Source organism: Leguminivora glycinivorella, chromosome 11, assembly GCF_023078275.1.
Source record: "Leguminivora glycinivorella isolate SPB_JAAS2020 chromosome 11, LegGlyc_1.1, whole genome shotgun sequence".
In the NCBI taxonomy this organism is placed as follows: Eukaryota; Metazoa; Arthropoda; class Insecta; order Lepidoptera; family Tortricidae; genus Leguminivora; species Leguminivora glycinivorella.
In genome coordinates this window covers 12,966,619-13,110,797 of record NC_062981.1, presented here as the reverse complement: position 1 = coordinate 13,110,797, position 144,179 = coordinate 12,966,619, and the positions used below count along the sequence as shown (strand labels likewise).

At 38.2% G+C, this 144,179-nt stretch overlaps 6 protein-coding genes and 1 non-coding gene across 11 annotated transcripts in view; 3 read left to right on the top strand and 4 right to left on the bottom strand.

Annotated features, from left to right (window-relative positions):
• Positions 1-21,070: 21,070 nt before the first annotated feature.
• On the top strand, positions 21,071-39,045 carry LOC125230854 (protein quick-to-court-like). 3 transcript variants are annotated; one of them, XM_048136100.1, is made up of 6 exons: positions 21,071-21,439; positions 32,991-33,257; positions 33,713-34,750; positions 35,056-35,157; positions 36,062-36,154; positions 37,545-39,045. In XM_048136100.1, exons 2-6 carry the CDS (start codon positions 33,021-33,023, stop codon positions 37,746-37,748), a joined length of 1,674 nt encoding a protein of 557 aa, XP_047992057.1. In that variant the 5' UTR covers positions 21,071-21,439; positions 32,991-33,020; the 3' UTR covers positions 37,749-39,045. The 3 variants fall into 3 exon arrangements, with proteins under 3 accessions (XP_047992057.1, XP_047992060.1, XP_047992058.1); XM_048136103.1 differs by lacking the exon at positions 36,062-36,154 and having other exon boundaries at positions 21,074-21,439; XM_048136101.1 differs by lacking the exon at positions 21,071-21,439 and having other exon boundaries at positions 32,823-33,257.
• A 2,261-nt stretch (positions 39,046-41,306) lies between these two features.
• Positions 41,307-59,305, bottom strand: LOC125230971 (protein smoothened). Of its 2 annotated transcripts, none has more exons than XM_048136289.1 (11): positions 59,172-59,305; positions 53,998-54,661; positions 51,269-51,482; positions 50,599-50,719; positions 50,221-50,299; positions 48,719-48,943; positions 48,123-48,324; positions 47,492-47,659; positions 43,337-43,537; positions 42,695-42,959; positions 41,307-42,358 (listed from the first exon to the last, which is right to left on the bottom strand). In XM_048136289.1, exons 2-11 carry the CDS (start codon positions 54,659-54,661, stop codon positions 42,236-42,238), a joined length of 2,262 nt encoding a protein of 753 aa, XP_047992246.1. In that variant the 5' UTR covers positions 59,172-59,305; the 3' UTR covers positions 41,307-42,235. The 2 variants fall into 2 exon arrangements, with proteins under 2 accessions (XP_047992246.1, XP_047992248.1); XM_048136291.1 differs by lacking the exon at positions 59,172-59,305 and adding an exon at positions 55,876-56,005.
• On the bottom strand, positions 53,356-53,437 carry Trnas-gcu. The gene has a single exon. It is a non-coding gene; the product is annotated as a tRNA-Ser (tRNA).
• On the bottom strand, positions 56,133-59,309 carry LOC125230970 (pre-mRNA 3' end processing protein WDR33). The gene is made up of 2 exons (XM_048136288.1): positions 59,172-59,309; positions 56,133-59,068 (listed from the first exon to the last, which is right to left on the bottom strand). Exon 2 carries the CDS (start codon positions 59,048-59,050, stop codon positions 56,309-56,311), a length of 2,742 nt encoding a protein of 913 aa, XP_047992245.1. The 5' UTR covers positions 59,051-59,068; positions 59,172-59,309; the 3' UTR covers positions 56,133-56,308.
• Positions 59,310-82,192: 22,883 nt separating this feature from the next.
• Positions 82,193-97,762, bottom strand: LOC125231010 (cytochrome P450 4g15-like). Of its 2 annotated transcripts, XM_048136341.1 has the most exons (10): positions 97,568-97,762; positions 96,323-96,412; positions 89,760-89,870; positions 89,188-89,373; positions 88,457-88,653; positions 87,348-87,411; positions 86,815-86,995; positions 85,940-86,091; positions 84,898-85,080; positions 82,193-82,360 (listed from the first exon to the last, which is right to left on the bottom strand). In XM_048136341.1, exons 1-10 carry the CDS (start codon positions 97,722-97,724, stop codon positions 82,212-82,214), a joined length of 1,470 nt encoding a protein of 489 aa, XP_047992298.1. In that variant the 5' UTR covers positions 97,725-97,762; the 3' UTR covers positions 82,193-82,211. The 2 variants fall into 2 exon arrangements, with proteins under 2 accessions (XP_047992298.1, XP_047992299.1); XM_048136342.1 differs by lacking the exon at positions 96,323-96,412.
• A 3,904-nt stretch (positions 97,763-101,666) lies between these two features.
• Positions 101,667-107,588, top strand: LOC125231348. Its single transcript, XM_048136794.1, has 2 exons — positions 101,667-102,374; positions 104,703-107,588. Exons 1-2 carry the CDS (start codon positions 101,667-101,669, stop codon positions 107,586-107,588), a joined length of 3,594 nt encoding a protein of 1,197 aa, XP_047992751.1.
• Positions 107,589-133,461: 25,873 nt separating this feature from the next.
• Positions 133,462-144,179, top strand: part of LOC125231235 (cytochrome P450 4c3-like) — a 21,947-nt gene continuing 11,229 nt past the window's right edge. Inside the window, exons 1-4 of the mRNA XM_048136624.1 lie at positions 133,462-133,681; positions 135,754-135,916; positions 142,982-143,074; positions 143,236-143,346. Of these exons, the coding sequence (XP_047992581.1) occupies positions 135,760-135,916; positions 142,982-143,074; positions 143,236-143,346 (361 nt within the window). The 5' untranslated portion in view covers positions 133,462-133,681; positions 135,754-135,759. The remainder of the gene's footprint in view (positions 133,682-135,753; positions 135,917-142,981; positions 143,075-143,235; positions 143,347-144,179) is intronic.

Genomic DNA, 144,179 nt, shown 5'->3' with positions numbered 1-144,179 from the left:
AAAGACATCAACGCCTCGTTACAGTGTTTGAAAATAGCTCTCCTACGTAATACGTAAACGTAACTTTTCTCTTAATGTTATAGCACAATAAAAATACCTGCCTATAAATTGTGACCTGAATGACTGACGGCATTGTTTTTTCCTCCATCCATTGGTCTGAACTGCGGGCCGATTTTTGAGTTCGGATTCAGAAAATTGACACTGAAAATAATAGGCAAGTCACCGTTTTCAACCGGTATTTTAGTGACAGTGAGACTCAAAAATCGGCCCCCTGAACTTGAATTTTATTTATAAGACGTTGTCAGAACATGAATCGTGAAAGTACCAGTAAAAATAAAATTATTAATTGTAAGAGATACTAATTGCTGTTTAATTCACTCGTACCTGATTTTGTGGCATCATTTTGTTAATAAATAGTTTAAGTTTCAATTAAGTAATGTAGGTACTTAAACTTATACCTACCTAATAATATTTTTGGAACAAATATTTAAATTCTTAACAAAATTGGCCTCAGTTTATACGTAACAATTAAAATTTAATCGTGATGTTGGATGGACGTGGACGGGTATAATTTTTGACAAGTTCAACGACATCAAAACCGTGTTGTTGCATTGCATGGTCATTGCCCCGCTGGTCTATGCGCTTAGTGCGGTAAAAATAGACTGTCTCCCGAGATGAGGTACTCGATAGCCGCCTAGTACTCATGCCAGCCTGGTACTTGATGCCTAGTACTCTTAAACATTACCTATCAGAAGATTTTACGATTTTAAATCAAAACGAAGTCCCGACTAATGCATAAAATAACGACCTTTGCGATCGTGTTCTTGAAACTTGAAACCTCTGATTTGGTTCGATCGAAGCGTGGGATGAAATGATCGGACAAAGAGATTTTGACCATGCGGTTAGCACACTGTCATGTATACTTATTAGGTACCAATGTAGGTACACATTTACATACATATGTACTAACCTATTACCTAAGGCAAAGGTTGGTGTAGCGTTTTTTTTTTTTCAAGGATTCCAAGATACAAGGACACCTGGTTTTAACGGCTGCTGGGTAGCCTGGGTATCTTTAGAAACGACTTGTTGTAACCTGTTTCCGTGTAGGTATACCTTTGCAGTATTTATGTCAAAGAAATTTAGAGCTAATATCGTATCCTTTTCTGCCTGGGCTAGTGGATTTACTTTAGCAGTTACAACATGACTTCGATAATAGGTTATTATAATAATAGGTACCTAGTCAGATATTTAGTTATAAACAAAGTTTTCAAACAAAGGGTTAGGACATACATTAAAGCAAAAACGGCGATACTATTCCTAGGTTGGACACTACAATTTATAAACTTACGGACCTATAAGTTTGTTAGAACAAAATCAATTTACAAGTTTCGTGACTTCCAAAAGACTTGATGAAATGGGAGCAGGAGGATGGATGTCGCTCGTGGGAACCAAGTTTCGTACGTCGTGTCGTGAGAAGCGCGACTACGATTTTATGGATTGGTTCCGGTTATGCTGATAAAAGTTAACGCGATATAATAATCTTAATTTTATACCTACATGTTTACGAGTAACGCATTACATCGATTATAATATGTAGGTAATGCCAATTGAAAATAGATTTATTTTCACTTTGGGTACCTTTACTTGACTTTACTTTGACTTGGAATCTAAGTTTACTTAATAGAACGTAATTAATGAATGTGTTAAAGTTTAAAAACCGCAGGTACCTAGTACTCATTTAACTATTCATTGATGCTTTGTACGGCAAATTAATATATATATATATTTTTAAAATCACTCGTGTATTAAATTGCATGCCTTGGTCGCCAACGGCCAACCGTCAACCGTTTAGGGTCTATATTCATAAAAACCAGCTCTGGCAAGGCTCTTATAAACGCGAACGCCGTGTGAGTTGTTTACTAGACAGTGCAGCAGACAGGTTTATTTATTCAAGGGATTATTATTTTTACTCTTTTGATTAAATATTGGAACCAAGACGAAACATACCTACAACTAAACAAATATATTAAACCTAACAAGGATACGGACTTTCCTCGTTGTACTGCTAAGTTGTGCGAGGAAGTCACCGGTCTCTTTGGTACCAAGTTACTGATACGTGATTCGCGATTAAATTAATCTTTTTAGTATGATTTTATTGAACATAATATATTTGACACCAACCAGCAATTTAAAACTAGTCAAAATAGAAAACTGTAGGAAACAAATAAATAAATAATTAGGTCCTTCAGATTAAACGGATGTTACCTCGGTTATTCATACAAATCGAGGCTGTTCATTACTCTATCGTTTCTATTGCATGTCGATATTTAACCTAATAAGCTAAATACTCATGAAACACTCGGCAAGCAATAAGCAATACATGCAAGGTACTAAGGTATACAATACAATATATTAAATAAATAAAAGGTAGATAGATAGATATAGTGTTTCATATTATTTAGTGCTACCAGCAGATCTTATATGAATGTTAACATATAGAATTTTCATTTCTTATACTCGGACAATTCGCAACAGCTAAAACTTTATTCGATGAGATTAGGCAATAGGGACTAGTTATTGCATATATACATATTACAAATATTACCCCATTTTTTTCCTGGCAGTTAGTATCTCATCGAAAATAACAAGATAAAAGATTCGATCGATCGCATAGATAACGCGGATAAGCTGACACTATCAGGTGTTCTGATACGCTGCAATGTGCCATATCAATAGTGATATCATTCCCATCGTCATCCTAAAATAACGAAAATGTCTCGTCGCATTATATTCACATGCATGACTGATTATGACGCATTATATTCACATGCATGCAAATATTATGAATAATAAAAACACGGTAAAAATGTAATTTCGATTCTTTTGTGTAACTTTAACCTACCTATACAGAACATACCAACTTTGATTTCACCAATTATAATTTTTTCTTTAGCTAGATTTATAATATATAGGTTCGTTAATCAGAAATATTGTAACTATGTACCTATATTAATTTAATTTAATTATTTATACGTGTCAAGCCATATTAGATTAGATTAGAAAAGCTAATATTACATTTATAATTCATGGTCAGTTAAATATGTAGGTCTGTGGCTGCACGTAACGAATATTTACCAACATTTTCTTATTTTACTAGGCAATGAATGCAATGATTCACAAAAACGACCGAAACTGATTGCAACACGAAATACTCACAGATAAGAAATATTGTGGACCTAGTGATGCATACTTCTGTAAGTCTCACGAAGCTCAAGTTTAAAAACTCTGCGTTTCACATTAAACATATCATATAATACTTGTACTTATGCCCTTTTAAATCTGGCCTCCGCGATAGTTGTACTCTTTTTAACTAAGACTATTGCTAGTTGCTATAGGAAATTTTCTCGGCTTTTTTCCCTCTTCATGTAAACCGATCGTGAGTTGTAACTTGCTAATAATAACCATGTCCAAAGGCATTCACAGACGCATAGTAAACATTACGTGAAACAATGCCAAGTAGAAACGTTAATAATGAGTCGCCAAGGTCATTGCCAGATAACGTAGTCAGATGAAGATGTTACCTACACTCCCAACCCAACGACATCGCCCTTTGAGTAATTACGAAGTAATAATTACTCAATGACATCGCCAGTCTGGCGAACGAACATCAAACCAGTATAAATACATAACATAAAGACTGTACACGATAAAATCCGGCCATGCATGATATGGAATATTTTTTTCCCCTCACTAGCTCGGAAACACGTGTTTTGTCCTTTAATACCAGCGGGTAAAAACGCATTTTATCCACTAGTGGGTAAAGTAATTTGACCTTGAATAAAGTCAAATTAACTGCTTTAAAATTGATAAAAGTAGGTGAATCTAGTAATAAAGATGATTTACCACCTGTGGAACTACTGGAAGCAGTGATAAATGCATTTTTTGCGTTGTAGTTTCCTCGCTATAGTGAGGGGAAAAGTTTTGTGTTTTGTGTTACACTCGGGTGCAAATGTATTTTACTACTCGTGTGTTAAAAAACTCGCAAGTTCGGGATTCTATTCTCGAACCACTCACTTCGCTCGTGGTTCAACTATAGAATCCTTTCACTTGCTCGTTTTTCAATTCCACACTCGGCGTTAAAATACAACTTTGCCCCCTTGTATAACAAATAACTATTTCCCGAATCCACATTTTGAAGTAATGTTTGTACTTTTATTAACCAATATATCTTAAACTGTGTAAAAAATAGTAGCTATTCGTTGTAATGCATGAGTATGTGTCAGTTTTCGCCGAATACAGTCCACAGTACATTTCATTTTTTGTCCAGCGTTTTTTGACACTCTTCACAGGCTTCCTATCCCACTTTTCACAATAGTAGTTATATTTTTAAAAGCCGTTTTACACGCATTAGAATGTCATCATACCAAAAAAAATAGTTATTGTAACTCATTTCGACATTTGGGAGTCGGGAAGGCTTTCTACTCCAAGCACTGAAAGTTGTTTTTGTATGGGAAAGCCAAAAAGTGTCAAAAAGTCGAACTCAGCAAAGTTAGAAAACCTCAGAACTTTCTTAATCTTATTACAATCAGAAAAATGTTTACTATTGTGGAATCAGTATATCATCAGGTATATTTTGGCTAATATAATTAAACATTAAAAAATCTTTTTAACAGGAAAGTTTTGTAAAGACTGCCAGAAGACAGTGGACAAAAAAATATTGGTACCATGAGATATACACTGTTAAAATTCATAGACCATGACCCATGACCATGATATCCACAAATTATATGGAAACGGTCCTGCTTGAAAATTAACTTTCTATTAAAAGATTTGCCATATTATGTATGGCCGGATTTTATCGTGTAGGTACAGTCTTTATAATATTTTTTATTGCGATATCAATCTGTTAGAAACCAAATAGGAATATAACATTAAATCAATAAGAAGATAAGATAGATAGATATCTGAAACATGGTGTAGTCGAACTTTTCTAGGCGGTGAGCGTCAGAATGGCGGGTGTACATCAAGCAATCCTGGTGTGGTATACGTCAGGAGTTAGTGCTAGCAATGTGCCAAATGTGCGCCAAAATTCGAGCAATGTGCTCTTTGAACTACAGAGTTATTTAAGAAATTAATGACACCCGCCATTCTGACGTCAGGTTGGCGGGTGCACCTCCAGTTCTAGCTAATGGCTGCCTACTCAAGGGTGAAAGTACTGCCTAAGGTTAGTGCTCGCAATGTGCTTCCACATGTATGAAACACAAACTAATTCAGAGAGCCGTTGAAGAGTAATATGGGATTGAATAAATATATCTATAAGTATCACTTTTTTGTGAAAAGCGCCTGCATGTTAATGCTGCATTGCAGGCAATGAACATTGCTATTTTATTTCAGCAGGCGTTATAGATATATTTATTCAATTTTATATTACTCTTCAACGGCTCTCTGAATTAGTGTGTGTTTCATACATGTGGAAGCACATTGCGAGCACTAACCTTAGGCAGTACTTTCACCCTTGAGTAGGCAGCCATTAGCTAGAACTGGAAGTGCACCCGCCAACCTGACGTCAGAATGGCGGGTGTCATTAATTTCTTAAATATCTCTGGAGTTCAAAGAGCACATTGCTCGAATTTTGGCGCACATTTGGCACATTGCTAGCACTAACTCCTGACGTATACCAAACCAGGATTGCTTGATGTACACCCGCCATTCTGACGCTCACTCTAGGCGTGCTTAAAAATCGGAAATTATGATTATTTAATATTTAATTTAAATTTATTGCTTTAGGTCTATTTCAATTATTACACTAGAAACATAAATTATTTTCCTTTATCTCTGACTTTATACAACAATATATAATATATGTTTTAGTTTTATCGTGCAATAAAGTTTTAATAAATTAATAGGTAATAGTTATTTGTTATACAAGGGTACAAAGTTGTATTTTAACGCCGAATTGAAAAACGAGTAACGGAAAGGATCCTATAGTTGAACCACGAGCGAAGCGAGTGGTTCGAGAATAGAAGTTTTTTAACACACGAGAAGTAATTATAAATAATTTGCACCCGAGTGTGGCGTCATCCATATATTACGTCACAGTGTAAGGGGAAGGGGGGGGGTCATACTAAATGTGACAAGCCCTGTTAAAGGGATACAAAAAAGCGTGACATAGGGGGGGGGAGGGGTCCAAAAACCTGAAATTTGGTGTGACGTAATATGTGGATGATCCCTGTAACACAAAACTGATTGATTCATTGATAAATAAATTCGCCATGGAATTTAGCAGCTCACTGTACCTTCTATTATTTGGACACAGAAAGCAACATTCCTATTAACATCAATATTTCATGGTAAATGTTAAATTGGTTCTTCTGAGTCTCTGCACTCGGTAGGCCGCAGTAATAAGACTATGACTCACGCGTGCATATATTAGCCTCTCAGATACTGCTCTAACTTACTAAGCAAGAACAAGACAGATATATTTGTACTAGTCAGTGGGATAGTAACTCATTTGTGGAATTCGTGATAACGTGACACGAATGTCTCTAGATGACCAATGAGGTCAAGAAAATTGGTAACTGATCACGTGACTTACCTACTCTATATTTTAATTCTAGTATTAAACATACCTAAAGAGTTAAAACTAATTTTTAATACTTAGTATTTTTTTGTTCAAAGTCTACATGAATAAAGTAACATCAACGCCATGATTGTCCTCATCAAGGGCAAGCGTGATATTTTTTAACTGGACTCTAAACGAATTTTACATTGAGAAAAGGTCGAAAAGGCTCACATTCAAAAACAAATGGGTAACGTGTTGTAAGGTTTTTTGTAGCTTGCCATTCGCTGCCAAATTTTATTTTTAGCAAATCAAAGTTGCATATCTCTTGTCCCACAAGTTGAAGGGTATGGGTGGGTGGCTAGAAATTATCATCATAATTTGAAGTTCCTATTAGCGACCTATTAACGATAAATCATTATCTCGATTAAGTAGAGATAAGGGTTGGGCGTAGAGCGAGAATATAAGCTGCAATTTACTTTCTAAATAGTATCCTAGATAGCTGACGGGACGGGTCATCTCTAAGGGCGCTATTCGACCTGGCCCAATCATGATCGCGTGATATAGATTATCTTATCACACTGGACTACACGGACCGGACGACCGGTTTTGCGTAGTCGGTAGTAAGTTAGTAACCCTTCCTGCTAAGCCGCGGTCCTGGGTTCGAATCCCGGTAAGGGCATTTATTTGTGTGATGAAAACCAATATTGTTAGTTCCCGAGTTATAGATGTTTTCTATATATATAAGTATGTATTTATCTATATAAGTATGTGTCGTCGCCTATCACACATATAGTCCAAGTTTTGCTTAGTTTGGGGCTAGGTTAATTGATCTGTGTAAGGTATCCCCCAATATTTATTTTATTTATTTACCCCCTTCTTCATAAACGTACTCTAAAGTTATCAAGCCGATAATGTTTGTTTGTCCCTTTCCGACGTATTGGTGTGATAGAAAAGGACAAACGAACTTTATCGGCTTGATAACTTTAGAGTACGTTTATGAATAAGGGGGTTAGTGTACTAGGCCCGCTACTTTAATGAAGGCGAGTGACATGACGATAATTAGAAAATGCACATAAACTCATACAGACTGCATGCGGCTGTTGCGTTGTAGCCATGTCATAATATTTTTAGTAGCATGGCTATGAATCACACAAACCTAAGTACTAGCATATAAATAAATATATGTATCTAAGATAATTTTAATTTATTCATTAAGGTTACACTCCTATTGTAACGACAATTTATAATAACATGATTTTTGACATAAAAAACATTCATATAACATAATTCATATTTATGTATAAATATACTTAGTAGTTTTCGTTGCTAGAAATTTGAATTTATATTTGTATTTCACGTATATCAAGTTCAATATTACACGTAGGTAGTAGAACCTAAAAATAAGCATATAGTATAAATAATGAGATCGTCATTTAAGTATATTCTATGTGCTTGCGTCCTAAAAAAATGTGGAATGAAGTCCCTTTAAACTCGTCGTTTGACAACTTCCATAAGCGAATGACTCTTACGAACCTAACAACATAATGATCTAGAATTCTAGAAAAGCACTAAAAAACGTACCTTACATATATGTCTCGATCTCGTACAATATTGCGAAGTAACCGCAATTTATGTAATTGGAGTAATTTCAAACTCGTCTCACATATTCACTGATCTGAATGATGACGCTCTACGATTTATATTTACTTCAAGTTTAGATGTACTGTAGAAGTTTTGCCGAATATGAAGATTTACTATTGCCTACTTTAATACAGGCATGAACATTTTACAATTTGTCACCAGTTAAATAAAATAGGAAAAATCGTAGTTTGTTTGAGTATGACTATTGTTCTTTATAATAAAAGTGATTTCATAATAGTTAGAGTTTAATTAGATAATTAGGTATGATCATTATAAACAATTGATTTTCCTTTAGCAATGAAGATAGAAGCAGGAAAAAGTTTTGATTATTTTATTAGTTATAATACGAGTATTACGAGTATACCTATACATACATCTGCGTTTAAGATGTAAGTTTTGATGATTACCGTCTCTATCAATGATTAGGTCCTCTCGATATGAGCTCAATGTATAGGTAGGTATCGTATTTCATTCATGTCCTTAATAACCCCTTCCTCGATTAATAATTAAATAAAGTAGCTAGGTACATTGACCGCCCAGTTTAATTCCCGGGCATAACGTATAATAACCCGCTAATAACTTTATCCTTGACATGCATCATTATCGCTATCTGATCATCATACATGGTGCTCATTTAATTATAATTGGCCTGTGCTGCATGCAAATATCCATGCCTACCGTGAAATCGAGAGAGAGCGCTCAGTCGAGCGGTAAAAGCGATGCTCTCCGACAAAGGTAAGTAGGTACTATAGTATGAAAATGAGATGCACGATGTATTTGTCGTTTAATGCTGCGCGCGATGCAATGCAACGGGCTTGGCAAAACCATATTGCAATTTAATCTATGTATTTTTATTTTTGTTTTAGTTATGGAAAGTATGAACGGAACGCGCTTTAAATCAATTATTAGAATACCTATTTTTTTAATCCGCTGCGTTTTTATGTTCAGTTGTAGGTACGTTACTGTACCTACCATAATAACAATTCAAAAGAAAAGGAAGCTGTACAATCGCAAGACCTGTGTAAAATTTATCTTTAAAACTACATTTGGCTTTGCCACCAATAAAACAGTATTTTTTTGGAATTTGTATTTATGTTTAAGGCTCTTTGACACGGTGCGAGATCTCACATGCAATACAATTTAGACCGTCTGGATGGATGTAACCCCATCATTAGTCCGCAATATAACTAAAATCGCATTGCGAGTTTGCGCGCCGTGTAAATGGGCTCTGAGTCACCAATCTTATCGCTATTTATTCAGTCTAAAATAATAACAGCCAGAAGATCTGCACGTCCTAGACATTATGTTGTGAAAGTTTCGTAAATGGCTAAATAATAGGACTTGCGTTACGACCTGCGTGCCTATGAAACGTCTCTCGCAGGTTTCGAAACGACTAAATAATATAGTTTCCCCGAGAGTAGGTACATATAACTAATCATCGTTATTTTTCTAAAATTTTCTATAGATAAGTATATGATGCCTGCGCATATTTTAAAGTAATTTACCTGCTATAAAAGTCTTCGACTGTATTTTTTTCTCAAAATAACTAATAAAAAATAATGAATAAAATCCCGCCCAATAATGCAATTTTTCGGCCTCTATGATAATATATATATATATACATATTATATGGAGCTCATCCAGTCGGATTCAGCTTCAAGAATGCGTTATGGGTTTGAAGTGATTTTGATACGACTTTCCAGATCACTCGCGCAAAACGTGCAAGCTTATCGTCAAAGTCATATCAAAACCATAACTTCCATAACAAATATGTTAGTAGGTAGGTAAATATGAATCGCGCTCACGCACAGATACTATATTTACATACCTAAGTAGATGCCTCATCCCCGTTGAAGGTATGGATATCTGGATTTCCAGAACGGCTTAAATAGAGTAAATGTTAAGTTTCATAGAAATCACTTTACTTTTAAAGTAAGTAGGTACTCGTGCATTTTGCAAAAAATAAATTTCTTTAATAAAGGATCTTAACAACTTATTCAGACGATAATCAAATAAAACGTGACGAGAATAACTTAATAAGTATATAATTTTAATTCATATAGCAATTTTTTTTAAATAGCATGTCAATGTTAGTGGCTAATTAGAAATTGAATGCACCGTCTAATTTTCTAAAGGAATTTCGTTATCTGATTAATCTACGTAAAGATAGCTGGCAAGATGAATCACGCCAGTTGGACAGTGTTATGGAATAAGCGATCAAGCGACAGTTAGTTGAAATCGAGAAAATGAGCTAGAAAGATTTGAAATTTGAATCAGTTGTTGTAAGTTCATTTATAAAGCAAAAAAGTTAATTTTGACATTGAACCTATAAAAGTGTTCATAATTTAAATTGATAAAAAAAATAACACCATACCTATTCAAGTTTCGAAGTTATTAACGTTTTTCCGCTTGATTCTTTATTGAACTAATACTGCGATGAGGTTAATTTATTTCGCCGTAGCGTACTATGAGACATATTTTGTCGCTTGATTCTTTAATGCAAATTGTTAGAGGTAAAGTGAATACTGGAATAAAATAAAATTCCATATATTTGAGTAAATAGTGCTATTGTAAATAAATTAACAACAATGTTTTCCTCCACAATGATTAGGACTAATCCGTCTAACAATTTAGTTTTGTTCTGCAATCAACTTTTTTTAATAAATGTCATAAAAATCAGCATATATGGCAAAATTGGCATTGTAACTAATAATAATTCATTAGTACTAGCCAGGATTACACACATAAGATATTATGATATAACAAAACCTCTTGATACTTAGTTCTCATTAAGCGAAATATCCTGCAATTGCAAATATGTAACAACGAATTAAACGACACCAATAGGGCGGTTAAATCGATATTGCGTTTATAAATCATCAAAACTTTAAACCAAAACGAATTAATAACATATTTATGGCGTTTAACTCGATTTTGCGATTTAGAATATACGCTTATTATAATTTGTAAAAGTAAATTTGGCGTTCAATTCGTTTTTACGCAACGACTTAGTACACAGGGCCATACAAATTTTAACGTGTCGCTTGATTCTACCCCTTAAAATAAGGCTGTAAGCATGATTTTTCAACAAAGAAATAATCAATACTATAGATTATCACATTTATATCCGAACTGCATTCATAACTTTTTTTTCGGATTTTGGCGCTTAGTTCGCTATTCCATAACACCGTCCAGTTGTTCGTTTGATCGTCTACAGATATTTGCTTAGCAAATCTCTGTCTTAGGAAACCAAAATAGGTAATAAAGATAAACCATTTTAAAATGTTATTTAAATCAAAGGAAGAATTTGTTAAAAGATTAGTCTCTATACCAGTGGCGGGGCGTGAAAATTTTCGTTGGTAAAGCCGGAGGGGTTTTTGGAATCTGTTTTGTATGGACTTCTACAGATACTAGAAAATTTTAGGGAACCCGTTGGGAATCGAGTTGTATTGACGCTCCGCCACTGCTCTATACTCTATACCTGTGGAAACTTGTTATTGGCTCAAAATCTTCATGTTATTATGCACCAATGTACCTTTCTTGTAACTTTAGCTGTAAGTTTTCATAATAATCAAAAAAAGATCCGAGCCGTAATTTCTAAAAAAAAGCCGTTGTCTCATCATAACCTACGTCCGAGAAGTACATACGTCCCACAATCTCTGAGGAGGTAGGTACCTATGTAATGATATACAATTAACTTGCCGCCGGTATAAATGCCAACCCATTTGTTACTTTGTAACTTGGTCCGGATTTTTTGTCTTTTTTTGATCGATGAGGTTGTTTAGCTAGAGAAAAACGACGGTCGACGATTTGATCTCAAATTGTGCTTAGAAACCATTTAGAAGATTGTTTTGTTGGGGCTACAACCTTTTATAGGTACCTACCTATTCGTTACATACTTAGCAACAAGCTTTTTGCACGCGTTGTATAAGTACGAGAATTTCTTCAGCCATTTTATTAGTAAGGTTAACTGGTTTATCCTATTTTTCTGACGCCCATATCTATTCAGAATTATTCATGATTAGACAATTATTCAGTTAATAAAATAAATTTCTTACGTACCTATTTACTGTAGGTTTCTGCCAACAACTCTATTCGTGTATCAAGTAGCTAAATGATAAACAGCCGATCCTTACTATTACTGGTTTGTAATGTGGTAACATATACGTATCTAATGTGTAATACAAAGTGAAGTTACAAAACGTACAGTCCATTAATTTGTAGTTATGAAATTATTACTTTCCCAATAAAATGAAGAAATACTTTTCTAGCCAACTACCAGGACCGTAAAGCACGCTTCCAGGCATAGTTCATACAACATTAATTAGCAAAAAAAATTGGTTCACAAAAAGAGGAAACCGCACTAATTGGCTCGGTGTTCCGTACATCGATCCGGTAATTTTATGTCGCACTGCTCTTTTTTAGCTTGCTTGCCCGTGGATGCCGATAGTCAATTGCTGCATTAATTATAAAGGTGGAAACCCATTACACCATATCATGCTATGACCGTGCTATGAACGTGTCAGACAAAAAAATATTCTTTGTATTACAAAGTATGAGGCTATGCATACTAGCCCGTTCCGTCACCGATCATACCCGTAGCGTGCCATGCACGGACCGTCAAATATTGTCGGCGAGGATATTTTGCCGGTGTCGAAACGCTCCGTGAATGGCACGCAACGGCGATAGAACGGTGCGTGCAGGCGGTCAAACGGGGTATAACCGCGTGTGGTGACCGTTTGAAGCACGTTATACACGCGTTGTCATATTTCTACCCACTTTTACCAGTCCGATACCGGCAGTCAGAAGACGCTCATTTGCAATACTTATATAACATTATAATGGATGACGAGAAATTGATTGAGGCTGTTCGAAAATATGAATTTATTTATAATTTAAAACATCCTAAATATATGGATAGTGTGAAGAAAGATCTAGCCTGGCATGAAATTGGGGAGGAATTAAAACAGTCTGGTAAGCATATATTATTTAATTGTTCATTCATACGTTTTGAAATATAATACAATTAGCTATCGAACAATCCTGAATGGAATGTTGATACTGAAGACTACTAGTCTCAGGAAAAAAATTATATTATTTTTTATTCGCTTTGTTTAGAATTTTTTTTTGTTTATAAAGTAAAATATTATTTTTGGCTAATAAGCTGTAAACCGCTAAAATCAGTAGCTAAGTTACCAAAATAAAAGAAGTTGATTCTTTTTCAGCATTTCAATGTAATTTTGTGTTTCATCCCAAGTAGAACCTTTAAAAAAGAAGCCAAATTATGGTATAGTAGATTGTCACAAGGAAGCAAAATGAGATATTTCACTACACCTGTAACACCATTATTATTAACTAGTATTTTACTTACCGCAAACACACTGCTAGCTTTTCTCTTGATGTAAGACTTTCTCTAAATGTGGTGTTTCTTCTTGTGATAATATGTTCAATTTTGTTTAACAATTCATTAAACTGATATTGCGACATGCGAAAGTACATATAAAATTTTTCTTCGTCATCCACTAGGTGTTTAAATAATGTCCAATATTCTCCTTCGACTTTTCTTTTTTTTCAAAGAGGTGTTGACCCAGTATCTTCGTTGTTGTCCTCTGTTGTTTTCTTGATCTTCTAAGTCTAATATAAAGGCTATCATTACTAACTCCCTCACGGTAAGTTTTCTAATGGGCATTGTAATTGATTGATCGGTAATTGATTTGTCAAAAGTATTCAATTGCTCTTCCAGATAGTCCCGATCGCACGAAAACACACATGAAACTACATAGATCTGTAACGCTGGGTATGAACGCTTATGCTACGGTGATGATACGCGGACACTACAGTCACTATACTCGTCTATGCTACGGGGATGATACGCGGACACTACGGTCACTTAACTCGTTATGCCCGGATATGAAATGATGTGGACACATTGTAGTGGGCATAGCCATCCGTGTCGCGTTACATTCCGTGCCTGACACGTTCATAGCACGGTCATAGCATGATATGGTGTAATGGGTTTCCACCTTAAAGAAAAGTGTAGAACCGTGATTAAAACAAGCTGTTTTTCAGAAAAAAACCTAACTGGCTAGGAACAACTGGTCTAGGTAGGTTTAATTTCCTGGAAATTTAGTTTTATTTATTGAGTTTTTAACGCACTTGCGTAAGCTGCCTGATTTTTCCGTTAAACGTATTTTGCTTTAAGGTTGATTACATTAAAAAAAAATTATTACATAGGTACATACAATCACCCCTGTATCCCATAAAGGGGTAGGCAGAGCACATGAAACTATTCAGGTTTCAGTGCCACTCGTGGCAAACAAGGGGTTGAAAAAAAACCGGCCAAGTGCGAGTCGGACTCGCCCACCAAGGGTTCCGTACCTACAAAACTTTTACGTTACTCACATAATTCTAAGGACTGGGCTAGGCTAGAAGTATATAATATAATATATAATATAATATAATAATATAATATATTTATTTGCTATAAATGTAGTACAATAAGATGTTACAATGGTTATATGAGCGTACATTTAGACTTCAAAAAGTCATGCAAATTAATTCCTTACTAGCTAATTTATCTTAAGTTACTTATAACAATAATTTTATTATTCAATTCTTAACGATAATTATATGTCAAACAAGGGGAGAAAAAGAAGACAGTAAGCTAGGCCCACCATAATTAAATTACATAACAATTTACATTATTTGGTATCTCAAATATTGTTTAGCAACTTAGGTTCAACATGAGAAAAAAAATTAAAATTCATAAAGATACGTCTATTATAAAAGGAGATTAAACATTAAAATAAGAAAAGAGCAACATTTGAGTAAATTAGAAGGTATAAAGAATGTCACAGTTTTTAGATGTCAGTAGGTACAACAATTCAGACCAATTAATTTAAAACAATAAGTACCTAAATAGTTAATAGTTAAGTTTCAGTAATCAGTCTGTACGTTATTGCAATTTAAGAAGTCATCTAAACTGCAGTAACTCTGCTGACTTAGGTATATGTATAATTTATTTTTAAATCTATTAAGGGGTAATTCTTTCATATCTTCAGGCAGTTTATTAAATATTTTAATGGGCATAATTGTGTTTAGCGCCACCTCTCGACGAATTCGCGAACTAATTAGCACAGCTTGCGTGAGGTCTTTTATAATGTTAACCAAATTCAACATTTTTTATTTTATTTTAAAGTAGGTAGGTGTTTCATGTAAAATTTCGTAGCTATAAATTTTAACACCCTTATTCATAAACGTACACTAAAGTATCCAGCCGATAAAGTTCGTTTGTCCCTTTCTATCACACCAATACGTCGGAAAGGGACAAACGAAATTTATCGGCTTGATAACTTTAGTGTACGTTTATGAATAACGGGGTAAGTAAGTATGGTAAACATCAGAAAGGGTGAGTAAAACAATCTGAAAGGTTCTAAGTTTTACTTAAAGGTTTTTTAATCTAATCTAAATTTGGTTATGGTAGCTGAAAAAGTATACAGAATAGTATAACGCAAGTTTCTAGCGGGAAATTACTCATCATTCGCCTGCCCATATCCCATTCATTTGGGGTCGGCGCAGCATGTCTTCCGCTTCCATACCTCCCTATCATCCGTCATTTCATCATTCACTTGCTTTCGCTTCATATCATCTCTAAATAAATATTATTTAGTAAAGTCGCCGTCAATAGAATTTGTGAACAATGTAAACAAACCTTGTAGTCAAAATGTCTTTAATTTTCATTCTAACTCATCAGATACTGGCTAAATCCATGTGTTATATTAATATCAAATTGTGATCCTCAACCTTTGAAATAATAAAATTGTGCTAAAATATTGATATTTTGTATAATGGTTTGTTTACATTGTTGGCAATTTCTACTGACAGCGATTTTAAATACATTATCTATTGTTGTATTTTGCCTTGGACCTTGTAGTACCTATACCTATACTCTTGTATCACTGTATATGCGAACTAAAGCCAAGCGATAAAAGGTAGCTGAATAATGTCAGATTGTACGACAACAAGAGACGTGAGCCGACTGCGCGAATGAGTCGCGCTTTCTTACGACAGAAATTGCTTGACAAATATACCGGGTGCACCTGCCCGGTATTTAATGGACAACCTTTTAACCACCAAGAGGGCACCTTACAGAAAATCGACATTAAGGTTTAGTAAAAGTCGCCTGGTTTTCGAGATTTTCACACTTTTTAAAATTTTAGGTAGTAGGTATTAAAATTTTAAAAATTGTGAAAATCTCGAAAACCAGGCGACTTTTACTAAACCTTAAAGTCGATTTTCTGGACCAGTATAAGATGCCACTCTTGGCAAATAAGGGGTTAAAAGAAAACGAAACTATGGCATTGCAGTGACAGGTTGCCAGCCTCTCGCCTACACCACAATTTAACCCATATCCCATAGATTTTCTGGACCAGTATAAGGTGCCCTCTTGGTGGTTAAAAGGTTGTCCATTAATTACCGGGCACCCTGTATAATATCAAATCGTACGAGAGCAGCGAACGTGTGCAGGCAGCGAAGGAAGCCGACCGCGCGAATGATGAGTTCGCGCGGCGAATCCCACGTGACATCGTCCATCGACACCCCTCCTCCCTCCCGCCCCGCCCGCAGCGGCGCGCGGTGTCTCCGCCCGCCTGTGTATCGTCCTTCAATTTCTTTACATATCGAAACTTATTACTGAAGAAGAAGGTTCAAAATTGAATGAATACAGGTGTATAGATATTTATGTAGCTGACCGTACGATAAAAAGTATAATTCATACACTTAATTGTAAAAATGTAATGTATACGGATTAATGAATTTAATATAGATAGGTAATTATTGATATATGGCAAAACGAACGAAATTGTTTACACCTCCGCAAATAAGTATCTAATGATAATTTTTAATTTACCATGTTACTTCACGTAGGTACTTATTTTACATACATACAACATACATACAATCACGCTTGTGTCCCATGAAGGGGTAGGCAGAGCACATGAAACTACTCAGGTTTCAGTGCCACTCTTGGCAAATAAGGGGTTGAAAGAAAACGAAACTTATTTTAAAAACCCTAAAAATATCTATTGCGTTTCTGCCACAGACCACCATGTGGTTTCTGCATATTCTGCGCTGTGATAGAATTTGCAGAGACATTGCAGAGAGCGCACGCGGATGACGCGGACACCGGCGCGGCGCCAGTGGACGCGTCTGTGTGCGTGAGCTAGGTATGCATACAACTACAACTGCTGTAGGCACCGCCCCCTCAGTAGATCGATGCGATAACATCGATTTAAACTTCCCTAGCCTCGTGGCACCCACCGTACAACATTTTTGCTAGGGAATTTTGATTCTTATTGTACTTGAGATTGAATTCAATTTCAGTTATTCGAAAAATTTTAGAAACAAAAGAAATTATATTTTATTTGTTTACATGAGAGTTAAAATTCCATTGAAACCATTTATATGTACTTTAGAAAGTATCAAAGTACATTCGGCGCCACGAGGCTAGATAGGTACACTGTCACCTACAAATTCGACACTCAAAAGTGTCCGATCGCTTACCGACCGTCGCCCACGCAAGCCATCGGCTTATCAGTCGCGGTCGTCAGCCGCGTCCGTCAGACGCGTCCCATAATTTGTTTCAAGCTTTATTATACACAAGTTTTCCTTTCAATAGCAATAGCTAACCTAACGCTTGGCTTGAGTAATAAAAACTGTATAGTTAAATTAATGAAATAATATGTATAAGTAGGATATTGAAATCTTCTTTCTTCGTTGAGCCATCACAGCTAACTTTAACTTACAAACGGTCTTAAGCACCTGCACTTCTGAAGGCGCTTAAGTCATTTTTGCTAATAAAAAAAAAACCACAACGTTCTATGAACATTGGTCAAGTGCGAGTCGGTTTTTGACTTTTCCATACAAAGAACTCATGAGCGCCTGAACGACTATGATGGCAAAGTTAACGTTTCGCACTTTCAAGACTTTACGTATATATCTCGGAAACGATAAGAGATAGAGCAAAATGGACTTCAGATTTGGGCTTTCGGTGGCACAAATTCTTTGTTTTCGTCAACAGACACCTTCTTTTGGACCGATTTGAATAAAATTTTGCTCAGTCAATTTATAAACGGTCTTAAGCGCCTCCTTTTTAGTAGGAACTTAAGTCATTTTGTACAAATGAAAAAAAAATTGAACAAGTTCTAAAAAGAAAAAGACAGAAATGAATTTCTTTATACCTGTCCAACTCGATTACACAATTTTAAGACGTTTAGTAACTACTTGCAGCGGCAGTGAGTGAAATTCGTAATCTGAGTTTTTTTCTCTTAAGTCCGACTTACGCTTGACTGTAGATTTCTAATAGGTTTTCCTGTAATCTACAGGGAGAGGGCTATCTCGTGTATTTTTTTGAAAATTTTACGCTAAGTAGTTTCGGAGATAAGGGGGGGAATGGTCATTTTTTGCTTATTTTCTTAAATTACTTCTAAATTACCAAAACAAAAAATATAAAAAATATATTTCAGATGCTGATAAAATTCTCTTTCATTTGATATGTAACACAATATAGTTTTAATAACTTTGATTTTTAATTTTCAATTTTACCCCCAAAGGTGACCCCTGTGATTAAATTTCATTTAATTAAATTACATGTCCGTCTTTGGGCCACAGGTTTACATACGTGTGCCAAATTTCAAGTAAATCGGTCCAGTAGTTTCGGAGAAATCGGCTGTGACAGAGGGACAGACAGACACGCGAGTGATCCTATAAGGGTTCCGTTTTTCCTCTTTGAGGTACGGAACCCTAAAAACGAAATTAATAAATAGGTATTTTATTTTGAAATTTGAAATTAAGCTACACAATTAAGCCGAGTACAGATTATTTTGTTGGTACGGCTTATCATTGTATGAGCTATAGGTACATATTATGTCAATATCATAGTTGAAGCCAATTTATACGTAACGTCTCTCTTCTTAACTTACGAAGTCATCATCATTATCCTTGCGTTATCCCGGCATTTGCCACGGCTCATGGGAGCCTGGGGTCCGCTTTGACAACTAATCCCAAGATTTGGCGTAGGCACTAGTTTTACGAAAGCGACTGCCATCTGACCTTCCAACCCGAAGGGTAACTAGACCTTATTGGGATTAGTCCGGTTTCCTCACGATGTTTTCCTTCACCGAAAAGCGACTGGCAAATATCAAATTACATTTCGCACATAAGTTCCGAAAAACTCATTGGTGCGAGCCGGGGTTCGAACCCGCGATCTCCGGAACGAAAATCGCACGCACTTACCGCTAGGCTACCAGCGCTCCGCTAACTTACGAAGTCATAAGAAATATTTTAAATAAAAACATTTTATTTCTGATCCGAATCGCCTTGTCATCGATTTGCATAGGTCTATCCTATCAGATAACTTACGGTTTAACATGTACCATCCATCTTCCATAAAAAAACGCCCCCTTCGCCGCCATTAATAGTCGAATTACGAACACACGAAGCTATTCCTTTTATGTGAGTTGCCAATAGATTGCGGAACGCCAAAAAAATAAATTGCATTAATTATTCCAGTGAATGCTCCAAGGCAATGTGTTTATCAGTACATCGAAATCATAGTTAACTGCTTGTTATGAACCTTTTTGCAATGATTTAAGACCTACTTGTGGCTAGTTAATGTGTAAGATTAGATTGTTTAGTACATAAGCCACCGGATGTACACGGGTAGTTAACTTAGAACTGGGAGAACAAAACAAGTCTAGAAACATCAGCAACAAGTAAGTGTTTTGCGGTTTAGGTTTCTTTTATTTAATTCTTATATTAGTTGTTTTTATCATTAATTGGTTTTCGCATTTTTTTTTGTATATAATTTTTTTATGAAATAATTTCATAACAATTGTGGACATACACATACTTACAGCGGACCCCAGGCTCCCATGAGCTGCGGCAAAATGCCGGGATAACGCAAGGATGATGATGATGATGATGTGGACATAGATATGTACTCACAGATTTCCCTTAATTAGTTATAGGTAGATAAATTTCTAATTTACTATCGTCATTTTTTAGTAACAAAGTTATCTACCCGTACTATTTACAGTATCATAATATATTTACATAAGTATCATATTTTTACAAATTTCCTTTTTTTACCTAATGGGAATCAAACTGTTAAAATTCGTATTTGTCTATCGATATGATGTGGAATTTTGCGTGACGTATCAATCACTCAAAAGTCATTAAATCACATTGGCATTAAGCATATATGCAGTCATTGCATCACCTGAGTCCATTTACCGACTGGCCACTAACTGCAGCCAGGTTTCCATCAATTAAAAGAAAACAAATTAGAAAACTGAACGCGTTTACACGTGTAACTTGTTTCCACAGTTATTAGACTATGTCGCAGGTAATTGTGGCGAAATAACAAAAACTTCTATCCGCATAGCAATCGGCAGATTATAAACAGCACCGAATGAATGCGATTATACATTCCCCTTTTTTATTATTTCCGTAAACATCCAAATCATTGCAATTTGCCAGCGTAAGACATATTCTGAGAAAAATCAGGTGAAGTCAGCATGCAATATTGTAGACTAGGTCCCTCACTAATCTATTCTCAACCAGAAGCTCACCAATCTATACCATATCCTATTTTTAACTTAAGACAACGGGTCGCAGACAAATTCGGTTTATTACATAAAGCCTCTGCACTACAGGAACATTGAACTACAGGAAAATTGCGCCAGATGGCGCGACTCTACTGAGCGCTACCTCAAACGCAATGCAGTCGTTCTGGCCCAGGTACCGCAATCCATATATAACCAATATGACGCGTCCGCCATTCTTATACAATCTCGCAAACTTCCGATTTAAAAGTGCAGTTAGTTGTATCAAAGTTGTTAACAATGGAGGTACAGTTTCCACGGAATTGGTTGCGGGAGGCGGCCGCGGGGGGCGCTGCAGCGGCGGCGGCGGCGGCGGCAAGCACCGTGAACAAACATTGACCAAGCACGACGACTTGCCGCAACATTCTTAGTGTAAAAGTTAACGTGGATGGTTTACTCTATGCAATTTGCGATGTTTAAGTTGATACCAATAAAGTTTACAAGCGAAAAGTGTGCGAACGAAAACGATTTTACTTTTTTTACCGAACTACGACTGTAACCTGTAAGCAAAATGTGTTAGTGATTATGAATGTTACCACAGCGATGGATGGAAATTTCGTGCAATATATTACTAGTAAGTATTTTTTATTGTTTCGCTTTCGAAATTAGATACTAGACGCGTGTGTTTTCCCATTTCCATTTCAGTTAACGCACGACTGAAGAATTCTTATGTATTTAACTCTACAAGATAACTAACATTCCCAGATACCTACTCTTGATACAAAACATAACGACTTTACAACCAGCTCATTTATTTTAAGCTACTGAAGCACATACGTATCTATATGTAATACATAAAACCCGACAATACTGAATTGAAAAAAATAAGTATTTTATTATGATTTTAATGATCCGATTTCCCTACGTGTGAAATTTACCATTGATTGTTACAGAACAAGCAATGCGATATGATTATAATTAGGTACAATCTTAGTGGATGAACATACCTTGTCTTCGTACATAATATAACAATTGACCTTATAAAAACTACTTAAGTAGTAATTATTAAATTCCTTCAGTGTCAATAGGTGTTCTTTGTACCTAAGTTAGTAATTGTCTAATTGTACAGGTTTTCCTCATTAAAGACGATGGTAAAAAGTCAATTTTCTCAATCTAATTTGAAGGCTTGACTTCGTTGGACTGACTGGAATTCTTTTACGTTTTCTAACTGAAACACTGAATCTAGATTTAGTGCCTCAGAAAACAATGTCGCTACTATTTTAACCGCCTGAAATACTTAAGTAGGTACCTAACGCATAGCATACTCAGATAAACTGCTTAAAAAGATACAAAAGTACATTTGGCCAGCACTCATTTTTTGTGCTGTTTTGATTTGGCCTTCAACCGGCCACGTCGGACAACGGGTAGGCAAGTAATTACCTATTTAAATTTATTTTGAGTTGCTTAGTCGGACTCGCACACTAAAGGTTCCGTGCCATTTTATTTAGTGCAATATTTTGAACGGTTTCTTGTGATGACTGTGATGGGAATTATTGACAACGTTCATGACACAGTGGCGGCGACCGGGCGGTTAAAACTTAAAACTATTTTGGCACCGTACAGTTTAATATCGAAACGCCAACAATATGAGGGCAGCACCAGTCATACACGTAGTTGTTAAAATTATAAGTGCTGATTTTCAGTTCGTACCTAGACTACCTAGTCGCTTTCCTCTACAGCGCGGGAAAACGTAGCGCTGCAAAAACGTTGGCAGCGATGCTGCATAAAATAATAAATATTTAATCTAAATATTTTTATAAGATTTGTGATATTTTTCAGTTGGATAGTATATGTATATGTTATGGACCAAGTGATAAATCGGGCATTATACATAATGCCCGGGCATTATGAATAATGCCCATTGTGAGTGGGCAGTTTGATAATAACTATTCAAATAATTAAATTGCCCGGGCATTATGCATAATGCCCATCCTCTGTTGGGCAAAGTAATAATAACACATCGGACAGCTCAATTTTGCCCGGGCATTATACATAATGCCCATCCTATGTTGGGCAAAGTGATAATAGCATATTGTATAGCTGAATTTTGCCCGGGCATTATACATAATGCCCATCCTCTGTTGGGCAATGTGATAATAACATATCGAATAGCTAAAGTTTGCCCGGGCATTATACATAATGCCCATCCTCTGTTGGGCAAAGTAATAATACAACATACAATCAACATCAACATACAATCAGTTGTTTTGTTTTGAAATAAAATAAAAAATCACGCCTGTTTCCCATAAAGGGGTAGGCAGAGCACATGAAACTGCTAAAGTAATAATAACACACCAAATAACAGAATGGGATATGGGTTAAATTGTGGCGTAGGCGAGAGGCTGGCAACCTGTCACTGCCATGTCACAGTTTAATTTTCTTTCAACCCCTTATTTGCCAAGAGTGGAACTGCAGCTTTAGTAGTTTCATGTGTTCTACCTACCCCTTTATGGGATACAGGCGTGATTGTATGTATGTATGTAAATAACAGAGTTTTGCCCAAGAATAGACATTTTATAGATTTTTTTTAATTTTATTTACACAAAGAAAATTACACAGTATGAGCAACCATACTAATATTATAAATGGGAAAGTATCATTACGCCCGCGGCCTGCTGAACGGATCACCGGAATCTGGCCACCGCAGTCTCCCCTTTTCGACAACCTTTAAGCCACTCTTCAAGTGTTGCTCTGTTGTCGCACCGTGTGTGCGCCCGTTTTGCAGGGCCCACAGGGGACAAGTCCGACATAGGCCGCAGAGCAGAGCTCGCCTCCAGCCTTAGTGAGACATAGATGATGTCGGGGGAGGGCGAGAGCCATAAGGCAGAGCTACCGGTAAGCGCTATCATAAAAGTGTACTTTCACGAATGGCAAAGATGATGAAACATGATGACCAAGTGTACCCTTTCTTGCTATTGTAGGAGAGGGATAAGATAGCACGAGGTAGTATCAAAAACCAATTGTTAATAAACTTAGATGATGAACTAGCTCTGCAGGATGCCTCCACAAACATTGTTCCGCGGTAGGCGGGGCCGGGTTATAATATTGTACCATTTGCAAATGGTGGTCAGTTGGCTTAGTCGGGTTCTGGTACTCTCGAAGCAGAAAAAGGGGGGTTAACTTATTACGGGCAGCTGCAGTATCATAATGCCCGGGCAATGTGATAAAAAATGGCGTTCAGGCAAACTTGTTAAACTTATTATCAAATTGCCCAACAATCACGTAGCAGTATCATAATGCCCGGACAATGTGAAATGAAATGAAATGAAATATTTATTTTCCAAGTAGGCATATTACAATGCGCTTATGATAAATGGCGTTCAGGCAAACTTGTTAAACTTATTATCGAATTGCCCAAAAATCACGTAGCATTATTATAATGCCCGGGCAATGTGATAAAAAATGGCGTTCCGGCAAACTTGTTAAACTTATTATCACATTGCCCAACAATCACGTAGCAGTATCATAATGCCCGGGCAATGTGATAAAAAATGGCGTTCAGGCAAACTTGTTAAACTTATTATCAATTTGCCCAATGGTCACGTAGCATTATCATAATGACCGGGCAATGTGATAAAAAATGGCGTCTAGACAATGATTAATCACTTTGCCCAATATGGCTAGGCATTATTCATAATGCCCGGGCATTATACATAATGCCCTTATTAATCACTTGGTCCATAACCACAGAGAACCTCCTATAGAGTAGAAATCTTGTATATTTTGTTCGCGATACGAGTCACCAGTGCCAGGGGTGCGAGGAGCGGGCGGGGAATGTGTTAAGCGCGCTGTGATTGGCCGTTTCAAGGACGGTGGGCAGTCGCGCCAGATGAAAAGGGACAGAAGTATGACTGTCCCTCTACTGACGCGTAAGTGGCCAATGTAAGTTGACCTATGCCGGCTCTGAATAAATTATAAATATGACTTTTATGTGGAATGTAATGACGTCTGTTTTTAAATTTGAGCTTCTTGTTACCTTTCCACACCATTTTACACTACAGGTGGACATCTTTAAGACATCAAAATACCCTTTTTCAATTTTTTTACTGCGAAAAACACGCGCTGCTTTCGGGTCTGTTACTTGGACGCTACTGATCGGGCACGGCGAGCGCCCGCGCTTATATCAGTGCAAATACTAGGAAGGCTGGCGACCGCGAGTCGTCTTGTAATGGATGTCTATAGGGGTTGGTCTGTGTCCATAACATATACATAATATACATATACATTTTTCTCGCGGCGGTGGATAGGTTTTTGAATCTTAAACTACTAACAGTATGTTAATAGTATCCATAGATAATACCTACATACCGTATTTGTACATATTATTTAACGGGGAGCAGTTTGTTAATATTCTGAAGAGCATAGAGACTCCTGACAGTTTTGACATCCAGAAACTGTTGTTTTTGAATTTGGACCTTATACCTACTATTACTGTAAAATATACAAAAAAATTGGTAGATACTTACGCTTTATTTGCCTACAGAACCCTAGAGAATGGAGTCAGTGTGTGTCAGTTAAACATCCAGCCATTACCTGTGTGACATTATCTGGGTAAAGCGACCTTATTGTTGATGGCGCTTACGGCGTTATGAGCGATGTTCGTGTACACAGACCAACCCCTATAGACATCCATTACAAGACGACTCGCGGTCGCCAGCCTTCCTAGTATTTGCACTGATAGGCAGCGTTCCCACTTATACGTCGCGTGTCTCGGGGCGCGCAACGGGCGTCCGCGCCACGCCGCTTCAGTGTAATTCAAAAAACGTCTCCTCAGTACATTTTGTATAGAAAAGACGTAAGACGCGCCCCAGGTGGCGTGGCGGCGGCGGGGCGCGCGCCGCGCCGCTTGGCGGCGCGCCTTACGTCCTTCCTATACAAAATGTACTGAGGAGACGCTTTTTGAATTACACTCAGGTGGCGTGGCGCGGACGCCCTTTGCGCGCCCCGAGACACGCGACGTATAAGTGGGAACGCTGCCATATAAGCGCGGGCGCTCGTCGTGCCCGATCAGTATCGACCAAGTGACAGACCCGAAAGCAGCGCGTGTTTTTCGCACTAAAAAATTGGAAAAGGGTATTTTGATGCCTTAAAGATGTCCACCTGTAGTGTGAAATGGTGTGGAAAGGTAACAAGAAGCTCAAATTTAAAAACAGACGGCATTATTTACATTCCACAAATAAGTCATATTTATAATTTATTCAGAGCCGGCATAGGTCAACTTACATTGGCCACTTACGCGTCAGTAGAGGGACAGTCATACTTCTGTCCCTTTTCATCTGGCGCGACTGCCCGCCGTCCTTGAAACGGCCAATCACAGCGCGCTTAACACATTCCCCGCCCGCTCCTCGCACCCCAAACACTGGTGACTCGTATCGCGAACAAAATATACAAGATTGCTACTCTATAGGAAGTTCTCTGTGTTCGTGTACAAATACGACGCCTCGGGACATAAGCGCCATCGACAATAAGGTCCCTTTACCCAGATAACGTCACATATTATGGTACGTACCGTACCTAGGCATAGTTGCTTAAAGTGATCATTACCTATTAGGTACTTGAGGTTAACTTACCTATACCTTAAGTACGAAAAGTTCATTATGTTTCGTCAAGTTACCAAAACGTTTGAAAATAAAACTGAAGAACAAAAAAAACATGGTTGAATTCCAATAGCTACAATCTAGAGGCTTATATATTTCGTTCGTTCGCAACGGCGTAAGTATACGATTTGGCATCTTGGCTTGGTTAAACACCCAGTATCGCAATCGCATGCAATAATTAAGAGTAGTTGCTATTAAATGAAGATGACCTGAATAAACCTCTACCACCTCCAAAAACAATTGATTGAAATATACATAAAGCGTAAAATCCTTTGTTCCGATTTACGATTTCAAAGAGTAGGTAATTAAAAACTTTGCGAAATAGTTAATTATAAATGAAAAACTAAATAAATCTGTCTGCTCTGCTCAAGGTAATTTCAGAGAGCCCAAATGATTTCGTGCTATAAAATCGTCAAGGCAATCGCCAACGGAAGTAGCACGTGCAGTTAATGTAATGTATTTATTATTAATTTAACTGAATTGTTTTGAACAAGTTAAACATTTATTTAAGTTGTTTTCTAATGAAACGTGTCCTAACACTTACCTACCCAACGACGAGGACCTAAGGCATTTTTTTTTAAATTTATGAGTTTTTATTTCGAGCGTTTTATACCTATTTAACTATTTTATTTCCAGTATTGTATTTCGTTGTTAATTAAGATTTTACATCTTCTTGGATCTTCCAAAATCAATATTGCTTATTTTATTTTTAATTTTACATGGGTAATTCGTCATTTATGGTTCACATTAGAATTATATCGTATTATTTCAATGTTTCCTAAAAGATGATTGCTAATTTAAAATTAACAACATCGTTATTCAGAGTTGTCACCATGGTCCATTAACTCGCCTGATTGTAAGTTTCTAGCTGAAATGGTTCAATAATTACAGCGCGAAGCGCGTTACAAATTACTTAAATGAGATGTCACGCAAGCTATGCTTTATGATTTTTATTAATCAGCACAAATATTTTTTTATGAATTAATTTTGCCTTTTTATTGGATGTACATACCTGTAAGAAATATTTAGAAAATGTGGAAAGTCGTTATATACAGATTATTTATAGACGTAGATGTAGTGTATATGCAAGCATCGTTGTAGATGGCGCCACCATGGCGCTACAATTTAAGAAAGCCCCTCGTCGGAGGAAAATGTCCATAAGTAGGTAGGTACGTAGGTACATATAGGTACCTACTGCTTATCTTATACTGACCACCTAATATCTCATCTATCAAGTTTTTTATTAAAGAGTTTTTTACATAATCTTGCGTACTAGTACAGTCATCTGCAAATATTATTGTACCCTCAATTTTTATCATGGCTCTACAAATGAGATCGTATCAGGTATTGCTATAATAAACAATTCAACATTTTTTGCATAACAAACATTGTCACAATGGAATTGTTCGTTTAACCCGTAATTATAAAAACTGGAGCCTAAAGTGGGTTCTGCAATATTCCGCAAGCGGCCGTTTCTTGCGGGGTTGCGTAACGCGCGGCAATAAATCTAGCCGGGTGTTCAGTTTGCAAGGCGAGCGCGAGAAAATGGAGTTTATTACCTAACCAGTGTAAAATTTTCCCTGGAAACTTCAAGATAAACCTCTCAGAATACCTACAATGCCTAGGGATCCCAAACCATACTTGTCAAGAAAATACCCCTTCAATACCTAATTAATCGAGTTGGTACAATCTAATTTCAAAATGACTCGCAGTGCATATAGCTAGAGTATTGATTTGAGCGTGAAAGCACAGCGAAATATGCAAATACGATCGCCTAGTATTGCACCAGCTTTTTGCCTTGGCTAAAACAGTTTACTATATTGTCAGATCCTTCAATATTGAAGATGATATTAAAGGAAGTGACAATAGTAAACAATATTAAAGTAGTATTAGTTTTCCCATGTTTGAGTCGTCAGCTTTAAAGCAATTAGAATGGAAATCGTCCCTGCAGTTGCCACTCAAATGGGGCCAAATGCGCGCGGACATTGTTCTCCTTTTGCGTTTACTTCACTTGACTTACTCGAAACAATTGTTCGTGTTATTTTAGTGTGGGATATAGCCTTTTACTTTGCACGTTGAGTGCGTTGATGCCATACTTTTCATAAAGTCGCACGGTCGTAAGTATGAGCTTTATTGTTTTATTACGTTAATGCATATGTGTTAACCGTATTTGCAGAGTAAGTAAACCACAACTAAGGACCACATATTTAGAAAACAAATTAACTCAGATTAAATTTGACCACGGACATTACATTAGGCACTGCCCTACCCTACTATGTTACTTTCTTTATGCACTCAAAAACAGGTTTTTTTTTTCAAAAAGAGAAATGACGTTATCACAGGTTGTCTCTATAAGTTTAATGTGCAAAAAAGGCAGACCTGTCCTGTAACATTCAAGTCTGCCACTGGCCACTGCCGATGCCGATCAACCAACGGGTACCAATTTACAAAATAGCGCGGTAAGATAGGAACAAGCCCAGGGGGTCTACCGTGGATAGAACCATCCATATCCTAAGTAATGGAAACTGCGTATTCTCTTTCTACTGTACTTATATCTCATCAAAATATATACATACATACATACAATCACGCCTGTATCCCATAAAGGGGTAGGCAGAGCACATGGACTACTCAAGTTTCAGTGCCACTCTTGGCAAAAAGGGGTTGAAAGAAAACGAAATTGTGACATTGCAGTGACAGGTTGCCAGCCTCTCGCCTACGCCACAATTTAACCCATATCCCACAGTCGGCTTTTACGACACCCACGGGGGTGGTGAAATTCTTAACCCGTCACCACACGTCACGTCACGTCTCATCAAAATGTTGGCTTAAAAGTAGTGAACTTTAGCCATCAATAGTGACAATGATAATCTAGTCATGCAAAATAATAAAAGGAAATTGGGATATTTTACTAGCATTAATTAGTCGAATTTGATTTGTCAATTAGATTGCTGCAGGCTAATTTAATTTGCATATTATTATTAATTTGCAATATTGTAAAGACTGTATCGTTAAGTAAAAATACAAAAACCAATTGCTATATTTTTCGACTTTGTCTTTTATACATAATATACCTAATTGCCTATGTAGATAAATAACCACACAAACTAAAACATGTTACAACGAAACAACACTGATTAGTTTCTGGTCAGTTTTCTGACTTTTTGTCTCATGCTGCTCATTAGTATCGTTATTTTAGGGCCGTGAAATAAAAGATTGTATGCGGATTAGATAATTATATTAACTTTATCTTTTACAAGAACACTGGGAAGCAAGTACAGGTTCGTTCAAGTTCAAAGTGAGGGTATCTGAGATTGCCATTGTAAAAATCGTGTAACTTAGTGTTGCTACATTTCAATGTACAATTCGATTTTAATCAAATATTGATTTACATTTCTATTATGTTAATGTGATTGGTTTTTGTAAATACATAATATAATTATTAGCTATTGAAACTTTGTCGGAAAATAATTTGACCTTGGTTTTTGTCAAAACCAGGCTGTTAGATCATGAGGTCAAATTGAAAAATGAAGGTGGTGAAACCTCTGTTCTTTCGCGAACTGTGTAATACTGGGGACCTGGCAAAGACTTGTAGTCCAGTTTCACTTAAGTTTCGTCATCCATTATAACACAGGTGTGATTTTTAGACAAAATTGAGTAGTACAACTTCCGGACACGTTTCTTGACAGATGCATTGCGCTTATCGCTCCTTTTCAGTTACTTCTGTTTTTTGGATGTCTAAATTATTTCTCTTTGTAGCACGATGGACCATTCCTATACTCGTTCTCAATTTTTTTAACTTTTGGTCCAGTTTTGGGTTGGATAGACCTGGTTTTTGCCCTGGTCGTTGTCGGTCATTGAAAGTACAGTCTTCACCGTACTTACGAATTGCAGTTTGAACTGCCCCCACACTAACCCCTTCCGTTTGTGCTAGTTTTCGGTACGTGATACCTTTTACAGTTCATCATTTGTCGACAATCGATTTTCGCTGTTGCGTAGTAAGGCCTCGCATTTTTGCGAACAAAATGTGAACACCAAATTTAAGGAAATCAATTCTGTGATCAATGTCATACAATTATGTCTAATCAGCTTTCTTTTTAAAGCTCTGGATAGTTTATGATGCCAGGATTAAGTTGTATTTATACTTAACGATACAGTCTTTATATGGAAATGATATAAAAAATGTTAAATTTACAATAACCAATTACATGTCGTCCTAATGCAAGCGTTATTTTCATACCTAATAAAAGGAAATAAATGATAACACATAATAATGTACCTATCTATTGCAAGAAATAATATAAAATGACTTGTGTTAGGTCATATTTTGGACACGAAATCATTACATAAACCGAGACTTCGCTATACCTCTAATTTTAGAACAATTTTGTGTATTGTGTCCGTGATTCAACCTATAATCAAATTAAGGCACGACAGCACAATACAAGTAATGCCTCATCTTGCATTGCGTAAGTAGAGTACTTACAGACAAATAGGTATTACGGCTTAGCGGTATTGCAACAATCGGCGAAGCCAATGAAACTAGTTTGCTAAGTCAATAAGTACATAATAGGTTATAGTGTGTAGTTATGTCGATTGCTTAAATTTATTGAAACATTTTTATTAATTAAAAAGAAATAAAGACATTTTTAAATAGAGAGATCTTCTATTACGAACTACATAGAACATTAAGAAGTCGAGGGTGCTGGTACATTCGACGAATGTACCAGCACCCTCGACGTGGATGGATGGAACATAAAAATGAAAGGGGACGACCGCCCCTAAACCGGTTCGTCGGTTTCATATAAACGTGATTCTCATTTTCCACCTTGACTGTTCAACTGTTCAGTGTTCACGTTATTGGAAATATTACAAGTATTCTTAAATACTTCTGAAGACTCACCTCATCATACTTACATAAGTCAGTAAGAAATATATAGGTAATAATAATATAATATAGATGGCGCAAGGATGTGACGATCCACTTGTTTTACCAGTGCAATCAGTCAACGCAGGGCAGCTTGTGGCAAGCTGTTGGGGAACAGCGCGACCCCACGTACCCGAGTGCTGCTGGGGAGCCCTGTTCCCCGTAGGGCGGTTGGGTTTCATAGGACTCTTTACCTCGGGCTTGCCTTGGCTGGCCGTCCAGAGTGGAGTCGTTAGGGCTACATGCTCCAGAGGTGGAAGTGAAATTTTGCATAAGACGCGAGTCGGTACAGTGGCTTGACATTCACTGGGCAGAAAGCGGTGTACCTATACCTCTCGACACCCTTAAGGGTACAGACTCAAGTCCTCACACCGGTGGTTGCCTTGAGCCATCTTGGATGTCGCTTTGTGTGGGGGCCCATCTTGTGGGGATGTGTCACCGTCTGCCGGAAATCAAATTGGATACCGTTTTATTAGGCAGGCGTCCGGTTTTTTATCCCATAACCCAGTATTTAGTCCATCACTTTAATCCAATAGCCCAGTTCATTTTAGATTCCATTAACTGTCAAATAGACCCTGGCGGATGCTTCCTCTGCGTGTGTCTCATGATACGGGCAAGGGCAACATCCGCTCGGTGTGGGTACCTACACTTATGTTTCATTGAAGTGTCAAAAGGGCCTCTATGCGTTGGCTTCGGCCCCGCACACGCTTCCCAAAGGTCCGGAACACCATTTTTCCGTGATGAGAAAGACAATTATAAGTAATATAGACAATAGTTAATTGGGTAGGCAATGGTTAATTGGAAAATTAAGTAAGGATAGGTATTTTATCTAAGAATTATATAAGTCGCCAGCAATATGCTGAGGTGAGGCCATTACGCGGCTCTTCATATTTTTTTTGTATGTCTCGAAAATTGCTTAAGTAGGTATTGTCTGTGTGCTTACGAATAAACCATTATTCTATTATATTCTAAAACTGGCAAATTTAAAAAATGTAATAGGGCTTACCGGCCAACTGTGTTCGTAAAACCCTTGTCTTCTTAAACCTTGACGTTGAAGGAATCATCGAAGAGCCATAATGTTATTGAAAATATAAAGGCAAAGGTTTAATTCCTATAGAAAATCTTTAATTATAATAACAAATACACCTTGCCTCTTTTCAGAATTCTCTTTTTACTTAGGTACCTATTCCTGAAAGCACAATCTTATTGAAAATACTATAGCTATCTTTTAAAAATGGAGGGTAGAATGTAGAAACCTCCGATGCTGATGATATCAAATCCAGTTTACGACCTGTAAGTTGCAAACTTGCTTTGATGCAGTTTGCACCACGTTTGCACTTATGCATCTGCATCGATTTCCATCTTGTTTTAACTAGATTTCAATTATTTTGGTAGTTCATTTCAGTTCTAGAGCAGCTGACCGAATGATAAATAAAGTTATGAAAGGCCAACGCCAGATGTATTAAAACAAAAGGCGACATTTGCTTTTGTTTTTATTTTCACTCCATCCACAAAATTTTCAGCGGATTATCTCTCCTTTCCTAATCTGTGGTCGTGCCGAGTTGTCAATTTTTTTGACACGTGAATTATTTATTTTTCAGCACATCCCCGTATGTGAATAATTGAAGAAAATGAGCAGAAATTTCACTAGAAGAATACCAGAATTTCACGATGAGCATTGCTGCGCGGGAAATGTCTCAAGCAATTTCCGCCGCACATCGTCACTGCGCGTGCGCGGTGAAAAAATGGTGCAACGCTCACCTCTTTCTACTAGGAAATTAATATCAATTCCTATAATCACGGAACACCAGAAAAATCGCAGCGATGCGGCCCGGATTGTCGAGCCTAATCATCGCCCTCGGAGCCAAGTAAGTAGAAAAAATACAGAGCATATGTTAGTATGCGCGGCGCCAACATATTGCCATGGCTACTCAAGCCAAACTTGGCTTATGTCATGATATTACGGGCAGTGTTATGAAGTTAGGATAATATAACCTAGCCAAACAGTATAATAAACCCAGTCCTAGTAGTGAGTGTAATCCTTGAGTATTTAAAGTTAGGTTAAACCTGACCATTGGACACCAATAACCCATTAAAATCTAAATTAGGTCATCTTGTATGTATACTCGTATGTAACATGTATACATGTTTATGTTCAATTGATATTTTACTTATAGTGAAAAGTTTTTCATATTAAACTAAAGGTAGTTTGTTTTACATGCATTTGTTTATTTTATTAAGATAATTTATTACACCTATAATTTTTTTGTTTTAATTTTAGTGTGTGTTGTGATCGTGTTCATGTGTTACATTTATTTTACAGTCATTCAGCTCTAACATTCAGAAGCCAACTAAATCCTGCCTAAAGATACAAGAGCATTGCATGGACAACGGGAAACTGAGCATCTCAGACTCTGCCCACACACCACCAGGGTCCCCTGAAGAGCTACCTGATGATGAGTCTCTCCACAGCTATGGAAGTGCTGCCACTGCTGCCTCCATGGATGCCGGGTATGCCCCATTCAATGGCACAACATTCAGTGGGCGATCCATGCGATATGTCCTCCACTGCTCATCGCATGCAGGTCTTGCTGGGGAGGAGTACCTCACTCCCACTCAACGTGCCCAAAAACAGATCCGTAGACTGAAAAGCCTACTCAGCCAAGCCAAAAAAGACTTAGACAAGAAAGATAGTGAAATTTTTCATCTCACCAAAGAGGTTGTAGAGTTACGCCTCTATAAAGCATCAGTCTGTTCTCCGGATGAAAAGTCTAACTCCAGTGAGATTGTAACAATAAGAGAGAATGATGAAGCTTCACTTGAACAGGAAAGCCCAAAGACTGAAGATGCAGCAAGGTCCTTTGATATTACTGACAGTCCACTATTCAAGGTTCAAACCCCAACCAGAGGCCGGAACAGTGACATGCAAGGCTCCTTCACTGACTCTGGACATTTTGATGATCTCACTAATTCCTCACTACATTCCAAAGAATCTGTTCACATGTTGACCCATGATGCCTCCTGCATGGTAGAACTAGATGGTGATGAAGATCGCCGAAGTCTGATCTCATATTATGAGAAAAAAGTAGAAGATGTCATGAGAGCACATGTGGGTGAAACACAGGAGTTGAAAAAAGCACATAATGACAAAGTAGAGGCTCTGCTTCAAAAGTTGGCAGATGTGAACACACGGTATTGTGAATTGCTGCCAAACTATGAACAGGCAAAAGAAAGAATTCACGTTTTAGAAAAGCAGTTAGAGGAGGTGAGCAAGCAGCTACAACAAGAGGACAGCAGACACCGGGCCGTGTATCTGCAGATGTACAAGGGAGTCGAGGCTGCCAAATTTGACTTAGACAGGGTAAGGAACATTATTATTTTGATTATTTGATTTGAACGCCATATGATGAGTAGGTACTTAGATAGCATTTGTTTTTTCTAATTGCAAACAATTAGAAAAAACAAATGCTATCTAAGTGATTGATTTTAACTTCTGATTAGCAGAAACGTCTGCAATCGATGCCAAGCAATGCAATCGATGCAAGGCAGACATTTTCCACTTTAAAATTTATTAAGTTATAGGATTTCTTGTAAATACCAATGTGAAAAAATTGGTTCTAGAAATTTCATTAGCCTATAAGTCACCCAAGATATTTGACTTTCCAGGAAGGTGATGCCGGAGGGTCTCAGAGTCCCATGAGCCGGGTGTCGGTGGAGGAGCTGCTGGCACAACTACAGATTACGCAGACCGAGCTTGAGAATGTCCGAGTAAGTGCATCGCTTAACACCCTGTTTGACTGCAATAATCACTCACATGATGAACTATCTTTGGTTACTTCACATTGAACATTAATTTTGTGTCACCTTATGTTTGATAGTGAATTTCACTATGCAACTTTGATATTTCTAAGACAATAAGTCCATGTGAGTTCAAAATATATTGTGTTTTTTGTTTCGAACATTGTACCAATAACTACAATATTAATTATCAAAGTTCCAAAAACATAACTACTCTTACTTATTATTACAACCGAAATCTCAATCAGAAATAAAAACACCATATTAAATAAAAGACTACTGCACAGCTCTATGTGTGTTAATTCATCCACTGTTGGGGAAAATTTTCAGCTGCTTTTTCTCAATCTCACTGTCAACAATTTCATATTATCACAGCGTCTGCAACACTTTGTCTGACACTGTTCTCTACGTTCTTGTTACTCATAACTGAATCAACCATCTCTCATTCTCATAATAATTGTAATGCTGTAACCAAAGATGTTTGTCAGGTTTCCATAATCATTACTAAAGGTCCTTCTAAAATCTTAGTACTGAATGCTCACATAACATATTTTAATTTTAGTCTGGAACCAGTATAGTTAGAATCAGTGTTTCAATGTTTGAATAATTATTAGTTCTTTGTTAAACTAAAAATGATCACTTGTAATAAACCTGAATACTATTTGTTAATAACAGTAAAATTACTGTTTAGAATGTTGTTTGTAACTCACAAAATCTTAAAGAATTGTTTGACTATTAATCATAGTTTAATATTTAGTGAAGGTTCCAGATGTTGCTGAATTGTTCTATTAACCATAGTAACGTGCCAGTGTTCACTAGAATGTGCATGTAGCGCCGATTAACAGATCCCGCTTTAACGAGTAGTGCATTCCAGGACACGGCATTCACTGAAGACAGAACGGCCAAATCCCAAGTACTGCTAAGTGCAAAGGAGGCTGTTTCTTTATGGGTCCTAGGAGCTCGAAAGGTTGGATTTTCAATATTGGATAGTGCAGCGTTCACCATTATACACCTTTTTTTTTAATATTTTTTGTAAATTACACTCTGCTTGACCGTGCGCACACCCAAACTTATAAAATTACTGAAAATCATGATGATGGTTATGTAAATATTTTTTGTAATTTTTTTAGTAACCCATTGTTTTTCAACAAAATTATTCTGAACATATTTTCTTAATAGCTTAGCAGTTAAAATGTAATTATATTCTTTTAATCAGTCCTTATTGGGACGACTAAATTAATGCTGCAATAAAATATTATATCCAGATGAAGGTTTACATTAATTTTCGGATCTTTTTGTTCATATTATTTACTAACTGGGTCTATAATAATGCTTTAGCTAAGTAACAGCTGCATTCACTAACTTCAAACAATATCATAGATCCGAAATGTCCATCTTTTGGATTACGATTTTTATATTAAGAACTTTAGCTGAAATACCTACGAATGTTTTTAAGTATATTTTTCTTCATACGGAAAACGTGATTTTTCGGCACGTTGAATTTACTCACGGTTCCGTAATGAGAGATATTATTCCGTAATGAAAAATAGTGTATGCACTCGACTCGGCAAAGAAAACCTCATCCTCCATGCGAACACATCAGTTCATGTGGTCTGAAACATTAACTACCGAAAACTTGTATTTTATCTTTAAAATTAATGTAATCATAATAAAGACCATGTCTGAAGGTAGTGAACAGCAAAGGACGCATCCGTAGATGACTTATTTTCTCGCCTGATTTAAATAGCTTTGCATGATAATCATTTATTTGAAACAGCCTCTTTTGGTTTGGGGATTATAATACGGTACATGGTAACTTACTCGTACTTTGGTTTTAAGTTTTAAGGCATTGATTAGTATTGTTTTAATAAGTGAGGTAAGAATATTAGTGTAACATTTTTTCATTTTACAAGGTTTATGCTTATTTTAATATTATTAATTTTATAATGTTTTTTTTTTTTTTTCAATAAGTATGTGTTAAATCCTTTTGATTTTTATTTAAATTTTTAAGTAAATTAAGTTCAGATTATGCTTATGTATCATGATTATGTATGTACAATCAACTGCATGTCAATAGATCAAAATGTGATTGATATTTTAATGATTTTAAGCATAAAATGGAGTTGTCGGTATACCTAGATAGTCAATAGCAAAGATACATTGATTGAACGCGATGTGTATTGTAAACAATATGACAAATTGGTGATTTGCGTTTGACAGCGAAATTACATAATACACAATACACATACAATAATATTTTATAATTTTTATAGTAGTGTTAAATAAATGCATGCAAACGGTGATAATTACCTACTTGTGTCTAAAACAGGTTTAAATTTTTATTAAATCTGTTCCAGGCCATGTATCGTCGCATCGTTGAGTCGCAGAAAGGCAACAAGACCAATGTAGACCCTGAAGTGACCTTGCAGTTTCTCAAGTCGGCAATCTACTACTTCCTCACTGACCCCGAGAACCACCAGGGCCACCTCAACGCGATAGAGAATATTCTCGGCTTCACCGAGGCTGAGAAGAAAAACATCCGCAAGGCTCGAGCTACTTAAAGACTGCTGTGAACGTGTGATACGACCTTACTTTGTATATTAGGGATTATTCCTAATAGTTACACCTTCAGCCGCTAGTGAACCCTATGTCAATGGCATGGAGTTCACTGGCGGTCACTATTAGGGTAGGAATTGTTAGGATTAACCTACACTAGCTGTGTTGCTACACATAGATAGGATTTAAATGTTGCATGTTGTCTGAGACGATACAGATTATTTTAAGCATATTTTCGATTGTGTGCACTTGCATTCATAATCGTCATTCCGAAGCATAATAGTTAAAAGCACATAATTATTTACTTGTGGTGATTGTTATCAGCTCATTTATAATAAGTTTTTAAATCGAATTTATTTTAGATACTGAATTTGTGATTTCCTTTTAGTTTTTAAGGCCAAAGATTGAGTTTGTGCTCTCATAAAAATAGTGCAATTTGACTTATAAGTTAAGAGTACAGTGATTTAAACTCCTTCGTTCCTATGTTTTTAAATAGGCAATGTTGTTAAGTTTTTATAGTTTAGTTCACTTTTTGGTGTTGTTTTCCTATTTTTATGTGATCTTTTTTCTTAGTGTTTAATGTTTTGCATGCTGGACAGCATTTTATTATTTTAATCAAGGTAATTATTGTATTGTATTCGTCTAATATGGATGACCTATCATGTGTTTGACCGTTTTAACTAACAAAAATATTGTGTGTTGAATAACTTTAAAGATAAATCTTATGAATGGACTTTACCTTGCATTGTAATTGTAAACCAAACCACGTGGATTGCCGTGGATACGCGTAATACTTATCTTTACATGTTATTCCAGCAACTAAAGACTTATTTCACTAATTCCGTCAAATTCTTGCTACCGCAATGTTGCATCTGTGATTAAAGTACCTTTGTTAGTATTGCATAATAATAATTTATGTATATGTAGTCGGTATCTCAGCACTTCTCAATTTGGAATGTGCGGAAGTGACCTTGGTTCTGTTGTTACCTACTTCTGCACTTGGCAAATTGAATAGGTGTTCGATTATGAAAGTATTAAGTTATTAGTTACAATTATGCATAGGTGAAACAGTAGGTATGAGATTGTAGATATCAGGTGATTTTGCATCCATTCCATAGTAAATAATGATGAAGCAGCTATTAAAACGTCCAGTAGAGGTAAAATCGGGTACCTAAACTGCTATACCTAGGTATTATAGATTTTAATAATTTATTCACTGATTGTGTATTTCATGACATTGATCGTATTTTTCCTGTGACATAATTTGCTTGCTTTCGTTATTATTAAACTGAATATTAAGTATTTCGTTGTTTTATTTTTAGGTAAGGTGTTATTCTAGGTAGGTTTTTAAGTAAAAGATTTATTTATTTAAAATGCAACATTTATTGCCAATGCCAAAAATATTGTCCAATGTATCAACTAAATGTAAACTGGTAATATTATGAGTCGAAAAACATTAAAGCTATAGCATCATTTTAAACAGGCTTCCGTATATCAAAATACACAATAAAATCCCGTCTAATATCGATAGTGACAGCGTTATAAAAAACCACAATACATCTCTACAGTCCAATCCGTCTCTGATCTTTTTGAGGTAAAGAGCAATATGTTATCATTTTTTAACAGATCAATACAGTAAGCTTGCACAATGCAGATTACAAACTTACTGTTATAAATGTCAAATAAAAAAAAACAATCTATCGAATTCCTGACAGTTTCATTTGATAAAAATCTGACGTTATATTTCCAGTATTGTTAAATTCAGGTGTTTTATTATAAAAGCCTCGTAAAAAAATCACAACTACCTCACAACCACAAGTGTGCGTTTAAAATCAGTTTGATAGTTAATGTAAATTTTATTACATTTCTAGTAAAAAAAGCTTAACTTAATCCTAACTACGTTAATAAGTTTTATCTAAATTATCACCTAATTACTAATAAAAAATAATCAGTCGATCTATGTCTGACCAAAATTACACTCATAAATAAATAATATTTATGGCACGTATTTGCACATGTCTTGCGTGGTTCATAGAATCAATATGCATGATATTCAAATGAACTTCATATAATATATGTATAATGTCATGGTTTTGTCAGTTCTGAATGAATATTAGTAGAGATTCTGATCAGTCTTGATTTTATAAAAATATATCCACCTTAATGAAACATGAAAAAGCTGCCTCAGGCTATAAAGAATCAAAAATGTATAATGCATACGTGAGCGTCAGGACCCCTGGACCACTACAGATATTTGATGTTTAGTACATACTAAAATTTAGTACCTATTTGATACTATTTGGTACCTGAGTACATATATTTGGTACCTCCACTGATATCGAAAAATCGAGCGAATAAAGTGGCCAGACATTCTGACGTCAGGATGTCTGGACCATTTTTGGTTTACATAGTTCTAGACAACACTACTAATTGATATCTTAGTCAATATTTACGTGATATTTACCACCTATTTGGTACCTGTCAATATATTTTTTTCAAATTTTTTTGGCGTACCAGAAAAAAGTTATGACGGAATTTAAAGTTGTGAGCCCGGCCGTGCCGTTGAAGTATGTAGCGCCTGTCAAAAGTATAGAGGCAAATCCGCCTGCCCTCCTGCGCGCGTCAACTTAAATAGGAATTTAGTTTTAGGCACTCGCAACATCATCTCTACTACTGACTAGTGGCATTAATATAGTCGAAATATAAAAGTAATTAGTGTAATTACACTAGTTTTCCATTTTCCTCCTGAGAGACCTAAACACGTGGCAACAGTTGGGCAAATTCTAGGGGGAAAATAGCATAAACTGTTATAATTAACAGCGTCATTGGTAATATTGGTATATAGGATGTATTTTGATGATGTGGACCAGTCTATGGTCCACGAGCTCCGTTATAGGGGCTTATCATATAAATAAACCACTGTTTATTTGTTTGTTTTTTGCATCGATTAGTGTCAATTATGAATTAAGAATAAATACAAACATCAAATCAATCATCTACTATCAGTACCTACAACCACAATGCCGCCAAATCTGCCATACAGCTCTACAGCTGCTGAACAGTCGCAAAAATGACCGGCTGTCAGGGGTAAACTGATTTACAAATTTCTCCGCCAGGAGATGTCTCTCAGGGACATGACATGACATTAGACGTTCTTGAGACTGTAGGATGTTCTCTCAGGAGGAAAATGGAAAACTAGTGTAATTACACTAATTACTTTTATATTTCGACTATATGAGTAGAGATGATGTGCGAGTGCCTATAAATAAATTCATATTTAAGTTGACGCGCAGGAGGGCAGGCGGATTTGCCTCTATTCTTTTGACAGGCGCTACATACTTCAACGCCACGGCTGGGCTCACAACTTTAAATTCCATCATAACATTTTCTGGTACGCCAAAAAAATTTGAAAAAAATATATTGACAGGTACCAAATAGGTAGTAAATATTGACTAAGATATCAATTAGTAGTGTTGTCTAGAACTATGTAAACCAAAAATGGTCCAGACATCCTGACGTCAGAATGTCTGGCCACTTTATTCGCTCGATTTTTCGATATCAGTGGAGGTACCAAATATATGTACTCAGGTACCAAATAGTATCAAATAGGTACTAAATTTTAGTATGTACTAAACATCAAATATCTGTAGTGGTCCAGGGGTCCTGACGCTCACATGCATACGGCAGTGAATATATAAAATGATATTTAGTTCATTTTGCACTCAATGGTTTTATATAAGTATCTTGCAAATAAGTTGCAATAGGTATATTATATTTCTATCACTGGTAATTTCATCTTTACTAGATATTTAATTCGTATATCACGATATGGTAGGATCACAGAGCTTTAAGCAAATTCAAATTATTCGTTTAGAAACTGCTTATATCCAATAATATTACAAAAATACTGCACCAATTAATGATGCTTTTCCACTAGCAAAGGAATATGTGGCTGAATATTAAGTGTCAATATATAGTCTGTCAAGCCATTTCTGTCAGTAAACTAGCGACTAATATAAAATAAATGTAGGCGCCTTGAACCCTTGGGTTACCGTCCCATAAAAAATAATTTCGCCTCTATTCATTGTACTTTTTTTTGACATGCTATATCTAACAAAAAATAGTAATTTCCTTCTTGTCATATAAATCCAATCGTCATCTTTTCACCAGTGGAAAAGCACGTTAACATCATCGGCCCGGACGTTACATTACTCTTAAACTAGACGGGCTCAATACAAACACGATTATGAGCCCTAAATCGTAACTTTGTGTCACTGATCTCATACAATATCTGCTGCGAAATCAGATAATCGTCAGATAAACGTTTTAGCGCTGCTGTCAAATGAATAAGTTTATGGAACAACAGACCTTTGAAATCAGGTACTTTCTTGATTTTATGTGACACCTTTTAAAATAGAGATCAGTGGTTTGTATCAAAAGGTGCCTAATAATAATGGACGCATAGATAATAAACGATCGCTTTGGTATGTGATCAATCGAAGCTGAACTTGACCTCCTCGCGGGCCGGGTCGTTGTTGGCCGCCACCGCCTGCAGCCAGTAGCGGCTGATTTGGCTCTCTATGGATGGTGTACTTTCTTTCCTTACGGACCGCGCCTGAAAGAACCAAGTAAATAAAACTTGAATAGAACAACATTGGTGTTCAATAGGAAAAGACACTTCAATTGGATATAGGATAACGCTAAACCCTCTATAGATTTAAGCCCAGGTACATCAATTTCGATTTTCTGCAGAGCCACTTCAGGGTCCTCCCTCAGGTAACAAGTATGTACATGGTAAACAAATAGGAATACATAAAAAGACGAGATTTGCTAACTACCAACTCTCGAAATTATAAAAATTCTTGGGGGTCATTCCCTCCACTCTAAAATTAGAGCTGTTTTCGAGTGTTATAGCTGTTACAGAATAACAGAAGGTATAATAAAAAAATACCTTGCGTTTAGTCTTGCCATGCTTGGTCCTGCGGCGGCCGACTTTAGTCTTCATCTCCGCGATCTTGACGGAGAGCTGACTGTCGAGCGAGTTCCGGCGGGACTCCACCGACACGTGGCGCAGGCTGATGCTGATCTGCGAGTCCTGCGAGTGGCGCCGGTCCGGGGTCGAGCTGAGCGACGCGTGCGCCGGCGGGAGGACTAGTGCGTCGCGGCGGCGGACGAAGCGAGGCAGGTTCGCCGCCCATGATGAAGATAACTCACAACTAGAATGTGGATAGACATGTGTTTATTGTCATCATCATTGCTAAAATAAACAACTGAAAGTAAAATATATTATATTTCAGCAAGATATCAGGGTTTTTCTCTTTGTGATGCGAATTATTAATCACATTAATTAGCCGGGTCCACACATAGCGAGGCACGCCGCGAGGTAATGTGCTCGCGCGGCAAATGACGTGCCTAGGATGAGGTATGTCGCTCGGCCGAGCAAAACGCGCGCACTGCCTCAGCCTATTTACGTCTAAATTGAATATTTGCTGCGCTAGCACTCGCGGCGTGCCTCGCTCTGTGTGGACCTGGCTAATGCGCTGCGATCGACCTAGATTTTCAGCAAAGATCGGTTGTACATTTTTTGCGTTACCTCTCGTGCTTGTTGTCGGGGTAGTCGACGGGCTCGGTGTGGTCGAGACAGAGCCCCACGGGGTCCTGGCGCGAGCCGCCGAGGCTGATGGAGAGCCGGCCGCGCGCCGCGAACTCGCCGCGGCGGCGGTAGGCGCGCGCGATCAGCTCGTGCTTGCGCGCGCGACGGGTCGTCTCCGCTTCCACTGAGCACCCGCATTTTCTGTAAAAATAAAACGTAAAAATATCATAATCGGCAGTTCGCCGTTTATAAGGTACACACAGGTAGTTTGTTAGCCGGAGGATGTACTCGCCCGAGGCGTTGCGGTAGCGAATGCGTTCGCTTCGTCCGAGCAACGTTTATAAGGACGGAGCTGAGTCGCGAGACAATTTTTTCTCAGGGGACATAATACTCTATCATTGAAAACGTCAAGCTACAGCAGTAATTATAGCCGAGATGAGTAATGCTGAAAGTATAAGTTTATGTGGTAAAATGATAATAGGGAATGAAAAGTCACTTAATAATCGTCTTAATATCATTTAAGTTTTGTACATTCGACCAGTGTTGTCACATACAATTTGAACAAAATGGTAGACCAGGGTGAAAAAATAGGTAGAAACTGGTAGAATTAGAAACGAAAAATAGGTAGATCTACCTGTTTTAATACCATCTAAGGTAAGTCCAGTTTTAATGATTAAAAATGCTTCTAAACTATTAAAAATATATTTATTGGTTTACTTGGTGAGTTCTTTATGGTGTTTATACATGTTTTTGTTAAAATATTTTAAACACAAGCTAGCGTCTCCATTGTTCGCAATGAACCGCTTTGTATGAAGCAGCCCCTCTAACGTTTCCGTACATACATAATCTGTTCCTTTGACAAGTTTTCATCAGATTTATTGAAGAAAATAGCCTTTCTACATTGTCATATGCACTGCTATGAGGAATGTCATTGTCAAATGACACTGTCACTGTCACTACCAGGCTGTCAGTGTCAAAACTGTCAAACATCAAGACTTTCAAGCTGACTCACCCACAGATTATTCACTAAACACGTTCCGATTTAAGTAAAATGCTGTAATTATAAGACAGGTAAAACTTAATTTCGTAACACGCATGGAGAATTTTCTACAATAGTAATATTTTAGAAAATAGGTAGATTTAGGACCGAAATAGGTACAGGTAGACGGGAGGCAAAATAGGTAGATCTACCTATAAATAGGTAGATGTGACAACACTGCATTCGACTAGCTAGAATCCCAGAACAATAACCTAAGCGTAAATTTTAACGGTTTTTAAAGCGACATGACACTCGACTAATATCTAATGCACACAGTAGCACGCCTAACGAAGACATTTAACTGTCCGTCGGCGGAAATAATTCGTGTATAGGCGAATTTTGGCATAGTTGTAGGGAATGGTGTTCTAATCCACATACTCAAAGTACTGATGGGTAGGGGAGGAGCTAACGGGTGGAGGGGGGTGTAAAGGTCCCTTTTTTTAGTTTTTCGCGAATAACTCTTAAACTGTGGCACATAGCAAAAAATGTTCTGAAACACAAGTAATCTTCATAAAATTCTCTACAAAAAAGTCTTATACACTTTTTATCTGGGACCAATCGTTCATGAGATATGGAAGGGAAAATATGGACAATAAAGGAATAAACTCATTTGTTTATGAACAATACGTTTATTCATATAGAGACGCGGTAGCGTGTCAAGCCAGGTTCAAGTAACAAAAGTAGCAAGCAGCATCGTGTGTAATATTACACGAACCGTTTGGAGCCACATTTGACCCCCTTCTAACTCAAAAACTATTTCACATAAACGTGTTATAATGCAACGTAAAAAGAAACCAACGCGCGTAGTAAAAGTATGAGCTATAAGCGCTCCTCAATAAGCCCGGTACTAGCAGCCCACCTTAGTGCGTTTTCACATTATCCGATCCGATATCGGATGTCGGAAGGATTTCAAAGGCAAAAATCCAAGACGGCGCCTTAAATGTACGGGATATCGGTCCTACTTCCGATATCGGATCGGATAATGTGAAAACGCACTTACCCCGCGCGCGCGCGCAGCCCTTTATAAGCCACCGCGCGGCCGGCGCTCGCTCATCCCAGTCGTCCTCAAAACGTCGACGTAAGACCGCCCCACAAGGATGGGGCGCGACCAGATACAGCCCTCACAGCGCCCAGCGCGGAAGGGGCTACTCACACCCCAGCAGGGGTGTTGAACGACATTACAGCAACGCTCGCTCAGTTTGTCTCGCGCAGCGATCCGATCACATTGTAGCTGACTTGACGAGCAAATCATCACGACCGCCCAGTATTGCTTTGATGGGATAAATTCATAAATAAAATTCCTAACTATCTTCCGTCTCTACTTCGATGGGAGCTCCGTTAGTGCATGCTCCCGAGCATACATCACCGACACTGGAGCAGGCAATTCCTGCTTTTCGGCAGCCGCATCGCACCCCACACCCAGTCTTGCATCGGCAAAATATAGTTTTGAGAATGGAGTCAGGTTCCACTGGGTCGTTGGTTGTCACTGGCTTTAATATGCCATCGCCTCTTCTAGTTCATCCCCATTCAGTAGGTGGTAAATAAATTGTACGTTAAATACAAAAATATTTGTACGCCTTTTTTTCGGATACAATAAGTAAAATTTTCCTAAAATAGAGGTAAGTTTAGCACGTGCATTCAATATTCAAGCAGGCGTACAAATATTTTGTATTTAACGTACAATTTATTTACCACCTACTGAATGGGGATGAACTAGAAGAGGCGATGGCATATTAAAGCCAGTGACAACCAACGACCCAGTGGCACCTGACTCCATTCTCAAAACTATATTTTGCCGATGCAAGACTGGGTGTGGGGTGCGATGCGGCTGCCGAAAAGCAGGAATTGCCTGCTCCAGTGTCTGTGGTGTATGCTCGGGAGCATGCACTAACGGAGCTCCCATCGAAGTAGAGACGGAAGATAGTTAGGAATTTTATTTATGAATTTATCGCATCAAAGCAGTATTGGGCGGTCGTGGTGCTTTGCTCGTCAAGTCAGCTACAATGTGATCGGATCGCTGCGCGAGGCAAACTGAGCGAGCGCTGCTGTAATGTCGTTCAACACCCCTGCTGGGGTGTGAGTAGCCCCTTCCGCGCTGGGCGCTGTGAGGGCTGTATCTGGTCGCGCCCCATCCTTGTGGGGCGGTTTTACGTCGACGTTTTGAGGACGACTGGGATGAGCGAGCGCCGGCCGCGCGGTGGTTTATAAAGGCCTGCGCGCGCGCGTGCGGGTTAAGTGCGTTTTCACATTATCCGATCCAATATCGGAAGTAGGACCGATATCCCGTACATTTAAGGCGCCGTCTTGGATTTTTGCCTTTGAAATCCTTCCGACATCCGATATCGGATCGGATAATGTGAAAACGCACTAAGGCGGGCTGCTAGTACCGGGCTTATTGAGGAGCGCTTATGGCTCATACTTTTACTACGCGCGTTGGTTTCTTTTTACGTTGCATTATAACACGTTTATGTGAAATAGTTTTTGAGTTAGAAGGGGGTCAAATGTGGCTCCAAACGGTTCGTGTAATATTACACACGGTGCTGCTTGCTACTTTTGTTACTTGAACCTGGCTTGACACGCTACCGCGTCTCTATATGAATAAACGTATTGTTCATAAACAAATGAGTTTATTCCTTTATTGTCCATCTTTTCCCTTCCATATCTCATGAACGATTGGTCCCAGATAAAAAGTGTATAAGACTTTTTTGTAGAGAATTTTATGAAGATTACTTGTGTTTCAGAACATTTTTTGCTATGTGCCACAGTTTAAGAGTTATTCGCGAAAAACTAAAAAAAGGGACCTTTACACCCCCCTCCACCCGTTAGCTCCTCCCCTACCCATCAGTACTTTGAGTATGTGGATTAGAACACCATTCCCGACAACTATGCCAAAATTCGCCTATACACGAATTATTTCCCGCGAGATAGGCTTCATTGAGTGTGCTACAGGGGCCCATTTCTCGTACGATATTAGACTAATATTATTAGTCCACGAACTGTCAAATCGTATGGGTTGCCATGGCAACACACTAATATTAATTAATAGATTAATAACTTTCGAGAAATGGGCCCCAGGTGGTGAGTCGAAAGTATCAGCAATGTTTCGTGTAAAGCACCTGGCCAGGTAGCGGCGCCAGGCGGCGGCGGCGGCGGGCGTCCAGGTCCAGGAGGCCATGAGCGCGCCGGCCGCGAAGCAGCACAGCAGGCGCAGCTGCAGCACCGACAGCGACGGCCGCGCGCCGCCCAAGCACACGCGCGCGCCGCTCAGCGCCTCCAGCCGGCAACTTACACAAAATTATACACTTGGAAAATGACAATTATAAAACAGGACTAAGGTTGCATAGTGTGTATTGGGGTCCACGGTAGGTCACCACTTATTAGGAAATCTTATAATAAACATGACGAGACGTTAGACGTATTCTGTTAGTAAAATGTTTTTGACGAAGATCCGTGGAGCTGTTTTAATTTTGAAAGCGCCTGCTAAGTTTTGAAAGCCAAACATAGACTGTATAGTTACACTAACATAGCTTAACCTTGGAACCGAGCTGATCCCGATGAGGACCCGTTGCTTTAGAAAAATGAATATTGACAGCAATGTACTTAGGTAATCATTGTTTTTTTTTTTTATAACGTGAGTGCATGGAGTTCAGAGGTAATCCTCTATCATATCCAAAAATCAGGACGCCGGGATGTCCCGAAGGGACATCCCGGGGGAGGTAATCATTGGACATCTGGTGATATGCTTACATAATGTTGTTCTTAAAGGACTCCTTCCACAGTTCCGAGTTCCGGAACTCGTAGAGATGACAAGCGAAGGTGACACATATGAACACTGCAACCAGCGCCGCCGTCAACGAGCAGCGAGTGATGGTCTGACGGATCTTGTTGGCTGCCCGCGCTGAGATCACGTCTTTGCTTGACACGCGGACTGCTATCAGGGAGAATACACCTGCAAAAAGACTGATGATGAAACAAATGCAGCCTCAAGGGGCCCATTTCTCGAAGCTACAAGTTACAACTTTCATGTGGTAGTCATGTCTAATATGACAAGATGGAAAAAGACTTCCGCTTGTAACTTGTAACTTTCAGTTTTTAGAAATAGACCCCTGGTCATTTTTTTTCAAATCATTAGAGATTATCACTTGGCATACCTTTATTATGTTTAAGTCCTGATGGTAATGACTGATGATACTTTCAAAAAACATGGATCCAAAAACCTCTATCTGAATTATCCTTTGTTTTACATGAACAGTGGCAGCAGTAACTAAGCTAGCTCAATATGAACACACTCCAAGTACTCCAACATTTACGACGTTGACTGTTACATGGGGGTAAACACTGACCTCTCAGCAGGAAGTAGCCGCCCAGCAGCAGTACAAACAGGAGCGGCGCGAGCAGTAGCCCCGCTCGCATGGAGTGGTTCACGTAGCCCACGAAACAAATGCCTGTGACGCTGCTGCCGTCCACTTCTCCGGAGGCCATGGTTGAGATGGTCAGGACGAGAGGGAGGGACCACGCTACTAGGTGGAAGTATGCCGCTTTCTTGTCTATTCTGTCTTGAATTTTACCTGGAAATCGAACAAAATGATGTAGCGAATCCTACTTACTCATATTTTCTGCAATCTGTCTCATTTTAATATTATATTTCTTTGTGGTGTTTTCATAATGAGGGATTGGAATACAAAGTCCCGCAATGTTATGCCGGTCTTCATTGACTTTCACTGAATTTCATGTGAAGATTATTACTGAATTCTGTAAAACTGTACAATAGTATTCTATGTATATGTTTGTATATGTATAAAATGAGCGTAGCCGTGTTTGCATAGAAAATCGGCCCTTTCGCCAAATGTTCACTGTAATTTTTTTTTAAAGAGCTCTCGTGACAAATATTATTTACTGTAAGTTTGAGGTTTCTATCTTTTTTATTTTCTGAGATATGATTTTTTTATTAATTTACATAATATCCATTTTTTTCAACATTGGCTAATGCGATTCACTTGAACTTTTGGGACAATAATATACATGTAATGACTTGTTCTAGCAATAATATTTAATAGTGCCGAAAAAAATCTTGGCTTAAAGTAGGAAACAAATCTTCAGTATTTTTTTTCTCGCTTTTTAGAAAAGCGACACCTATAGTTCTTTGTCAAGTAATTGCTTATATAAAGGCCCGCAATATATATTTTTTTCAAAATAATCCAGGAGGTACTTCATACTAGAAAATGGAATAATAAAGGATACTACCCATACCACAAACGAGCTACACAGTAAATAGGTGAATTTTAGTCGCAAACCTCTTTATTATTAACAATATTGGTACTGGAAGATTGCATTCATAAAGGTATTACGACTAAAATTCACCTATTTACTGTGTAGCTCGTTTGCGGTATGGGTAGTATCCTTTATTATTCCATTTTCTAGTATGAAGTACCTACTGGATTATTTTGAAAAAAAATATATGTTGCAGGCCTTTATATAAGCAATTACTTGACAAAGAACTGTAGGTGTCGCTTTTCTAAAAAGCGAGAAAAAAAAATACTGAAGTTTTGTTTCCTACTTTAAGCCAAGATTTTTTTTGGCACTATTAAATATTATTGCTAGAACATGTGAGTCATTACATGTATATTATTGTCCCAAAAGTTCAAGTGAATCGCCGTAGCCAATGTTGAAAAAAATGGATATTATGTAAATTAATAAAAAAATCATATCTCAGAAAATAAAAAAGATAGAAACCTCAAACTTACAGTAAATAATATTTGTCATGAGAGCTCTTTAAAAAAAAAATACAGTGAACATTTGGCGAAAGGGCCGATTTTCTATGCAAACACGGCTACGCTCAAATTACCTAAAGCTCGAAAACTCATATGCCACGCGTATGTGAATATCACGAACCAAACGCAAGCTGCCATCATGAAGTAATACACCTGTAAAAATTAGAAAGTAAGATTTTCAAGTTGTCATATATTAGTATGATATGGATCCACACACTGCAACTTCAGAAAAAGGTCACGTATATACAAGTTTATAGTTAGCGCCCGTCATGAGTGACTTCATTCGCACTGTCATAAAATGATACTGTTTTTGTTATGGGTTTTCATATTCTCATATGTGAACACACAATGTTTTCGATTATTGTGATATTAAATAAATGATAATGTAGATTTAAAGACCAATTTATTATATTGCCTGTTTAATAATACAAATAGGTAAGATTCAAACTTACAAGAACAAAGACAACCACGCATGACAAATTCTCCTCCGCAGAAGGTTCTCCCTGCCGCCTGGTGCCGTCTTTGGAACACACTATGTCGTCCCTGGACCCAATGCCGAACTGGACCAGCCATCTAATTAACAAGAATGGTCATTAAGTCTTACGGAAAAATATCAGAATTTAGTGAGCAAGTTGTAAAATTGAAAATAATCCGAGTAAGAACAAAATTTTATAAAAGCACGATTGTTTTTATTGCTTTTAAAAATTTACATAAAAAGTGCTCATTGTGACCTAGTTAGTTCATAAAAACATTATCAGTGACAACACATCAACAGCACTTTAATTCCACAGACCACTCCATAGAGGATGTCACAAAAATAGAATTTGCCATGTGTGAAATGATAAAATTATATATTGTTATTAGTACCCTATCGTAAGCCAAAAATCACAGCAAGTATCTGATGTCACGTGGGCAAGTTAGCGTGACGGTTTTAGCAAGGTCTGTGTATACTGTATATTGTAGAACGTGGTCATGAAAAGATATAAAATGTGTCCCATATTCTGAGGCAGCTGCAAGAAGATGCGGGGGGATGGAGCCACCCGGTAAGCAAATAAATGCCTGTGTTGGGAGGCACCGCAGGTACTGACACGATATGCTACAATTTGGTAGTTATGGACTCACCCCATGTTAGCCACAGCGAAGCACACATTGATGTAGAAGATGACGAGCGCAGGATATTTGTTCGCGCTGCGCCAGTCTATAAGGAAGGTGGCGACTGTGAGTAAGTTCAGCGCGAGACAGCCGCCCGCGCCCCACGCTATGAGCCGCCGTATTTGCTGGTGCTCATCTTCAGTGTATAGAGGATCCTGGCACGGCAGGCCGCAGTTCGGTATACCTGCAAAAATAGTTGTCATTGTGCTACTGTGTAATAATCGATCAAATAGCATAATGCTCCTAAAGACCAAAATTTTCAATACCTTATACTTTTAAACGAGCAATTCTTGTATATTTATTTATTTATATATATATTTATTTACACTGACGATCTCGGAAACCGCTCTAACGATTTCGCAGAAATTTGTTATGTGGGGGTTTTTGGGGGTGAAAAATCGGTCTAACTTATCCTTAAGTCCCGGAAAACGCGAATTTTCGAGTTTTCATGAGTTTTTCTTCGCGCGCCATCTCATGTGCAGTAGTTGTACTGTTAAGACAGAATTCTTTCGGTTGATGTAAGTACTATTTATTGCAAACACTAGATGGCGACACAGGTCAAGGCTAAAACGAATAGAAAAATACACTGTTTGAGTTTTTGTGGCGAAATGCGCGCCATCTCGTGTGGAGTAGTTGTGTTGTTAAGGCTGAGAATTCTTTCGCTCGATGTAGGAACTATTCATTTTTGAACTAGATGGCGACACATGTCAAGGATACGAAACAGAACAGAGCGAAGCTCGGTTGCCCAGATATTATTGCATAAAATTAACACTGACAGTTAAACCTTACGTGCTAATTAGTTTTGTATTTCTTAGGATCTAACATGCAATATACATTATCAAGTACAGTGAAGTGAAACATTATTGAAATAAATATTAAATTCAATTTAAATTTAAATAGAACAGATTGTAAGAATAAAATTAATAATAGATATAAATGTGAAGGAAATGAAAGAAATTTATTAAATCCATAGCAATACAATTTCGTTCGGAAAAGTCAAAATGTTCAAAAAAAAAATTGAGAACCAAATAAAATAAAAGCAACAGTTCATTCAAATTATATCAAAATAGCGGAAATGTCCGAATGGTCATAATAATTCAAAGAAGTCAAATTTTTAAACTTAATTTAAAACAAATCAGGTAATGGAACTAGTGGTAACCGTTGTTTCGATGTAACGATTTGATGCGGCTAGGAATTTAGCTTCCGTCGTTAAAAAAATATCTAATTCGCTGTCGCTGACAAGGATGGCGTTAAGTAACGTCAATGCCTGGTGGAGAGGGGACGCAGCGAGCAGGCGCGTGCGGCCCGCAGGCACGGCAAACAGACCACGACTACGGGGCCGTAGCTGTTTCGCGGTGAGTCGGGGGACTCGCAGTGTTATTTGTATATTTGTCCACGAATCAATTGAAACATATATTTTACTAAGTACGAGTACAATATTAACTTGAGCTCCATATGTATCCACTGAAAACGTTTGCCATACATGACCAGTACTACCTAATAATGCAAAACATGTCAAACATGGAAAAAAATACAGTACCTACATAGTTGAAATTGACCCCCCAGTTTGCCCCCAGGAAACCAGGAAAGGAACTTCGTTAGGTGTGGAAGGAAATTACAAAATTATAAAATGCTTTAAAGCAGAAAGCTGATAAGCTTTAACTTTTACTGAGATGCTCCAATTCGAATATACCTCTACTTTTGTTAGTTTGGGCCTAACTTATATTGTTAGACGCATCAAAGGCTTTACGAAAAAAAACTAAATTTCGTTATCATTCTTGTATGTTGTATTTGCGATAAGGAAGCAGATGACTACTTATATTAGTTTTTCGCTCTCAGTATGTAGCACGAGATCCGCACAGCATACGACAACTGTTCAGATATCAAAAAACACAAATTTTACTTTATGTTTTAAACTTCCATAAAAATTTAAACTTCTAATTAAAAAAAAGTTAATTGTTGAAATCTAAACACGCCCTTAACTTGTTATTTACAAATTAATTAAAAACAAAAAATAAAAAGAAAACGATTCATGCGAAAAAAATTACAAAAAATATCGACGAGGATGGGATTCGAACCCACGCGTGCAGAGCACATTGGATTAGCAGTCCAACGCCTTAACCACTCGGCCACCTCGTCATGTGACAACTTGGTGAAATTAAAGGCTGCTTGAGATATGAACGTGATTAAGAACGCAAAGAGTTTTGTATCAATCAATGTGCGATAATAACGTATTTTTAATGAATCACGTATTCTTACAACGAATAGACTATCACAGTAAAAAATCTTAGATATTACTTAGCAATTTTTTGTTGAAATCGTTATATTAGATACTTAAAGCAAGATAAGTCTGTTGACAGTTTTTATTTAACCGTGTCAGTTTAAATGGAGTAAAAAGTCTCAGAAAATCTATAGAACTATCAACGAGTACGCAATGATGAAACGCGCGACGCGAACTCCACTAGGAAATAAAATCGGCTTCAATAATCCAGTAGGTACTTCAATGTGATTGAAATCACTTTTCATATTGTACGCCTTTGTAAGGCAAGATATAACGTGGGTACCCATGCCAATTATTCAATAAAATATTTTAGATTTTGAACAGAGTACTATTTCCATTATTCTAGTACTAAGTATATCAATGGTATTAGTAGGGAATTAGGGAATGATCATTTCTGTGGCTTAGAAATTAAACTGACCTTTATAAAAATGCAAGGGTTTGTCCGTGTGTATGAGCGGAGGCAAGCACTTGCCGGTCGTGTTGAACTTCATCTTCTCCTTCGCGGGGTTCTCGCACTTGGGCGGGAACAGCGTCTCGTTGCACTTCAGGTACGACGGGAAGTACGACGTGTTGTACAAGAGAGCACAGTGCTCCATCGTCACATTGCACATCTCAAACGACGGCAGATACACCATGTCTTTGCCTAAAACGTTCTCGCATTTAGGCATGAACGTAGAGCACAGGAAGGGCTGTATAACGGCCCAACATTTTGGCACATTTATCAAATGTGTATACAATTGCAATTGATTTTGGATCTCTTGCTGCGTGTGGAAGAACGTTAGATGGACGCTAGTTTGTTCATAGGGCAGTTCGACGCCTAGACAAGTTCTGTTGATCAGCTGCTCGCATTTGGCTTGTCTGACGCAGTAATCGATCTTGATTTCCCCCGTAGAAGGGTACCACTGCGTGTTCCTGTCTGGCTTGATCAGTCTGTAGTTGGGCGTGCCGTTGATGGCCTCGAGATGGTCGGTGAGGTTGGCGTCGAACTCCCTGGCTATGGAGTTGCGGTCGCCGCCGCCGCCGTGCATGGCCGCGCACGCCGACACGGCCACCACCCACCACAGCCTCCTCGCCACACTCATCTGTAACAATGGAAACATCCTTTATTGCCACCCGCTATACCCTCCCACAGAATAATTACTCTAAGAAAATTAAACTGCAATTCAATTTTTCAAGTATTCTTTATTTATGTAGGTGCAGGGCGATGTCAAATAAAACCCTTTGAAATTTCAGATATTTATTCGTTTCTACAGTCTTGTCGTTAAATAATGATCTTAGTAGTAATCTTTATTTAAATTATAAGTGTAATTCGTCCAAGGAGCGAGGATATTCAATGGGTATAGGTACCTAATACGCTTTTGCCAACACATATTAGCCAACACTATGTCTGAGAGTTTGGAAACCTGCAGGTTAAACAAAAATACACTGCTCATGCTCAACCCAAATTTGCAGAGTAGATAGTTTTATGCCTTCTTTTTTAATAAGTTAATAAATTATAATAAATATCTCGTATACCTAAGTGAGATTGCAAATTGTGTGACACAAAAATCTATTAAATATGTATGTCAAGATGCTAAAATTGAAAAAGATAATAATATAATACCAAATGCAAAAACAATAACCTAATAATTTTGACTTAAATTGGAAATTATACATACATATAATCACGCCTGTATCCCATAAAGGGGCAGGCAGAGCACATGAACTACTCAAGTTTCAGTGCCACTTTTAGCAAAAAGGGGTTGAAGAAAATCGAAATTATGACATTGCAGTGACGGGTTGCCCGCCTCTCGCCTACGACACAATTTAACCCATATCCCACAGTCGACTACTACGACACCCACGGGAAAAAAGGGGGTGGTGAAATTCTTAACCCGTCACCACACGGGGCCCCGGGGGGTTAAAAATTATTTGTGAATATCCTTGAAACATAAAGGCAACTAAAAGAATAAAGTTGTATTACGATATTGTGATCTTTCAATGAAGGTTAACTTGCAATGCAAAAGTAGTAGAGACCCTGTTTATTATACATAAAAAATTTTTTTAGATTACTAGGTACGCTAGGTAGATCATGCACATAAAAATATATCAACATCAATGTGTTGGCTGCGCTTTACTCGAGGACGGGGTACGCCTTGGACATGGTGTTATCTTTATTTTCTTTTAATGATTTATTTCTTTTTATTTATTCAATCAACAATCAGTCCTACATAAACAAATATTTACATACGAAGGAATGGGTGTATCTTTATTATTTTTTATTAACAAAACAAATCAAAAAATACCGGGATCTTACTATAAGATGTTGCGATTTGATGACGCGTCGAGGGATTGCCGGGGCGGAGCCTTGTGCCGAGACTTGCGGGTCGAGCGCTGCGGGCGACTAACTGGGCTGACTCATCTCGGATAAATTACCTGGGAGCATACAAACATTTTATGTGCAAGAGTTCACAGTTCAAATTAATTAACAAATAGGACAGTTCAACTCACCTAGATCCGGCTCATGTATTGGAACACCTGTACAAAACATTGAATATATTTTTTTTCAATATAAATTTTATTATTTTCAGAATTTTCAGCTTAGAAAATAAAATACAAGCTGGAAACAAAACTTATATACAACCATTCGCAACTTCATCACTTAATAATCATCTTTACACTTACACTCAATGTCTCAACTTAAAAGTTATTGCTTAGTCAGGGCGCGACCAATGGTAGAGGTCGGAATACTAGTTGGGCACAGACTTGCCGCCGCGCCGGAAGGTGCGGTTGGAGCCGCCGCGGCCGCGCCAGGGCGAGCCGCGCTGCCCGCGGCGGTTGCCGCGCGCGCCGTGCCCGTTCATGCCGCGCCCGCGGCCTCTGTCCTGCCCTCTTCCCCTGTCCTGGTTCCTACCTCTGTACCCTCCGCTGCCCCATCTCTGATTGCGCGAATAGTCGTCGCCATCATCATTATACGATTCATCGTCATAATTATTTTGATCTTGGTAGGACTGATCTTCGTCATTATTGTACTCTTCATTTTCTTGTTGGTACTGGTTATCGAAGTCAGACTCGAAATGTCCTTTATTGTTAAATCCATTGTCAGTGAAAGGAGGTCTAGGAGCCATATTCACATTCATAGGAGGCATGTTGCCCATAGGTGGTGGCCCCATTTGTTGCATGTTCCCCAATGGTGGCATATTGCCCATCTGTGGCATGTTGCCCATCGGTGGCATGTTCCCCATTGGTGGCATGTTGCCCATAGGTGGCATGTTGCCCATGGGAGGCATATTACCCATTGGTGGCATATTACCCATAGGTGGCATATTGCCCATGGGTGGGGGCATTCCTGCCAGGTGAGGTGGCATATTATTCATCGGTGGACCTCCCATTGGACCCATATTACCCATGGGCATAGGTGGTCCCATCATATTGCCCATTGGTGGCATATTATTCATTGATCTCATATTATTCATGTTAGATTGGTTGAAATCTTGATCTCCCATTGATTGATCTCCCATGTCATCCATGTTGTGATCATCATAATTTTCATGTGCAAATGGATCTTCCATTTCATCATCATTATCAGGTCCATCATGATTGCGATCAGCCGCAGGATATTCAAAGGGTTGATTGTAAGTATCTTCATCTGCATCTTCTTCTAGATGTGGCATGACATCATGCAGTTCCTCTATTTCTCCTGTAGCTATATACTTTTTAAGAGCAACAGGGCCTTCTGAAATGGCTTTTTCTAATTTAGATCCAGGATCTACAGTAATAAGTTTTCCATAAATGAATATAGCTGTGGGAGTAATTTGTGTTAGCGGCACTGCCCCCGGAACTGATTCCACTAATGCTTGTGTCAAGGCTTCTGTTGTTGCATCATCAGCAGTAGGACCATGATTCCACTGGGCCTGGAAGTTTCTAGGAATGGGTTTACTGTAAGGAACTTTCTTTACTTTCTTCTCAAAGTCCATTGGTATCAATGTTGTATCTAAATCGAGACCAGGTATAACTTTATCTGCATCTTTATCAGAAGAAAATATTTCTACTTTGTCTTCTGGACCCATGCCAGGGATGATTGCTGGCTCTTCTAAGTCATGGTCATCTTGGACACCAGGCGGCAAAGTGTTGAGGTTGTACTTGTCTCTCATTAAATCTCCTGGTCTGTTTCTGGTCCAAAATTTTGATGTGTGATCATTGGACCCTGAGCACAGAATATGACCTAATGGATGCCAGGCCATTGTCCAGACTATAGATTCATGAGCACCTTCAATGCATCCAACTTCCTTATCAGTTCCAACATTCCAGAACAGAATAGCACCATCAGAACCGCCAGAACAAAATAAGCCCTCATGAGTTGGGTGCCATGCTACACTTGAGGCTTCTTTCTTGTGTCCTCTAAATATTTGTAATTCAGATCCTAGTTTACGAATGTCAAATAGTTTGAGCAAATGGTCTCGAGATGCTGTTATTAACCAATTTCCATTGTCATTCCATTTTAGATCCATGACAGTAGACTTATGTGCGTGTAGTGTTGAGAGAGCAGTTCCAGATTTAGGATCCCATAATTTTATTGGTTGCTGGTTATCTTTGCTGCCTGACACTATGAGTGCCTTAGTAGGATGCCACTGTACACACTTGACATCTGCACCATGTCCTCTCAATATTCTTTCTTCTTGGCATCTATAGAAGTCGAATATACGCAAGGTTCCATCATCGGAACAGGTAACAATTTTAGAGTCACTGGGACTAAAACTAATACCCCTTACAGCTTCTTTATGGGCTTGGTACATTTTTACATTGTTCATGTTACTCTGCCAGTATTTTATGAAACCAGAATGATCACCTGTTACCATCCAGCCTTCCCCATGTGACCATACCATTGACCGGACTGGTGAATCATGTGCTTGTAGAATGGTTTCGAAGTTAAATGTTAAACCATTCCACAACGTAAATTCTCCAGAGGACGCCCCTGTTATTAACCTCCGACCTTCCGGGGTCCAAGCCACAGCGAAAATGGGACATCTCATTTTATTAGTGGCAGTTTTGACGAAACGTGTGGTGACCGCATTAATAGGATTATCAGGATATGAGGGAGGCGGCAACAAGTCGGGAGTGTACATAGCGTCGGGCTGCAGAGCGTGCCTGTCCCGCCAATCCCTCTGCCAAACGCGACACTCTAAAGCTTTAATAATGGCAGCGTTATAATCTACGGTTTTCCGCATAACAGATTTACGTAAACGTTTACCATCGAAATCATCTTGAGTCATGTTCAGGGGACCTTGAGGCGGGAAGCGCATCTGGTAGTTGAAAGGTCTAAAGTTATGGCGCATGTTGTTGCGCCCAGGTGGACCCATTGGCGGACCCATGGGAGGGCCCATTGGAGGACCCATTGGAGGACCCATTGGAGGACCCATTGGAGGACCCATTGGACCACCCATGCCGGGTGGTGGCATCCCAATATTCGGTGGCGGGTGTCCGAAATCCATAGCTAGTGACTTCGATACCTAGTTAGAGAAACATTTTGTTATAGTTACAGCGATGTCAATCTTGATTTTACCGAAGCCAACAGAATTTGTGGCCATTTATTTTACACTCGTTAATCCTTACCTTGTCAACGTGAGTCGCTATAACATTCTACGCGGCTTTAATCACAACAACACAGTACACATTTTAACACGTAATATTTACATCTAAGTGAAAAAAGGGTTTTTATTAAAATAACACGAATGTTAACCTATTTCCTATTATATAGAGAAAAAGATACGCTACGCTACGCTATAAGCGTAACCATAGACAACGTATTTTGCATTTTGTTTTGTTTTCTATATACTTTGAGCATAGACAAGAACACAAGAGCAGCTAGCTATTCACTGTCCAACATTCCAGTTCCATGTGATGGCCAAGTGCCAAGTTGTGACAATGTGTGAAATTTATTGCGCATTTTGAAATTATATTGGTTCTAGAATTACATGCTTCTCTCTCTCTCGCTCTCTTTAAATACTGCAGAATGAAGCTAGGAACATACTACGCGGACGTCCGTCGTAAAACGACCGCGACCGCGACCGATCAGTGTGCACGGAACAAAACATCCAGCGAACCAGATTTCGATCGGACGTCCACGCGCTCAAGGCCACGTCCGCGTCCGTCGACCGATAGTTTGCACGGTTATGTGTTTTTCCATTGTCCAGATTCCCGTCCGCGGTCGATTCACGACGGACGTCCGCGTAGTGTGTTCCTTGCTTAAAGCTAGGAACACACTACGCGGACGTCCGTCGTAAATCGACCGCGGACGGGAATCTGGACATTGGAAATACACATAACCGTGCAAACTATCGGTCGACGGACGCGGACGTGGCCTTGAGCGCATGGACGTCCGATCGAAATCTGGCTCGCTGGATCTTTTGTTCCGTGCACACTGATAGGTCGCGGTCGCGGTCGTTTTACGACGGACGTCCGCGTAGTGTGTTCCGAGCTAAATAAATACATTTTTAGCTCGGCCATGGACTTTCAATAGGGACTGAGCTCACACTTTTTTGCCATACTAAATTGAACTTTATGGCCTTAACAGACAGTCTTAAAAATTCATAATCTTAGAAAAGATTTGTATGCAAACTGACACTGACAGATCTGTCAGTGTCAGTTTGAACTGTCAGTTTGCATACAATTTTTTTTTAAATTATGAATTTTTAAGACTGTCTGTTGCCGGCCTATGGCTCCCCACAGACAGTCTTAAAAATTCATAATCTTAAAAAAAACTTGTATGCAATTTGACAGTTCAAATCTGTCAGTGTCTTGTCAGTGTCAGTTTGAACTGTCAGATTGCATACAAGTTTTTTTTAAGATTATGAAAATTAAGACTCGTCTGTGGGGAGGCTATGGCTTCCCACAGACAGTCTTAAAAATTCATAATCTTAAAAAAAAATTGTATGCAAATTGACACTGACAGATCTGTCAGTGTCTTGTCAGTGTCAGTTTGAACTGTCAGATTGCATACAAGTTTTTTTTAAGATTATGAATTTTTAAGACTGTCTGTGGGAAGCCTATCACCGGCGCAGAGAGGCGTTCTTATTAGGCTTGCCACAGACAGTCTTAAAAATTCATAATCTTAAAAAAAAATTGTATGCAATCTGACAGTTCAAACTGACACTGACAGATCTGTCAGTGTCTTGTCAGTGTCAGTTTGAACTGTCAGATTGCATACAATTTTTTTTTAAGATTATGAATTTTTAAGACTGTCTGTGGGAAGCCTATGACTAGTAAAAGTGTGTCCACATGAGAGGGTCAAAGTTGGGGCTGGTGTCCCTCTCGCACGTGTGACCAGTGTTAAAGAGATTACTATAGTAGTAGTATTTTTACCTGTATGATAACTAAGTTTATAAACTTCTTAAATTACTTTTGTATTATATCGAGGCAAGGACATTAATACCTTGTAACGAATTGGTAATTCATTATTATGAAGCCATAAAACCAAAGATTTGAACAATTAAAAAAAACCTTTAATTCGGTATTAGTAGATTTGGTAGTAACTTTGAATATTGACTGGTATCCCCAAATAATGACAGTGATGACGTCATTCAAATGATTTTGACCATAGATTTAGAATTATTAAACTAGATTGTGTAGTTAGGTCAAAAAGTGTGTCCACATGAGAGGTCATTGTTTGGGCTGGTGTCCCTCTCGCACTTACTGACAATGTCAACATTATTCAGTGACGTCATCACTGTCATACATTGGGGATACCAGTTAATTTTCAAAGTCACTACAAAATCTACTAATACCCAATTAAAGGTATTTTTTTAATTATACAAATCTTTGATTTATGGGCATTAAAATAATTACATTATAATTATTTTCTAATTCTTTAAAATATATCGAAACCCTACTGTTTATTCTATTATGAAGAATAATTATATTTTTGAAAGGAAATACGTGTTTATTTATTTAACATGACTTTAATGACTGACGTTTGTTTTTTAGACAAAAAACCAAAGAGTACGCTAATCATATTACACTGAAAAGAGGCTAAACATACCGCCCACCAAAATACTTATTTTTAAACTTAGAGATTAACCCCCATATTCATAAACGTGCTCTAAAGTTATCAAGCCGATAAAGTTCGTTTGTCCTTTTCTATCACACCAATACGTCGGAAAGGGACAAACGAACTTTATCGGCTTGATAACTTTAGAGTACGTTTATGAATAAGGGGGTTAAACTATATTTACTAAATAACTTAATCCATCTTCTTAATCCGTCTTTATACCAATGAATATAGGTACCAAATAGTTACATTGTATCTAATTAAAACAAAACAATGCTAAATAACAGTATCACCACGAAAATTCATATGAATAAATATCTCAAAAAACGCAACAACTTAGTGTATAACCGCCCACCTTAAGTTAACCGTATGATTAGTTTGATCTTAGAGGCCGAATATTATCTTTGTATTTTACTTTAGCGTGAAATGGTCTGTCTTGATGATGAAATCGCAGTAATTAAATTTTGTTTTATTTCTCCTATGCTTGAAATTGTATGTATGTCATCAGTTAAAATCCATCCTAATCTTGTGCAAAGAGCAATAAGATTGCCTTGTCTTCTCTTAAAACCGAAAGGCATTATTTTGTTAAAAACATCGGCGCCAAGAAGAATATCAATCCCACTTGGAATGTTGAAGGTGGGGTCAGCTAACTCAAAGTCATCAAGTTGAGGTAGTGATCGATCCGGACACCATACTCACTTTAGTTTAGGTATATATTTAGGTATTTTTGAATTCATGTCCTTTCTCTTATATCGTAAAATGGAACGCAAATCTATTAGCGACAGTACGTAGGGTAGTTTCTTCGAATTAATTTGACATTTATAAAAGCCAGTTGAAGGTAGATCGATTTGATGGCTGCTCATTGCCCTGTGCGCAAGCTCGTTCGCATAGCTGGGCACCGTTAATCAAATAGTTAACTTCGATAATCGTTAATCCGTTACTTAAAAAGTTAACTTCGTTAATCGTTAAAGCGATACATTTCGGTAGATTTAACGGAAGTTAAAGTTAATCGATAATCCGTTAACACGTCATAAAAAAAAACATTCAGTCGAATTGAGAACCTCCTCCTTTTTTTGAAGTCGGTTAAAAATAGGACTCCACTGTAGGTATTATGTATTTCTATTTACTATCTATCCACCAAAAACCATTAAAACCTGTGACGCCAATCGGCAAAAAACCGAAATGTAATAATTACGGTCTCTTCGGGCTTTTACCGCCGTTGGTTGGCTAAATCCTAGGTTTTACTTCGGATTGGTAATTATTGGGTCATTCATGCGGTCGCGATCGTGGTGCGTCGGTTCTTCAGATTGAGATTTGAGATGACAACTCGATGCTGTGGGCCACGATAACTTGGTAGAGTAATCTAAGGCCCGCGCCGAACTCTAACTCGATGAGTCGGTTGCGCGATTTGTCTGTCATGCCTGATGATTGCTCTCTATTCCCAGGTTAGTGATCGATCTAGCACGCCTAATAAGATTTAGAAGATCTCGAATAAGTGCTCCAAAGTCGCCAATTGGTATTTAGACTGTTTATAACCGACGGATCTGCTTTTACCGATAAAACCTAGGTTTTGCCGTATTACGGGCTTTTACAGTAGCAGTAAGAACGTGGTTTTCGCGGCGCAATAAGCCGCTTGGGGTGCTGGATTAACGATTAACGGACTCGATGAAATTTAACGGAAGTTAACGAATCCGTTAACATTTTTTAAAGTTAACTTAAAAGTTAATCCGTTAATCGAAATGTTAACTTCGTTAATTAACGATTAACGGATTAACGAGTTAATGCCCAGCTATGCTCGTTCGTCGCGAAAATCAAAAACTCGCTAAAATTGTCGATTGAGGTGATCAAGGCCCTCTCCGCGACGTCTCCAGCACCAGCCCGCCATCGAGGAGAGTCGGTACCGACCAGCTGTTCGCCGAGCGGAGACAGGGTGAGTTGGCCTTTCGATTTGATTCGCTTTCACTGGCATAGATCGTTAGACTTTCTCAACTACAATTTCCCTACTCGAGGGCGATTGTACATTTGTTCCTTCGACCGTGGATCCTCCTAAAACTGAGAACAGCTAACCTGTCTCGGGGCCAGGAGTGACGTAGAACCACTTTCGTTTCGTTAAAACTGTCGCTAATTTCGTTTCGTTACCAAAATATCGTTAGTTTCGTTTCGCTCATATTCATACATAGATACATCGCAAAATTACATAAGTACTTAATCTTGGCAATCGATCACTTCGCTTTCGTACCTACCTAACCAACCTAGCTTCCAAAGTCCGACAATAAGTAATCATTCATTTCAACTGCTTTAGACATAACTACCTCAAAACAGGACCTTTCTGGATACTAAGTTATTTCAAATTTCGATTTTCGAACGATCAAAATTGATGATGCAATCATATTATACGACCAAATAAAGTAGGTGTTAAATTTGTTGTCATAACCCGTTAAAATAGGATACTTCGTAATTTGGTCGGATAACACTGCACCGCGTGCTATTTTTGTGATTACGTAATAATAACCAACCTACATAGTATTGAATTGGGACTTTAAGAATAGCGATAATTACATTTAGTTATTGTTATTTTGTAAAGTGGATAATACATAATAGTTAGACAAATATAATTTACATAATAGTACGAAAACATAAGATAAATTAGTAATATTGTTTACCACGTATTTAGTCTATACATATATCGTGCATTATTATTGAATAATGACCACAGATAGATGTCCATTATTATTCACATAGGCAAATCACATAGTTTTTAATCCTAATCAATTAACTACTTTCTGCTAAATATTAATTACGTTACGTACTCATAATCGGCACAAGCCCACAAAGTATTCGCGGACTTAACTCCTATCCATTAGGGTCTATTTTCCAACGGCAGCACATATCACTGCGAACCGAACTGCTTGTTTTTCTAATTGAAATAATTTAACTAACTAGTGTTTTTGTCTTCCCTTTATTAAACTCATTTAAAAATAATACGTTAGTTTAGGCACTCATCGTTATAAATAATTACTCTCACTTATCAATTGAAAGAAATATTTTTCTGTAATAGTGTCGTAGCTGGTGGACCTTACACCATAGTAAATAAGGTTGGAAATAGTTTGTACTACAAGTTGTTTTATATGTCGAATAGGTTACATTTACATTAGATTAACGTGGTTATTACATATTTGAAGTGACAATGTCTAAGGCACTCGCACGTCGTAATTTGCAATTAAAACGTGAAATATCGATCAAACGGATCGATGAATGTTTAGCGGCCGGATTACAGGCTAAGGTGGATTCCTCGCGATTACCGTTGTTTATGTCTAGATTTAGCAAAATAGACGGCTATTGTTCTAGTTTTGAAACCCACCACATGAAACTCATTTCGGAAATAACAGATGCGAACGAGTTAGAACAGGAGGATGTCGTGCGTCAAGAATTTGACGACAAATATTTTCAAATAATTGAAATTCACACTTCGTTGTCCTCCGCGACCACTACCGAGGGCGAGACAAATAGAACCGATTTGTCCGTCAAGTTGCCTCGCCTGAATCTTGTCCACTTCGATGGCAATATTAAATCATGGGGAACATTTTACGATATGTTTAACACAATGGTACATCAAAACAAACGACTGTCAAATATTGAGCGGTTCTCAATTTTGATGACACTTCTTTCGGGTGAACCATTGCAATTGTTAAAAGGTTTTCCTTTATCGGATAGCAATTATTTAGATGCCTACGCGGCCTTGATCGATCGATACAACAACAAACGAAAATTAGCTTTTCGTCATTGGGAGGAAATTCAGAACGCTTCGTTGAAATCTAATTCTCCCAGTGAATTACGTCGACTGGTAGACACCTTCAAAGAAAACATCGCGGTTTTGAAAAACTTAAGATTTCCCGTCAACGATTGGGACTTCCCATTGTTCTATTTGTTGATCAATAAATTGGACCAGGACACCCGCCGTCGTTTTGAGTTGCAGAACGACAGCAAGGATGTACCTTCTTTCGAGTCGTTGTTGGAATATGTGAATAAGGCCGGTCAAGCTTTGGAACTCGCCTCGCTTACAGAGAGTGTCGCCGCTTGGCCGCCGCGCGCGCCCGCCGCCGCGCCCGGGCGCCCCGCGCGCGCGCCCGCCGCGCCGCGCGCCGCCGCCTGGCGCGCGACACAGGAACGTACTCCTGCGGCCGCCGTCTATAAAACGTTAGTGGCCACTAGCGCCGCTCCGATTGAACCGTGTTGTGCGTTGTGCAAGTCGAATCATGATCTTGCTAAATGCATTGAATATCGGAACAAGACTCCTCACGAGCGTTTTTCTGTTGTCAAGGACAATCGGCTCTGCGTCAACTGCTTACGCTCGGGACACGTAGTCAAAACTTGCCCATCGAAATCTCGTTGTTTGAAATGTAACGTCGCCCACCACACTACTATTCATTTCGATGTCGATGGTGGTAAGCCCAAGGTCAGTGTCGGCTCCTCGGCCGCCACTAGCCCTGGCGCCGCGACTTGCTCGTCGTCTTCGCTTCTCGATACCCCGACGCAGGTGCCTGATAAACAGGTGACCATGATTGCGTCTGGTTCAGCACCTGTGGGTCAAATTTCGCTTTTTGCCACAGCATACGTGGAGGTACTCGATAATTTCGGTAGTTATCAAAAAATTCGTCTTGTCATAGACAATTGCAGTCAGCCCAATCTCATCACGCGACGTTGCGCCCAGCGACTTGGACTTCCGATTCGACATAAATATTCCTCGATCGAGGGTGTATGTGAGGTGTCAACATTGTCGACCTCCTATACCACTCTTAATATTCGCAGCATGAAGTCTGACTTCGAAATGTGCATCGAAGCCATTGTCGCACCCAAAATCTGCAGCGATCAGCCTGCAGTAAAAATTGACATCGACCGTTTGCCATGCGTCAACGCATTCGATCTCGCCGACTCTAACTTTGACAAACCTGGGGGTATCGACATCTTAGTGGGAGTAGATGTTTTTTGTAAAATCTTCATGGGTAACCGCCACGAATGTGATAACGGACCCACAATCTTTGAGACCAAACTTGGTTGGGTAGTCATGGGAAGCGCTCCTTCCACCACTCCCCATTCGCAAACTTCGTTGTTTTGCTCAATCGAATCGCTCGATTCCCAAATTCGAAAATTTTGGGAGATAGAAAGTCTTCCGAAGGCTTCGCCTTTAACTGACGATGAAGTCATGTGCGAGAAAATATTCGCCTCGACTCATACACGTGACCCGAACGGACGATATATCGTGAACTTACCGTTCCGAAACGTCGATCCGCATTTTGGTGACTCGCGCGCTCTTGCCGAGCGCCGCCTAAACTCTCTCGAAAAGAGACTCTCTCGTGAACCGGAACTTCGGACAGAATACAATAACTTTATGCGTGATTATCTCGATGCTGGACATATGGACCCGGTCGCACCTCGATCGGATGGCCGAGCTTACCACTTGGCACATTTCTGCGTGCTTAAGCCCAGCAGCTCCACTACCAAATTGCGGGTAGTTTTCGACGCTACTGCTCAGCCTGCTGGAGGTCCCTCGTTGAATGATCAGTTGCTGGTTGGATCGAAACTGCAATCTGATCTCGTTTCGATATTACTTCGTTTTCGTTTGCATGCGGTTGTCTTCACAGCCGACATACGTCAAATGTATCGACAAATCTTAGTCTCTCTTAGTGATCGAGACTTTCAACGCATTTTGTTCAGGTTCTCACTCGATGAACTTATACAAGAATTTCGCTTAAATACCGTGACATACGGTATGTCTTCATCTAGCTTTCTCGCAATTCGTGCATTGATCCAATTAGCCATCGACGAAGGCACAGAATACCCTCGTGCAGCTGAAGTCCTTAAACGGGACATTTACGTCGACGACGTAGTGACAGGCGCTGAATCTGTCGAATCAGCGCTCGACCTTCAGTCTCAGGTCATAAAGATCTTAGAGAGGGGATGTATTGAACTCCGTAAGTGGTCGAGTAACTGTCCCCGTCTGCTCGAGAGTCTCGACCCAGCCCATTGTCATAATAAGACGCTCTCTTTCGATTCGGAACCGACATCTCCTGTTAAGGTGCTCGGTATGGAGTGGAACCCGTCCACAGACGCGTTCACCTTCACTGTCAATCCGCTTCATGAAAAGTGCACCAAAAGAAACATTCTTTCAGAATTGGCGCGCATATTTGACCCTCTTGGGTTTCTTACACCCTTGACACTCTCGTTTAAACGCATAATACAAGATCTTTGGACTCTTGGTCTGGATTGGGACGTGGTAGCACCCCCAACATCAACCAAAGCTGGCTTCGTTATCGTACAGATCTCGAGTTATTGTCGTCTCTCGAGATACCTCGATTCATCCTATCGACGAAGTCCTGCAGTGTTCAACTGCATGGCTTCTGTGACGCTTCTGAAGCAGGATATTCAGCGGTCATTTACTTTCGCATCGAGCACGGTGATGGTAGCATCACCACCCATTTGATAATGTCACGCTGCAAAGTCTCGCCTTTGAAACGCACCTCTATTCCTCGACTGGAACTTTGCGCTGCAGTTTTGCTGACAGACCTCGTTGTACACGTAAAGGAGATCTACGACAGAGACATCAAATTTGAAGACGTATTCTGTTGGTCAGATTCTATCGTAACACTCTCTTGGTTACGCTCGCCATCGCATCGTTGGAAGACTTACGTCAGTAATCGCGTAAGCCACATACAGGACAAAATACCGGCTGGTCATTGGCGCCATGTCACGTCAGAAACCAATCCTGCCGATTGTGCCTCTCGCGGAGTAACCGTCCGAGAACTTGTAAACCACCCTTTATGGTGGACAGGCCCCGCTTGGTTAGCACTTGACAGTAGCTGTTGGCCAAAGCCACCATCAACCATCGAATCGCAATCGGATCTATCGGAAGAACGAAGTGTTCTCAAGCAGACCACACTGTTCATTGCTGTCAATCAGCTTGACGATTTCTTATCCAGACATTCAAGTCTGAATAAAACTAAGCGCGTCGTCGCTTACATTCTTCGTTTCGTAAATAACTGTCGCTCCCCTGACAGTAGACGTTTCGGCCCGCTTGTTCAATCGGAACTCGACGGTGCTCTTACACATCTAGTAAAACTAACTCAAGAAAAGTCATTTTCTGACGAGTTTAATGCCTTAAAAACAGGTAAAAAATTGCCCAAGCAATTCAAAAAACTAAGCGTCTTTATCGATAGGTCAGGCTTGTTGAGGGTGGGCGGTAGACTGGTTCACTCCGAACTTGATTATGATTGCAAGCACCCCTTACTTCTCCCCAGCCAGGACCGTATGACGCACCTCGTTGTCGACCAAGTACACAATGATAATCAACATCCGGGGTTACGCACACTCCATTTCCTGATCGCACAAAATTTTTGGATCCTCGCATCTAAACGTGTAATTAGTTCTCGCCTATCGAAATGTATAAAATGCTTTCGCGCTAATCCAAAACCTTTGGTGCCTCGCATGGCAGATCTCCCTAAGACTCGAATTTCGCAAGTAAAGCCTTTCTCGTGTATAGGTGACGACTTCGCGGGTCCCTTTCCCACGTACATTAAACGTTATCGTGGAGCCAGGCCCTTTAAAACACACGTATGTTTATTCATATGTTTCGCGACTAAGGCCTCTCATATCGAACTTGTTATAGGACTAACCACAGAAGCCTTTTTCGCTGCCTTGCGTCGATTTATCGCTCGTCGTGGCCGTTGCCAGCGCATACATTGTGACCGGGGTACGAATTTCGTAGGAGCTTATAACGCATTGCTGCCACTCATGCAAGAGGCGGTTTCTCGTGAGAATATCGAATTCTCTTTCAATCCACCAGCCGCATCCCATTTCGGCGGCCTGTGGGAATCTAATATTAAATCATTTAAAACACATCTCGCTCGCGTTGTAGGAAACCAAATCTTAACTTACGAAGAATTTCTGACGGTGGCAGCTCAAATCGAGTCAACGCTCAACTCACGGCCACTCTGTGAGATGAGCTCTGATCCTAATGACATGTCCGTGCTAACGCCGGGACATTTTCTCACCTTAGAGCCCTTGACTTCGCTCGTAGACACTTCAACCATCGAAACGAATATGTCCATCTCAAATCGCTGGCAGCTAGTACAGAAACTTCACCGCGATTTTTGGAAGCGATGGCATTTAGAGTACTTGCATACGTTGAATCAACGCGCGAAATGGCATTCAGATATTGATGAGCCCAAGCTCGGTGCATTAGTATTAATTAAAGATGAACAACTGAAACCGCTTCATTGGTCACTTGGTCGTATAGTATCGTTGCATCCGGGCAAGGACGGAACCTCCCGCGTAGCCACACTTCGGTCACAGTCAGGTCTAATACAACGACCTCTGGTAAAGGTGTGCCCTTTACCCATAGACTAGCTTATTCTTAAAATACTTCGTATTTGGTGGGCGGAATGATCGATCCGGACACCATACCCACTTTAGTTTAGGTATATATTTAGGTATTTTTGAATTCATGTCCTTTCTCTTATATCGTAAAATGGAACGCAAATCTATTAGCGACAGTACGTAGGGTAGTTTCTTCGAATTAATTTGACATTTATAAAAGCCAGTTGAAGGTAGATCGATTTGATGGCTGCTCATTGCCCTGTGCGCAAGCTCGTTCGTCGCGAAAATCAAAAACTCGCTAAAATTGTCGATTGAGGTGATCAAGGCCCTCCCCGCGACGTCTCCAGCACCAGCCCGCCATCGAGGAGAGTCGGTACCGACCAGCTGTTCGCCGAGCGGAGACAGGGTGAGTTGGCCTTTCGATTTGATTCGCTTTCACTGGCATAGATCGTTAGACTTTCTCAACTACAATTTCCCTACTCGAGGGCGATTGTACAGGTAGTATGTCATAATTGATCTTCTTAGCTGGTAAATTGCTATTGAATGACTTTATAACATAAGCATTTACCTTCACAGTAAAATCTTGTACATATAGACCGTCAACCAAATCTTGTCACTAGAAAAATGCGGCAAATTTGAAAAATCGCGGGCTAGCAACACTAGTTTTGAAAATCGGTGGAAATTCGCGTGTCATTTGTATCTTATCTGTGGAAATCTCCACCCTACCAAAAAGAGAAATAACTAGCACATATCCGTCCCTTTTTAATACATTATCTAATTTGTAAGGAAGGAGCGAGCCCCTTGAAAAAAATATATCTGTGGCTGTTCGACGTACATTGCTGGTTTTTGTTCCTTTCATAGGGATACCATACTTTAGTTTGATGTACATTGCTACTGCCAAAATTTGGTTGACAGGCTATACCTCGACGACACTTGTAAGTTGACTTTTTTGTGACTGCTGTTACCTTCGCTTTTCCTAGGAATATCTTTACTGTTTGCTCCTCTCTTCAACTTTAATAACTCGGCTACCCGAGCTGTGACAAATGAAGCTTCGGAACCCTGGTGAATCAGTTCTCTGCAGACCAGTGTTTGTCCACACTCCGTCGCTACATCAACGAGCGCTGTGGGCAATAGAATATCTTGATCACGATCCTCTCTATTTGATCTGACATTCGATTTCTTTATAGTCATGAACAGCTCCTTGTTTCCATGTTTATGTTCCTTGTTTGTTTGTTGTGTACCCTGATGTATCAATATATTATGTCGCCCTTTACACAAATGACACGACTTATTTTGCTTACATCGCCGAACTGCGTGATTTGGACTAAGACAGTTGAAACATAACTTGTTCAATTTAACAAAAACATACCTTTTATCCACCAGCTGATCAGCGAATTGTTTACAATTACAAATATGATGCCCTTCGTTGCAAAAAGCGCATAAAATGTCTCCGCTACCACCACCGATTGTCAAGTGAAATGTCTTAGGATTTGCTGTTTTGTAATTCTTGTTTACTGTGTCCACCATTTCTAAAGTTCTAAACCTATTTTCTAAGAACGCCTTCAATTGATCTAAAGTTGGAAAAACTATTGACGCATCTTCATTGACCAACATTTCCCAGCGCTTATGAGTTTCAGGATCTAATTTTGAAACAATCACATGTATGACAATGGGATCCCATTGAGCTGTCGGAAAGCCAAGATTCTTAAGTGCATTCAGGCATTCCACAGATGTATCTAACAGATGTTTTAGAGCGGTGGCTGATTCTAGACTGATTGCCTTTTGGCCAAAGAACTTCTTGAAGTGACAGTTTGCTATGTACCTCTTGTTATCAAAACGCTTCTTTAGAGTAGTCCATGCTCGTATGTAGTTCTCACTGGTTACAGGAAATTGGCGTAATAGAACTTCAGCTTCACCCTGCACACTAACCTTTAGGTAATGCATACGCTGTACGTCATCTAGCGAGTTATTTTTGTGGACTAATGTTGTAAATAAATCGTGGAAGGATTGCCACTCCGTGTACTCCCCGCTGAATGTAGGGATAGACATTCGGGGTAATTTTATATCACTGCTTGACCATTTATTGTCAGAAGTATTTTCGACAATTTGCCTATCTCTGGTTTCGACATTCAACTTCTGCAGAACTGTCTTTAACTCACCCTTATATATGTAATAACGTTCCTCAACAGTGCTGTATACATTTTCCGTAAAATAAGATAATTTACATTTATCTTCCTTTGAAATAGTTGTAATCAAGTTTTGATGGATGGTTTTGAATTCTTTGAAATTATTTTCCAATGTTTCTAGTCGTCCTTGTACATATCCTAAAGTAATCCTTTCTTTAGGTAACTTTTTGAAATTAAGGTGTGCCTTTTCCATTATTTCTGAGCTATCATGTTGAAGTATTATATGTTTCTCCGCTGTCGACATGTTTCAATCTAAATGTTGTAAATATTTTACATGCACTATTTTAAAACTTAACTGTTTACTTTTTCACTATCCGGTTCGGTTTTGGACCATGTTTATTCTATTATGAAGAATAATTATATTTTTGAAAGGAAATACGTGTTTATTTATTTAACATGATTTTAATGACTGACGTTTATTTTTTAGACAAAAAACCAAAGAGTACGCTAATCATATTACACTGAAAAGAGGCTAAACACCTACTTTGAATATAACACTAAAATAAAATAAAAAGTTTTAAAGTCAGGTAATATACAGATAAAAATACTACTACTATGGTACCTCATTAACACTGGTCACACGTGCGAGAGGGACACCAGCCCAAACAATGCCCTCTCATGTGGACCGTTTTCGCTAGTCTGATACGATCAACTTTCTCTCTCGGTGATAAGGTTCAATTTAGTATGGCAAAAAATGTGATTGAGCTGTCCCCTGTAAAGGTCTTTGATTTTGACAGTGGCAATAAGTGCGAGAGGGACACCAGCCCCAACTTTACCCTCTCATGTGGACACACTTTTTGGCCTAACAACTCAATCTAGCTTAATAATATATAAATCTATGAGCTCGGCAAACTAGAGTAGTACTTTAAAAGTGGCAACATCTAAGTCTGGATGTCATCCCGTTCACACTCATTATTTGAAATCATGAAATTGATTTGAAATGAAAGGGACGACACTACGACTGCCACTTTTTCGTATTCTAGGTTATATTCCAACTTCCAAAAACATCGTAGCTTGTGACCTCCTAGTGAGTATTCTATTCTTTGCTCTTGTGAGTAAAAGTGCTATTATATATTTGATTGCCCCGTTTTTTTTTAAATTTATTTTTATGTTCCTACACTCTGGCAAACTAGCTCCGTCCGTAAATAAAAAACACGGAAAATTTAAAAAATGGTAAGGTACGATGACAGTCAATGACAATATCAGCTTCATCTGATAAATTTAATCCGTGACAAGAATTTGAATAATTGTGCCTATGTTATTATGAAGAATGAAATAGACTTCCGGCCGAGCGTCAATCGCGGTCTGACATGCTATTAGCGGTTGTACTTAATCTGAAAATTAGTTTATTTTCCTAATTTACTGCTCAGATCTGGGTAGTGTGTTATTGTGGTGTTTGTTGGGTGAAGGTGGTAAGTGGTGTTTTGTGTTGTCCTGTTTGTAGATTACTGTAATTATGTAGTAATTTTTTTTCACACTTTGTGCGAGTAGGACCCGCCATGGGCGATGAGAGCCCCGGCGACCCGGGAGGGTCGAACGAAAATTTTCTTTCGGCTCCCCCGTCGCCGGCAGCTTTTATTACGGTAAAAGATAATGCTGTGGATACGGAAATGAGGGAAAGTAGGAAAGGAAGACGGAAAAATCGTAAACAGAAAAAAAGAAAGCTAACAATGACTCGTACTCTCGATCTAGATCGCGCTCGTCCCCGTCTGAGTCAGACCGGGAAATAAGTCTTAAAAATACATTCTCGGTTTTACCAATGTCCGATTCCCAAGACTCGGTGCTTGATCTTGGACAAAAAAGTAGAGAATCACAAATTATAACCCCTCGCACGGTTACAACCTCGTCCACCCCCCTACAGACGTCTCCCCCGGTATCACAAACTGATAGTTTACCCCCGACGCCTTCGTTGGTGGTACGGACAGAAAAATGTACACAAAGAATGATCCTGGTCCATTCACCGTCCACGTGCAATATAACAGCGAATCACCAGGCGCTACGCTGCACCCTGTGACCTTCGGACAATTTTTACATAGCCATCATAGGGAATTTCCAAACGTGGTTGACGGATCCGTCAAAGGTTTAGGACGAAACAGGGTGTCCGTCAGTTTTCACACGGCGGAAGACGCAAATAACTTCTTATTATCAAACACCGTCGTAAATAAAAAATATAAAGTGTTTATCCCTGCATTTAATGTAACCAGAGTAGGAATCGTCAGAGGAATACCAACTGAATGGACACCAGAGGATATTCAAAATTTCATTAAGGTCCCTGCAGGGTGTGGCCCAATAATCAAATCTAGGCGCCTTAATTAAAAAAAAAAAACAACTATCAGGACGGTACGTACAAATGGTTCCCATCGGAAACGGTGGTGTTAACCTTTGACGGTCAGGTCTTGCCCAAAAGGATATTCGCTTAAATTGTTTCAACTCTTTCCAGGTGGAGGTATATACGTTTCCCACAACACAATGTCACAATTGTTGTAGATACGGACACACAAAAACGACGTGCCGATCAGCCCCTCGCTGTTTCCGCTGCGGCGGTAATCATGCGGGTGACAAATACGAAGAAGATAGCGGTATCACAAAATGTGTGAACTGTAGGGGTGAATCCGGCCATCCTGCGACTAGTAAGGCTTGTCCCGAATACACTAGACAGTGTAATATTAAAAAAACTATGTCAGAGAGTAATATTTCCTATTCAGAGGCAAACAAAATCCATCCTACATTAGGTAAATCATATGCAAACGTGGTAACATCTTCGGCAACGAACACAACTTCATATAAAAAAACTGTATTCTTGAAACCTCGTTCTCCACCTCCTACCCGCAAAGGTTACGATAAAGCTGCCCATATGGCCCTCATTAATGAAGAAGCAGATTCTTTGCCTAATGGATCAGCGTTAAACAATCCATATACCTCATCAGCATCACCTTCGGAAATTATTATCGCCCTACTCACACAAATCGTATCTACCATTTCGAAATCGAAATGGTCCCCATCGAACAATTTGATGTCCCACGTTGCCTCTGTCCTTCTTTTATTTTCCTCTTTTATTTCAACTTTCAATAATGGATCAGTTGATCCTACAGTGGAACATTCGGAGCATCCTCAGTAAAAAACACGTTTTTTTTTTAAATTAACAAATATAAACCTAAGATCCTTGCACTGTCAGAAATATGGCTCAAGCCGGAGACAAACTTCCGAATCCCAGGATTCGTCAACATTCGTGACGATAGACAAGATGGTTATGCCGGCTGTGCTATATTAATTAAAGACAATATTACATTTAAAGTCATTTCAGTCCCCCCAGTTGAAGGTTTACATATTGTCGTTATACAAATTAAAAAATATACTCTTGTATCTCTCTACATACCAGACCCTTCGAAATTTATTTTAGATGAACTACTATTAATTTTACAATCCCTACCTCCCCCATTACTAGTTCTAGGGGATTTTAACTGTCATAATCAGGTAAGGACAGTGGTAAGACTGAACCTAGGCATTCGGCTACTTAAAATAATTGATGAATGCAACCTGTGCATTCTGAACTCCGGTTCTGCCACTAGACGCACACGCCCCAGCAAATTAAGTTAAAAGCGCGGTAGATGTTTCATTGTGTTCACCCGATTTAGCTTCCCTATTGACATGGGAAGTTCTAGATTCATCTTTTGGAAGTGATTATTTCCCCATTTTAATAGATTTTCCACCTTTGTCTCAAAAATAAAAGCCCAATGGTTCCTCTTCTCAAATTTAATATAATCACTGACAGATGGAAGGAGTTTAAAGACAATCAAGCTGATCTTGGTTCATTACTGATTCCTATTTCTCCCGATCGAATTGAGGACTGTGCCACGTCTTTTACGAAAGCTCTTAATAAATGTGCGGAAACTGTTTTTCCGCTTAAAAATTCAGCATCTGATAAAATTCCGTCCCCCCCATGGTGGGACTATCAGTGCACCAATAAAGTTAAAGAAAGGAAAAATGCTGAAAAACAATATCGGTTTAATCTCACCCAAGATAATTACTTATTGCTTAACAAAATATCAGCTGAAACTAAGTTATTTCTGCGGTCTAAGAAGAAGGAAGGATGGAAATCATTTTGCGCATCTATTTCCCCTACCACTCCATCGGGCATAGTGTGGAAAAACATCCGAAAATACAGAGGCTCTAAAAACCTGACTTCTTACACCCACCCAACGTCCCCTGAATGGGCTGATGATTTCATGGATATGCTGGCTCCTCAATATGCTCCGAACGAACTGGAGACTAATTTTGGGTACTGCCTAAATTCTCCTGAACCTCTTGATTCCCCATTTTCGATCGTAGAATTAAAAAACATCTTAAGTTCTGTGAGTGATTCCACTCCTGGACTGGACGGTATTCCCTATTCCTTCCTATGTAATTCCAATGATCAATTTTTGGTTCGTTCTCAAAAAAGTGGCACCGTCAGGGTAAAGTGAATGAGAAAAAATGAAAATGGTTTTTTGTACCTTTTTGGATTTAAATATGTTTTTGAGTGCATCAATGATACGGAATTTGCGGGAGGGAACGAAATAGTCGTAAAAACGTAGAACTTATAGCGAGTTGAAATTTTAGACATACAGGAGAAAGTGAATAGACAGGATAGCAGGGAAAACGGGGCAGGATAAAGAGAGTTTGAATAAAAAAACAAGTTTACCACGAATAATTCAACGTATATCGACTATTATGATTTTGTTAGGATTCAATTTTTTTTCTTTAAGTAGAAACAAAAGCAAAAAAAAGTATTTTTTTAAACAATATCCATTATTTTTTTATTCAAAACAGTTGAAGTACAGTAAGTGATATCTGATTATTGTTTTCTGTCACGATGCCTGCACGTACCAAATGTTTCTTTTTGACCCAGTGTTTGACTGGTAGAGAATGCCTTAAGGCATTATGTACACCATTTTGTACTTTTTTATGTGCAATAAAGAATAAATAAATAAGTACCTATAATCACAGTCTTGTAAAACAACAAAGCACATATCATGATTCACAATGTGAGTTATACTTGTGCGTGTAATGCCTGCAATGGCTGCCCCAGTGGAAGGGTTGGTTCGTCTCCTTGATGTCTCCTTGGTAACAGATGTCGAGATAATGAGGTCAGTATTTAAAATGAGGGCCACTCTAGGGCCGGACGGCGTGCCTTGGCTCTTTAAACATCTTGGAAGTAGATTACGTGACCACATTGACGACTGCCTCCGAGAGTTGTAAGGTGGGCAGACTGCCTTTCGAAAAAAGGGTAGTCCAGCTGACTGTCCCTTAGGATACCGTCCCATTGCCTTCCTAGATGAAACTGGCACGATGTTGAGCGCATCATCGTAAGTCTCATCTACTGCTGTGCACGCATTTTGGAAGACACGTGCCCAAACATCAGAGATCGGGTTCTGGGAGGAGCGATAGACGCAAATGATGCGCTGCATAAATACAGCGGTCTGGTAGCAGAGAAAAGGCAGGGAGCCATCGCAGTATCTCTTGACATTGCCAATTACTTCGGCTCTCTTCTTTATGTGGTAATAAAATAGGCGCATTGCTTCCACGATGCGCCTTTCTATTTGAAGATCATCATTCACCATAGGGCATTACCTTGCAGATAGAGTAGTGCTCAATGAATCAGGAGGAAGATGCCTAGAAAGACAAATGGAGTGTAGTGTTCCTACCGGCTGCGCCATGTAAACGTATAGGGACAGGTCAATGAGGCTACGTGCTCAAATCAAGTCTGACTTCTTTATTCTTCTGGGTTCTTACCCACATGCATATTCATAATAATCATAACCTACCCACAGTTTTCCACAGGGGTCGGTACTGGGCGCCTGCTCTGGAGCATTGGCTTTGACTTGGCTATCAGAGTAGTCCAACTTCTCCGCATGATAACCATTTTTTATGCCGATGACACAATAGTAGCCGTGAGTGGAAGAAAGTACCAGGATAATAAGAAGAGCCACAGTGGCAACTGAGCTCACAGTTGGGCGCATTAATTTGTTTGAGCTTGCGGTGTTACTTGCCACGACCGATGACGAGGTTTTCGAGGGAAAAGGTTGGCTTCTGCCCGAAGAAAGTGATTACTGCCGACCTAGCCAAAATGATAATAGTTGACGCTATACGCCGATCGAAATGCAATCTGGTTCAGTCGTGCCTACATGCAAAAACGATAGGGATGTTGCCTGTTGGCGGTGAGGCGGTCCCTCTTACGCCCCAAATTAAGTACTTGGGCTTAAATTCAAATCAAAATTGGTACTCCGAGGAACATTTTATCAAATTGGTTCCTAGCCTCGTCGGGACTGCTTCGGCGCTGAGCAGACTATTGCCCAATATCGAAGGACCCAATGCCCCATATCGGCGCTTATAATTATGCGAACGTCATCCGCAGCGTGTATACAAAATTTCAGCTCAGTCGGTTGAACATTTCTGCTTCAAATTGGGTTGCAAGATTTGACCTCAACATACATACAAACATACATACACACATACATTGCAAGTTAGTAAAAACCATGTCAAAATAGCTTTTTTTTACTTGTGTTTCTTTATCCTGTCAACAGTCACTTTACCCTGCAGAGTGATGGCAGGATAAAGTTACACAGGGTGTAGTGAAAATCCGATTAACTAGATATTATCTCCGAAACTGTTGATAATACAACTGTCATAATTTTAATATAAATAGTTATACTTCAATACAACATTAAAATGTTATTAGTAACAAAACTGCCATATTAATATTTTAAAATAATCATGCCAGAATAAAGTGGACGTACCTGTTACAAACTCCGAACGTCACACTTTGAAAACTTCTAACCACAAGACCGCAGCACCTCACACACAAACCTTTACACCGGCGGCTAGAACCATACTGGCTACGTGTTTTACGTATATTAGGGTCTCAATAAGACTTTCTGTGTGTGAGTGAGGTGCAATACCGCGGACGCACAGGATATAGAGAAAATATCGCTGGACAAACTTTGAACGTGAAAATTTGTGTTCAAAAGTAATCGAAACATCCCGTGCAACGTATATTTAAGAATATAGTAGTCTATTCTCTACAAAAAACGATATTTTAATACCATACAACTGCAATTCAATAATCTATAGAGCGAAAACTTGAGCTGTGTCGCGTTGTGACAAGGCAGGGTACAGTAGAAAACGGTATTCTTTAATTTTTTTTTACAAAAGTATTATATTTATAGAAAAAATATGTTTTGGCCTCGATGTGTCACGTTAATGCCTACTTATGAAAATTTTAATTATATGTGAAAATTATATATTTCGCATACTTTCTATTCAAAAACGTGATGGCAGGGTACGATGCCACTATTTTGAGAATTACCCTTTTGCAGTATTACTTAGATCTTGTTAATACTATTTTCATTTCTGGTTACTTACCCGAATCGTGGCGATCTCAATTAGTCATGCCTATTCATAAGACCAACAAAGATCCATCAGACCCACGGTCATACCGTCCTATAGCTCTGTCATCAGTTATGTTAAAGATTATGGAACACCTAGTTAAGAATCGATTGGAGTGGTTTGTGGAGGTGAATGATTTATTGGCCAGATCACAGTACGGTTTCAGGAAGGGAAGAAGTACCTCAGATAGTCTTGGTATATTTACAACCGATATTCGATTGGCCTTTTCTCGTAATAAATCAGTGGTCGCAGCATTCCTTGATATAACAGCTGCATATCATAATGTTCAGCTTCCCTCTCTCAGGAAGAAGCTTCATGAGCTGAGAGTTCCGGCGAGACTGAGCAGTTTCATTATGTTAATGCTGTGCGATCGACACATTACATTTCGTGGCAATTGTAGTACAATATAGCCATCTAGAAACGTCTGGAAGGGCCTACCCCAAGGGTCAGTGCTTAGCCCCTTTTATTTAATATTTATACTTCTGATTTGGAGCGACATGTTGGACAATCGAATATCCTTCAATATGCTGACGACATTCTTCTTTTCTTCAGCGACTCCAATATAGAAAGAGCGGCTGAAGCAGTCTCAACATCATTAGAGTCTCTTAATGTGTGGTTGGAAGAACACTGTCTTGATTTGTCAACAGAAAAAAGTAATATTGTTATCTTCTCTAGGAAACGTATGATTCCGGATGTTTCAATAACAGTTAAAAATAACCCAATCCCAATAAAACCCCAAATTAAGTTTTTAGGACTGATATTAGACTCAAAGCTTACAGGACTACCCCACTGCGAATATGTAGCTACAAGATGTGAACGGAATATTAACATTCTTAGATGCTTATCCGGAGTATGGTGGGGAGCACATCCATTTTCCCTGAAACTTCTATATAATGCAATTATCAGAAGTGTCTTAGACTATGGGACATACTTATTGGAGCCAGCTAGTAAGGTGGGTATAGGTTATCTAGATTGCGTCCAAGCTAAGGCACTCCGGGTAATACTAGGAGCTATGAGATCAAGTCCAATTAATGCTATGCAGGTGGAGTGTTTGGACCCTCCCCTTGATCTTCGCCGACAGTATTTGTCTGACCGATATTTGTTTCGAGTTTTACAATATACGACCCATCCCATGTACTATAAAGTTAAATTACTAGAGGAATATGCTCGTAGAAACAAATATTGGATAAACAAACGCTGCCCATGTCTTGTCAATAGCTTCCGAAAATTCAATAACATCCGAGATCCTGTACACCACTCTCTAAAACTTCCATTATTTGAACATACATATGAAACGGTTATACTTCGCCCTCGGGTAATACTAGATTTTAAAATCCCAAAAAATGATCCTCTAGCAAATGTTCGTTCCAGATCTATCCTAGGGGAAGAGTGGACAGAGTGGCACACACTGTACTCTGATGCCTCTAAACTGTCACCTCAGGGCTGCGTTGGGGTTGGAACTTATCACACCCAATATGAAATCGTTCAAAAGACAAAATGTCCACCAGAGTCTTCGGTGTTTACTGGGGAATGTCTAGGCATTCTTAAATGTCTGGAATATATTCTTCTGGGAAGGCTTAGTCGTTCTATTATCTTTTCTGATTCCCGTAGTGCCTTAGAAGCACTATTGACAAACCCTTTCTCCTCCAACTTACATAGCCCACTCACTTTCCTAATTAAAGAAGCATTAATACTCTGTAACAAAAGAAGGCTGGAAGTGGTGTTGGCTTGGATTCCAGGCCACGCTGGTATAGCGGGCAACGAAAGGGCGGACCAAATAGCTAAAGAGGCAGTAGTACATGGCGATAAGTTCCCGTTTAAAAATTATTGTTACGACCTTTTATCCTTACCAAAAGTTTATTTATATAACTCCTGGAAATCTCGTTGGAGAACGGGTACTAGAACAAAAGCACGTCACTATTATAAAATACAACCAGACATCCCTCACAAACTCACAAGCCATAGTTCTCTAAATTAACATTAAAAAAATCATCAACTTCCTCAATCATCCGTATGAGACTTGGGCATTGCGGTTCTGCAGTATTTCTTAAAAAACTTAGAATACATGACACGTCTGTATGTGAGTGCGGTCTAGAAGAGGGTACATTAAATCACATTCTCTTATCTTGTCCTCGCCTAGATCATAAACAATTATATCGTGGTTTAATAAAACAAAAAATTCCGTTACCCACACACGTTTACTCCCTTCTGTCGTTTAATCCACGTGTATTTAGATTTCTAGCAATATTTTTAGAGATCAATAAACTTAAAATCTAATACATAACAAGATGGTTTAACCCTTTAAAGTAAGTATTTGTTTTAATTGGTAACTCACACACTAATATCCGTAGTCGGTAGGTATTATGAATTGTACTAACCCTCTATAAATTCTATCATCTAACAATTATTTTTTCAGCCCAGTTCTGAGTCTGCCAGTAATCATTGAATTTCTTCTTCGTAATCTTTTCCTTTATTGTATTGACGTGAAGCTGGCAAAAATGTCTTAAGACGATTGCCTTAAAAAAAAAGAATGAAATATAAATTCTGAAGAAATAAAGGTATTTAAAGGGAATATTATAATTAAAACTCTGAATAGGTTTCAGTTTCGTATTTTATATATTATCACCGCTTCCTTAAATTTACCATATGTCCAGCTACCGGAATGAGCAAGATCTCTATTTTCAAAGCACCGCATGGTTTAGCTGAAACTTCATATGTTCGAAGGATGCCTGCAAGCAAACTCTTCATGGCAAGCATTCCAAAATAGCGACCTGAAAATGAAAAAGAAAAAAAATATACCAAATTTACTTTAAAAAGTTGATACCGTAAAACGAGTCTTCACCTGACTGGGTTTTGTATTTTCCTATGACTTTATTAAAGTTGCACGATATTATAGACAGTCAAGCAAATCTTGTCACTAATACCGCCGCAGTTTCAAATTTTATGAGACGATAACCTTCGCCCCTATATGTTTCAGATTTACCGCCTTTTTAGGTACAAGATTTTTTCAACCGTCTATATCTATCTAGTTTTTAGTGAAAGTACCGAAAAAACGACTAACCTAATTTAGTTAATTAATGTAGTACCTAGACTTTAATGTGTTGGCGGTAATTTAATCTTTAAACTTTTGTAAAGGCAGGCGAATATAGGTATCCTAGACCAAAAGACAAGGTTTAACGGTACCTACCTACATTTACAATTATCCTTACATACTAGCTTCATGTATTGTATTAGGTACTTATCCAAAAGACGAACGACATTATAAATTATCCATACTAATATTATAAATGGGAAAGTGTGTGTGTCTGTCTGTTTGTCCGTCTTTCACGGCAAAACGGAGCGACGAATCGACGTGATTTTTGAAGCGGAGATAGTGTAACTAAATATATATATATATAGGACCCCAGCCTCAAATACTGCCGACTTCAGTGAGCAAGGATTACTCCTAATGTCTTTCGTCAATCGTGAAAGTCCTCACTTCCATCTAACAGTTGGACTCTTTGAGACCGGTGAGAAAGTACGCCTTTTGTAAGTAAATAAAGACGCCCAAGCCCTCCACTTGGAACAAAAGACCCCTAAACGCCTTATGTTTAACAGCCGCAAGGTATAAAGCGCTTAGCCGGACAACAGTCTGTCACAAACAATGATCTGGCTTATAACTTTCATAAAATAACCCCATAGAAAATTACTAAGTTCAATTTAACTAACCAACTAAACAAACGAGTGAAGTTTTCTTTACGTGCTATAATCTAAACTTAGTTTTGCAAGAATTACTCCCTACAAAACCAAACACAGACTTATCTCCAAGCACCAGCCATACATCGACCCAGTCTTTGTATTGCTTGACGGCACTCATGAAACAAAGCACAGAAAACTTCACTATACACAACAATTTAAATATAGCACTACACTATAAATAGAACACTAAATTAACCCCACAACTGACAGTAAAGCAATTCCACCACAGGTCTAAGTTCAACTGTACGACGATATTGTCCCCGCACAATCAAACAGAGACACAATTTCAAAGTTTACAATCACTTAGAATAATTTCCAAGTAAAAACAAACAGAGAAATAATAGCAGAACAACTTCACTCACCAGTATAACACACGAAAGCCAGAGACACTGTTAGTCTTGTAGATATTTTAAGAATGACGCGCGTCGGTTCGCTCCGACCCTTTTATAGATTCTATCTCCGACTTCCGACTTCCGACATCCGACTTCCGACTTCTGACATTCGACTTCCGACTTCTGACATCCGACTTCCGACTTCTGACATTCGACTTCCGACTTCTGACATCGGACTTCCGACAAGATGGCTACTCAATCGTGTGCTTTGTTTACTAAGTCTTATGCCCTATGCATTAGAGTTCACGATTAACACACGGATGTTTGCTTATCAACACGTGCCGAGTACACGTGTTTTAGAGAGAGACAGAGCTATTGATATTGATACCTATGTAGTCCAATAGTGGAGCGATTCGCAAATATTTTTACTTAAATATTATTTTGTGGAACATTCTTATTTATTTTGTAAGTAATTTCGCAATGAAATATTTTATCTGTTACTAAATGTTACATTGAATGATATACTCAGGAAGCATAATAACCAATATTAGTCATTATTATTTCTTTGACTTGTAAATGAAATCCAGACATAATATCGGAACGTTACGCAGCTGACAACTGTCAGTGTCAGTATTCCGTCCATGTGAATGTAGTTTGTTGATAAATATGTTTTTCCAACCTGTTTTGCACCAAATAATAGTGAATTTTATGAGTGAAGACGTGACTAAACATGTGATAAACCATCAAAGATATTATTTGTTAAAATATCCAATGAAATCCCGAAGGAAATATGCACCAAAAAGTTGGTCAAGGAAAAGTTGATTCGCCGTAAGTTTTATATGTAATAACGAGTCCATTTCCTCATCATAGACGCTTGTTCTGTTACAATAGTTGAAGGGATGGAGAGTGACATAGGCTACTTTTTGTCTCTTTCTAACGCGAGCGAAGCCGCGGGCAAAAGCTAGTTTATTATAATTTAAGTTTAATTTAGACCGTTCAAACTTTGCATAATGACTATTGAGGTCATAATGAACAACTTTTATTATGGGACCAAAGCTGAAATCGCAAAAAAAATTTCGCTGTTCCGACTGTCACGATGGCGCACATTTCTATGGAACTGCCATTTTTTTTGCGATTTCAGTATTGGTCCTGTAATAAAGGTGTTCAATATGACCTCAAAAGTCACTATGCAAAGTTTGAACGGTCCTTTTTATTTCACCCTGTATGTCAATCCTTACCGATGCAATTTCTGCTGCCAAAGCTGAAAGGAATGAAGGCGCAAGGGTGGCGGTCGACTGAGTTCTCCGGCAGGAAGCGGTCGGGTCGAAAGTCATCGGCGTCCGGGCCCCAGAGCCTCTTGGAGCGGTGAAGCACGAACGGCACTATGGCGCAACCCACCCCGGCGGGTAGTGTGCAAGTCGCTGAAAATGTGAGGTAAGTACCTAAATAAATTTTAAAATTGTGACGTTTCACGAGAGAAGGTACCTTGTGGCGGTCGGCGCGAGCCCCCCATTCACGGTACGATCCGTCGCAACAGATTAATCGAAACGATCAATCGACAGTGTATGTCGGCATCGTTGACGATTTACGTGATCGCATACTGAATTACTGATATCGCAAATCGCAACAAAATCCCGTGCGATCGAAAGAGTGTGGCCCCTTGCGACCACCGATTCTATTTTTTTTATCTCATACTTACCTACTGATTGTATTATTTTGTCTCGTGCGAGTAACGGGGGCGAGGGCGAGGCGGTAAACAATCGATCGCCTCGTATGTGGCTAGCGCTTTCGATGCGACCGATCGTTCCCGATATCTGTCCGATCGATCGAAGCGATGAATCGTACCGTGAATGTGGAATGTGGGGTTATGTCACATAGCACCGCTTTAGTATTTGATGCGCATCATTACTAAGAGCGTAAGCGCCTAACGACATAAGGCACCTTTTAAGCGAGACGTCAGGACGTCACATTAATGTTTAAAACTTAGTACAGCGACCTTGTCAGATTTAAAAAATCTATATACATGCATACAATCCCGCCTGTATTTCCAAAAGTGGTAGGCAGAGCACTTGAAACTGCTCAAGTTTCAGTGCACCTCTTAACAATCCCAATAGCCTCTCGTGATACTTCAATAACGAATGATAAAGTTGCATTTTATACGCAAGAGTGCGAAGTAATATTAATATCATACACATGATACACATTTTAACTTGATGCCGTGAAGGCAAGTTTTCAGTTTACTACTTATATACCTAGGTATTTATTTATACATGTACGTACATAGTTTTAATTCAGACTGTGTTTCTCTTGCTATTACCGGGACCACTGTGTACAACCGCATTGTCTCCTTTATGACCCGTTCTAGGTATTCCATTTTGTTTAAATCTTCTTTACTAGGGATTCTTTTGGAGTCGCCAAATATTTGTTTTAATCTGAAATAAAATCAATTATATAATGTATACCTAAATAATAACTAAAAATAATACACAAACAATACGCATTCAATAGCTTGTTTAGAGTATATGTAATAACTGGATAAAGTTACATATACAGTATATCCTATATAGTGTATGCATATCTTTTTCAAGTTACTAAAAACAAATCTTGGACGGAGCATCATCGTGACATTTTTTTCACCCTTTTCTACAGATCTACCTAGATATGTACTTGATTTGTAATAATCTATCCAAAATAAAAGACGAAATGGTTATAGCTTGTTGTGCAATCGCCAGTTGCATCGGTCTTGTACTCTAGGGTTGCAAAAAAACGGTTTTTTTTTCTAAGTTGAAAAAGAAGACATGAAAGAAAACAGTTTTTTTTCTGGAGTAAGTATGTTTTTTTTTCTTAAGTACGAAATCTCAAATTTTGCAAAGCATTTAATACTTTTATACGGTTTTTTGGACTTTATGTTAACTATTAAACTAATTTAATTTAATACCTAACTTTAATTTCTGGTTTTATAAAACTAACATTTACGAAATCAGTAGTTAGTAGTTATCGCTATTTACTGTTGGCAACACCACCGCTTCTCCACGCTCCACGCCGCATCGGGGATTCCCCAATAAACGTTTGTATACTGAATGTTTATCGAATTATGCTTTCGTGATTGTGAATACTTATCATTTCCACTAAGTGATGATTAAGTATTTACTCACTCTTTATATACTTTATCCTGCTCTTCCTTATGGCTGCCGAGCAGGACGAGCGCATATGCCACTACCAGCGAGGTGGTGTCGTTCCCAGCTATGGTAATGGAGTCGATATGCTCTCGAAGCTGCTCGTCGGTGAATGGAGAATCTCGGCTTAACAGCATGTCTAACATGTCGCGCCTTCCATCTTAGTAAGGAGAGAATTCATATTTAGTCAGAGCCAAAATTATTACTTCTGTTGTCAAAAATTGTATGTAGCTCTTTGTCTCATCCAACGGATATATATTTTGTTTTTCATGACTTTTTTATAACAAATCTTTAAAAAAATATCAAGCCCATCGATTAAAGTCCTTACCACTAAACTACAGTTTTGTGTTTAAAAGACAAATAAGACATACATTGCATACCTAAATTAAACAATTGTGTAGACAGAAAACTATTAAACTCGATTTTAATTCCGTCTCTTCTGCAGTTTTAATTGCAAATTCGAACATACGTACAGCTGTGACCTGTCACCTGCCAATGCATTACATATTTACCTTCTTCAATTCCTTCAGGGCTAACACTAGAGTTTTCCTTCAATAGCTTTTTCTTTCTTATAACCTGAAACAATTAATATTCAGAGTTTTAAATATTTTATACTTAAGTAGGCACAGTACACTTATTCCAAAGTCAATGAAATCAAGTTTACGGCGTTTGGAATTAAGGATCTAGTAGTATCCAGCAATGTTTGTCACTTTCCTCATCTCAATATGGCATAGTTGTTTTGCAGCTATGTTTTCGACAGGCGTATGGCGATGTCCGATAAAGAGTATATATTATATTATCTATCGTTATGTAATTGTATGCATGTCTAAGGTTTTGATTGATGTTTCAAAATTGGTCTCTTAAGGCACCGCCTACAATCTTCTTTGATTTGCCCAAAGGTTGGTGGAGAATGCCTCGTGGCATTAAGTTCGCCTTTTGTACATTAAGTTGTTCTTTTGTGCAATAAAGTTTAAATAAATAAATATGTAGGTAGGTTGCTCGTCGAGTTGCACTCTACCTACATTTCATAGTGATATTGAGTAAATAGGGACACTAGTATAAAAGCAACAAAATAACGTAGTTACTGACGCTTTTTAACTAGGTTCGATAGCTGTAGGTAGGTATATTAGTGACCGAGTTTTAATATATGGACACTACGATACGAGATTGAAACTCTACCTACATATCTTATTTTATCACGAGTCAACATAAATAAATTTACCTAAACATATTTAGTATAAAATAAATATAAAGTGATTGTACAAAAGACATCAACGCATTTTTCAAGCATTAAATAATTTATTCGTTGATGTATGTTGTTCTATCCCATAATAGAATTAAGTCAGCCCACTGAAAAAACCGTAAATACTAATATCCTTTCAGGTGGCGAAAGCCGGGAGCCGACCGCACGTAAAGTGGCAGGTAACCGGGAGCCGGACTTGAAATAAAAAGCTGTTGAGTGGCAAGGATACCGATAAAATGACAGGAAAAGTTTACCCTTGTCACCTGGGTTATTACTTGGTTTCGTATACGAAATTATACCAAACCAAATAATAATAGTAATAGTAGTACTGTTTACAGTTTTCCGTCCGTCAAAATCATCGAGTAAAAATCAAATTACTTGATCAGTAAACTGGTGGGTCTCCTCAATATTTTTCTTCTGCACACTGGCGTACGGCGTGAGATTAAAGATGGCGTCGAGTTGCAGCCACGCCTTGAACAAGCGCATGTTGATGATGGACATTACCGTGTTGCGCGCGCTCACGTACCCGTTCTCTGGCTTGTGTTGAAGGTCCATTCGCTCCCCCATTGCGGTTTCTGAAACAATGAGTTACCTAAATTTTAAAACTCCAATTAGAATAATAACTATTCAGAGGATTAGAAAGGGGAAGGCACGCATCGAGAATTGGCTTCCGAGTTAACCGCCATTAGTACTTTTCCATTTTCCACCCTTCAGCTGACCATTGACCAGGATATTTTAAAAATTGTGTTCGTTGGGCATTTTTGCGAGGACAATCACTAAAAATATTTTTTCTAAGGTAGGTGAATTTTATGTTTTTCCTACCCAAAATCACTAGCCCTTTCGATCTAGAGCAAAAACCAGGAGACAAAAAATGGTCCCAAAATTTTATATTATTATTAAATTCGGAACGCTATTTTTACACGGCTCGAGAGTCTGAGTAGAAAAAACATTAAATTTACCTATTTTAGAAAAAAAGTTTTTGAATCTTTTTTCGCGAAAATTCCCCTTTATGGATACAAAGGTAGCGTCGATATCTCCAGACAGAGTTTCATATATTGTAATACTACTCATGACAAGGTTTTGGAGGGTTTAGTCTAATAGATACTAACCAAACACAATGTCCAATGAACATCGTGTGACGTATTTGAACACGTCAAACTCGGGCCCATCCACGTTCTCCTGCAGTGTCTGCACCAATACCTCACTGTGTTTCCCGAACACTTCGGTGAAGCTCTCCACCACTCGGTTGTGGAACATGGGCAGAAGGAGACGTCTGTGTACTTTCCAGAGATCCACTGAAATTAAAATATTTGAGTGACATGGAGTTTTTGCTCTCGATACCTTCCCACACATGGAAAGTTAGCAAGTTTTGGGAAATATTTATTCTCCAGAAATCCTCTAAAATAGAGGTCGTACACGCATTCGACTGCTCAAAAGCCATACTCATGCCATTAAAGGCCACTTGCACCAATGAAAATGAAGGGTTAACCCACCATTTTATATGGAATTTGACAGACGACAGCCCATTAACCCTAGGTTAAGTGATTGGTGCAAGTGGGCCTTAGATACATAGATTCATACTTACAAGATAAATAAAATCTTGTAAAAAATGCTTTTACATGTCAGACATGGGTAAGGGTTAATTCGATGTGATATGAGAATATAATATATTATAATGTACCTGGAGCCACAAAGAGTCCATTTCCGAGCCATGTTCGAAGGAACTTGTAAGATGCATCCTTTTGCAAACACTTCTCCAGTACTGTTTGTATATCCTCTGGATTCAGGATTACTGAAATCAAAAATATTTTCATAGTCATAGTCATCAAAAGTTTTGTGTTACACTCGGGTACAAATGTATTTTACTTCTCGTGTGTTAAAAAACTCGCAAGTTCAGGATTCTATTCTCGAACCACTCGCTTCGCTCGTGGTTCAAATATAGAATTCTTTCACTTGCTCGTTTTTCAATTCCACACTCGGCGTTAAAATATAGCTTTGCCCCCTTGTATAGCAAATAACTATTATATAGGTAGTTAGCTCGGTGTGTATTCACATATAATATACATTGTGCAACAAGGGACACACAATGTTTTTCATCACATTTGAGAGGAAAACATAGAGGACAAAATCATAACATAAGGCAAAACCTTACATGGCGGAGCTGCGACCAGTAGTCTATCTTCACCTATATCGGATTCTTCATATAAATCCATTGTTTTTGATTACAAATGCTTTTTGAGCACTAACAAACTTATAAAATACTGCATAAATGGAAAATACTGCAATGTTCAAAGAAGTATACAATTAATGAACTTAGTTTACGTGTCCGTCAAAACATTTTGTCAACATTTTTTTTCATTTTCTAATTTTATTGAAATTTCTGTTGTAGGTACATAGCTGGGCACCGTTAATCAAATAGTTAACTTCGATAATCGTTAATCCGTTACTTAAAAAGTTAACTTCGTTAATCGTTAAAGCGATACATTTCGGTAGATTTAACGCAAGTTAAAGTTAATCGATAATCCGTTAACACGTCATAAAAATAGGACTCCACTGTAGGTATTATGTATTTCTATTTACTAAGTATCCACCAAAAACTATTAAAACCTGTGACGCCAATCGGTAAAAAACCGAAATGTAATAATTACGGTCTCTTCGGGCTTTTACCGCCGTTGGTTGGCTAAATCCTAGATTTTACTTCGGATTGGTAATTATTGGGTCATTCATGCGGTCGGTTCTTCAGATTGAGATTTGAGATGGCTCGATGAACGCTGTGGGCTCGATGAATGAAATCTAAGGCTCGCGCCGGACTCGATGCGTCGGTTGCGCGATTTGTCTGTCATGCCTGATGATTGCACTCTATTCCCAGGTTAGTGATCGATCTAGCACGCCTAATAAGATTTAGAAGATCTCGAATAAGTGATCCAAAGTCGCCAATTGGTCTTTATTATTTATTATTTATTTATTTATTATACTCAGAATTACAAAACATAACTTAAATACAATGCTCCACAAAACTACAATTAGTTTGACAGTGGAGTCGTTTCAGTCTCTTTTATACAGTTTTCTTATTAAATATAGTTAAATATACAAATTAATATATATAACTCCGACGGATCTGCTTTTACCGATAAAACCTAGGTTTTGTCGTACTACGGGCTTTTACAGTAGCAGTAAGAACGTGGTTTTCGCGGCGCAGCGAGCTGCTTGGGGTGCTGGATTAACGATTAACGGACTCTATGAAATTTAACGGAAGTTAACGAATCCGTTAACATTTTTTAAAGTTAACTTAAAAGTTAATCCGTTAATCGAAATGTTAACTTCGTTAATTAACGATTAACGGATTAACGAGTTAATGCCCAGCTATGTCACTGCCCGTTGCTATGGCAACGCGTTCAAGCGCGAATCGAGATGGCCGTCACAATTTCCTGTCAGATTGTAAATTATAACGATTTATCTGAATGAAATTTACGAAATAAATTCAAAACACACTAAAATAATTGTAAAACATAAATAAAATGCATTTTTCATACCATATAATATTTTTTATAGCTTAATAGTCAAATTATAATTGTGCAAAAAAATCCTTGGCTGATTGAAACATCCTTTGCCTGAAGTATTGTACGGATTGTATTAATTAACCGTCGCCTCATATCTCAAGAAGGACGGTTATCAAGTCGTCTGTATGTTTTTTTTTTTTTTTTTTTTTTTTTATGTTTGTTCCTCGATATCTCCGTCGTTACTGGACCGATTTTGAAAATTTTTTTTTTTATTGAATGTATATGCATACAGATTGGTCCCATTTTTCTCAGAACCCAGTTCTGATGATGGGATCCTGGAGAAATCGAGGGAACTCCTCAAATCTGAAAGGCATACATATGGTGATTTTTGTGTTTTTAAAGGAACAGCATGCATTTAGGTACGGCACAGTGACATTTGGTGCAGTGGAACTGCTGATGATGGCCAGAACGGAACTCTTCAAATCTGAACGGCACGCTTATAGTGACTTTGGTATTTTTATACGAACAGCATGCACTTTCGTCCAGAACAGTGACATTTGGTGCAGTGGAATTTCTGATGATGGTCAGAACCGAACTCCTCAAATCTGAACGGCACGCTTATAGTGACTTTGGTATTTTTATAAGAACAGCATGCACTTTCATCCAGAACAGTGACATTTGGTGCAGTGGAACTGCTGATGATGGCCAGAACCAAACTCCTCAAATCTGAACGGCACGCTTATAGTGACTTTGCCATTTTTATAAGAACAGCATGCACTTTCGTCCAGAACAGTGACATTTGGTGCAGTGGAATTTCTGATGATGGTCAGAACCGAACTCCTCAAATCTGAACGGCACGCTTATAGTGACTGTGGTATTTTTATAAGAACAGCATGCACTTTCGTCCAGAACAGTGACATTTGGTGCAGTGGAACTGCTGATGATGGCCAGAACCAAACTCCTCAAACCTGAACGGCACACTCATAGTGACTTTGGTATTTTTGTAAGAAAAGCATGCATTTAAGTTCAGAACAGTGACATTTATTTAGTTATGTTTGTTAAGCATAAGTTTTGAAGTCAAAGTTTGTCAAGCTTCGATTTCTTATAATATAATAGGATTCATGAGGAATTGAGGAAACTCCTCAAACCTTAACGTTATACGTATATTCATTTGTGTTGCCATCTAATAATTAAAGCATTAAAAGCAGTTTAAAAAAATACTTACACATTTCTACATAATCCAACATTCGCAAGTAGCTTTCACCAGACCCCGAAAGGCGACGGTTTTTTTTTCTTAAAAATTATTTTTAAAACTAAATCCATTATTCCCTTGGGAATAAAATAGTACATTATTCTTCAGTACATGTAGACGCAATTATTTATTTATTTATCGTATGGCATTATATCGTTTCTCTACTTTTAAATGTTTAAAAAGGCGGAGAGAATGAGAGAGATGAGACCTTTAAACAGCAAATGTGATGAAAAATCCTTGTTCATACAAATTATGCTTTTAATTATTATGATAAAAAAACCGAAAAAATAAACGATATTAATATCCATAGAGGAAATAAAAAAACTGAGGACTACGTTTATATGAAAACTGGAAAAGGCATTTCGAGCGGCCTATCCACTTTGGTCATAAAACAAATGTATGCTGCTACGACGCTACGGACTTGTCTGTAGACGCGCTCGATAGTGTACCTACGTAAACCCCCTTCTATTTGTCTAGAAAAGACTAATGAGTATACTTCCTCTTTTACAACTCCGATAACCTCCTGTGGTTCCACCAGAAATTTTAATAAGGAAATCATTATTCACATAAAACAAAATGACATTTTATGCTTCTAAATCCACCACGTATAGAATAGGTAGTAATCGAACGAGACAGAGTTCCATTTCCGTAACGTATATCTTTCATGTAAATTATCTATGCAATCATTTTTCTAGTATGATGAAATATCTATTGCATACGTTAATGTGTACGACATTCCTCAGGATTTGGCAAGTCCTAATTGAAAAAAACCGGCCAAGAGCGTGTCGGGCCACGCTCAGTGTAGGGTTCCGTAGTTTTCCGTATTTTTCTCAAAAACTACTGAACCTATCAAGTTCAAAACAATTTTCCTAGAAAGTATTTACAAAGTTCTACTTTTGTGATTTTTTTCATATTTTTTAAACATATGGTTCAAAAGTTAGAGGGGGGGGGACGCACTTTTTTTTCCTTTAGGGGCGATTATTTCCGAAAATGTTAATATTATCAAAAAACGATCTTAGTAAACCCTTATTCATTTTTGAATACCTATCCAACAATATATCACACGTTGGGGTTGGAATGAAAAAAAATATCAGCCCCCACTTTACATGTAGGGGGGGTACCCTAATAAAACATTTTTTTCCATTTTTTATTTTTGCACTTTGTTGGCGTGATTGATATACATATTGGTACCAAATTTCAGCTTTCTAGTGCTAACGGTTACTGAGATTATCCGCGGACGGACGGACGGACGGACGGACAGACAGACATGGCGAAACTATAAGGGTTCCTAGTTGACTACGGAACCCTAAAAAGAGATGATAAATTATGCTAATTTTGGCACATGCAAGACAAAAATTATCCGTGCAACTTTACCAAAAAAATCCATAGCAACTGACCACTTACGTAATGGTAGGAAGAATTGTTACATAATAAATGTTGTTGCCTATGTACCTAGTATTTTTAAAATATTATGATAGGTATATTAATTACTGGTCTTACGGATTTCGGGGGATTTAGCAAGTCCTAATTGTAAAAAAATGTGATAAATTATGCTAATTAATATGTCACAGACGAGACTTAAATTATACATGCAACTTTACTAAACAAATCCATAGCAACTGACCACTTGCGTAATGGTAGGAAGAATTGTTATATAACAAATTTTGTTGGCTAGGTACCTGTATTTAAAAATATGATTTATTTAATTACTGGTCGAACGGACCAGAGAGGTTTTTATTTGTGTTAGCTACAGACTACAGTCAGTCTACAAGTTATGTTAGCAACGATTGCACGGACTTTTGACTTTCAAAATAACACTTGGATGGGGTGAGCAATCAATCACTGCTTGGTTTTAATTTAGAGGAGCCTTTTTAACCGCCGCCTCAAATCTCTCAAAAGAAGGTGGTTCTCTATTCGTCTGTATTTTTTAAATGTTTGTTCTTCGATATCTCCGTCGTTACTGGACCGATTTTGAAATTATTTTTTTTGATTGAATGTATATGCATACAGATTGGTCCCATTTTTCTCAGAACCCAGTTCTGATGATGGGATCCTGGAGAAATCGAGGGAACTCCTCAAATCTGAAAGGCACACATATGGTGATTTTTGTGTTTTTTAAGGAACAGCATGTATTTACGTACGGAATAGTGACATTTGGTGCAGTGGAACTCTTGATGATGGTCAGAACGGAACTTCTCAAATCTGAACGGCACGCTATAGTGACTTTGGTATTTTTATAAGAACAGCATGCACTTACGTCCAGAACAGTGACATTTAAATTGGTGCAGTGGAACTCCTGATGATGGTCAGAACGGAACTCCTCAAATCTGAACGGCACTCTTATAGTGACTTTGGTATTTTTATAAGAACAGCATGCACTTACGTCCAGAATAGTAACATTTGGTGCAGTGGATGGTCAGAACCGAACTCGTCAAATCTGAACGGCACACTTATAGTGACTTTGGTATTTTTATAAGAACAGCATGCATTTAAGTTCAGAACAGTAACATTTATTTAGTTATATTTGTTAAGCATATTGACTTTTAAAGTCAAATTTTGTCAAGCTTCGATTTGTTATAATCGGATTCATGAGGAATTGAGGAAACTCCTCAAACCTTAACGGTATACGTATCATTAAAAGCAGTTTAAAAAATACCTACACATTTCTACATAATCCAACATTCGCAAGTAGCTTTCACCAGAACCCCAAAGGCGGCGGTTTTTTTTTTAAATTATTAGTTTATTTTGAGCATTTTTGCGTAAATTAAATAAGTAGGTAAGTTTTGACTTAGCATAATATGTTTGCCCGTGTGGTGAAGGGTTAAGAATTTCACCACCCCCTTTCTTCCCGTGGGTGTCGTAGAAGGCGACTGTGGGATATGGGTTAAATTGTGGCGTAGGCGAGAGGCTGGCAGCCTGTCACTGCAATGTCACAGTTTTATTTTCTTTCAACCCCTTATTTGCCAAGAGTGGCACTGAAACTTGAGTAGTTTCATGTGCTCTGCCTACCCCTTCATGGGACACCCCTTTATGTATAATATGTAAGTATAGGTACACGATAATATGTAGGTATGTATTAAGTTTCTTATTAATTACACACATTAGACGTTGACTAAGTAAATTAATATTTGTTACAATACATTAAGAACACTAACAATTAATAAAATATGTGGGTCATAATTGTTAAGTACTTACATACTTACATATCACCCACCTGTAAAAACATATACTTAGTAATCTTCAAATGCCGCAAAATACAAATAATATAGCGTCAAATATTTTTTTGGCTTTTGCTGTGTGTATATATAACAGGTTATTGCAGGTGACTGTACCTTAGCCACTACGGGAGTCCCACATAACCGCTAGGGTCCCCTCTCGCACCCTAGTGGTATGCGGAACGCATCCCCCCCCCCCCCCCCCCCCTAAACAAAAAAAAGGTGACTGTACCTACTTAAGTATTTAAACACACATTTTTTTTTATTTAATACGTACCGGCGTAGATAGAAGGCCCAATCCAGACATGACCTAACCCGCCGGAGGCTTCTATGTTACTGGTCAGTGTTTGTATATTATTTAATATTCCTGAAAATATTAAAACATGTTTAGTATTAGGCAATTGAGGAGAAAATGTGTCGAAGTCTATCTAAAGGTCGTTACCTACTTTGTCGTTTACTAATAAGGATGAGCATAGCATGTATCATTCATTAAGCCCCCGTATGCTAAGATAAGAAATCCACGCGTGGAAATTATCTCTTATTTTAAATGTCAAGGTCACCATTTCACAGGACAAGGCGGCATATACAGGGGTCAAAGGCATCATAACGACAAAGTGGGACATTTTAGCTTGGACACGAAGAATAATACATTTTGGCTTAGCGATTGTCTACTATTTATATATTAATAATGTCATTAAACCTAAACCTATATCTATAGTTCTACATTCCTCATAATCAGAGAGAAAATAAGTTTTGACTATTCTCCAAGCTGGTCCAAAGCGAGTTGGGGATTTGGCAGTCAACCAGTTTTTGAGGATGTGCTTAGTTTTCTTCAATTCAATAGTTACGTTATCCTTCACCAAAACAAAAAACTATCAAATTATAATTTGTATTTAAATTCCGTAACACTAATCGATGTATACTTATTTAACATACAGGGTGGCTCAAGAGTTCGTTAACAAAGGTTTATACCTATCAATATAATTATGTAAAACTATACCGGTTATTGAGTAAAAACAATTTTATAGAAAATATTCTCATTTGACTTTAAAACACTGTTTAGTCGATAGGCCAGGTTCTAATCTTTGATCCCACCTGAAAATAGATAGATATACGTTCTCTGAATGTATTAAACTTATTATGACTCTAGGAAAAAAGTTCAACTGCAGTGCGAGTTTTAATGTTTTTTGTCAAAATATTCTTGGGTCCTCCTGTATACTACCTATATGTGACACTGATTACTGGTATCTGTCGGCGGCTGATCGGAAAATCTGTCGAATATCTTAAAGTTCCTGCGTAATATCTTAGCAGTAATTACATAGCATAGCAGGATTTCGACGACTTCAGAAAACAATGCTTTTTTCACATTTTTCGATATGTCTACGACTTTTTAAATAATATATGGTTGATATTATAATCGACCGCCGATCCTGAAAATCCTGAGATTCCTGAGCGTCGCCATAGGTGTGTAACCTGGTTCCTATACTTTTTTATAAACTTGTAACAATGAAAATGCTCTTACTTTCCGGCCCGCCTATAAACCAGTGCGTATGACCAAGCACCGGAAGTTCCCCAACAGAAGGCAGTTTCCGAGACAACTCGTAGAAATGCCTCCGCGTACTCCTGAAATACGCATAATAACAAACACTCAACACGAACACTATTATCACTATCAACATTGTTCCCAACTAAACTTATACGAGCTTCCCTGTGGAGAGATTTCTTATACTGACAAGCAATGTGAAGTAGCAAAGAGTTTTATGTATTTCATAGTCTATGGTGATTTACGATAAACATTCTGAATGACTTGTCGACTACAAGAGACAAGCAAATAATAAAAATAGCGTACGTAGCCAAATGGCACAGACGCTTACGAAACGCTCCTAGATATCTATCTCTATCGCTCTTGCGTATTACATTATTTATCTATTCCATAATACAATATTTATTGATGGTCCTGTTTCATTTTCCTTTATCGCTATTGGCCGCATTGTTTTTGATCTATGTACATTCGTAGCTGTGTTGTTATAGTATTTATATACACCGTGTTTCACTTAACACTAAAAACCTGAAAACTGTTTGTTCAGAATCGAGAGTAGAATCGATTGAGCTATATCTTGATGGGGGTAATATTTTTATTTAAATTAGTATGATTAGTTATTTTTTAAGTGCCTATTCTATTGTACTTGTAAGACAACATGGTGTATATCGAATTGCTAGAGGTTGTGTACCTTTTTCAGTATTTAGGGGTATTAATACTGGCTGGTTACTTGAACGATTATTTTTTCCGCTACGAGTTTGACGTTGTTTGTCAGTTTAAACTTAATGTTTATCATAAGTCATAACAAATTGAACTCGTACCTAATTACAACCTTGTCATTTTGAATATTGGGTTTAAATTTGCTTACTGCGATTACCTGTCCAATTTGAAGTTTACTGTGACAAAGCTTTAAAGTGTTTTACAATGACATCTTAGCTGTCTATTGGTAAACCTTATGTCGTTGCAGTAACGTACACAAATAAATAGTTTTATGGTTTATGGTGGAAGTTAGCAATTATTTTATTGAGTGTAGAGCTAAAAGTCAAGTAGAGCTGTACAGAAAATTAAAAATTCAATTTAAAAAAAAAGTAACCATCAGATTAAAAGATGAATACTCTAGATGAGTTTAAAAAAATAAAAATCAGTTGGGGTGTCTGAGGTTTTGAGTGTTACCGGAAACACGGTGTATGTACGGTATATTTAGGTTTATTTTAATTCCTATTTATGTATGTTTATTAGTATTAAGATTATTTGACGTTTTCTATCACTCACTGCATCACCTACTCAAATCAGTTGTTTTTTGTGTCTTGTCTCCACTACCCAAAGGTTGTCTGGAAGAGATCGCTCTTTAGCGATAAGACCGCCTGTTGTCTACCATAGTTCATTAAAATTATGTGATGTAATCATGTTATATTGGTGAACAATAAAGAATATTTGTATTGTATTGTATTGGTGCGACAGAGCCAGAATACCTTTCGTGGCATTTCTTTTTCGTTTCGCGTCGCAGAAATACCATTCGGCTACGGCACCTGTTTACCTTAATAGTTGAGAATTGAGAACGCAAATAAGGCGTAGGTGTTTGTGTAATGTGTTATAGCGATTCGACTGAATTTTGTCAGTTCAAAGTCTTTATTAAAGAAAAAAAATTGAAAATTTAAGAGCGACTGCCTAGTCGTACGACACGAGTTCGAGTCCCGCCGGAAGCGTATTGTTCATTTAATACAAAAACTTGAAGTATCGTTAGCGCACGGACGCGGACGGTTTCGCTTAATAAAAATTGATTCGTCAGTTCATTTGAATTTCTTTTAAAGATTCTTTGTAAGATTTAAGCAACAATTTTTTTTTAATAGATTGCCACCTTTTATTGTAGGCTCGTCTATGCCAAGTGGCTTCGGGTGCCACTTCGACAGCCTCTTTAGTTGGCAAAATCATTGACGCGTTATCATCATGGTTCTAGTAAAGTACAGATAGATGTACTACCTACTTAGTTTTTCATTTTATTTTTTCGTAAACTTTCGTAGTTATCTTGAAACTTCAGTCAATATCAATAATTCTTGCACTGACTCGGGCTGGAATAGCATCACACATGTTCGTGCGTTTCTGTAATAATATGACGAAAAATAATTATGTTTCGCTAACATCCATAGGTACTTAATAGAATTGATATTGATATCGATTGATAGTCATTGTGACTTTCATATCTTTGCTTTATCAAAATTTTTTAATTTTTTCCTGTCAAACTAGTTTAACAAATCGTGTTTATCTTGTCGTTATGATCAAACCAGAAAGTTTCAAAAAAATATGTAAATTACACACACCATGATTCGAGATTTTTTTTAATTCCATTAGGTACCAATAACAAATTACCGACAGGGTACAGTCAGCTGACACAAATACAAACACAGTAAAGGCAGTTACTATACTACATACTACACGGTGTAACTTGAGGAAACCGAATAATTTTAACAGCGTTGTTAGCGACGCGTCGAAATATATGTAAAATAGCATAAGAATTCGATTAAGACTGTATTCGCAATAAAGATTATTTCGTAGGTAGGAAACGGGTAGAACTGCGTTAGTTAAGTTAATTTTGTCAATTCCGATTATTAAGTATGATAATAAGACTCATATGTGATGTATTCGATAGCAGGCAATTCCCATATTCCTTCCTTCCCAAGTCGCGGAAACCGAGTCCAAAGTTCAATCTAAACTCAGACTGTCCATTGGACTACGATTAATAGCCAATAAGCACTAACGTGAGAGGCTTAGAGCGAGAAAACCGAACTCTCCTCTGATTGGCTAAAAATATTTCCTTAAAGTTCCGAAATCATTTTCCTTTCACCCGAAAATTGCCTTAGGATTACTCGAATCCAAGCCAATAACTCGATAACTATAAGACATATGAAGATGTAAATAGTTTTAAAACGTAGCTGGGAACTTACGTAACACGATAACCTAACATTTCCATAGTAATATACCGTTATCGATAACAATAGAGCTCAAGGCAAGCTGAGAAACCAGTCTATTGTATGGCCCGGACGGCTAATCACCTCTTCTATTGTGTAAAAACGTAAACAAACGCAGGTGCATTCCACTCGAGGTGAATGACCCTAGTGTCAGGTGCATTGTTACGTAATTTCGAAGCGATAGCCTAATTAGTTTATAAGTAATTAGGATTTGAACGAAAAATGATAGCGTTAAATTCACGTAATCGAGCGCCGTAACGCGTTCGACCAATCACGACGCGCCATCCGTCGCCTATCGGGCGCAATTATTTACCTCTCTATCGCACGGAGCCTCGCGCTCAGCCGAGTCGTGATTGGGCGAATAAATTGAAATGTTTCTTTCCGTGAAGCGTAGGCGCATTCTGAAAAGGGGTATAAAAGGAACGATCGCTCGGTATGGGACATTCGAATTCGACCGGAACAAGAAGAACCAGCAGCCTCCAAGGAAAACCAGCAGCCAGCAGCCTACTACAAGCAGCCTACAGCCAGCAGCCAGCAGCCTACAGCCAGCAGCTAGCAGCCTACAGTCAGCAGCCAGCCACCCTCCACGACGGGTAGCGGCAGCAGCAGAAAACGACAGCATCGCGACGTATCGTCCGTACCGAGCGTTTCGTTAGAATATTAGCTAGGAGTATTTTTATAACCGCGTTAAAATTAGAGTCGTTGATTTTTGTAAATATAAACCATTTGATTTGATTCGTTTTTTAGTTAGTTTAATCCAAAATCATAATCGGTACGGTTGATTGCTGAGGACGACATCGAAGCTCAAGGTACAGGCCCGGGACGAAAGAGTGAGTCGCACGAGCTCCAGCACATTCTCTCCACTTCGAGCCGTCGATAGGAAGCTTTGCGGACGCGGTCTGCAACAGTTTCTGGTCCTTCGAGCCGGATCTTCGTGCGGACTACGGGTCTACAGCGACGTACCTGTCATGAGCGACGACAGGATGGTAAGGACGAGGTCCAGGTCCAACCGAGCTGCGTCAGTGACGAGCGAAGAGGAGAGGCAGCAACTACTCGACGAAGGCGCGTCGGCGGCCCGCGAACGAGAGGCCGCACGCGCAAGCGCTGAGAGGGCGATGGGCGCCGACGCGGCGCGCCCTCCCTCACCTCCCTCCGGACCCGCTGGCGTAACGGAAGGGCTTAGCGTCGCCGGCGCGCAACCGATGGGCGCGGCGACAGCTAACAGCACGCTCAGGTATGGATTAACCGTAGAGACACCGAGGTCACCGTCCTACGACACGACATTGCTATGGCGAAGGGATTTAGCCAAGCGGTTACGGCGTCGTTCCAGACCCACGCCGATCCCAGCTAGACATCCCAAGGCTGCCGTCATAGACAGAACTACCGAGAAACGAAAGTCGCTGCAGGAAACTACCAAGGAGGTAAATAAACCAATTATTAAAGCTCAGTCCGTCAGATCACATGCGAGCAGTCGCACTGTGATAGAAGCGCAGCTGTCTCAGGCGGAGCTCGAGGCCAGCGAACGGCTAGCGGAGATATCCCGGAGGGAGTTGCAGCTAGAAGCGGACATGGTACGTAAACGGCTAGACGCCAGAAAACTGCAGATCCGCGCTAATGCGGATAGCGCAGACGAGCACGAATCTGCTGGTAGCGTGCGGAATTCGAATCAAGATCGATTAGACGAATGGCTAGAGAACTCGCGAGACGCGACGTCAAAACCCATTTGTAAGAGGTTAACCGACGAACCTCTACCCAAGTACGAGACTCCGAGACGACCTGCGCAGGCGGAGCGGCATATTCGAGGCCTCTCACCGGACCGCCAGGTATATCGGCGATCGATATCGCCACCGTCGGAGTCGCGTAGGCGATCGATATCGCCACCGGAGCGACGCAGGCGATCGACGACGCCGCCGGCGCGTCGCGAGCGATCGACGTCGCCACAGCTGGACGCGCGTACTCCGCACACGGCGCACACGCGCGCCACCGAAGGTACTGTAGCAGAGTCCATGCTGCACCTGTTCGAGAGGATGCAGATGGCGGCCCGTCCAGCCCCGAAGGATATATTCGAGCTGCCGCATTTCTACGGAGACGTCAGCGAGTGGAGAAGTTTCTACAATACCTACGCAGAGACATCGAAGCGGTATAAGTTTACTGACTACGAGAACGTGGCGCGGCTCAGGATGGCTTTACGCGGGGACGCAAAGACGTGTGTGTCTCACGTGTTATCGACAGCCACCAGACCCGATATGATCGTGAGAATACTGAAAAAGCAGTTTGGACGCAGCGAGGTATTGTTAGACAAGGCGATTGACGACCTGCGAAAGTTGCCGCAGTTGGGGCCTACCGCGAACGACCTCAACACTTTCGCGATAAAAATAATGAACGTGGTATCTACAGTTATGGATATCGATCGAAGGCACTATGCCGATAACCCCATGCTCATCAGAGAGGTTACGGACAGGTTGTCGCCGCATCTTCGAAGCAGATGGTGCGACTACGCGAAGAAACATCGAGACAGCAAGGACCCGGAGATTCTGCAGTTGGCGGATTTCCTCATGGAGGAGAGCGAACAGGAGATGTCCTTCTGTCACGCCCGCGCCGCCCCGAGGCGAGCGCAGGCGCCGTTATCAGTGCCGCACGCGCGCGCAGCCGGCGCTCGCGTGAAAATATCCGCAACGCACAACCCGCCGAGAGCTCCCACAGGACGTCAACACGAGGTGCAGAAAGTGACGTACGCGACACGTCAAGCCACAACATCCCGTTCGACGACGTGCCTGTTCTGCGGTGGCGGTCACCTGACGCCGGACTGCCGCAAGTTAGCCGCCCAATCCGTGGGCGCTAGATGGGAGTGGGCGAAATTAAATCGTATATGCTATCGCTGTATCGACGCGAAGCATATGAAAACACAATGCAAGGCCAAAGCGTGCGGCGTTGCAGGCTGTCCTCACGTACACCATCGACTGCTTCATGCGGACTCGCCGCAGGAAGTGCGTGAGGATACGGCTATGGTGCTAACACAAGAAATCAGGTCAGTACCTACATCGTCAGCAGTGACGTCATCGGCCGAGCCAGCGGACACGACGGAGCCGCGAGCTGCGGACGACGAGAACGACGCCCGCGTGTACGTGTCGTCAACACCGGACTACAGCGTGCTGCTAAAGGTACTACCCGTAACCGTATCAGGTCCAAAGGGAACGGCGCATATCTTCGCTTTCCTTGACGATGGATCCACCTTGTCAATGATCGACCAGGACGTCGCGGACGAGATCGGCGCGGTCGGTCAAGACGAGCCGCTATGCATAAGAGGTATTCAGCGGTTGAAACTTAGCTCAGTGACACAGACGGTCAAGGCTAAAGTAAGCCCCGCTCGTGGCGGCTTGACATACGATATATCCCTAAAAACGGTAGACGGACTAGGGATACGCTCGCAGTCATTAAATAAGAAGCGTCTATTGGAATACGAACATCTGGCGGACTTGGGCGACGAGTGCTACACGGGCATGGGCGTGCCGCAGATGTTAATAGGCGGAGACTTCAGTCATCTTATAAACCCGACGGAGGTGAGGCAGGGCGGCGAGGACGAGCCGTGCGCAGTTAAAACCTCGTTAGGATGGGTTTTCTTCGGGCGAATGCCGAGGTATGTACCAAATAACGAGCAGGTCGTGATGCACTGCCACAGTGACGACAGTGATCTCGTGGAGCAGGTCAAGAAACACTGGGCAGTCGAGGCGCTTGGCATAACGGCAAAGGACAACATTCGACCCGACGACCAGCGAGCGATCGATACATTCGAACGAACAGTAAAAAAGGTAGGACAGAGATACGAAGTCGGCCAACTATGGGCTGCCGACGACATAAAGCTGCCACCGAGTTTCAACATGGCGAAGGCGAGATTACGCAATCTAGAAGCCCGCATGTCGAGAGATCCTGACTTCGCCAACGAGTATCAAGCACAGATACACAAGCTTCTGGAAAAGGGGTACGCAGAGCGCATCATGGAACCACCGCAGTCAGATCGGATGTGGTTTCTGCCCCATTTCAGCGTCTACAATTTAAATAAAGGAAAGTATCGCGCTGTATTCGATTGCGCCGCGAAAAGTCAGGGATGTGCATTGAACGATTTCATCCTCGCGGGACCGGATTTACTACAGAGCCTGCTGGGGATACTACTTCGATTCCGTGAGTGGGAATTCGCCGTCACCGCGGACATACAGGAAATGTTCCTTCAAATACAGCTGCGAAGAGAGGATCGGCATAGTCAGCTCTTCATCTGGAGGGGATCGCGGCGTGACGTGACACCGTGGACGTACCAGCTAAACCGGGTATGTTTCGGTAACATCTCTTCTCCTTTTCTCGCACACTCGGTGCGGAATAGGAATGCGACGGACAACAAGGATCGCTATCCGGACGCGGTCTACGATATCCATAATAATCACTACATGGACGATTATGTGGCATCATATGAGACAGAACGGGAACTCATATCAACAGCGACACAGGTGAGACTAGCACACGCGGAGGCTAGCTTTCGGCTGCGCAGCTACGCTAGCAACAGCGAGTTGTTAATGCGAAACATCGATCCGGAGGAGCGAGCGACGGGACCTTCTCATCTCGGAGAAAAGCAACAGACCGTCCTCGGAATGACGTGGGACCCAGAGACGGATACGCTGGGGTACAACACGAAAATGCTACGAGTGCCAGACGACGTGAAAAGGTACGAGCGATCGCCCACTAAAAGGGAACTTTTGAGTGCCGTAATGTCAGTTTACGACCCATTAGGCCTCATAGCGCAGTATATGATAAGCGCTAAGATCATATTCCAACGTGTGTGGACAAAGGGCACGGACTGGGACGAGCGGCTGCCGGCGGAGGAAGCGGAGGACTTTTTCCGGTGGCTGAGGGCACTGAGCGACGTGTCCGCGCTGCGAATACCCCGACGATACGCCACGCCCACCGGTGCAGTTAGAAGAGAACTGCATATTTTCAGTGATGCATCGACCGAGGCCTACAGCGCGGCGGCCTATTGGCGAATATCGAACGACGAGGAGGAAACGCAAGTGAGCTTAGCTATAGCGAAAAGCCGAGTTTGCCCGCTAAAGGTAATGACAGTTCCCAGGCTCGAATTAACCGCAGCAGTCGTCGGCGTGCGGCTGGCGGAGACAATTTTACGCGAGCAGCGTTATCCTGTGACAAAGGTGACGTATTGGACAGATTCCATGATTGTTCTCGGATGGGTTCGCGATGACGCGCGAAACTATCGTCCGTACGTGTCACACCGACTTGCGGAGATCGCCGAGAAAACAGATAGAGACGCGTGGAGGTATGTACCAACCGCTCAGAACCCCGCAGATCGAGCGACGAGATGTCAACCAGCGCAGAGCGTGCGCATCGAGGACGAGTGGTACGAAGGACCGCGCTTTCTCTATGGACCCGAGACATCATGGCCTAGTCACACATCGAATCGAACAGACGACCTGCCTGAGAGGAAGGCGAGGCCGTCAACCGCGACATCACTGGCGATCATCTCAGCGAAGCCAGACCCTTCGAGCGTACTGCCAGACGTGAGACGGTTTAGCAGTTACGACAGACTGTTGAACGCGACAGCGAACGTCTTGCTATTCATCGAGAAAACGAGAACGAAGAATAAAGCCTTGCAGCTACAAGTCAGACATTTGAGAAAGGCAGAACACATGTGGTTGCAATACAGTCAACGACGAAGCTTTCCCGAAGAACTTCGAGCCTTAAGCCAGAATAGGCTCATCGATCGCAAATCGCGATTATACGACCTGGCACCCGAGCTAGGCGATGACGGCGTGTTACGCATGAAGACGAGGCTGGGCAGCGCTCCAGTATTGTACACCGCGCTACAACCGATAATACTGGATGGCCGCGAGCCGTTCACCCGTCTACTCATCCTGCGAGCTCACCGACGATCAGCGCACATTCACAACGAAGCAGTAATCAACGAACTGCGACAAGAATATTGGATACTACATCTGCGGCCGACCGTGAAGTCTGTAGCTCGAAACTGCGCGCTATGCACACTACGACGAGCAACACCGAGAGCGCAGCCCTTAGGCGATCTCCCGCCCGAGCGACTACAGGCGTATCAACGTCCCTTCACTCACACCGCACAAGACTACATGGGACCGATGTTCGTCACGATCGGACGGCGCAGAGAAAAACGCTGGGTGTGTCTATACACGTGCCTAGTGACGCGCGCTATTCACCTTGAAAGCGTGCACAGTCTTTCAACCGACAGCGCGCTACTATCACTACGAAGATTCGCCGCGAGAAGAGGATGGCCCAGGACGATGTACAGCGATAACGCGACGTGCTTCAGGGCGGCGGCGACGGAACTACGTGAGGCGTACCGGCAATGGCTGCCTGTACTGCAAACTTACGCCACTCAGAACCGAATGGAGTGGAAATTCATCCCACCTGGCAATCCTTCGGCCGGGGGCGCGTGGGAGCGAATGATAAGGACAGTTAAGATAGCGATGTCCTACACTTTCAACGAACGAGCACCGAAACCCGAAGTTTTCGAAACTCTACTCGCCGAGATAGAGAATATCGTCAACCGACGACCACTTACACATGTCAACGTCGATCCAGACTCCGAAGAAAGTTTGACTCCAGCACACTTTCTACTTCTTCATAACGCTAACCTACCGATGATTGGCGTTTACGACGAGAACGAGAAGAAGCAATGGAAGATGGCCCAAGCGCTTGCCGACCACTTTTGGCGGCGCTGGACCAAAGAGTACTTTCCTCTACTGGCACCGAGGAAGTCGTCCCACGACGGAGGGCGGCAACTTCAACCAGGCGATGTGGTCATCGTCGCTGAACCCAATGGTCCACGCAGCGTGTGGCCCCGAGGCGTCGTCGAGACTACCTACCCGGGACCCGATGGACGGGTCCGCTCCGCTGACATCAGAACGAGACACGGGACGCTACGCAGGCCTAGCTGCAGGCTGGCGGTCATCGCGTCGCAACCCATGCACCAGGAGTCTTCGACTGCGGGGACAAAATGTTAGCGACGCGTCGAAATATATGTAAAATAGCATAAGAATTCGATTAAGACTGTATTCGCAATAAAGATTATTTCGTAGGTAGGAAACGGGTAGAACTGCGTTAGTTAAGTTAATTTTGTCAATTCCGATTATTAAGTATGATAATAAGACTCATATGTGATGTATTCGATAGCAGGCAATTCCCATATTCCTTCCTTCCCAAGTCGCGGAAACCGAGTCCAAAGTTCAATCTAAACTCAGACTGTCCATTGGACTACGATTAATAGCCAATAAGCACTAACGTGAGAGGCTTAGAGCGAGAAAACCGAACTCTCCTCTGATTGGCTAAAAATATTTCCTTAAAGTTCCGAAATCATTTTCCTTTCACCCGAAAATTGCCTTAGGATTACTCGAATCCAAGCCAATAACTCGATAACTATAAGACATATGAAGATGTAAATAGTTTTAAAACGTAGCTGGGAACTTACGTAACACGATAACCTAACATTTCCATAGTAATATACCGTTATCGATAACAATAGAGCTCAAGGCAAGCTGAGAAACCAGTCTATTGTATGGCCCGGACGGCTAATCACCTCTTCTATTGTGTAAAAACGTAAACAAACGCAGGTGCATTCCACTCGAGGTGAATGACCCTAGTGTCAGGTGCATTGTTACGTAATTTCGAAGCGATAGCCTAATTAGTTTATAAGTAATTAGGATTTGAACGAAAAATGATAGCGTTAAATTCACGTAATCGAGCGCCGTAACGCGTTCGACCAATCACGACGCGCCATCCGTCGCCTATCGGGCGCAATTATTTACCTCTCTATCGCACGGAGCCTCGCGCTCAGCCGAGTCGTGATTGGGCGAATAAATTGAAATGTTTCTTTCCGTGAAGCGTAGGCGCATTCTGAAAAGGGGTATAAAAGGAACGATCGCTCGGTATGGGACATTCGAATTCGACCGGAACAAGAAGAACCAGCAGCCTCCAAGGAAAACCAGCAGCCAGCAGCCTACTACAAGCAGCCTACAGCCAGCAGCCAGCAGCCTACAGCCAGCAGCTAGCAGCCTACAGTCAGCAGCCAGCCACCCTCCACGACGGGTAGCGGCAGCAGCAGAAAACGACAGCATCGCGACGTATCGTCCGTACCGAGCGTTTCGTTAGAATATTAGCTAGGAGTATTTTTATAACCGCGTTAAAATTAGAGTCGTTGATTTTTGTAAATATAAACCATTTGATTTGATTCGTTTTTTAGTTAGTTTAATCCAAAATCATAATCGGTACGGTTGATTGCTGAGGACGACATCGAAGCTCAAGGTACAGGCCCGGGACGAAAGAGTGAGTCGCACGAGCTCCAGCACATTCTCTCCACTTCGAGCCGTCGATAGGAAGCTTTGCGGACGCGGTCTGCAACAAGCGTATTCCTGATCATATTTCAAGACTATAATGTCATAAGTATTATTATTTTTCTGGATTTCGCCTAAATGTAGAGGTATAAAAACAACTCATTATTATTTCCTAGTACCTAGGTAAAAATGCTTTTTGGTAGCAATGTTGACATTATGGGATATAATTTAATCTTATTGCATGAGATGTCAAAATGTATCAAGTGTTGTCGCAAAAATATGTGACACGTTCTTATGGCTCCACAAGACCATATTAGATCTTTTGACGGCCTTTGTTGCGTGATGTAACAACATAATTATTGCAGGGGATTGTACATTAAGAGCAAAAATATGTATCGAAAAAATCGTCTCATAAATATGGTACTACGCTCTTATTACACCAGCCTAAGATGCTATGGACCATATTTTTGAGTAAGATGTTGTGTACATTCATATTTTTACACTTGACTGTACTGAAGCTTTTTATGTGTAGAGAGGTTATAATGTACAAAAATCGAGCGATATCGATATCGAATGATCCTATTGTTGAGTTGAGTCACTGCCATACAGAAGAGCGATAGAAGGAGATAAGTGAACGTCCTATATAGTGTTCTATTGTTTTTATTATTAAGTATGGTCTATTTGGCATAGTTTTTTAAAGTCTAAATTCATCGCAGTATTTTTTTTACCCAAGCACGTTTACACGTGCCGTTACGTATGACGTCGCATATTACAGTATCGTCAGCCCGGCTACCTCAATTTAACGTATGATATTATCCCGTCATTAGTGACGTCTATCGCTTAAGTTCGTCACAAGCCTTTCTTATAGGATTGTAATAAGGTCAAGAGAAGATTATTTTATCCCTATTATTCTTGAATACAAAATAGTCCCATACCTATTTAGAAGTAGCTATTCAGACCTGACATTAAAATAAGTTTTTTTACAAAAAAAATATATTTGGCACAAGCTTTTATCGCCGACTGTGCCTTTCTTTCAACAGTCATCTAGGTACTGCTCTCCGAGATTTTTCTTAAAACCCCTTCCTCGATGGGGATACGACGTAACGTTTCATAACAGAGTTCTTATGACTACTTTTCTGCTCCATCATCAGATCAGCTCTATGATACCATAATATTGCATTGTCACGTGATTTACATATTCGTGCAAAATTTCAGCTCAATTCGGAAACCGGGAAGTGGGTAAAATTTTGCTTCTACGTTTTAACCCAAACTAACATTACTAACAAGGCAAGTTGAATTATTAATTAATTAATTAGCTTGTAATATCCAGGACCAGCAACCCGCCAAGGAGGTGCTATGTTCATCGTCGTTTTAAGTTTAGTTAGGTACAGTCAAGTTTACAAACATATTTACATCCCAAATATGGCAAATATATTATGAATACGCGACCATATATTCTCATAGAGCCTTAGAGTCGTGTATATTTTAAACATACACAACGTACTTAAAAACATACACAATTCGCCAATCGCTAACGCTCTGTGGCGGACGTAACGCAACTGGCTCTGTCACACTATAAAAGAGCGATAGAGAGATATAACTATGATACAATACGGAGCAATGAAGCTACGCTCGTTGCGATTAGTACGCGTAGGCACTGAATGTGTTAACTAACACGTTAACCGCTGGCCTACGACGGTCGTAGCGATCCATCGTATTCGTAGCCGATAATATCGATTTCCCGGTATACATAATTCAAATTCACGATGACGGGCAGATTTGTCACATCCTTGTATAGTAAGGTGTAGCATTACGTACCTTAACCATGACTTTTGAAGTTTTAGAACACGTAACGCAATAACTCGAACGTCACAGAAAATGTATATATTTTTTTGTTCTATGTAAGTAGTAACCGTTTTTTCGCGACGCTTACAACACATGGTAGCTACTAAGAACCCTTGTCTTCGTGAATGAAAGAAAGAAGTAACTTTAAATTGGCTTTATTTCTAAGAACACATAGGTAGATACTCTCAATTTCTAATTAGAATTGCTCATCTATGTAAATAGTGCAAGTACTTACTTATAATACCTACCTACCTACTTATAGTTCATACATACTTATACCATAAGACCTTAACTAGCTTAACCCTTAGTCCATCCATAGCGGCAAAGTACTTTCCATCGTTCTTTAAGCAAAAACTAATGTCGTCAATTAGAATATGGTTCTAAATCGAACAACTAGAAATGAATGTTAAATGGTTTAAAGGGTTAAACTATATGATGAATGCTAAGTTCTTGTTTGTTTAGCACTAACCTGCCACTTGTTGAATGAGTATGTTTATTAAGGTACAGCGGGGCAAATCTCGACTGGGGGCAAATGTAACTGGTCCATTTTTTCCATGTTTTACAATGTTTAAAAACAACCGCGCACTGAGTCTGAATTTTGCATTAAGTAATATTCTTAACTAAATACCTAATGTCTTTTTTTTAAAACCTAATGACCAGTAATATGGTACGTTTCAATCCACTTTCAATTATTACATTTTATTTTATATTATAGCGGTTGTAGGAAATGTAAAACCATTGACGTATAGTGACGGACCCAATCATGGACAGTTTAAGAAAAAAATTCGCCTGTTTTTGATATTTCACTGATAAATGTAAAAATTCTACCGCCAAGCGTGTTAAATCTTGAATGTCCTATCCTTCTTCTACATTTCAAGCGTATTGCAGAATAGATACTCCTATTGGTTTCTTCATAGTTAACAAATTAAAACTAGGTGTTTTTTCTCCAATTATGGACGGCAGTTCTCCAGTAATGGATCCCCCATTATGGACAGTGAAATAAATTTAAAATTTTACTTTTAAAGCCAACTGATACGCAATGAGTCAATTTTATACACCATAAATACAATTAGTTTGGGTTATTTTAACATAGGATTGTTTCTTGTAAATTTTGGTTTTGTAAATTGTTCCTTGTCCATCATAGGAGGTAGGCAGTTTTTCGGGTCCAGTAATGGACACTCGCAAAATAACGTCATTTCTTTATATCTTTGGAGCAACAAACTAGTATGTTTTATACCTTATCTCATGCTTAATGCAGTAAGTAAAACGCATTCAAGATTACACCGTGCGTTATTTTTTTATTATTTTATACATGAACTCATCTCTCTTAGCAACATTACTAAGAATTCGTCTTGATATTTTTTTCAGTAAACTGGTGAATTTTATCTTGTCTCCAAATCCTTCAGAAATAACCGAATTAATTGAAACTTCAAAATTAAACAGCTCTACAACTCTAGTTTATGGTACATAGCCGTCAGTTTTTAGAAACTTGTTTTAGATACTTATTTTTATAGATTTGTGTTTTTTTGTCCATAACGGCATCACCGTCCATTATGGGGTATTTTACCTTAAGTGCATGCTGTTCTTATAAAAATACCAAAGTCACTATAAGTGTACCGTTCAGATTTGAGGAGTTCCGTTTTGATCTTCATCAGCAGTTCCACTGCACCCAATGTCACTGTTCTGGACGCAAGTGCCTGCTGTTCTTATAAAAATATTAAAGTCACTATACGTGTGCCGTTTAGATTTGAGGAGTTTTGTTTTGACCATCATCAGAAGTTCCACTGCAACAAATGTACGTAAATGCATGCTGTTCTTATAAAAACACAAAAATCACCATGTATGCATTTCAGATTTGAGGAGTTCCCTCGATTTCTCCAGGATCCCAGCATCAGAACTGGGTTCTGATAAAAATGGAACCAATCTGTATGCATAATATACATTCAATCAAAAGAAAATTCAAAATCGGTCCAGTAACGACGGAGATATCGTGGAACAAACATAAAAAAAACATACAGACGAATTGAGAATCACCTTGTAAATTCCTTAAAATTAACACTAAGATAATTTTTAAGAAAAAAAAACCGCCTTCCTTTGGGGTTCTGGTGATAAATACTTTCAAATGTTGGATTACGTTATCAATTCGTCTGTATATTTTTTAATGTTTGTTATTCGATATCTCCGTCATTTCTGAACCAATTTTGAAATTTGGATGATTCTGAAGTACTTACTTACAGATGAGACTGATTATCAGAACGGAACTCTAAACAGGGGCGGCTCACTCTTCATCAACAGTTCCACTGCACCAAATGTCACTGTTCTGGACGTAAGTGCATGCTGTTCTTATAAAAATATCAAAGTCACTATAAGTGTGCCATTCAGATTTGAGGAGTTCCATTCTGACCATCATCAGGAGTTCCACTGCACCAAATGTCACTGTTCCCTACGTAAACGCATGCTGTTCCTTTAAAAACACACCACCATATGTATACCTTTCAGATTTGAAAAGTTCTCTCGATTTCTCCAGGATCCCACCACCAGAACTGGGTTCTGAGAAAAATGGGACCAATCTGTATGGATATACATTCAGTAAAAAAAAATATTTCAAAATCGGTCCAGTAACGACGGATATATCGAGGAACAAACATAAAAAAAAAATAAAAAAAAATTGGTTGTCCGTAAAGTCGGTTTACGGACGGTAGTTTGACGTGAAACATTACAGTAGTATAGACAGGGGCGGCTCACTCCGCGATTCTATCGCCGCACTACAAAGTACATGCGGCCTAATCAGGGGTGGCGCGCGGCGCGTTTTCACGGAACTCACGTTCCCACTTTCTATTGTTACTTTACGTCGCGAGTTTTTTTAAGCTTCTTTTAAAGTGAATGGCTTATATATAATGCTTAGTTAAATAAACATCATTGGGCTAAATCGGATCAGTTTGACCCAAGGAAAAAATTTTCCAAGCAGCATCGACAACATATCGCCACAGGCAAAAGTGCAACAGTCGCTGGCCTTACTTATCCTACTGGTCACCAAACACAAATATATGGCAAAGGGAAAGTGAGCATAGTTTGAAAATTATAAGTTCTAGCTATATACTTCCAAAGACAATATTGTAGGGAATTTTATAGAGAATATACTTTTCTTAGACGTTATTATTGTAGCTTTTACAGTTTTCATGGAAATATAAAAAAAAACTGAAAACAGGGATACAAAAGTGGGGGGAAAGAGGGGAAACATTGACACCTTGGCGTGTTTCTACTTCTATTTTTTCTTATAACCCTATAAGCTATATACATGCCAAGTTTCATGCTTTCTTCCAGACGGGACTATACATTCATACTAATTATCCGTCAACGCCCCGCACTAGGTGAGTTCAGACGGTATATATTATGTTCTGTCGAAAAGTCGTGGTATAAATTAAAATAATTAATTTTCTTTTTATTTAACTTATTACTTAAATGAGAACACGTTCATATTGGAAGCCAGCTTTTTATTCTGCCTAGGCAAGTAGGCACCACACACCAAAATGGTCCATACAATAAACCACCTTCACATGACTTACAACACTATGTTCACTTCACTTTATAAACATTAAATTTGATGAAAACAGTTCACGTGTATCTTTTGCGCTAGGCTAATCGAGTGGAAGAGAATAGATGCAGCACGAACCGAACTAAGCCGATCGCTCTCTCTCGTTCGTGCCGCGCTCTCGCCTTGCGGAACGAGACAATGACGTCATCTTTTTCGTGCATGCAGCCCGTAGTAACGAGTTATTAGACGTTATCACGTCAAAAAACCGGCCAAGTGCGAGTCGGGCTCGCGCACAAAGGGTTCCGTAGCAGCAAATATAATAAACTTATTATGTCAATTTATACACCTGCCAAAATTACAGTTAAATCAACCTATCTCAAAAACTATAAGAGATACTTTGATCAAACCAAAAATCGTTGAAAGAGTTAATTAGCATGCATCACCTCTATTTTTTTTAGAATTTTATACCCCGTAGTTATAAAAATAGAGGGGGGGGGACATACTTTTTACGACTTTGAGAGCTGATATCTCAAAAACCGTTCACTTTAAGAAAAATGTTTTTTAGAAAACTTTATATCATTTTAAAAGACCTTTCCATTGATACCCCACACGGGTATGTACATCGAAAAAAAAATTTTCATCCCTCAGTTACATGTATGGGGGGCCCCACCCCCAATTCTTTTTTTTACTATTTAGTGTCATAATTTTGTAGCGGTTCATACAACACATATTCCCATCAAATTTCATCACTGTAGTACTTATAGTTTCCGAGTAAATCGGCTGTGACAGACGGACAGACGGACAGACGGACAGACGGACAGACGGACATGACGAAACTATAAGGGTTCCGTTTTTGCCATTTTGGCTACGGAACCCTAAAAAACATACAGACGAATTGAGAACCCCTTCCCTTGAGATTTGGAAGGCGGTTAAAAAAGTTTACTCATCTTTTTTGTATTATTTTATGAAAATGTAAGTATTGTCATTAGTTACTCTCTAACCTTTATTAAATTTTCAATATACATAGTTACATTAAAGCACGTTAACATTTGTTTACTAGAAAAACGATACGTACCAAAGAAAAATTATATTTTTTAACAAAAACTATAAAGTTTAGAGTGCTAATGTAGAGCCAAACCATCCATAAAATAATTACAAGACCTAACTCATTAAGGGGGGCAGAATCCTGACACGGCCTTTTCTTAAATTCACAGTGATGGGTCACTTGGGCACGGGGAAATATCCACATACGGTATGTGGTGAAATTTATTCTAAACATATCGATGTTCTATGCCTTTCTATAATCTGTGTTTATGGTGAGATAATTTACGAAAACGGGTTTTTTTGTTGGATAGTATGCTTACACGTGCCGAATAAATTAATTATTTATTTCGATTCGTCATGTGTGAGTTACCGTTTTATGAATGATAATGGTGATTCAGCGTATTTTACATTAATATTTTCACAGCTAAAAAGAAGGTCGGGTAGTCATCAAAGACATATCATCATCCTCCTTGCGTTATCCCGGCTTTATTTGCTACGGCTCATGGGAGCCTGGGGTCCGCTTTGACACTAATCCCAAGATTTGGCGTAGGCACTAGTTTTTACGAAAGCGACTGCACTGCCATCTGACCTTCCAACCCGAAGGGTAAACTAGACCTTATTGGAATTAGTCCGGTTTCCTTACGATGTTTTCCTTCACCGAAAAGCGACTGGCAAATTATATCTAAGTCTAAGAAAAAAAAAACGTACCTCAGTACCATACAGAAAAAGGTACGGTGGCCTAGATAGCATAACACCTTTGGGGTACGCTCAGCTAGATGGCGCTATAATATTAATATTTGACATTTTAACACATATCAAGCTAAGAATATAGGCCCATTGTCAAAACTGAGATTTAAAAGTTCTAAGCCTGTGTCAAGAGATGGCAGTCTATGCACTGTGATACACATTTTACTTCGACAGTATCTCTCTATAATACTCGATCCTCTTTGGTATTCATTAAAGATAACAAAAAATAAAACCGCCTTCAAAAATAAGCGCGTTACAAAACACGGAGAAACTAAAAAGCCAAAAATAATAAACCTTTCAATTCAGATTTCTTATCGTATTGCAATAAGCTAAACATCCAAATTATAAACAAATCAATTATTTTTGTAGTCGGTACCAGACCTGTTCGTCGCCTTGCTATTGCCTGTTTGACCCACCCAACCATACACAGGCTGGTACCGACTCCAAAAATAATTGAATTGTTTATAATTTGGATGTTTAGCTTATTGCAATACGATAAGAAATCTGAATTGAAAGGTTTATTATTTTTGGCTTTTTAGTTTCTCCGTGTTTTGTAACGCGCTTATTTTTGAAGGCGGTTTTATTTTTTGTTAAAAAGTTTATTTATTTGTTGATTTTTAGTGGTTCCTAGTGATATTATATGTATCAGTCCGAATACATGTACAGTAGTGAAAGAATTATCCTTTAACTCCTAACCATTGAGGAGTTGACCTTCCATCATCAGCTCAGTTGATTTTTAGTGGTTCCTAGTGATATTATATGTATCAGTCCGAATACATGTACAGTAGTGAAATAATTATCCTTAAACTCCTAACCATTGAGGAGTTGACCTTCCATCATCAGCTCAGCCACATAAAATTATTACCATCAGACGTAAATACTGGTGTACCTTTGAAAAATATACTAAAAACATTACATGTGCCTATAACATTTGAAGAGTTCCCTCGATTTCTCCAGGATCCCATCATCAGACCCTGACTTGGTGCCAATGGGACCATCTCGGGGTTATACCGGTTCGATCAAAAAAAAAATTTTGAAAATCGGTCCACGATTCTCGGAGATATCGAGTAACATACATACAAAAAAATAATAAAAAAAAAAAACATTCAGTCGAATTGAGAACCTCCTCCTTTTTTGAAGTCGGTTAAAAATAGGACGGAAGTCGTTTTAAAGTGCAAGGTTAAACAATCAATTAATAAGCCGGCCTAGCCGAAATGACAATCGTTGACGCTAGACGCTGATCGAAACGCAGTTTGGCTCTGTCGCGCACATACGGAAGAGTGATAGAGATAGTTAAGTTAGCTACGATAACGATATTATCGTAAGCGTTTGAGCACTTGGCTATATACCCTGTGCAGAAGAAAAAGCCGTGATTTGTATAGGATCATAGATACTTTTTTTGCCTAACGTCTTCACGTTTATTGTGTTACGATTTTTTCTGACTGACTTGAAACTCCGTTCCTTACACGAGAAATTAGATTGAAGGAAATTACACTAGAGTCACTTTAATAATTACGATGTATAATTACGTCACTGCAAACGACTGATATGACTGATATGGTATTCTCCTATTACTTAAATAATTGAGGAATTATTTATTTACAATTTAAATTTAAAACGGCTCATGTTTAAGTTGATCACCTCATAAAATTTCATAAAGAAAAATTCATTACACGACCAATTATAAAAATTACCATAATTTAAAGTGAATATTTTACTAACTAACAAGTAGCAACCTAAAAAAGTAGTTGAACTTTGATACCCCACTGTCAAAACTTTTTATGGTGATCATTAAAATAGTAGCCATTGAAAACCACATAGTTTAGAACATTCTATTCGAGATCTCGGCCAGTATTCAGAGAGAGTAGAAAATTATGAAATTCACCAAAATAACAAATTAAGTGAAATAAACATCAACATAAATAATAAAAATCGGTTAAAAAATTATCGTACGGGTCACACTTATTTACTTTTGTCTAGATTCATTAGAGCTAAAAAAGGTAGGTATTCTCACATAATTTATACGAGTACATCCATACTAATATTATAAATGGGAAAGTGTGTGTAATCAGAGGCGGCTCGCGGCTGTAATTTGTGGGTGTTCACCCAAATAATCATCGTAAGGCCCATGGTCCTACATGTATGTAGCCTACATAACATAATCAACACTATTAACTGTGTATTTGTAATTCCTATTACAACGGCATAAAGTCTAGTGTTCCTGTTTGTACTTATTCAATGTGATTAAATTTAAATCATATTAAATTGGCTCAGAGATGCATTTTTTTTTCTTTCCTTCAATTTTACAACAAATGCCTGAACTATAAGTTTAAATTTCAGTGAAAAATATTCTTTATTTAGTTTATATAGCTGCTCAGCTTCAGGGTTAATAACAGTAAAACATAAAAATGAATAGACGAAAACTGCAGTTCAGTAAATGAATGCGGGATTGTGAATGTTTTTTTTTATTTTCATCGAAAGATGTGATAAGTCACTGACGCCGGTATCGGCGGTATCGGTCCATGCAGACTCACCACCTCCGCCGTCCGCGCCCGCTCCAAATAAAAGACATGGAAAGCAAAACAGTTTACAAGTCACTTTTTTCACATCCACATACTTAACCACGGTGTTTTTTCATACTGTTCCGTTTTAAAAACACGTGTAAAATTTTGGTTTTTGAAAAAACATATTTGCGTAAGTTTAAGTTCGGGCCGCGGTGGTCCTTTAGCTTTTAATTCTAATCGCGTTGCAAAAGTTTTTTCACACTCTTTTATAAATGTTACATTGTATCCATCCATTCTCACACACTTGCAATAAAAACAATTTAAACGGTTTCAAAATAAGGCAAAATTGTATTCCCGCGCGTGCCTTAAAATAAAACTTGTTTATCTATTGTTTACTAACAATTAATAAAATAGCGCGCGAAATACGCGGCTCGCGGATGACCGCGACGCTTTTCGCGCCTGCGCGATGCAACCGAGACGGTAATCAAGGACAAACCCACAGACCTATATCGAGATAGAAGGAAAAAGCTTGGCGGTTGACAGGGAGACCGATCGTGTAACATTTCGCATTTATTGGTGTTCTTATTATGATTGGATTATCCTAGTTAATTATTAATGTAGTTTAGAATATTTATAATATAAGTTAGTTTAAGATTTTTGCATGAATGTATTTGTAATTTAATTTGTGTTGCATACTTTTTAATCTGTTGAATAAATAGATAAATACTTGATACCACAAATGTGAATTGACTCGACAGTTTGAATTCATGGCTTATTTTTACATCGCTCGTACTCTAATAAGAACAAATCAATTTATTTTCATTACAATCATTACATACACATTATTCTAGCATTTATTTCTTATTTATAGGTCGTTTGTTTTGAACGCACGCCAAATCGAGCTCGTCAAATTAAAACCGCAATGGAAAACTAATTTTGACATCCAATCGTCGAGCAGACTGCCGTTCGCGGTACTAAATATGATACTTTTTCTTTCTATCTTGATATAGCTCTGTGGTGTTTGACCATAGGAGCGGCGCTCCAGATTTACCTTAATATTTCATACATAATCTTCTGTCTCACGCGCGGAGCTATAACTAAACTTCTCTTTCGCTCTTACTGAATTTCGTATTAGAGAATGTACTGAATATTTCTCCATAGGAGCGCAATTCAAAGCGCTCCGTTGAGCGCGGTGCGTATGAAATTGTATAGGAAGGGGATATGTAGACTGTATAATGAACTTTTAAGAAATATAAGTAATTGTTTGATTGGACTTTTTTGCGATAGTTTTTATATAGTATAATACATTAATTTGAGGTACCATAATTGATGTATTACTATAGTTTAATTGTGATTATTTTTGGGAGTGCACCGCACAAGCGCACTTTAGGGCAAGCCGCTACTGTGTGTAATATCTGCTGTCTGTTTGTTTTGTTTGTCCGTCTTTCACGGCAAAACGGGGCGACGTATTGACGTGATTTTTTAAGTGGAGATAGTTGAAGGGATGGAGAGTGACATAGGCTACTTTTTGGCTCTTTCTATCCCCCCACTTCCCTAGAATGGGAGGTGTAAGTTTGCATGGAGTATTCCGCAATTTTGGAATTTGACGCGAGCGAAGCCGCGGGCAAAAGCTAGTACTTACATATACTAGGTAAGCAGTTCTTTCGTGCGAAGCTATTATATTTATATAGTTATAAACAACTTTTATTTTACAATTATAACTACTACGAGACTCCAATTTTTACGTGCGTATCTTTATTTTAAAGGAGTTTTTTTAGCGTATTCGAGTATCTCACTGCTGGGCGAATGCCTCTCCTCATGAATCAAAAGTTAACTCCTTTGAATTTTTTGCAGATCATTGACTTTACAATTTGTTACTACAGTAAACGGCCATAAAGAATGCACATCGGTTTTAGGAAAGAGACAATTAACGTCACATAAGCAAGAACGAGACAACCTTCTAGTCTCTACAAAGACGAAAAACCGATGTGCTTTCTTTATGACCGTTTAGGGCCCCCACAGACGGGAGACAAAACTGTTTTGTCTCCGTCGCTCGGTCTAAGGGCTAGTATGAAGGTGCGCACACGAGGCGACGCAACTTTTCATACAAATACGAAAGTCGCCGAGCAACTGTTGCCTCCGTGTGCGCGGGGCCTTACTGTACAGATGTAGTGCATGCGAAAAGGAGTTCCTTCGTATTTTTCCGGAAACGTTCGTATTTGTCGTGCTAGTTCAGTCAATGTCAGTACATCTTGTACTAAACTTATACTGATTGAAATAGCATGACACAATATATTGATTTAGACTAACACGATTTAAAACGGCAGCCCTTAGAATGTTCGCAGAAAACGGTATATCCCTACGCGGTTTTATTCTAACACACGTAGGCAATAAGTTCGAATCGCGACACTTTATTAAAAATGACAACGATGTTGTTTCACGCACTCGTTTTTTCCGCAACCATCCCAGACGTTTTAGTTTTATTGCAATTTCCGGCCCGTACCGGTCAACAATATATTGATTTAGACTAACACGATTAAGATTAAGTCCCGTTTTGTTCTAAAATTATAGCATGACACGTTCGTACGTTTCCGTAACAATACGAAGACAAATCTTTTCGCACTACCTACCTACTATGTAAAATTGTGGAATGTAAAAATACCACGGTGCGTAGCCAAAGTGTTAAGACGCTACAGAAGCGAAAATGCTAAAATGGAAAGGAGCCCCCCTTTCAATTTGGAAATTTTAGTTAAATATACTAGTGTTATGTAACTAAATTTATCGAAAAAAAATTGTCCATTCAGAACAACTCAGTTAAAAGATATTGCGAAAAAATCTTTAAAATCGAGGTTCCGCTCTCGACTGTTTCCTCCATCAAAACTTAATCAATCGTAACGAAATTTGAGAATCTGAATAACAATGAAATAATCTGTGTCAGACCGTTTAGTTTTTTTGGCTAATTGTTACCAATTTTGATTACCACACCTTTTTTGCGCCATAATCAATAAGGCCGTTTTAGAAATATTTTGACGGGCTCTAGCGTCTTTAAAAATGAGAATATCAAAAAAATCAAAACGGTCCGACACAGATAAAAGTATTAATAATCTGTGTTGAAAAAATCAGTGCTCTATCTTCAAAAACCAGGAAGGAAATAGTCGAGAGCGTTTGTATGGAGAATTGACCCCTCCTGTATCGTCTTAACTACCGTTTCATAGCCAACAAAACGACGCTGTCATTGTCCCACTACTAAATACGTAACAGTTATAGGAGAAACAGAAGTAGCTTCCTGGAGCTCCCTTAAATTTTTTTGTACCTACTTAAATTAGGCATATAATTAACCGGGCAACTAAAATATTAAACGGGAAGTTATGTCGGGCATACAATAATATAATTTGGCTGTGTTTTAATATTGTGGCGACAAAAAAAATATATGAGCCTCAAATACTAAGCACCATTATTATTGAAAAAACGGCAGCAAATTTCAAGCGACAAAAATATTGCCGAGGAACATTAAACAATACTTTGGCGACTAAAATAATTGGCACCTAGTATTGTAAAGCGTAAGATTTTTAATATTTGTAGGCATATAGATGTTAGCACCTAAATAATTATACTTAGCTCATCGTTTAAAGTAGTATTTAAATGGCGGAGGCAACTAAAAAAAATTATTGGGAAGTAGGTTTTTTTTAAACACATATAAAATCTGTTTTTTTATCATGTAGAAACGTCTGCGAGCGATATTACATATTGCGCAGTTGGTAAGCGCGATGGCCCCGGCAAGGCCAAAGGTCGCAGGTTAGAGTCCTGCCGGAGGTGTGAATTTTTCCATTTTTCCTTTAATTTAAAAATACATACAAAATCGTTTCTTTATGGAAACGTTGGTCTCATCGGAAGATCAGCGCTGGAAGTCACCAGCAACACGCTGAGGTGAGGCCATTTCGTGGCACTTCATTCCTTTCTGTCGTGTTGTTAATATGTGTAATTTGTCTTGCCTGTGTTCACGAATAAATGTTTTCATCACACCCGCACTTTAAATGTGCTATTGTATGCAGGCGGAGCGTGAGTTATAGAAAAATCGTTCTCCCAAGGGAATAATGAAATTTCTTGTACCGTACTTAACTTTTTTACATCTATTTACATATTTTTTACATTGCGAGTGTGATGAAAAACATTGTGTGTAACTCGGGGAGTATGAATATTACTAACTCGAGTCTTTAAATCGCTCCGGCAAGCCGTCGCGATTTAACTTACTCTCGTTAGTAATATTCAACTTCCTCCCCTTGTTGCACAATGTACTATTATTCTATTCAAACATCGTATTTGAGACCCGTAAACCACGGGTAGTATTTAAATATTTCACATCCTATTTTCGAGCGAGTTGCAAGCGAGGGAACGCGTTCCAAATCATTTTATAATAAGTACACAGCAAAAAGAAGTGTATAAGCTTCTTATAGGTCGGTAACGCGCATGTGACACCCCTTGAGTTGCAGTCGTCCATAGGTTACGTTGACCGTTTTCCATCAGGCGGATCGTATGCTTGTTTGCCAACGACGTGGTATTCAAAAAAATTACCATGACAATCGTATAGTATAATATTACAAGAGCAGAATTATTTTCTGCTAGCAGAAAAGTGGGTTAGGGTTAGGTTATTTTTTTTTGTAGAATATAAGTCCTACCAAATTTGCTATGTCATATTCTCAGGTACTTTGTACTTATGAACAAAACAACGATAGCGAAAAGGAAATGAAATACAGTCCCAGAGGCACCGTTAGGTACGACGACGTGCGAAGCGAGGAGGAGTGTTAGGTATCTTGCATCCCCAACACACATGACTCGCTATCAAAACAGAAATAGGAAGAAAATGGACAACTTTTTACAGCCTAAATATTATGCAATCAAAAATCTACGGAAGTACTCTTAATCTAGAAGATTATTTTGCTCTTTAACATTATGCCAGCATAAGATTCGATATTATAAAATCTGCGGAACGATTTATGCCAAAGCATATTATGATTAAGGTTTTCCTGCCAAAAAAAAATCTTTCAGAGTGATGTTAAGACTGCGTAAGGCCAGCCTTAGATTCGATAGAGTAAACGCCATGAAAGGTTAAATTAATTGTATAGACGAAGTTGCCTGCACCCCCAAACACCTAATTTCTTACCCATAAGTATAATATTTTGTCGACCGTTATATTTTATAAGAATCCTTTTTTTTATTAAATTGACAGCTCAGGTGATGAGTGCCGATGTATAAATTTTAAATGTAGTTTTTATATTAATTTGCTATATAAATATTTTAAAAGAACTGTATATTTTATATTAATAGACAGCCGTTTTCCTATTAAACTGTATCTCTTAAATTGTTTCCAATATAATAATTCAATTGCCAAATAAATAGTTGGTACTCGCGTCTGAATAAACCGTAGCCGTAATGACATTAAAATGCTACCTCATATTTAAATATTTTGAGGCCCCATTTTAGTCGCCAAACTATTATTTTTGATACCCATTTCTATGGTTATTCAGTCGCCCGGTTAAATACGTGCCCTTAAATTATTCAATAAACCTTTGCAGAGTCATAATGAATCGTCTTAGCTCAATTCCGGTTTTGACTATATATTGCAAACGCGTTTTTGAGATCCTTTGTTGTGTTTGAAAAACTCTGTGTACCTATGTACAATTGTACATATAGGCCAAGTAATAAGAAGATATAGAAAAAAAATGCATGGAACACAATTTTTTACTTGGTAAGTTTGTTTTTACTAGGTAGTTAGGAGATTAGCCTATTGAAATGAGTTTCGTATAGAATAAAAGCTGATTAAATTCGCTACAAATTTTATTCGGTAGTAGTGTTCGTTGTCTTGAATACCTTCTTATTTTTTGAGATATCCGCACCTGTATACTTTCTATTTTTATTTTTAGTTTGGTTAAGTTATTATATCTTCATTAGTGAAGATCGGGACCGGATTAATTTATGACACCATTCTGAAATAAAAACGTACTATAAAATGTTGTGTCAGCATCAGCTGATTTACGTATTACGAGTATTATATTTTTGCACTGTACCTAACGTAAGTACTAAGTACCTAATTTAATGAACGCGAATAACGCGATGCAAATAAATACAAAAGTTGTTTTGCCAGAATTGCGCACCCCTTGCGCAGTTTAAAAAAGTTAAAAGTGTTAAGTTAAAAAAACCGGTCAAGTGCGAGTCGGACTCGCTCACCGAGGGTTCCGTACAAACTTTCAATAGTTGAATCCTCAAAATGTTATTCATAGAACTCTACAGATTTGACTAAATCCCTCAAGACTCAATTTCCCACATGACAAGTAATATTTTAATATACAATTTTATTGTTAGACAACGTCCAAATAAAATCAAGACTATTCGACTTCAATAGTTTACGACTTACGACATGTCGCAAGGACGCTCCTGAACCGACCACATTATATCAAGAAAAACCGGCCAAGAGCGTGTCGGGCCACGCTCAGTGTAGGGTTCCGTAGTTTTCCGTATTTTTCTCAAAAACTACTGAACCTATCAAGTTCAAAACAATTTTCCTAGAAAGTCTTTATAAAGTTCTACTTTTGTGATTTTTTTCATATTTTTTAAACATATGGTTCAAAAGTTAGAGGGGGGGACGCACTTTTTTTCCTTTAGGAGCGATTATTTCCGAAAATATTAATATTATCAAAAAAAATTTTAGTAAACCCTTATTCATTTTTAAATACCTATCCAACAATATATCACACGTTGGGGTTGGAATGAAAAAAAATATCAGCCCCCACTTTACATGTACGGAGGGTACCCTAATAAAACATTTTTTTTCATTTTTTATTTTTGCACTTTGTTGTGTAAGAGTAATTGTTTATTAATGCCTTAGATTTTGATTTATCTTAGTAAAGTATTAAAGAATATCAATTGACTCATACCAGTCACTGGTTACCGCCATCTTGGATCGTTATAAAACACGGGGAATGCAGTGTCGGTTGGCCAGTTCGAGTACAGACGAGTTGTAGTGAAGAAGTCTTGAATTATCTATTGAAAATTGGTTGTCATTATCTTTGTTATAAACGAATAAAGTAATAATGTTGGTACAAGTAATAGTTTTCATCATCAACCTGGTAATATCCCTAATATATCAGAAATTGGGATAAACAGAGATCGAAAGGATTTCTGCCACGCCCCACAAACGTAAAGTTTTTCTTTTCTTTGTTTTTTTTTTTTTTTTTTTTGAGTATCATTAGCTTACTTTATGAAACGTGCACTGAAATTTTTATGGTAAGTGAGACATTAATTATTTTTCTTTCTTTGGCGTTGTAAAACTGGTTTGATAATCTACCGTCATGACTGTATTGCAAAATACGATGGAATAAAATAATTGTGGTATATTATATCAATAGATCAACCATAGGTACGCATAAAAACGAAAGTATTATTATTGATAAAACAACATAAACCCGCAATTGTCAATTACCTCTCATTACTTTCTTAACATTATTGTTTTTAAAAGATGACAACTTTACATTTACTTACCTACCCACAGTACTGTGTATGATTAAAAGTTATAACGATTTCTTATTTTTATGAATCTAAAATGGAATACAACTTGTTCAGAAAATAGAAGGCTACAATAACATATTGTTTTACACATTAAGCGCTACGATATGCTGCGCCGGTCAATTTGTGACAATACGTCTTGAAGAAATCGTGGAGTTATCAGTAAACTTACACTTTGTCAATAGGAAATTAGGAATAAACCCTTGATTAAACGATTTTTCCTTTGTATTAACAATACCTCGAGTTGTTAAATACGGCTAACAACCAATACCAGTATAATACTTTATACCAGTAAGAACTAATCATCGTTCAAATACTTGAATAAATAACATAAATATATTATTAGTATATATGTGTTACTTAATTATAATAAATATTCGAACTTATCAGATAATACAGATCGGGAATACAATTTAAAATAAATAGGTATTTAGTTACATACGCTGTGTAAAAATATGTACTCGTAAAATATTCTAATATTGCATTTCTTCAGTTACGCGACACAAGATTGGTGAAAATTATGTATATTTATAAATGTTGGTCTTAGTTCAAACTGAAAATTGTACCTAATACAGGGTTACTTGATATTTGATGCGTTAAGTACGATATTGATCATAGTATTTTTAATTTATACAAAAGCCATTTCCATCTGACCGCGTTGCATAATGCCGGACTGCTCACCAAATCCTGGACTAAGTTGTTGTTTGAGTCAGACTTTGTGTTTACTTATTTTTAAACACATTAATAATATTGAATCCATTCCATTAATCGTTAAATCGAAGTTGTGTCACTGTCATTCAATTCTGTCACTGAATTAAATTAAATTTAATGAAAGAAACGTTATTGTATTAAAATGTCTTTAATATCCGTCTGTTTTAATAATGTGACTACTTATTGTAAAAAGCAAGTTGTAAATGTAACTAGAAAATTAAAATTTTGCCCTGATTGGTAAGAACCTGATTGGATTCGTTTCCAATCGAACTAAGTTATAAATCTTCATCTATGAAGCATAAATGTTGTACGTCAATTCGTTTTAAAAACATGTTTATCGTTAGTGGTCAATCTATAACAATCTAATAATATCGTTACAATTTCCTTAAAAAAAAGTTTGCTCACCTCTGGTTGTTCGTGAAATCATTTTCGGATATACGAGTAGTAACTCGTTATAAAAAAAAAATGTTTAGCATTATATGATCATTCATCATTAGCATAAATTTCAAATATTTGAACTGTGTTATAGATTTTACAAAGTTTTATTCCATGAATTGAACTGCTTGGTCTGCTCTTGGTTGTTGACGGCAGGCAGAAGGTTACATTTATTATTACTATTATACAATGGCCAGTGATGGCGCAAGTTGTATATCAAATCATTCTTCCTATATTACCATGATGATCATGGATAATATATGTATTCGATGGGAAATCGACTACTAATGTATTTGTATGCTGTGAATTTAATCAATGATATCTTTGTTTGTTTCTGCAATAACACTAATTCAATATTAATTGAAATGATGATTTATATTGAAGGTATTTATGAGAAGATCGTGAAAGTCGCGTGATAATTCAGGCAAATGAGATGACATGGGTGACGGTCGCCCTTGTCGGTGTCATATGTAGTCATATGTAGAGTCATATGTAGAGAGTCATATGTAGAGTCATATGTAGAGTCATATGTAGAGAGTCATATGTAGAGTCATATGTAGAGAGTCATATGTAGAGTCATATGTAGAGTCATATGTAGAGTCATATGTAGAGTCATATGTAGAGTCATATGTAGAGTCATATGTAGAGTCATATGTAGAGTCATATGTAGAGTCATATGTAGAGTCATATGTAGAGTCATATGTAGAGTCATATGTAGAGTCATATGTAGTCTTAAGCGCGTGGATGAACGTGCGACTTTTGAAGCGCGTAGATGTACGTGCATAGCTTTTAATTTTAATACACGTTGATGAACGTGCAGACGTTTAATTTTAATCTTAATGAATAATACATTGAACAATAATATAAGTAGTAGAATTCTTATTGATATAAGCAATCGGCTCAAAATAATTATTCAAATATTTTATTACACGCCTAACGTTAACAAGATCAGGATATGTAGTTTGGAAAACTTAAATAAAATATTAGTAAATTGCAGATAATTTGAGGCGCAATGCCATGTTCATGTGTGCTTTTATTATTTGATTTAAAAATATTACTGTTCGTAAATACCTACAAAAGCATCTTAAAAAAAAAAATCTGTTTGATCATTGACATTATGAAAGTATATGCGTAATGTGATTTTAGTAACTCGGAAAACTTATTATTAGATGGACACGTAATCTCGCTTGCCCGTATTATATAACATAAAAATGATTACCACTATCATTATGATAGATCATTTTGTTGACTTCCAAAGAAAAAAAAAGGAGACCTTCGTAAATTCGATATCATTCAAGGCGATATAATTTGTTACTTAAAAAAAAAAAACTTTATATAATATTATGCATGCGTAAATTCTGGCCTCATGGCTTATAATATATATGCAGTTCTTGGTTTTTCTTCAGAAAGCTTAAATGGCTCAAACTGAATTGCGATGATGTTTCATAAAGTGGTTATTAATTAGATTTATCCACATTATACTGCGAATATCGCTGCATTAAATAAGTTTAGATTTATTTATTTCAATAATATAACATTACACCTTAATCTTTAACAATTTATATTATGATCGACAATGTCAAACATTACAATTATGGCGACTTGTTGATTGGTTAAGTAGTACGGTAATTACATTTTCTCTTTTGGCTGCCCGTATCTAGTTCTTTACGTGTTATGTAACCGTTAAAACTCTTTGTAAGACAAATATTCCGCGATATACTTACAATCGTTAATAATAATGAAAAAAAAAGAGTTCAATGCATAAACCCATTTCATAGATAACAGGAACAAAACTAAAATGTAGAAAGCCAACATAATATTCATTGTCTAAATTCGCAATAGCTTTTAATGGAAAATAAAGTTTTACTTGATGTATATGTGGATAGACCTCTTGATAATTATATGAATACCCCACAGCTTGTAAGCAGTACGAATAATGATTAGTCGTATATCTTATTTGTTATTTCATTGCAGCCATATTCATAAGACACGGTAAAAGAAAAAGATTATGTATATAATATCTGACGGCTGCCAATATAATAAATAGCAATTCGAATAACAATAGAAACATCTTGCAATCATATTAACTTGTTGACAAAAATGAATCTCAAAAGTTCTTGAACAAAACCTTATTTTTACTATGATCAGAAATACAGGTCAGTGTAATTCCACTTATATGGGCCTATAACCTAAATAAAATAACTTGGCATTAACTTATATTAATTATATGACCAATATACCAAGAAGTTTTCTATTTCGACATACTATTGCATCAATCTTAGCTAGAACCTAAAAAAATAATAATAACAATAAAAAAACAGAGACGTACACCGTAGTCGTGTACTTGCAATTGTGCTTAAATAGTTGCGTAATATAATATGTATACGTTACGAATGGTAAATAAATAATTGGGCACGATATTTTATTGACAGGTCATTTGAGTATTTAAAAATTCGAAAATTCGAAAAATCTTAAATATAATTACTCAGTATAGCGATAATATTAATAGGTGACGACAATAATTTAATTAATCATAACGACTATCAGTACATTATGACTTATTGAATTGATTACCGAACCATAATCATTTTTCCATAATTTCGAAGACAGTCGAAATTTTACGTTCCTAAAGACAGTGTTGCAAGTTTCAGACCAAGGACCCAGGAGCATCCAGGTGAAAGGGCCAGGGTCTGGTATTCATTTACCACCCACGAGCGCCCAGGTGAGAGGGTCGGGGTGTAGATTCACTTCCGACCCAGGAGTGCCCAGATGGGAGACGACCCAGGCGTGCCCAGGCGAGAGGGCAGGGGCACGAACAGACGCCAGCATCCATGTGAGCCCAGGTTAACGGGTCAGGATGATGGTGAAAACCGTTACCCAGAACGCCAGCATCCATGTGAGCCCAGGTTAACGGGTCAGGATGATGGTGAAAACCGTTACCCAGAACGCCAGCATCCATGTGAGCCCAGGTTAACGGGTCAGGATGATGGTAAGAACCGTTACCCAGAACGCCAGCATCCATGTGAGCCCAGGTTAACGGGTCAGGATGATGGTAAAAACCGTTACCCAGGAGTGCCCAGGTGAAAGGGCCGGGGTCTGGTGTTCAATACCTTAGTTTGTGTTTCGCGAGTGAAGCGTGAAGTGTTGCATTGTTTACTTAAATATGTTTATAACTTGCGATGCCTTTTAATTAATTTAAACTTCATAATTTGACTTTAATTCATTTAAACTTCATAATTTGACTGGGCGTTATGAATTTAATTGTATCTCATTAATTTAATTGTATTTAAATCACATTAAGCTTTGGCGAAGGGTCTCGCCTCGAACAGGATGGCCGAGCTGTAAGAGTAATTGTTTATTAATGCCTTAGATTTTGATTTATCTTAGTAAAGTATTAAAGAATATCAATTGACTCATACCAGTCACTGGTTACCGCCATCTTGGATCGTTATAAAACACGGGGAATGCAGTGTCGGTTGGCCAGTTCGAGTACAGACGAGTTGTAGTGAAGAAGTCTTGAATTATCTATTGAAAATTGGTTGTCATTATCTTTGTTATAAACGAATAAAGTAATAATGTTGGTACAAGTAATAGTTTTCATCATCAACCTGGTAATATCCCTAATAGTTGGCGTTAGGGATTGCAATCCGGTCCGGCGGATCCGGTAATCCGGCCGGATCCGGTGCTTTTTTCATGCTACCGGATCCGGTGAAATTCGCCGGATCCGGTAGTGTAACTTAATATGTTAAAATTGTGCAAGAAATTAAAATTTACGCCAACATTTGAACGTCGCTCAATAGGGGATTGCAACCTGGTCTGATTTCCAATCAAAAAAATAATTTAATACGTATGTTTGCACTTATAGGCCGTTGGAAGTCAAATAATGTGCTCAAGTGACGTGTCAACATTTCCATCTTTGAATCCGTAGTGAAATCTGTACAATTGTTTACGTGGATGCAAAATGGAGAGAGGACAAAGCGCCATACGAAAAAACTTTTCGCTAACATGTCACTGAGGTCGATTCTTCGCTTTTTCTGGCCAAACACTATCCGAAATCAAGACCTAGATATAAAGAAAGAGTGCCCTCTAACGAAATAACGCAACCATTGCTTTCGGCTGGAAATCGCAAAATGCAAGCCGTGGCTCCGGGCACTCATGGAAGCGGTCCGTCGAGGATGAACTACGAGCGACCGGGTCGAGCTGGAGCGAGGCCACGAGGGTAGCTGAAGATTATAAAGCGTGGTGTAAGCTCGTGACGGCCCTTTGCACCTCTGTGGTGACATATGACTCCAAGAACAACAACATGTTTTCAGCATAATATGAAAAGTATGAGGGTATATTGAGAATATAAGAAATAAAACAACAATTCAAAGCTTAAAGATGAACATTTTTAAAAGGTATCCAGTAAGATTGTGGATTCAGCAATAGCAAATAATACTAAGGTCAATTACTGTTGCTGACTTCAATTTAGCTACTGTGGTTTTGTTAATCCGAGACTGGATATTTTATACATACTGAGAAAAACTTAACGCAGACTTTTAATAGTTATGCTTAATATATATGATTGTAATAATTAGGTACTATTTTTGGTTCTACTTTGCATGTGAGTAAAGTTAATTGTAAAATGATACAATACATATCTTTTTTTAAACACCGATCTCATGATGCATTTAGTTTAATATTATAATGTCCGTTCTTAATCGTATCTATAAGTTCTATAGGTATTATTGTAAAACAATACAGTAAAAATAATTTTGTTATCCTATGAAAGTTTAAACAGAACGAACGAATTTGATTTGCGACTGATTATTATAGTAAAATTTACTTGTTCCTGGTAAAAATGTTGATTTCTAAGCTTGCAACTGCTGGTTTATTAATCGTTTTAAGCAAAATACCATCATCTTCTCATATTATGCTGAAACATGCAAAAAAAAAACTATATGGGCACTTTTAATCCTCAAGGCCAATCCGGCCGGATCCGGCCGGATCCGCCGGATTGGGGGCGAAATCCGGCCGGATCCGGCCGGATTGGATATCAGACCGGATTGCAATCCCTAGTTGGCGTGATTGATATACATATTGGTACCAAATTTCAGCTTTCTAGTGCTAACGGTTACTGAGATTATCCGTGGACGGACGAACGGACGGACGGACAGACAGACATGGCGAAACTATAAGGGTTCCTAGTTGACTACGGAACCCTAAAAACGCGATGTAGGAAATGAGCGTTCAACGTACAGCGACATCTATCGGCAAATTGAGTAAACTAATGTGCGCGAGCTAGTATGGAAGATGATTTTTATGGAATAATTGATTATTGCGTGAACAGATTTTAACCATTTTGCCTCTATTTGAAAGCAGGTAATTTTATTGTTACTCTGTTAAAAAATACAGGTACAACAAACACCCGCAAGGGTGTTGAAAGTTGAAATTGAAAATGTAAACTGAAAGATTTTTTATAAATTAAAAAAAAAGTTTTCAAGATATGTGTAATATTTTATTTTTCCTGTAATATTTTATAATAGTCATGTTTGGTGAAAATTTCATAAATTTATGTTGGTAAACTTCGGAGATAAGGGGGGGGGGAATTTTTTTTTACGTTTTCCTTCATAATTCTTTTTTTTTCTACAACAAAAAAATTATAAAAAATAGTTTTGATATGTACAATTTGAGTTCTTTCTAACGATACCCCACTTGACCTAGTTACTTGACATTTACAATTTTCCCCCCTTTCATATTGGCCATTTTGTATAGTTAATATTAATAAATAAAAAAAATAGTCCTTTAATTTTGTAGAGGTTAACAATGTTCATAACTATTCCAAATTTCAAGTCGATAGCATAAGTAGTTCTCGAGATATTTAGAAATGTGACAGACGGACAGAGTCGCACCATAAACCCTCCTTTTGTACCTTTTTGGTACGGAACCCTAAAAAGGTTGCAAATATTTTTGTCCGTGAGCGTTTGTGCCATTCGGCTACGTACTCTGGTCTACTCGTATTGACATCGTGCATCGAAGATATATATAATGAAATTGACTACGGAACTCGCCGCACTAATTACAAAAGTCCTTGACTCGTAAGACTCGTTCGAACTGCGATGTTTCGCGAGTGTCATCTGGATAACATTTTCTTTTTTATCCAGTTCTTGAGAACACGCAGCCTATACAGGCTTTTAAATACATTTGACGGTTGAACAAATTTTCGTGTGTAGTTGAAGACTCTGTGTGCTTAAGAAAATATTTATTTAATAAAGTCAACACAGCGTTACCTGATCTTGGAGCCTATCGTGCTAATATCGAACTGAGTCGGAATCTGCCACTTCGAGCAGTAGCCCGTTTTTATATTCAGTGTTTGTGTTTTATGGATTTTTAGTCATATAAATTTAGTAAGTACATACATATAAATTTACATTTATAAAGTATAATTAATTTAATAGATATGTAAAATTAGATTAGATATGCAACTACTTAAGTAATCCTAATTTATTAGAACATTCACGGGGTGAACTTTGAAAAATATTGTTGAGGTATGTTTAGGTATTTTTGAACAATAATACTAATACCTATACTTAAATGTGTGTCTCTTCAACTGTGATTTAAATTTAAACGAGCGGTGATTGTTACTTAAAAAAATATATTCACTCACATTTTGTAAGTTTTCATTCCATAAGAATGTAATTTTTTACTAAATCTCTATTGTCCGTCATCAACAGACTATATTATATTATTAATTATTTAAAAGCAAATTCGATTAAATCATTAAGGCAAACGCACATTAGTACCTACCCACTGCAAAACAATATTTTTTTACTTCCTATTATAATAAATAAATAAATAATATAGGACATTTCTTTTTACACAGATTGACTGAGCCCCACGGTAAGCTTAAGAAGGCTTGTATTGTGGGTACTCAGACAACGATATATATAATATACAAATACATATATACATAGAAAACATCCATGACTCAGGAACAAATATCTGTGCTCATCACACAAATAAATGCCCTTACCGGGATTCGAACCCGGGACCGCGGCGCAGCAGGCCAGGTCACTACCCGCTAGGCCAGACCGGTCGTCAAAAGAACTGAACTAGAATAAATTATTGTGATTTTAAATTGTAAATGAAGTAAACAATCTGACATTAATAAACTGATTATCATTTATTTAGTTCGAATATAATTTACAAATATGTATTAATATAATTTATATTAAAATCATTTAAATTAGCGCAGATACTCATAACTATCTAATAAGTAGGTAATAACTACCTACATTAAAGTATGAAGTTTTTTAGTTAGAGACTTTCAATGTAGATTATAATTATGTATACCATAACGCAGAGTAATCGCAGAGGAAAAGTAAGATGTCATTCCATTAATTTACATCATTCTAATAAAATTAAATATAATAGGTACTATACTGCTTAATTTCAATAAAAAATATATTTAATATTTAAAAAAAATATATTTTAAGATACACCTGTTCTTTCTTGAACAATTGATTGCTATTTAATTAAGTAGGTATCACCATCAAATATCGAGCATGGCTTAGTTAACTGTACCTACCAAAAACATTACAGGCGCTAATAAATTCATGAGTATCTAAATATTCTACAGAATAAATCACGGTACCAACAAATTTTCCAAATTCAGAAGCCCTATTCAAATAAATGAATATGTTAATTCTTTACATGTTGTAGCAAAACTTTTTAACGAGTAAAAGTTCATGTTACGGTGCATAAAAAGTCATAAGTTAGTTTACGCGTGGTAATTATCTTTACATTTTGCTATATAATTATAGTACGTTAAATTAACTTTTATAATTATTAAGGTAAAAAAAGCCTAAAATAAAAGCGTTGTTTACAAAATTATAATAAATACTTATTATTAATAATTCGTCATGAACATTTGATAGCCGAAACCTATCCGTCTTTTTTTCATCGTTTGGTGATCTATGCCAACCACAGTAATCACCATTATTTTTATTAAAAAAAAATAATAATTGGTAAGTGCCCTTGCAAATGTTTACTACAGCAAATATAGCACTTGAGTTTCGTTTCATACGGCAGAGAAAATTTTATATGTCAATACCTACTGAATACCTCTCCATCGGCTTTTCGACAACTTAAGAACTAATTAGCATAATATTGTCTTCGGTTACCGCGATAGTTACTCATGAAATAAAACTATGGAAACGGATTAAATCGCGTATAATGAATTTAAAATACATCCCTTAATAATACCTTAGAAATCTATATTATTTGTGGTCATGGTTCGTTAATATTTCTTGTATGTGGTGGGTAGCTTTTGCACATTTTAATTTTTCCTGTCATCCGTTGACCACGAACGCTGTAAAGAGTTCGAAACGTCGGGATGTATTTTAAATTCATTATACGCGATTTAATCCGTTTCCATAGTTTTATTTCATAACTAATTAGCAATTAAACTTGTTCTCAGGTAAACATGATTGTACTATTGCTGCTCTTCATATCGGCCATTGCATCGTGGGTGTTATGGGTGGCCCATACACGGCGGTACGAAAAATCAACAGCTTCGCTGCCATCAGTGCCTGGTGTGCCGCTGCTGGGGAATGCGATGCTCTTCCTTGGGAACACAGAAAGTAAGCACAAACATACATAAATACACAAACTCACGCGTGTAGTCCCAAATGGGGTAGGCAGAGCTCATGAAACTGCTTAAGTTTCAATGCCACTCAAGCACACTTAAGCATAAACAGTCTTTATAAATTTAACGTTGTATTACACTTAAAACTATACTTCGTTTTTTTTCTGCGTTTGGTAACATGTAGTTAAATGGGGTAATTATTTGAAATATACCTCAAAATCATTTAGTTCGAAAAGGGTAAAACAGGAATATTATTCTAATTATAACTCTGATCTCACATCAGAGCTAAACTGCTTTAGGTAGATGCAATTTTTTTTTTGCAAATTTTGAATTTATAAACCGGTTTAAGGGCCAGCCAATGATATGTGTCCAGTGATTTACATATCAAAGAATATTTATGCATTTGTGGTGCAAAAAGGTCAAAAACATAATTTATATTGTAGGTACACTGATTCTTGGGAATACCAAACCAGATCCATCAAATTTAATGGGAAGGTATGTATATACATATACTTCTAACTAAATAAGTACAATATATATCAAAGAGGATCGAGTATTATAGAGAGTTACTGTCTAAGGAAAATGTGTAATCACAGTGCATAGACTGCCATCTCTCGACAAAAGCTTAAAACTTTTGAACCTCAATTTTGACAATTTGACCCATATTGTTTGCTTGATACCTATGTGTTAAAATGTCAAATATTAATATTAGCGCCATCTAGCCGAGCGTTCCCCCAAAGGTGTAACGCCATCTAGGCCACCGTACCCTTTTCTCTAGGGTTTTGAGATACGTTTTTTTCTTAGACTCTATCCGTCTATACGGAGATACATATGTCTTTGATATATATTGATTGATGGTTGCACAACAATAATCCTCCGGTCGGTGAGCGTCAAACTTCAGGCCGCTGCGCTTATATATGTTACCAGTACCACATCTCAGCTCCGTAAAATAGTTCGGCTCGACGGCCATTTTTCGGTAAAAAGTTTAAAACAATATTACACTAACTTTTCTTTAATTAATACTGTCTTCGGTTACCGTGATGGTTACTCATGAACTAATAATCCGTTTCCATAGTTTTATTTCCTTAAATTCTCAGGGCTAATTTGTATGTGAGTGTTAGAAAATACTGTTATGGATTGGCGGCGGAAATGGTCTGGCAAAGCAGATTATCAATTCATAACAGTATTTTCTAACACATATATAAAAAACCGGCCAAGAGCGAGTCGGGCCACGCTCAGTGTAGGGTTCCGTAGTTTTCCTTATTTTTCTCAAAAACTACTAAACCTATCAAGTTCAAAACAATTTTCCTAGAAAGTCTTTATAAAGTTCTACTTTTGGGAATTTTTTTATAATTTTTAAATATATGGTTCAAAAGTTAGAGGGGGGGGACGCACTTTTTTTTCCTTTAGGATCGATTATTTCAGAAAATATTAATATTATGAAAAAACGATCTTAGTAAACCCTTATTTATTTTTAAATACCTATCCAACAATATATCACACGTTGGGGTTGAAATTAAAAAAAATATCGGTCCCCACTTTATATGTAGGGGGTACCCTAATAAAACATTTTTTTCCATTTTTTTATTTTTGCACTTTGTTGGCGTGATTGATATACATATTGCACAGACCAACCCCTATAGACATCTATTACAAGACGACTCGCGGTCGCCAGCCTTCCTAGTATTTGCACTGATATAAGCGCGGGCGCTCGCCGTGCCCGATCAGTATCGACCAAGTAACAGACCCGAAAGCAGCGCGTGTTTTTCGCACAAAAAATTGGAAAAGGGTATTTTGATGCCTTAAAGATGTCCACCTGTAGTGTGAAATGGTGTGGAAAGGTAACAAGAAGCTCAAATTTAAAAACAGACGGAATTACATTCCACAAATAAGTCATATTTATAATTTATTCAGAGCCGGCATAGGTCAACTTACATTGGCCACTTACGCGTCAGTAGAGGGACAGTCATACTTCTGTCCCTTTTCATCTGGCGCGACTGCCCGCCGTCCTTGAAACGGCCAATCACAGCGCGCTTAACACATTCCCCGCCCGCTCCTCGCACCCCAAACACTGGTGACTCGTATCGCGAACCAAATATACAAGACTGCCACTCTATAGGAGGTTCTCTGTGACATATTGGTACCAAATTTCAGCTTTCTAGTGCTAACGGTTACTGAGATTATCCGCGGACGGACGGACGGACGGACGGACGGACGGACGGACAGACAGACATGGCGAAACTATAAGGGTTCCTAGTTGACTACGGAACCCTAAAAATGAAAATTTAAGGAAAATTAGTGTAATATCGTTTTAAATTTTAACTTTTTGGTCGTAAACTGTTGATACTAACTATACATTAGGTATCCCAAAGTTCATCATCATTGAGAAAGTTAGGAAGGTCCGGCTCTTGCTCTATAAATTGTTCCTGCCTTACACAATGTATAGCGTGTAAAATATTTGTAAGTCCATATGTACGTAAACATATTTTTGTTAACTGTTAGTTTTAATTTATTCGACGTCACCAATGCATAGGATCACGCGTAAATATACATTCGTTTAAAAATACAAACGAGGAAAATTTTTAGATTTTAACATAGTTTTGATGTGTGTATTTCTAAGTGATACCAGTTTATTTAGAATAAATAAACCACACTCACGTAATAGCTGCAGCTGGTCAATGATATATTGTATTTTTATTTTGTCGACCGCATACGCAGTGTCAATAATACCTACTTAGGTATTATTGAATATATACGTATATACTTATATTGTTTATGTGTCAAATTATATGTACACATATACAGCTCTTTAAATAATGATTTGCTAGCTTCAAAGGCTTTTATTTCTATAAAACTTGATTTTTAGTCCACGCCAAACTGCTAGTGGTCACTGATGGGTAGGCAGTGCATTGACTGAATGAAGTGAATGACAGACAATGTCCAAAATATGAGTTATTTTAGTTGACTACGAAAAACGGGACTACAAGTCGAGGCACTATATGTCCGGTCATAACTAACATCGCAAATTCTACAGCCGCAGTATTTAACAGTTAGTTCAAATAGGTAAGTAGGTAGATAAATTATTTGAAGTCGAAAACCTTGATGGAACCTGTTATGCGTTTGGTATTTAAAGCTAGTAAAAAAGATTCTAGAGAAGTCGATTCAAAGATTTTTTCTACAATTACATCCATTTCAGATAATCTTATACTTTTAAACGAGCAATTCTTGTATATTTATTTATTTATTTATATATCTTATACTTTTAAACGAGCAATTCTTGTATATTTATTTATTTATTTATTTATTTATATATATATTTATTTACACTGACGATCTCGGAAACCGCTCTAACGATTTCGCAGAAATTTGTTATGTGGGGATTTTTGGGGGTGAAAAATCGGTCTAACTTATCCTTAGGTCCCGGAAAACGCGAATTTTCGAGTTTTCATGCGTTTTTCTTCGCGCGCCATCTCGTGTGCAGTAGTTGTACTGTTAAGACAGAATTCTTTCGGTCGATGTAAGTACTATTTATTGCAAACACTAGATGGCGACACAGGTCAAGGCTAAAACGAATAGAAAATACACTATTTGAGTTTTTGTGGCGAAATGCGCGCCATCTCGTGTGGAGTAGTTGTGTTGTTAAGGCTGAGAATTCTTTCGCTCGATGTAGGTACTATTCATTTTTGAACTAGATGGCGACACATGTCAAGGATACAAAACAGAACCGAGCGAAGCTCGGTTGCCCAGATATTAAATATTATGGGCAAACTTGCCTGCCAGCTAGGCGGATGTGGGATGCAAATGCGAAACGAAAAGTACTTAAAAAAACCGGTCAAGAGCGTGTCGGGCCACGCTCAGTGTAGGGTTCCGTAGTTTTCCGTATTTTTCTAAAAAACTACTGAACCTATCAAGTTCAAAACAATTTTCCTAGAAAGTCTTTATAAAGTTCTACTTTTGTGATTTTTTTCACATTTTTTGAACATATGGTTCAAAAGTTAGAGGGGGGACGCACTTTTTTTCCTTTAGGAGCGATTATTTCCGAAAATATTAATATTATCAAAAAACGATCTTAGTAAACCCTTATTCATTTTTAAATACCTATCCAATAATATATCACACGTTGGGGTTGGAATGAAAAAAAATATCAGCCCCCACTTTACATGTAGGGAGGGTACCCTAATAAAACATTTTTTTCCATTTTTTAATTTTGCACTTTGTTGGCGTGACTGATATACATATTGCTACCAAATTTCAGCTTTCTAGTGCTTACGGTTACTGAGATTATCCGCGGACGGACGGACGGACGGACGGACGGACGGACGGACAGACAGACATGGCGAAACTATAAGGGTTCCTAGTTGACTACGGAACCCTAAAAAGTAGGTACTTAATTAATAAAAAAATGTGTGATAGACGTATATTGTTCCAGATTTGTAATAAACCTCTTTTTGACACATGACAGCGTCCACAATACGTAAACTCGCGCAACCTAATGAAATTTTAAATAAAATCCTGTAATAATATTTAAAAAAATCAAGTACTTAAAAACAATATTTCGCTTACTTTAAACATAATCTAGCACATGTTACATTTTTGCGGATCTTCGTTAGTGAGTATTTTACGATATTAATTTATCACGCGGGATTTACTTATTATGTCATTTATCATTCATTTTTATTTTTAAACTAGTGCTGTGGCAGTCTGTCATTTCGATTCAAATGACATTTCAGTAAGTTGATTAGAAATCGTATACAGAGTGGGGCCTGTAACAAAGGCGAAGAATTGAACTGTAGGCTATTCTCCTTATACTGATCAACATTTGTTCAGTGACTTTTAAAAATTATGAAGTCTTTAAATTTTTAATTTTTCATACAAAATAAATATTAGCTTCAATGTACGCAATTATTGTTGTCATTGACGTTGTCTGTCACACTTTAGACTTAACAGAATTCGCAATACATTACCTCTTAGAAAAAACTTTCAAGGGTGATAAAAATCAAAATACAAGTTATTTTTATACACTGAAATCGAACTGAGGTTTTCAGCTTATGCGGCTAACATCCTTACAACTAAACCACCCGACCGGTGGACTAGATCACTTTTGTATAATTGTTATATACTTTACCTATCTGTTGAACAATATAATCAATACGGCAAATAAGCAAGGTATTATTAGACGATTCAAAAGTTGTACCTTCTGTATTATAATCGCCTCTTGGGAAGTCCCAAAATATCACGATTTTCAAGTAAGTAGGCAGCGTAGACATATTTGAGCTACAATAAAACCGGTATAGACACTATGGAACTTGTCTAAAATATTCTAATCAGGTGATACTTATAAGAATAATTTATTCTAACATGTGAATGCCTCCTCATATTGTCTACTAAAATTGAAACTTATGTAAATATTAAATAATGTATGCTCGTATTATACATACATTTTAAATTAAATACACCCACCTGAAATTTTGATACAAGTATTACCAATTAAATACGTTGCATTGAATAGGTATTTATTTATTAAATATCGAACCCAGCAGATTGGTGAATTTGCAATGCATGATAGATTTTTAATTTATTTCAAATATTGTTCTATGCAATCATCAGAAAAACCCTTGGTCGACGACGACTACCGTTCAAACTACATAGTCATTAATTGTCTATCGTCATTTGTTATTGTAGTTCCTATCGCTTAAGATGACGAAATTTTCAAATCCAATATTTAATAACATGACAATCCTAGTCAAAGCACGTGTCATCGTGAATATCACGATTAACTGAGCACCCAAACTAAAAAATAACTTCATCAACTTCTTTAATATCACAATAGTGAATTTGCATAAATAGGTACTTAACATTGAACTACTATGTACTACGTACTAGAAATGACAACTCGAACATATTCTGTGCGCCGACCGGCAGCGGCGGCAGCGCGAGGCGCATGCGCGTGAAGCGAACCGTGTCATAGAGTAAGACTTGACCACCTAGACGCGACACTTTTAGTGTAGACCTTTGTTTTATACTTTGTGTGTGAAATACTAAGTAGTTTACTTTTAGCACTATTATACATTGTGTTATATTTAATTTCTACTCAGTGAAATAAAAATAAGTAATTGTTTTTTTCATAAATTTTAATTTCCTTTGAATAAAATTAGTTTTGTAAGTTTCTGTCGCTCAGAATAATAATCGCGCCATTCACCTTGTTTTACCTCCCTTAAACACCGGTTGCATTAAATACTATTTCAGTTTTGGTGTCACTATTTTTCGTCAATAATGAGAATTATAATTCAGAAATAATTCAAAATCATGCTTATTGTATAATATTATCGACTAAAATTCGTATTAGAACCGTTTAATATTCAAAACTATAAATTGAAATAAATATTTTTATATTATATATATTGAAAACAGAATATGATCACAATTATTATACCTTATTACCTACATGTCATGTCTGCGCGATTCATCTATGATTCCAGTTGTCAAAATGGCGGCCATAACATCGCGTTTAAGGAGCCCGTCCCTTCATTATAATAATTACTTAAATTAAGTTAGATCAAAATAGCTTGTCTAGTAACCGATGAAATGTGACACCGTCACTTTTATTAGATTTTCTCGTATGGCTTCAACAGTATCTTATAGCACAGGAAGGCATTTTTTCATTTTATTTGTGTGCAGTCAGAGACAACCTCCTCCCACCACGCGCAGAGACTGACTGAGGCAACATAAGTCCACTGGACTTATGTTTGTGGCGCAAACTTTTTGTTCGCCGTGTCCTCTCTAGTACATTATACCTCAATGGTTAACACTCGCATCTAGAGCTAATTTTTGACTTATCATTAAGTATGTAAGTATAATAAAGTATGGATAAGGGCGACAAGTATTAATTTATAACCTGATTGATGATTAAGGAATACATACATATATGTATATACAGGACCGGGAGAAGTGGCGTACTAGAAGAGAGGCCTATTCTCAGCTAATAGGTATAAGAATTCGTTGAAGGTTATGTATGGAATAAATAAAAGCTTCATTAATTCATTAAATTTTATTGTTACAGAAATTTTACAAAACTTGCAAAACCTCGCTGACATGGCTTTCAAGCAAGGCAAGGGTGCAATTAAAATTTGGTTGGGACCCAAATTATATGTCGGTAAGATTTTTTTATATTTGAAATTATTTTTTTGTATTTTTTTAATCGATCGATAAGATGTTTTTACTTCTTAATTTAATCGCATGTTATTTAGGTATAATCCGTAACCTCGGCCTCGTTTTGTTTTTGGCAGAATATCCTTTAAGTTTTTTTTTTTACAGCGCTTGCAAATCCTGAAGACGTTCAAGTAGTTTTGGACAACTGCTTAGACAAGGACGTAGTGTACCGATTCTTAAGACCATGGTTGGGATATGGTTTATTCGTTGCGCCTTGTAAGTACCTACTTAGTACACTCACCATGAATTTCACTAACCTCAAAGGCTTGCGACTGCGTTAACTCAAATAATGCACCTCGCTTGTACCAAATGTACAAAGGAGATTCTTTGTGACATTTATGATGTAGTTTACGCAGTCACTAGTCAATAAGTGTATCAGTATTTAGTCATGGTAGGAAATTAGCCCTTACCGTGATTTAAAAAAAATGCAGCATTAAATTCCGTTGCCTAAATACCGGGTATTTGTTAAAAACTAAACTATTTACAAGGAGGCCAACTCAAATACCTATAAGCCTTTGTAGTTTCAGAAAAACACTCTTGCCTGCTGATAATAGTAGTAATAGTTTCAATAAACTTCGGGCGGTCAATACCCCAAATAGATACTCGTAATGTCAATGACCATACCAGGATGATGTCATCGTTACATTCAGAAAATTCTAGAAACGGATATTTTCACACTACTACGTTAGTGAAACACAAATTATTACGCATTGAGGTACATGAAATTACGCGTCAACATCCAACTGCGAAAATTAACGACAACATGTAAATACTTGTACTAAGTAAAGTCTTAGGTCTTAATATAGAAAACTCTTAAATTTTCCTCATACGATTTCAGGTGAGGATTGATGCTTCTTACTTAAGATTACAAAAATGCGCAGGAGTTATAATGAGGTGATCCATTTCATATCTAGAGATGTTCCAGTAATACCTCATTATAAATGGTTTTAGTTAGTTATATTTATATTATAAAATACAAATAAACTTTAATTTTATTTTTAAAAGATTTTATTGCAAGAAAATAAAAACATACAGTATTACGTAATAAA

Bases quoted from the DNA above. Each gene is read 5' to 3' on its own strand.
- LOC125230854 (XM_048136100.1), top strand. From the start codon at position 33,021: ATGAGCAGAAATTTCACTAGAAGAATACCAGAATTTCACGATGAGCAT. The intron at 35,158-36,061 runs GTAAGTGCATCG...AGTGCATTCCAG, and splicing joins CCGAGCTTGAGAATGTCCGA to GACACGGCATTCACTGAAGA. The intron at 36,155-37,544 runs GTTGGATTTTCA...AATCTGTTCCAG, and splicing joins GGGTCCTAGGAGCTCGAAAG to GCCATGTATCGTCGCATCGT.
- LOC125230971 (XM_048136289.1), bottom strand. From the start codon at position 54,661: ATGAGTGTGGCGAGGAGGCTGTGGTGGGTGGTGGCCGTGTCGGCGTGC. The intron at 50,300-50,598 runs GTAAGTTTGAAT...TAATTTTTACAG, and splicing joins GCGTGGTTGTCTTTGTTCTT to GTGTATTACTTCATGATGGC. The intron at 47,660-48,122 runs GTAAGCATATCA...ATTTTGTGTAAG, and splicing joins TCCTTTAAGAACAACATTAT to TTGCCGGCTGGAGGCGCTGA.
- LOC125230970 (XM_048136288.1), bottom strand. From the start codon at position 59,050: ATGGATTTCGGACACCCGCCACCGAATATTGGGATGCCACCACCCGGC.
- LOC125231010 (XM_048136341.1), bottom strand. From the start codon at position 97,724: ATGTTGATAGTGATAATAGTGTTCGTGTTGAGTGTTTGTTATTATGCG. The intron at 87,412-88,456 runs GTAATTTGATTT...TAATTGTTTCAG, and splicing joins CCCACCAGTTTACTGATCAA to GTTATAAGAAAGAAAAAGCT. The intron at 82,361-84,897 runs GTAAGGATTGAC...TTTCATTTTCAG, and splicing joins TGGCAGCAGAAATTGCATCG to GTCGCTATTTTGGAATGCTT.
- LOC125231348 (XM_048136794.1), top strand. From the start codon at position 101,667: ATGGGCGCCGACGCGGCGCGCCCTCCCTCACCTCCCTCCGGACCCGCT. The intron at 102,375-104,702 runs GTATATCGGCGA...GATTTACTACAG, and splicing joins GCCTCTCACCGGACCGCCAG to AGCCTGCTGGGGATACTACT.